This window comes from Notamacropus eugenii, chromosome X, assembly GCF_028372415.1.
Source record: "Notamacropus eugenii isolate mMacEug1 chromosome X, mMacEug1.pri_v2, whole genome shotgun sequence".
Classification (NCBI taxonomy): domain Eukaryota; kingdom Metazoa; phylum Chordata; class Mammalia; order Diprotodontia; family Macropodidae; genus Notamacropus; species Notamacropus eugenii.
The window spans coordinates 43636757-43780935 of record NC_092879.1 but is presented as its reverse complement, the minus strand read 5'-3'; the positions used below and the strand labels follow the sequence as shown (position 1 = coordinate 43780935).

The window sequence follows — 144179 nt, the reverse complement described above, 5'->3', positions numbered from 1 at the left end:
CACTTATAAAGAGGCTGGGAAATCCAGGCTGCAGGAATGAGAGGAGACCCCCCCCCCCAATTCCTGCCTCCTGGAATCCAGTGGATCCAATGGGAATCTTTACATTTTGCATATCTTGAGAAAGAGTTGGAAATTAATAGGGGGAGAGTTAAGTGCTGAGGTACTTAAGTGCTGGGGGAGATGGCCAAGAATAACTTGCTTTGCTCATAAGGCTGATATCATCTATCAGGATAGGTTATCTTTGGCCCCCGAGCAAGTGCTGTGCTCAGCTCTAATGTCCCATCTCTGTGACAACCTCAGCCCCCTTAGAACGGGGATTTGAGGGCCTCCTCCCCCCCATAGCCCACCAGAAGGTGTTTGAATATGTATTTGTCCAATGAATGGATGGCTGAAGAAGGATGTTTGTGGAATAAATGAGAAGCCTGGGGGCTGCGTGTCAGCCTGTCCCCATCAGTCACCCCCTCCTCCTCTTCCCCCCACCCCCGGAATCCCAGCCAAGTCTCCGTAGTGGCTGCAGAGTCTATATTTATCGCCTTAGTATTGAGGCAGGGAACAAGCTAGGACTTCAATGTTACTTTCCCAGACATATATATCTCCCCAAGCCTGTGTGGGATCCAGCAAGAGAAAAATCGGGAGAAAGGGCCAAGAACATCAGACAGTGTTGCTGGCCCACTGGGGACCCATTTACCCGGAGGTCTGTGGTGAGCACAGCACGTGACCCTGTTGCCAGGTGGCTGCGAATGCCTTGCAAACTGGGATTCCAGTCACGTTAGGGCTGAAGAGGAACAGTCTAGCTGCTTAGCTTGATTTGTCTGCTGTGAACCTGATCCAGGCTGTTCAAATGAGAACTGCCCCCGAACGGGAGCTCAAGAGCTGCAACAGAGCTCGGAGACCACCAAATCCCACCCCCTCATGTGACAGAGGCCCAGGGAGGGCTCTTGGATGGCTCAAGGTCACAGGGACGCTCTGAAATCCAGGAGCACAGAGGCTCTTCCTTTTACAGAGGAGGGGAACTGAGGCCCAGGAAGGGGAATTAATTTGCTCAAGGTCACACATAGGATCATAAGTCTAGAGTTGAAAGAGAACTCAGAGTCCAATTCCTTACAGAGGAGGGAAACTGAGGCCCAAGGAAGGGAAGGGGCTTGCCCAAAATCATTCAGGTCATGTCAGAGGCAGAGTTTGAATGCAGGCATTCCAGTTCCAGAGCCCCATGCTACCCCATGGTCAGCTAGAATCCAGATAATTGCAGCCCTTAGTTGACTAAAATTCTCCTAGGTTTCAATGAATTTGAGTTGTGAGAAATTGAAATAAATCCCATTCTTCTGATCGTTCTGATCATGTCAGTGATCACTTCCAAAAGAAAATAAACCAGAAGGACCAGTCTGGGCTAAGGCTTTATTTGTCTCACTTTCCTTTACTTCTATCTCCATCTCCATCTCCATTTCCAGCCCCAGGCAGTGGTCGCTCTCATTTCCATAGAGATTTAAAATCTACAAAGCACTTTCCTCAAAACAACCCAGTCAGGCAGTTAGCAATGCATAGTGCTGGAGGGTATTGTTATCCTCGTTTGAGAAATTGGAAAACTGCTGTTCAGAGGTGGCACTGAATTGCTTACGGTCACCCAGTTAGGACATATCAAAGCCAGGACTCCAGTGAAGGTCTTTGGACTGTGAATGCAGAGTTCTTTACCCTAGACTGGACTGCCTACGTACATGGGATTCCCCCAAGACCCTGCATGACCATTAATGAGAAAAGATCTTACTACAGTCCTGAGATGGTGTTCACTGAGGCAGAAACAACTCTCTCTTCCTTCTGAATCCCCTATTCAGAACAATCTATCAGTCAGTCACCAAACATTTATTAAGCACGAGGCAAAAGACAACCTGTGTCCTCAAGTAGCTAACAATCTAACGGGAGAGACAATATGAAAACAAATATATACAAAGCAAGCTAAATACAGGATAAATGGGAAATAATTAAGAGGGGAAAGACACTAGAATTAAAAGGGGTTAGAGAAATTAGATGATGGGATTTTAGTTGAGATTTAAAAGAAGCCAGGAAAGTCAGTCAACAGAGTGGAGGAGAGAGAGTGTTCCAGGCATGGGGAACAGCCAGAGAAAATGCTTAGAACAGAGAGATGGACCAGCCAGGGGGTTAGTGTCACTGGATCGAAGGCAGGGAGTAGGAGGTAAGACTATTGGAGAGGTGGGAGGGGGCTAGGTTGGCTCATGGAGGGCTTTGAATGTCAAACAGAGCGCTTGCCTACCAAAATGACTATTTTATGGAGAATTCACACAGGGCAAGAGATCACATGGAGGTCAAAAGAAGAGATACTCTCAAGGACACTCTCAAGGTCTCTCTCAAGAACTTTGGAATTGATTGTGTGACATGGGAGACACTGGCACAGGACCGCTCACCATGGTGTGCCCACATCAGAAAGGGTGCTATGCTCTATGAGCAAAGCAGAATTGAGACAGCACAAAGTAAACGTAGGATGTGCAAATTTGGAGTAGCCACCCCAAATATTCACATGGACTATCTGTGCCCAATCTGTGGTAGAGCATTCCGAGCTTGTATTGGTCTGATCAGCCACAGTTGGACACACTGAAATTTCACTTTATCATGGTGATGTCATTTTGGTCCTCTTCGAGAACGAAGGACAACAACCAATCCTACCACTATATTTGATCCTGGAGATCATAGAGAGCCATTGGCAGGGGGGTGGGGTGATGTAGTCGGACCTGCACTTTGGGAAAATCACTTTGGTGACTGAACAGAGCATGAATTGGAGTAGGGTAGCTTCAGCAGCCACTCGGCCTCCCATCTTCCTAACTTTTCCATGACCTTGCACTCGTCCTCTTTCTTTCTGTGCATTCCCATATCCAATCAGTTACCAACATGTGTCCACTCTGAAGATAACATCGCTGGGCCATTGCCAGTCTTATGTCTTGCCACTAAACTCCTATGACTCTAGAAGAGAAGGTGAGGCTGGTGAATTTGCACAGCTCTGCCTCACTTAAATCCAATTGACTTGCAAGTCAAGATATCACCTCCCTGATGTCCTCTTCAAGAATGAAGTGTGAACAATGACAACCATAAGGTCTCTTGTACCTTCTCCCTCCAGGATAATAATAGTAATAATAATTATCATAGATAATATTTGTAAAGCACAGTATCTAGCACATAGTAGGTGCTGTATGAATGTGAGTTGTCATTATTTTTATTATTTATTACGAAGCTAAGCTAAGGATATAAAAACAAAGTCAGTACCTTCCCTCAAGTAGCTTACATTCTGATGGGAGAGATAACATATGGGAGAGTGGTGGCCCTGGAAGTGTATTTTGGTTTGAAAAGTTACAGAGGTGGTGAGAAGAGTCAGGGGGGAGCAGACTGACATGCTTTTCTGAATAGCAATGGTGGTATTGAGGTGATTATAACTCTGAAGAGACAGCATTATGGATTGGATAGAGAACTAGCCTCAAGGTGGGAAGAAGACTCATTCTCTGACACCTGCTGGCTTCATGACCCTAGGCAAGTCACTTCCTTACTTATGGTCTAGACAAGACATGTCAAAAATAAAATAGTTGTTCAGTCACTTCAGTTGTGCCCGATTGTTTGTGACCCCATTTGGGATGCTTTGTCATTTCCTTCTCTAGCTCATTTTATAGATAAGGAAACTGAGGCAAACAAGGTGAAGTGACCTGCGCAGGGTCACACAGCTAGTGAGTATCTGAAGCCATAGATAATGTTAATATGTGGTTTTCTAAGTCCTTATGGATTAGCGATCCTCATTTCTGTTTTTGGTCTGCGCAGTTCTCTAAGATTCAAAGTTGCTTGAGAGGATGCCAGCCTATACTGATAGAAGGTTCCCTATACTGATGAAACTAAATAGGCCAGCACAGTGGACCCAGGGCTGGGCCTAGACCCAAAGCAAAGCAGAACAGGCTGGCAATATTCCTTTAATGACCCCAAACTTCCCCCAGAAATGAAGACCCATCTCTTGAATATCATTATTCTACCAGTGTTGTTATATGGTTATAAGAGATGGAAAGGAATAGTCTCCAAAGAATTGAAAATAAACATCATTCAGAGAGCAATCGAGACACCCAGGGTGCCTGTGAGCAGGCTGAAGCATATTACAAATAAAAAACTTCAAAGAAGTGGAGAAAAGGATGGTATCAGAAGAATGTCTGATTGGAAAAGATGGACCGATCGGGTGGAGACAGCCAGCGGTGGATGGGAAATAGAGTGTCCAAGTACTCCAGTGGTATTTCTTGAAATGTCAGAAAGGAAGAAAGGCCTCTTGTCAGCCAGGCCAGGCCTTTGCTGTGTACCAGAAACTGTGCTAAGTCCCGGGGACAAGAAGAAAGGTGAAAACCCAGGCCCTGTTCTCCAGAAATTCATATTCTGAGGGAGACAACATGAAACTATTACACACAGACAAGATACATGCAGGGTAATCTCTAAGGGAAGGGGCTGGCAGTGGACAGGACTAGGGAGGGTTTCTTAGGGAAGGTAGAATTTCAGTTGATTTTTAGAAGAGGTCAAGGAAGGCAGGAGGTGAAAATGAAGGAGGGAATTCTAGGCATAGGGGACTGCCCGTAAAAACTCCCATAGTTGAGAGATAGTGTGCTGTGTGTGAGGAATGCAGATGAGATGAAGAAGATGAAGGGGAGTGCACAGAGGGGAATAAGGTAAAATGAGACTGGAGCCAGGTTATGCAGGGCTTGCCAAGTCAAACAGAGGATTTTAAATTTGGACCTGGAGGTAATAGGGAGCCAGTAGAGGTTATTGAGGAGGAGGGTGACAGGGTCAGACCTTCAATTTATGAAAAGCACCTTGGCAGTTGAGCTGAGTCTGGATTGGAGTGGGGAATGAGGCAGGGAGAGTAACCAGAAGGCTGTGGCAGTAGTCCAGGGATGAGGTTATGAGGACCTGCACCAAGGTGGCCTCTGTGTGAGTGGAAGAAAAAATCTGTGAAGTTTGGATTCAGTCAAAGGGCTGCATTTGATGACCTAGAGGGTCATATGTGTCCTTGAGGTCCACAGGTTCCCCACCCCTGGGCTAGTGCAACCCCTGCCTTTCACAGAGGAGGAAACTGAGGCCTCAGGATGTGAAGTGACTTCAGATTAGAGCCTAGATTTAGAACTGGAAGGAATCCCACAGTTCTAATCCAACCCCCTTATTACAGAAACAGAAACTGAGGCCCAGGGAGGTAATTAACTGGCAGATAGGTCCCTGGAATCCAAGCTAGGAATTGAGGCCAGGTCCTCTTTCCCCAGCTCACATGCCAAAGGAGACATGAAAGGAGGCAGATCACTTGGGGCTGAGGGCATCAAAGGAAGAAGGCCTCCCAGAAGCACGAAGGAGGCCCTTGACTTGGGTGGTCCTTGAGGAGAAGGGAGGCTGAGCAGCTGAACTGGGGGATCAGGGAGTCTGCTGCCAGTGACTACCCTGTAGAAGGGGGCCCATTTTCCTGGATGCTGCAGGTCAAAAGAAGGAGAGCCAGGCCACCTGTCCTGCCTTTGCTCTAGGCTGGGTCAGCGTACTGCTGGGCCATGGTGGAGGTGGACAAAGAAGTCCAGGTGACGGCCAGACTTTGAGTCCTAGTTGTTGCTTGTGTTTTTTTCCTTAAATGCCAGTTTCCAGGCTGGAGAAGGAATGCTATTGGCCCTCTAGTCGGCCAGGGGGAAATTGGAAGGGGTGTGCAGGGACCGGCTAGCTGGGGAGCCGCCCTGTTGGGTTAGATGGAATTCTTGGAGACCAGCTTTTCATTTCCTTCAGTCTGATGATTCTTGATGTTTCTGTTACTGCTCTTTTTACTTGGAAAACTCTGGGAGCTGGATCCAGAGAAAAGACAAGAGAGAAAGATGGAGAGAAGGAGAGAGGAGAGGAGAGGAGATGGAAGGGGGAGAGAGAGAAGTAAAGAAAAGGTGAAGGGAAGGACAGAGAGAGAGAAGGAGAAGAAGAGAGAAGAGGGAAAAGGAGAAGGAGAGGGAAAAGGGGTGGGAAGAAGAGGGAGAGGGGAGGGGAGGGGAGGAAAAGAGAGGAGAGGAGTAGAGAGGGGAGGAGGGGAGAGAGGAGAGAGGAAAGGAGAAGGAAAGGGAAGAAAGGGAGTGGGGTTCTCTGAGCCTCTTTGTAAAATGATTAGATGGCCTCTGAAGTTCCTTCCAGCTCGAGATCTAGGACCCTATGTGTGACTTTGGACAAGTCACTGCCCCTTCCTGGCCTCAGTTTCCTCTTCTGTAAAATGTGGGGGTTGGATTTGATAGCCCCTGCTATCTCTTCCAGCCTCCAGAACCATACTCCCAAAGATCCAGGACCCGTAGCAGACAGTGAATGCTAATGGATTGCTTTCAGCTGCATGAGCACCTCTCCACTGATGGAGATAGCACCCCTTGCACCTTAACAGCCTGCAGCCCACACCCTAGCAGTGACTGTTATGCACTTATGCCAGGCTGCATCCCAGACAATAGAGGGTCACTGAGGCCACATCTGAAGTCTTTCCAACTTGGCTGGAGCTGGCACCAGAGGCAGTCTGCAGCAGAGGACCTCACTCTACCTCTACCCAGCAACTGTGACAGCTAGATTCTCTCACCAGTGGGCCGGCATCCAGACTGCTGTATCCTTGCAGAGGGAAGCCCATCGTGAGATGACTGTATTATCCCCAACCTGCCCAGGGAAGGCCCTGCTCCTTCGGGGTTCGATAAGGAGAAGAGGCCAGAAGGGCCGACTGTGGCCTTTTCTCTGTCCATTAGGGGCCTGGCATCAGTGCCTTTGGTGGGTAGCCAGTGAATCCCAAATTCTCTAGGGTCCCCTTAGCCAGGGCAATAGCTTGAGCACTAGGCCCGGAGTTAGGAAAGCACCATCTGTTACATTTTCCAGACATGTGGCTTCACTTCATCAAGCCTCAGTTTCCTCATCTGTAAATTCAGGGGATTGGACTTAATGACCCCTGAGGCCCCTTCCAGCTTTGATTCTATGATCATTTTTTTAAATTTCCTGTTCAGTGCTCAAAATTCCTCCAGGGCTGGTTTCCTTCCTGTTCAGTCTCATCCCCACCCCCTATTTTCCACTTGTAACCCCAAACCTTGCAGCCTTTAAAATTATTTTTTTTCTTTCAGCCTTCTCTGATTTTGTCCAAAACAACGTAGCCTAGGGGTAGTTCTGTGTCCAGCCCTGAAGAAATTTAGACAATTCCCTTTTAGTTTGGGGTACAGAGGCAAGAGGGCCAGGGAAAGAATAAAGTGAGTGAACCTTTGGTTGGGGCCTTCATGAACTGGGTGAAGAAGCTCTTTGATTCATTAAGAAAGTGAAGTTGGTGACCTTGCCCAGACCTCCTTCACACAAATCAAAGTCAACTGCAAGTCATGTCATCATCTTGGTGTCATGGTCCTCTTCAAGAGCAAAAGACAAACACAAGAGGGGAATAGGAGAATTAAAGCTCACCTGGATCCCTTCTCCAGTTTCTTTCCACTTTGCTGTTCAGTCATTTTTCAGTCATGCCCGACTCTTTGTGACCTCATTTGGGAATTCTTGGCAAAGATACCTCCTTGGTTTGCCATTTCCTTTTCCAATTCATTTAACAGATGAGGAAAGTGAGGCAAGCAGAGTAAAAAGACTTGCCCAGGGTCACACAGCTAGGAAGCGTCTGAGACCAGATTTGAACTCAGAAAAATGAGTCTTCCTTATTCCAGGCCCTGAACTCTATCCACTGCACAGCCACCTAGCTGCCTATGATCATATAGTGGAAAAGATTATTATTGAATGCTTTATTAGCCCAGCCTTCCCAGAGGGCACTATAGTGTAGAGAGGGGATTCAGCTCTGCCTCTGACTGCCCCCCCACCCAGAATTCTCTCCTAAGATCTATGTCTTTCATTTCTTAGAAAGGTGGGGGACTACGGTTGCAGAATACAACTCTCTCTCTCTGTCCTTCCCTTCACCTTTTCTTTACTTCTCTCTCTCCCCCTTCCATTGCCTCTCCTCTCCTCTCTCCTCTCTCCTTCTCTCCATTCATAATCAGATGGGGCTATTACGTAGACTGGTTTTGCTTAACTGTGTGTTGTTGTTGTTACAAGGGAAGGCTCACTGGGAGAAGAATATCTCCAGGAATGACTGTGATATCAAAATGAAAGATATAAGTAAAGTTGTATTAAAAAAATAAAAACATTCTCCCCTGGAGCCCAGGGGCAATCACAGGAAGAAGCTGGTTCATCCCTGGGTTAACTGGGCCTGGCCACTCCCCAGGAGGACAGCATTAGAGACTAAAAGAAAGTGCTAGAGATTTAAGATCAGAAGACCGAGGTCTCAGTCTATGTTCGGTCATCAAGTAAAGCACAACTGAACAAATGATGGTTTATAAATGTAAAGAGCATGACAATGATGATAGATAGAGATGATAACTGTCATATGGCATGATTGACGCGACATGGCATGATGAGCATGACATGGCGTGATAGGTGCGATGTGGCCTAATGGGCATGATATGGCATGATAACTGCAGTATGGTGTGATAGTTGTGATATGGTATGATAGCTCTGATATGGTATGATAACTTTGATATGGTATGATAACCCCAAAAGAATCCAGACCACTCAAAATGGCAAAGATCCCTTCCTCTAGGCCTGGTACATTTGATAAACCCTAGGGTGAGGGGGCAGGGTTACAGACTAGCTGAACCACAGTTTAGACAGTCTGTCTCCAGAAAGACTGATCATTCATTATGGGTAGACCTGCAATGGAAACCCAACCCCATCAGATGCTAAGCACAGCTGTGGCCCCCACAGGTGAGGGAGGGGAAATGGAAACACACAGGCGCCTCCTGGCCCCCAGCTTTCCAGGGCTTAGCATCCTGAGGAGGGCATCCTAGCATTTGGTCCTGGGAGATTCATTTCTAACTAAGTAGCTCCCTCTGTATACAGCTAAATTTGCCCCAAGGTTACCCAATGCCTACCCAGCCTAGCAAGTGAACAATTTCTCCTCTTCCTCCTCATTAATCCCTCCCCCCACTACCATACACTGCCCTGGCAGTCCATGGCAACTCCTAGCTCTTAGCACAGCGCCTGACACATAGAAGGCATTAAAGAAATGCTTACCAATCGATTGGTTGACATTGACTCTGCATTGTCCCTTGCCGTAGTACTGACCCAGTGCACCATTACCACCTTTAGTATTCCCCCTGACAATGATTCTGAGAACTGTATTGGGAGCCAGGAGACCAGGGTTCAACTCCCAGCTCTAGTATTTACCAACTGTGTGATCTTGGCTAAATCATTTCTCTGTCTAGGCTTTAGTTTCCTCATCTGTAAAATGAGAAGAGGTTGGACTCAATGACTTTTCAGGTCCCTTTCATCTCTAGAGCTAGGATCAAAGGATCCTCTGTTCTATGAGCAAGTTGTTTCACTTTTCTGAGCTTCAGTTTCCTCACCTGTAAAACGGGAGTCTATATTGGCAGAGGGAGCACCCACACTGGTTACATCGAAAACTTACAGTGTACCCCTATTAAGTCAGTGCACCTTCAACCACCACCCCCTTTGCCAGACCCTGATTGAAGGGTCCAAATAACAAACTAAATGTCAAATTCTCCTTCAGAGCCCAGGGGAAAAAATCCTTCTATCTACTGGGCTTCACCTCAATCTTTGCAATGCGTTTCCTGGGCTCTGGGAAAGAGTTAGAATGAATGTACTAAATGTACTGTAGCATCCCCAATGGCCCAGTACATCTTTCCAATTAAGTGGTAGTCCACTATACACAGCATTCTCAATTGCATTAGGCTCTAAGGATAAGGCATCATCTTACATTATTTATGGTGGTACAGTGTGCTGGTGTAATCCTGGGTAAAGCCTGGGACTCTGTGTCTCAGAGCAGACGAGGCCAGCCAAGGGGCCATAGACCACAAGAACACAATCTGTATGCTGCTCTCTTCCAGCCGGAATTGGAACCATTCATCTCTGTACTGACTCTGGGGGACAGGAAGGGACAGCCAGAGAGAAAACAATTACTGGACCTTGCTGAGCTACCTCTCTGAGACTCCATTTTCTCATCTGTAAAATGGAGGTTGTGTGCCCTGGCCTGCCTATCTCCCAGGACTGTTGGGGAGGTCAAATAAGATGATGGATGGCAAGGGCTATGTAAATATGAATTATCGTTGCTGTTTGGTCATTTGCAGTCATGAACGACTCTTCGTGACCCCATTTGGGGTTTTCTTGGCAAAGATACTTGAGTGGCTTACCGTTTCCTTCTCTTCTTTTTTACAGATGAGGAAAGGGAAGCAAATGGAGTTAAGTGACTTGCCCAGGGTCACACCACTAGTAAGTGTCTGAAGCTGGATTTGAACTCAGGAAGATGAGTCTTCCTGACTTCAGGCCCAGCACTCCCGTGCACTATGGCACCACCTAGCTGCCCCTGAATTATTGTTACTGCTGTTATTGTTTCACCTGGAACTTCATGGGGATAATGGTGATAATAAAGGAGCATTTAATTATGGAATTGAAGGTGGCAGAGGGGCCATTAGACTTTGAACTCCTTGAAGTTAGGGCTTGTCTCTTACCTTTCTTTGTGTCCCTAGTGCTTTTTTGTTTCTGGCACATAGTAGGTACTTAATAAATGGTTATTGGCTGACTGACTGACTGATTATCTTTATCCTCAACAAGCTCAGCATCTTCATTCGAACTTTTGGCTGCCCAAGCTCTTTCCACCTGGGCTTTCTCTTGCTCTCTGCAGAGCTTCTTGCTCTGAATTTGTTTCATCCCCTTCCATCACAACTTGTTTGTTCCAGAAAATCTCATTCTCTTAGATTCAGATGTCTGATGATAAAAATACATATAACTTGGGTAGTGGGGGAGATCAGGGGAACCCTTCAATATGTTGTTCCATTGGTCGACCAGTGTCTTTGTACACCCTCCACATTTAATGCATTACCTGGCACATGGTAGGGATTTGACTTGACTTGAATGAATGTGTTAACCCTTCCCTAGTACCATATTTGCGTGATGTAATGGAATGAGCCCTGGGGGGTGGGGCACAGAACTGAGTTCTAGTCCTGGATCCCCCTCACCTATTCATGGGACCATGGAAAGAACTCCAGACCCTCACCCTATGTCGGCTACAATACCCTTATTCTATGTACATCAATTTCCATTTGTTTGACTTCAGTTTCCTCTTCTCATGCTGGTGGTACTAGATGTTTAAGGGGTCTTGCTGCTATAATTCACAGATTCTTAGACCTAGGGCTAGAAGGGGCCTCAGAGGTTACTGAGTCTATTGTCTCATTGTACAGATAAGGAAAGTGAGGCCAAGGGAAGGGAGGTGACTTGCCCAAGGTCACACATAGGATCCTAGATCTAGAATTGGAAAGGACCTCAGAAGTCATCAAATCTAATCCCTTCATGTTACAGAGGAGGAAACTGAGGCCCGGGGAGGGGAGGGGACTTGCTCAGAGTCACACAATAAGTGTCAGAAGAGGAATTCAAATCCAGGCCTTTCTGACTCCAAGTCTAGTCTTCTATGCCCAACTACACTGCACTGCTCTCAATCCTGGGGCCCTAGAATGAAGGGAGCAAATTAACTGGTTCTCCAGATTTGGTCCAGAAGCCCTCAGATCACAGCACAAAGGTGGAGGGGGAGTCAGCTCAGGTAGGTCTGGCTGGTCCTGCTACCAGTCAGTTCCCAAGACAAAATGTCAATAAACAGTCCTCTAAAGATGCAACTTTGAAGGGCCCTTCCTGATCGGGACCCATGATCTTGGGAACCACACCAAAGTTTCAGCCCTTGGATAAAATGATTTTCTATGTAAACTCAGCCTCAGCCCATCCCTGGGCAGCCTGGTTTAAGAGAGTGCCTGGTTTATTCCCTGGATTCTTGGGCTCCCTGTGAAGCCTGCCTTCCTTAGGTCCATGATCTCCAGCACCAGTTTGGTGCCCCAGTCTGCACATGGTAAGGTCATGGCCACTCAGCATTAGAGCACATTTGGCCCTGACATGGCTAACCCTAACCCATTCAGGTCACATCCACAGTGTTCCAGAAGGAAACTGAATCCGGGGGGATGACAGCTACAGACAGCTGCTGGGGTGGGGGCTGGGGAAATGATCCTGTCCAATAGGGATTTGGTTGCTGGGTTGGGAGTGGAGCCTAACTCAGGGGCCCTACACAGGGGCAGGGACTTGGAAGGGAAGGCAACGGCAGCCACCTGGCAGCTCCCCTTCTCCAGCCCCACCCGGCATCTGCACTCTCAGCTCTGTCTACGTCTGTCTCTGTCTCTGCTTTTCTATCCCTCTGTCTTTGTCTCCTGATCTGTCTCTCTTTGTCTCTTTCTCTGTTTCTGTTTCTCTGTCTCTGTCTCTCTGTCTGTCACACACACACACACACACACACACACACACACACACACACACACACACACACACACACACCCTGGTTTCTCTTCTACTTGTTTTACCTGTTAGGGTTCTTTCTCTCCTGAAAGCTAGTTCTATTGTGCTGGACATGAGATCAGGAAGACCTAGGTTTGAAACCAGCCTTACACACTTAGTACCTATGGAACTCTGGATGACTCACTTAACTCTGAGCCTCAGTCTCTCTAGCTGCTAAATCATGTTAATGCCTGTATTAATACCTCACAGGATTATTGTGAGAAGTAAAAAGATCATTGTATATAAGGTACTATATAAATGTCAATTATGAGCATTGTGCATTTTCTTTTTCTTTTGGGGAGGAGTGTGGGCAGCGTCAGGTGAAATAAAGCCTGCTCTGTATTTGATGCTTGCATGGGAGCTGAGGGCCCTTTCCAAATGTATTCCTTTTGGGCAAGTCATTTAACCCCTCTAGGTCTCAGTTTCCTTGTTTGTACAGTAAAGGGGTTGGCCTAGATAGGTCCCTTACAGCTCTGCATGCTGTGATTCTACTGTTTCTGGGTTCTAAGGCTCCCTGGGAAAACCCTGATTGTTGGCAAAACGAGCCAAGTGGTGAAGTGGGTGGGAGTGTGAATCAAAGGGAGTGATTTGTAAAAAGCCCACAATCAATCAATCAAAAGGCATTTATTAAGTGGCGAGCCCGTGCCAGGCACTGGGGCTACAAAGATAAAAATGCCTCTACCCTCAAGGAGGGCATTTAACCATCTGTACAAACCCAAGCCTGTGGCCAGGAGTTAGCAAAACAAAGACAAAGCAGGGATCCTTGCCATTAGCTTCGTGCAGGGTCCAGAAGGTCGTCCACTCTCATGCAGGGTTCTCCCAGAGCCCTGGACTCCATGCGGGGTTCACCACTGAGAGAGGGAAGGTGTCTGGATTAAGCTACTGAGCACAGAGATCTGGGAGCAGAGGACTAAGAAACAGTGCACTTAGCAGATTACTCAATGATCCCAGATGACCCCCTAGCCATGTGATCCTGGGCAAGTCACAATTACTTCAATTTGCTCTCTTGTAAAAGCAGACTATAATACTCCCCCTGCCTGACTAACAGAGCTGCTGTAACTTATACAAAGCCCAAGAGAGACAGGAGCTGTTGTCATTAAATGAATACATTACTCCCGAAAATTGCTTGCATTTTGTCATGGAATCATACTCCTAGAGAGGAAAGGGATCTCAGAAATCATTTAGTCTAACACTCTCATTTTGCATTTAGGGAAACTGAGGTCCAAGGGAGCGGAAGTGACCTGCCCAAGATCACATAGGACCCTACATGTAGAGTTGGAAGGGACTTTAGAGGCCATTTAGTTCAAACCCCTTATTTTACATATGAGGAAATTGAGGCCCAGAGAGGGGAAAGGATTTGTGCAAGGCCATTACGTTCCTTTAATCACCAACATGTTAATCCTTCTGAAGTCATGTTCTTTCATGATTATGATTCCTAGCCATACAAAAGCATTGGGAGAATATTGGCATTAAAGAATTAGGCTTTGATGGCAAGAAGAAGCATTGACAATACATGCAGGGTCTTATACATGAATCCAGCCCACTGTCCTGCTCTTCATTTTGGGCCCAGCTCCTCATCCATCTGAAGTACCTATCCTAGATATACATACTGATGGACTCACTCAGTGAAATGTCCGTTCAACCAGATACCATGGCCTGGGTGAAATTTTATGTTGATCTCTTTCTAATTGTCATGGACCCCCTTGAGGAGGCTTGGTATAATCACCACACTGCCATCTGCAAACGGGAACATCTGGAGGGTCTCTCCAACTGTAGGAAATTCCTCTTCCATTCGGACTCTATACAGGATGTCCTCTATGACAATTGTAAATGGTTTTGGCCAATATCTAACTCCTTGTTTGATGTTTCTCTTGATATTTACATTAAGAGGATGAATGAACAGAATTATCTCAGTGGTTGCGTTTATCAAGGAATCTTGTATGATCCTAACATATATATGTGAGATCCTCGTTGGAGGAGAGTCTTTCAGACACCATTTTATTCTACTAAACCATATATTATATATATATATGTGTGTGTGTGTGTGTATGTGTATACATATATGTGTATATATACATATATATATGCACACTCACATATATGTTTGCAATCAACAAACAATAACAGCTATCTATCAGCTTCCCAATCAACTGTGTGAATGAAGATGTGGTTGGCTACTGAGAAATAGTTGTGAAAGCCTGCCTGTACACCTCTCTTATTTTCATGAAACTTATCAGATTTTTAAAATTGGAAAGGACCTCAATGGCCACCTTGTCTACCAGGGCTTCTTAGTCATTTTGCACTTGAGCCCTTCAGTGTTTCTTTATCTGTGGGGTTGCGAGCCCACAATTTAAGAAACGCTGGTATAAGCCATAATTGGAAAAGAAATTTGTCTATAATGTATCTGACAAGGAATCCTCCAACCTTTCCTTGAAGACCTCCAGGGATGTGGAAATCAATGCCTCCTGGGGCAGCCCATTCCACTTTGGGACAGCTCTGATTGTTAGGAAGTTTTCTCTTCTATCATGCCTCAACTTGACTTTTTGTTCCTTCTACTCATTGCTCCTGGTTTGGCCTTTTGGGGCCAAAAAGAATAAATCTGCTCCTTCTTCCATGTAACAGCCCTTCAGATATTTGATGATGATTACCACATCCTCCTGACTGCCTTCTTTTCTCAAGCCGCTTTTCCAACACGGTTGCCATCTTTTGGATTCTCTCCAAGTTGTCGATGTCCTTTCTGAAATGTGATGCTCAAAACTGAACAAAATATTCCAGATTAGGTCTAATCAGGGCAGAGGATTGTGGGAACATCTCCTTCTTATTCCTAGCAGCTAGATCTCTCTTAATCAAGTCTAAGATTCTCATTAGCTTTCTTGGTTGTCATGTTACACTATTGACTTCTAGTAAACTAATGAAATTGAATCTGTGAAAACTCTCATATCTTTTTCAGATGAACTGCTGTCCAACCATGTCCCCTCTGTGTATGTGCCAATCATTCTTGGAAAGGTTTAATTTTATCTGAAGATAAGCCAACAAGCTGTTTGAATAGGCCAGATTGTCAGCAATGTAAGTACACACAGCATTGTCTCACTTTAGCCTTTATTCTGATTTTGTTTTGACCTTTGCTTTTTACCCATTGATCTTACCGCACATAGCCGAGGCTCATAGTATGTAGTTGAGAAATGCTCATTCATTCGTGTTTGACTTAGTCTAGCCCAGTGGTGCCAAAATGAAATAGGAACAGAGCCCACTAAACCATACATAAGAATCCCCGTGGGCCATGAATTGACTTATAAAACCACACATTTACATTATCTGTGCTTTATTCTATTTTTATTTATTTTGTTACATCTTTCCCAATTATACTTTAATCTGATTTGACTACACTCAGGAGTATTGTGGGACACCTGCGTGATCTCCTTGCTAAGAAAAATGTCAAGTTCTTAATAGAATTAAAAAACAAATAAGCTTGTCTTTTTTTACTTTGAATTTAATGATCATCCAAAGAAAGAACCTTTCCAAAACGGAAGAGAAGATTAAATGGGAAACTGCAAAATTCTATTAGATACAACTTGCTTTTTTAAAAAATTTAAAATATTTTAATATATAATTTATTTATTTTTCAGTAATTGAAAATATTTTTTTAAAGTCTGTGTTACTGTTGAAACTGTCACTCTTATCTTGTCCCCTTCTGAACTTCTGCCATAGAATATCTCTCTTCCTTCTTCCCTATTCCTTGGCAATGATAGTGATTCATTCTTTTCCTTCTGATGGACTTGAGTCCAGGTCCATTTGTGTGTACTGCAAAGTAAAAAAGCAGCATTGCTTTGGACACACAATGAAACCTCCCCTGATTTAGGAATCAGCAGTCAGTGGGAAAAGAAGTGGCTCAGAAATCAGAGAACATGGGTTTCAGCTCAGCCACTTACTACTTGTGTGACCTTGAGCCAGTCCCTTCCTTTCCTGGAGCCTCAGTTTCCTCCTCTCTGAAATAAGAGAGTTAGACTGGTTGGCCCATGAGGTCCCTCTCAGCTCAAGATCTAAGATTCTATCACTCCACTTCTAACATTTATCAGTTGCTCCAGTCAAGCTGGCTTTCTTTCTGTTCCTCACATACTATTCCTTCATTTCCCATCTCTATGCCTTTGCACTAGCTGTTCCCCATGCCTGGAATGGCCTCCCTCCTCATCACCACCTTATATAATCCCTTTCTTCCTTCAAGATGCAGTTCAAGCACCGCCCTGACCAGAAACTCTGAGGGTCTTCCCCTCCCTGATTGAATCTTTTGGGAAGGCAAAGTACATCTTTTACCTCAATTCTCACTTAGGCTTTAACTGTTGAATGGGTGTTGCCTCAGACAAACTGAGACCTGTTAATGACCTTAGCTTTAGGCCAGGGTCTCCCATTGCATCCTGGGCCATCGCCAGTCATCCTGCCCTATGTCTTGCCACTAGACTCTGAATGATTGTGGAGGAGAGAGTGATGACTTGCACAGCTTTGTCTCATTCAAATCCAGTTCACTTGCAAGTCAAGACATCACCCTCCTGATGTCATTGGTCCTCTTGAGGAACACAGAATGAACAACAACAAACAAACAAGTACCACCTTCTGCGTGGTCTTTCCTTACCCCTGGACTGCTTAGTGTCTTGTCTACCTAACTGCCTTGGATTTATTTTTTTCTTCTGTGTGTGTATGCATATCTGTATATGTGTATACATGTTCATGTTGCCTCCTCCTGGAGGATTGTCTCATTCTATGTGCTTGTATTCCTAGAGCCCAATACAGTTTGTGGCACACAGTCAGTGCTTAATAAATGCAGGGCAATTAATTGATTGATCCTAAGTCCTTCATTTGATTGTCCAAGGAGAAGCTAGAAGCTAGCTGCTGCTTCCTTTAGGTTTTGGGTTTTCACTTACGGAGAGAATGTCTAGGCCATGGGGGGTTTGAGCCTTTAGGTATCAGAGACCCCTTTGGTGGTCTGAGGAAGTGGTCTCAGCACCACATGTTGTTTGGTAATTGGAGGAAATGCTATATTTCAGTTAGAGGTCAGTGAAAACCAAGATGACATTTTTCCACCCCAAGTTCTCAGACACCCTGAAATCTGCCCAGAGGCCCCCCATTGGGCTGGGAGCCTCTGAACTACATGGATGTGATTCAGTTTTTCAGGTAGTGTTCCTTTAATGTCTTAGTTATTGGACAAAGATTTCATATTCTGAGGACCAACAGTTATCATAATGTTTCTAGACGGTATAAAAATGATGTCATTTTTTAGTACTCTCCTAGGGACATAGCATCTAAACTCTAAAACCAAAAGGAACTTTAGAGGCTATCTTGTCTGGTCCTCTCATTTATCAGAGTAGGAAACTGAGGTATAGAGAGTTAAAATGGGTGCCCAAGGGCCCAAGGGCACACAGAAGATCATAAGTCAAGGGATCATAGATCCAAAGTTGGAAGGGACTGCTTAAACAAGTAGGTTAAAAAAGCCTACAATAAACCCATCTCACAGAGTTGTGAGGACCCATTTAAATCTTACAGCAATACATAAATGGTCCCTTTTTTTTTTGAGGAAAACCTACATGAATTTTATGTTTAATTAGCTTCTGATAAAGTCCAGTGGCCTGATATGGGCATGGGTCCTGATATGGCCACTGGTTTCCTCCTCTGTCCAATTAAGGTCCTTCCTTCCCCCTCCAGCTTCATCTTTCTGTTGACAATCAGCAGCTCCCTTGATGAATGGTCCTTCAGGCCATTGGAGGCTGCTGTCAAAAGAATGAAAATGGATTATAAATCACAGGCTTAGACATCTCAAGCTAGTAGAACATTGGAAGGATTTAGCTCAAATCCCTCATTTTTCAATGAAGTAACTGAGGTCCAGGGAGGTGAGGTTAGGCCCAAGGTCACCTATAAGATCCAAGAGCTGAATAGAACCTAAATCTAGTCCCACTTGCTCATTTTGCAAAAGAGGGAAACTGAGGTTGACAGAAGTAGCCTGAGATGGTATTTGAACCCAAGTCTTCCTGACTCTAAGTCCTGTGCTCTTCCCTCTCCTTTTCTCCATCACTGGAGAAGTAGAAGGGACTTGCTTAGGAATGAAGACCATTGTTTGAGGGCCATTGTGGTCAAAGGGTTCCATACCAAGTGGCCAGTCTACTGGGGCTGGAGCCTTTTTGCACTTATGGTGTTCTCTAAGACAGCAAACACTGTCTGTTTCTAGGTCTTTCCAGGTGGGTCGGATCCTCCTAAGCTCTTGCACCCAGACATGAAATTTAAAAATCTGGTGTCATATCTGTGACATGTTGCGACATGAGGGAAGGCCTTTTTGTAGAGTTATTTGACTATACAAACACCATTCTGAACCAAAAGCTGCAATGAAAGGTACTAGTTTCCTAAACTCGAAACTGACAACTTTTCAAACTTAGTGAAATCATTCAAATAATGATCAAACCCACAGATTTTCTTTCTCATCACCTAAAAAAAGGCTACTTACTGAAAATAGACATTGCCTGAGTTTTTCTTCCCAAAAAAGACTTGGCCCATCCTTTCTGGGCCCCTGGAGCGTATATTCTCTTTAGAGATAAGAGAGAAAAACATTCTTCATTACCCATGAGCCTATGTGGAGCCCTGCGAGTGATGATGCTCTTAGCATGTTCTCTGGTTTGGGGAATAAGAGGGAGGGCAGATTAAAGGATTCATTAATCAGCTGCATAACAAACTGAAAGAGGGAGCAGGAAACAAAGAGAAGGAAACATCTAGGAGAATAGGATAGAGAGAAATACCTAATTTCTTCCCAGAATGCCCATGGAGAGGCTCAACAACAAACTCTCATTTAAAGAAAGGGATGTAGAGAGACCTGTAGGGGAGACATTGGAAGGGTATAAGATAGACAAAGGGCAGCTAGGTGGAGCTGCAGTGGATATAGTGCTGGGCCTGGAATCGGGGAAGACCTGAATTCAAATTTGACCTCAGACACTTAATAACTATTTGGCAAGTCACTTAACCTACTTATGTCTCAGTTTTGTCATCTGTAAAATGAACTCAATAAGGAAATGGCAAACCACTCCAGTATCTCTACCAAGAAAACCCCTGATGGGGTCACAAAGAGTTGGACATGACTGAAATGACTCAACAGCAAGATGGACATAGAAGTCAGAAGGTTTCCTGCAGTTCCATCAAATTCTTTTTCTCCTACCAGGAGGCCATCCCTCAATCTTGTCATTTCGAACTTTTAGCAGCTCCACTTTGGGGGATCTTTAAGTCATGTTTGCATCTCTTCTTTCGCACAAGAAAGAAATCTGATGTCCTGTTTAGCCCTCAGACTATGGCTCCCAAACCTAAGTGCTCAGTGCTTCTCACACCCCAGTGCTGAGATACAATAATTAATATGCTGATCTAGAAGTTGGGCGAGTTGCTAATGCTGTTGGGCCAACAACCTAGAGGGCAGTTGGGAAGTGTTTGGCTGTTTGTATAGCTAGGCTGAGCTGGGCTGAGCACTGCCTTATGGGAGTCAGACATACAGGGCATCTGCCCACCAGGGTCCTAGCATTCTGCCTTCCCTCCAGAGGAGTCAGAGCACTCCTGGACATCCTGATACCATTGCCTCCTACTTCCTCTTGGCCAATTCATAATATGGAAGGTTGTGGCGGGGGTGGGGGGGGCAGTGCAGGTGAGAAGATGGTTGGAGTTTGGAAAGACTGCAAAGGGGGTGATTGGAGAGAGAGGGGAGCCCGAAGTGTGTACACATCTTCTGGCCCCTTGCTAAAGGCCATTCATGCCTGTGTGTGTGGGTGCGTGTGAGAACAATACAATCTTTATATGTGAACATGTATATGTACCATATATATGTATCTGTCTTAATATTTCCAAAGAGCTGTGATTTCTTGACTATGGTTATTCACTGTCCCTCCCATACAAAAGAGTTTGCCAAACTGTGTGGTACAAGACCCTTGGGGGGTGGTAAGCAATAGAAAAAATTACTGGCTCTTTTTGAATATTATTCATGCATAAATGTATCACTTTTAAACATGAAAACAATGTCCAAATCAAATAAACAAAAGAAGACATAGTTGTGGAATTCACTGGGAACCTAAAGTCTCTGGACAGCCTACAGGGGCCTTGGGTGTTGGTGGCAGAGAATCTGTCCCATAAGCTCCTCACACATCCCTTTGTGATTCTACCCATGATCTCCCATCTCATTCCCATGTAATTCTTCCTCTAGGTCTCAGCCACTGAGGGAAAGCCCTCCACCCACCTTCTGGGAGGCACCTATGGTGGCCCTACATTCTGATGTGGAACTGATGCCCTCATAAGCCCATCACAGGGTGAGGTCAGAGTCTGTGCCACCCTAGTGCACATGGGGGCCCACGGAGGCTCCCTTGGGATTAGATACTAGGGTATTACTGGTCTCTCTACTACTAAACCATTTCAAGACACCCATCTCTGTGCGCAAATGACATATGAAAGATGTTCTGGGTTGGGTCAGAGGTCAAGATGGCCTGGGAAGCCAGATGGCTGTATCTTTACTTAAGCCCAATACTTGAGGATCAGGGCAACAGGCCCTTTCCTTTCCCCCACCTCTCCCTGCAGGTACCTAGTGAGATCCTGAGCAGAGGATTAGAGATTGGGGAGGCTGCCCACTGCAGTACATATTCCCTTCCCTTACCCTTTTGGGAGATAGCATGGTAGTTTGGGTGTCAGAGGACCCGGGTTCAAATCCTGATTCTGACACTTATTACCTATGTGACCTTGGGCCTAATCTCATCTCCCTGGGTCTCAGTTACTTCATCTAAAAATGAGGGGGTTGGGTTAAATCCTTCCAACGTTCCTACTAGCTTGAGATGTCTAAGCTTGTGATTTATAAGCCATTTTCATTCTTTTACAGCAGCCTCCATTGAGCTGAAGGACCATTCATCAAGGGAGCTGCTGACTGTCAACAGAGAAAGATGAAGCTGGAGGGGGAGGAAGGGCCTTAATTGGACAGAGAAGGAAACTGACAATCAGTGCCCATATCAGGCCACTGGACTTTATCATGAGCTAATTAAACATAAAATTCATGTAAGTTTTGACTAAAAAAAAAGCTTCCATTTATGTATTGCTGTAAGGCAGGCCTGTATAACCTGCGGCCTGCCAAAGGATTTGGGGAGGCTCATGAAAAATATCCCCTACATTTTTTGCGGGACGCTTGAAATCTTTTGGTGGTTTAATTTGGTCCCCACAACAAATAACCCTGTGAGTAGGCAGTGTTCTTCTCACTTCTTAGCAGAATTTCTCTGGACCTTTCTATCATACCCTCACACTGGCTACCTTCTCCTTCTCCCAGACTTTTTGGTCTGAGAGTATCATGTCATCCCCATTAGATTGTAACCTCCTTCAGGGCAGTGCCTGTCTTTTCCTTTTTATCTATATCCTCAGCACTTAGCATGGTGCCTGGCACATAATAGGTACCTAATAAATGTTTGTAGACTGACTGCAGATATCATTATCCCCATTTACCAGATGAGAAAATCCAGGCTCAGAGGAAACAAGTGTCTTACCCTTGGTCACACAGCTAGTAAATGTTACAGCCAGGATTTCAAGCCAGATCTCTACCACCTACAAGGGCAGGATACCTTCCAGAATGCCTCATACCCAGCCCAGGAGTCTGGGAAAAAAATGCTTTTGATTTGAAATCGTCTGGCTCTCTGAGAATGAAAGTTCTTTCCAGAATTTTCCAGAGGAGAAAGTTTCTGTTTCTGTGCTGAGTAAGCCCATAGGGTGGTTGCTATTTCCAACTTTCCCACATTGGCCAGTTCTCTTCTGCCCATGTGGATGCCCCAATCTCTGGAGATGAGGCTGGGCTTGCTTTTGGCCTTGGGGCAGCTGCAGTTATGGTCACTGCTCAGATCTCAAAGCCATGATGAGATTCCCTGAGTGTCTATACTCAAAACCCCATGGAGAGCCCAGGGAGGCAGCTCATTGGAACTCCTAGACAGAGAGGCAGTGTGCCATCATGATTAGTGCCTTGAACTTGGAAGATCTGCAGTCAAATCCTGCCTCAAACACTTTCATCAGCTGTGTGACCCTGGGCAAGTCTTTTCCCTTGCCTGGGCTTCAGTTTCCTCCTCTGCAAAATGAAGGAATGAAGGGATTAGATTACATTTAGGTCCCTGAGGTCCCTCCAGCTCTGGATCTAGGAGTCTAGGTGTGACCCTGGGTAAGTCTCTTCCCTTTGATGAGCCTCAGTGTCTTCTTCTGCAAAATGAAGAGGTTGGACTATATCTAACTTTCTGGGGTCCCTTCCATATCTAAGGAGCCTGGGGGTTCTTATATCAGATTAAGGCAGGGTTCTTAGCCTTCAACCCCATAGGCAAGCTGGGGAGACTGATTGGGGGAGCCATACAATCCTGCTTTTAAATGCATCAAATAAAATACAAAGGATTATGAAGGAATCTCATTATGAAAGGCAGTCAACAAAATATTAAAAACAACCAGCAGATTCACAGACCCCAGATTAAGATCCCATGTTCCAAGTCTCCTTTCTCAGGAGGATATAGCAACCACAAGTGAACTCCCATGCAGTGAGGTTTGCAAAGCATCCTCCTCCTGCCCACTGGGGCCAGCAGTCTCACCCCCATTGGCCCTGGAAGGACCTGGCTCTGGTGCTCATCCCCATTGGCCAGATGAAGAAGACATGTCTCTGGTGCTCATCCCCATTGGTCAGATGAGGAAGGCCCTCTGGTACTAAGATTTGGGCTGCTCACAAGGATGGCACAGGTTGTTCTGGAGAACACAGTTGGGTGGCATTGCCCAAGGTACTTCACTCCAGTACAGGGTTCCTGGTTATGGCCTTATTTCAAAGAGGATTGGATTAACATCTAAGGAGCACGAGGGCGTGGTGGTCAACAAACACAAGTGCCATGCGCTATGATAAGCATAACATGAAGACCTTCTTTGAGAACAGACATTGCAAGCTGCTGATCAGGTAATAAGCATTTATAATGCACCTACTGTGTGCTATGCACTGAAGATACAAAGAAAGGCAAAAATACCATCTTTCCCTTGTAGGAGCTCACAGTCTAATGAGGGAGACAATATACAAGCACCAAGAGACTTCCAAGGCAGATGGATGGAAGGGAACTTTAGAAGAAGAGGCTAGGGATGAGTAGGTGGTATAGTAGATAGAGCACTGGCCTGGAGTCAGGAGGACCTGAGTTCAAATCCAGCCTCAGATACTTACTAGCTGTGTGACCCTGGGGGAAGAAGAGAGAGAGAGAGGCTCATGCTAGGGCCTTGCTCCCATTTTGGACTGATTCAAGTGGCAGAACCCCTGTGGATGAGACACTTAGCTGCATTAATAACAATAACTCACATTCATATATAATGAGCCTCAGTTCTATTATCTGTACAATGGGTAGAACAATATTCGCAATAATTACGTATCTCACAAGAATGTCCTAAGGAAAGCATTTGGATTCCACAAATTAGTAGAAGTAGGAATTGGGGGAGGGGGGAATAACTGGGATATTGTTAACTTTATTAGCCCTGTCCTACTTCCTGGCTTTGGTTCAAGAAAATATACATAGTAATCAAAGCAAATGAGGGGTTTGGATGGATTAGGCCAGGCTGGGGGCCCTGCATCTGGGGGCCCTGCATTCTCTTCAGGAATTGACAGGCAGGCACACACACACACACACACACACACGTGAGCACGCACACACTCACGCATTGTATCAATTAAATGATGAAGAAAACTCCATCAACATCCCTGTGATTTAATGGCATAGGAAACTCTATCAATTCAGAGTTTCACCTGCTCTGCAATTTAGAGGGATGCCTGCAGGTGGCGGGGCACTTCGAGGGAAAAGGACTTACCCAGGGTCACACAGTCAGAAGGCAACAGGGATGTGACTTGAACCCAGATCTATCCTGACTCTGCCCCCAGCTTGCTCTCCCACTACGTTCTGTCTATCAGTAAGCCAGACAGCAGAAATGACAATTCAATTAGGATTTATTTTTTAAATTGTACTGATGCTTTTGTTTGTACATCACCTTCATTGCTGCAAATATCATTCCCTCCTGCCCTCCTTATTGAGGAGGATGATAAGAAGGACGAATAAAATAGGGGAAAGCATTTTGGCAAAACCATCCAATATTCCACACTTAACCATCTCTCACCTGTGCAAAGCCAGGAAGCAGTAAATGTGGCACAAGGCAGAGAAGTCTAGGGGACCTGGGCTCAAATCCTCTCAACACTAGCTGTGTGACCCTGGGTAAGTCCCATCCCCTCCCTGGGCCTCAGTTTCCTCCAGTATAAATGAGGGGATGTGCTCAATGACCCCTGAGGTCTCTCCGGGCTCTAGAACTTGGATCCAAATATATATACAACTATATTTACAACTGTTCTGGGGCCTGAGCTTCAGCAAACATTTGGTGAGTGTGTGCTATGTGCCAGGGACTTTGCTGGATGGCGGAGACACAAAGCGAAAGATGAAAGAACTTACTTTTCACTGGTTGGATACTGCAGGCACACAAAAACAAATGCTAAGTATTTGTGTGGGAGGAGAGCTCTGAGGGGAAGATAGCACCTAGTGAGGCTTTCTTCCAAGGGCAGGCTGCCTCCCTCCCTCTTTCTTTCCTCTCTACTTCCTTCTTCTCTCCCTCTCTCCTTCCCTCCCTCCTTCTGTCCCTGCTTCCTTCCTCTCTCTCTCTCTCCCTCCTTTCTTTCCTCCTTCCTTCCTCCCTCTCTTCCTCCCTCCTTCCTTCCTTCCCTGATTTGTCCCTGTCTCCTTTCTCCCTTCTTGGCCCTGCCCCTGCAGGAGCTCAGTCTCCAAGGGAAGGCAGCAGGCCTGACACAGAGATAACTACACTAGCAGGCAGACTGTGATTAAGCCCGCAAGAGACCATAGTAAGTGCAGGAGAGGCATACACAAAGTGGCCCGGGGCTCAAGCCCAGAGGAGGGCACATGGAGAATCTCTTTTATGAATACCTTGGGCTTCCCTGGTTTCTTGGCCAACGGCCACTGGAACCCTTTCCGAGCCAATCTCTCAGCTGCAGGAGGAGCAATCCTCTGCCCACCGAGAAGGAAGCAGGCTCAGTGAGGGGCCAGGGGCCTTCTTGGTGGCTAATAAGGAAGTGGCCTAGATGGGAGCAGAGCCTGCTTTCTGTGTCCTGGGACCTCCAGGCCCAGTCCTTTTCTTTCTCATTCAGTCCATCCCCTGGGGCCCCCAAAGTGTTTACAGATGGTTTTCCTCTTAACCTCAGGAAGCCCCTTGTCTCCCCAGGAAGCTGGGAAAGGGCAGGGGTTGTGATTCCCATTTCCCAGATAAGGAAAGCAAGGCCTAGTGGTCAGGTCAGTGAGACAGATGCAGATGAGGCCTTGGGTCCCTCTGACCCAGAAGAGAGTTCCTTTCCTTTTTGGGGAGTAGAGGGTGGGGAGGTGGGGTAAAGGGATGTGGGCTTCTGGCAGTGGACAGGGGAAGGAAAGGCAGGGTAATCTCCCTCCATATTGGTATGGGTGCACATACAGCATCCCTAACCTGACAGGATCCAAGGGCACAGCTTGGGGTCTGGGAGGTGAGTGGGAAACTTCCCCCCTTCCACTTTCCACCCTGGAAACCCTAGTTCTAACCCAAAAGGCTTTTTTTCTGGAGTCTAAAAGAATTCTCGAGAATCACTGGCCAACTCAGCATTGAGCCACAAGAACACTGGAGGTAGAAAGTGCACCCCCTCAATCCCCTAGGAGGATGAGTAGTCCCACAGCCCAACCAGTCTCTGATGGGGGCCTCAAGACATGCCTTTTCAGGAAGCAAGGGGCCAGAAGACAAGAAGGCCCAATTGCCATCAAAGATTAGAAGGGTCCCTTGGGTGTAGTAGAGTGGAAAAAGCATTGGCTTTGGATTGCAAAGGCCTAGGTCCAAATTTCATCATTACTAACTTGTATGATCTGGGGCAAGGCCCAAGGCCTCTGTTTCCTCCTCTGTAAAATGAGAGAGTTGGACTGGATGATCTCTGAGAAGGTTCCTTCTGGATCAAAACCTATGTGTGACCTTAGATAAGTCCCTTCCCCTCACAGGGGGCCTCAGTTTCCCTGTCTGTAAAATGAGGGGATCATACTATCAGATCCTTCCAGCTCTACTTCTATTGGCCTAGATGAGACTCTGGCCTGGTCACTTCTCTTCCCTGGGTCTCAGTTTCCTCCTCAGTAAAATGAAAGGGTCTTCGGGGCCCCTTTCAGCTCCAGAGCTATGGTCCTATAAATGCATGTGTGATGTCGCCAGTGTGGGTGCTAAGCACCTCCTCTCCATACCTTCTCATTCTGTCCAAGTGGCATCATATTCTGGGGTCATTCCCTCAGTCCCCTTATCATGCTAGAGGCCCCCTGAGGCTTTTTAATATCTAGGGTTCCTTCTCCCTTCATTGCTGGGGTGAGGGACCACAGCAGACTTTTGCAACATGTTGGTTAGTTCAGCAGAACTGATCGTTTTCTTCTCCTTTTTAATTCCTTCATACAAGGGGGTAACTCTCTGAGGAGGGGAGAGATGCACTGGGAAATGTAGTTGATATTTGAAAAAGACATCAATAAAAATGTAAAAGCTCAACAATACATGCCTCCAGTCGTCTCTGCAGAGGTGGGGGGGGGGGGGGTCTGGAGGTGTAGTCCAGTTTTCCATCCGTTTCAAAGCAGTCGTGGCTGGATCTACCTCCTCCTTCAAGGGGCCCTCCCTCGTATCTCCCTCCCGGAGCCCCGCTAGGAGAGGGGGCCCATCTCCCAGCCCCTCACTCCTTGACCCGCCCTGTATGACGCCTGCCTTTCCCGGCCCCTCCCCCTTTCTTGCAGAGCCCTTCCTAGTGTGTTGCCACTTTTTCCCACCCACCGTGTCTTTCCCTGGATCTTTGGGTCACTTGCGATTGTGTTTCTTTGGCGTTCCTTGATTTATAGCCATATGGCGTCCCCCGGAGATTAGCTGTGTTGGAGAGACTGTCGGATTTTTGCAGCAGCTGTTCGATTAACCCGGCTATGACTTCACCTCCACCTTTCTGAGTTGATCTCTATTTCCCCCCTGGTACCCCATGCTAGAATAACGTGTTGCATAAGCTTACTGACTACAGTGAGGGAAGCCACCCTTCCTTCCAACTATTGGAGCAGAAAAACCCCAGTAATCTGGGAGTCAGGAGACCTGGGTTCTAATGCGAACTCTGTCACTGTTTCACAGAGATATTTCAGGCAAGTCACTGTCCCCTTCTGGGCCTCAGTTTTCCCTTGTGTAAGATGGGGATAGGAATTCCTGCCGTTCCTCACTGAGTTGCTCTAAGTCTAGAACGAGATAAGGCTTATTACTCGACCTGCGCCTAAAGCTGCAGCCTTTCTATCTCTAGTTCTAGGATCCAACAGTTGGACGACGTCTGGTTCAGAAATAGCCTGTTCATATTACAGAGAAGGAAACTGAGGAAGTGAAGTGACTTGCTTATGGTCACACAGTTAGGATCCTAAATCTAGAACTGGAAGGAATCTCAGAAGCCATCTCTTCCAACCTATTCATTCATTTGACAGAGGAGGAAACTGAGGCCCAGAAAGGGAGAAAGCAACAGGGGTGGGATTCGAACCTAGCTCGCCTGCCAACAACCCCGGTGCCTTTTTCTGCTGTACTCTTTGGAGCATATCAAAGCCCATCACATCCCTTCTCAGCCTTCGTCTCTGGGCTGAAGGGGCATAAGTCCCTAGTCCCTATCTTAGTTAATCCCCTGATGGTTTTGCGGGCTCCTTTGCCAGCTCCCTAGTGTCTTCCCTGGGGCAATGCAGAGAACACTGCAAAGTCCGTGTGTCTGTGTGTGTGAGTGTGTCTGTGCGAGAGCGAGCTCGTGGCTGGGTGTGTGACCCTGGCCCCCCAAATCCAACTTTAAATCAGGAGACTTCTCTGCATTCCCCCTTTTCTCCACTGCAGCACCCTAATATATAACCAGTCTCTCCACTTTTCTAATCAGAACGGGGTCCTAAATGGGCGCAGTCTAGAAGTAAGGCGGGGGAGAGATTGGGCTGGGGCTGGGGAGGGGTGCGGGGATGGGGAGGGGGGAGGAGGGGGCGGGGGGGCGGGGGGGGAAAAGGATGCCGGTTGCGCAAGCGCAGACCGCCAGCCAGCCAGCCAATGCCGCGGGCGCCCTGGGAATAGAGAGGGAGAGGCGGCGACTGGACTGCAGCTCCTGAGCGAGCGCTCTCGCCTAGCGGGGCTCCAGGAGGGAACGAATGGCCGACACCGCGGCCACGGCGGAGCAGGCGGAGGTTCCCGAGCCGGGGAACTGGGGCGGAGGGCGCTGCAGCGCCGCGCCTCTCACCATGCACCAGTCCCTGACTCAGCAGCGCTCCAGCGAAATCTCGCTGGCCGATTCCATGGGTAAGTAAGTGGAGACGGTGCGCACGCCACCCGCCTACCCTCCCGCTTACCTGCCAGGCGGCTAGCCAGCCGCCTGTCCCGGGCAGGTGGGACCGGGATCCCTGACGTGCGTGCGGCGAGCGCACTAGCCCTGGTGAGGATGGGAGTGGGAGTAGCAGCCCGGGGACCCCCAGTCCCTGCCGCCCCCGCCCCTGCCCCCCCCCGCCGCTGCTGCTGTCGCGCCGCGCGCTCGGTGCGGGTGCGCTCGGTGCGGAGCGCTTGGGAGCGCTCGGGTGCGGTGCGCGCTCGGTGCGGTGCGCTCCGTGCGCTGAGCGGGCCGGCGGGAAGAGAAGGGGGCCCGGGACAGAGTGGCGAGGCGCTGTGCTGGAGGGGGAGATGTACATGTGTGTGCATGTATGTGCGTGTGTGTCCGTCAGTGCGCGCGGCTTCTGCAGCGCTCTGCCCGCCAGTGCGTCTGGGTATGTATGTGGGTGTGTCTGTGTCTATGTTTAAGTCTAGGACTGTGTGTGCGTTGGGGGGGGAGGGGGGGTTGTGTGTCTGCCCGGTACGGGTACTCAGCATACAGTAGCCACTTATTAAACGCTTGTTGCTTGATTGATTGTTCTGTGTCTAGAAACGTGTGTGTCTCGTTTCATTGTGTATCTCTGTGTCAGCGTATCTGTCTTTTACGGTGTCTGTGTTGTGCGTGCGTTTGTGCCTGTCTGTGCGAGTCTGAGTCTGTGTGCGTCTATGTGAATGTCTGTGCGTCTCCTCTGCGTTACTGCCTGGCCTCTTAGGCAGACACTTAATAAATTATTTGTCGATTGATTGATTGTACCCAGCGTCTGTACCTGGGTTTGTACGTCTGTGCCTGTCCTCTGTGTGTGTGTGTGTGTCCTGAACAGTGTAATAACTGCTTAATAAATGCTGATTGATTGATTGATTGTCCTGTGTCTCTGTGTGAGTGTGTGTGCGTGTGTGCGTGTGAGTGAGTGTGTGCCTGGCTGCAGATGCCCAGGCGTGTAGCCTGGGGGTGGATTCCAGTCTCCTCTAGATCCAAGCAGTTCCCTGCAGTTTGCTCCGAGTGGTCACTCATCAATTTTCTTTGCTTGCCACTAATAATATTCATGTAATGCACCTCACCCCTGATGCAAAGGACTTGGAGAGCCCCTCCCCTCAATAGCACAGGGCTGCAGAACTGGGCTTTGGCAGCAGCCAGTGGTTTGGGGGGATGGGGTGGAGAACCTGCCTCTGCGGTTTCCCTGGGGCCCTAATATGGGGGATTCACCGCAGGGTGAGTGAGCAGCTCTGCAGGGCCAGAGTGCGTCATCAGGACCCCCAGCATCCTTTTTCCACCATTATCCACACGGCTCCCATGAGCCAGACTCTTTCAGGCTCTGAGGGGGCACCCCCTCCTTCCAGGCTGCCTAGCCCAGGTAGCCTGTGCCCTATCTTCGTCAGAATTTTGGGGAAAGTACTTCAAAGCAACAATTGGGGGGGGGGGCTGGGAACACTGAAGCTGCCTCTTGTTAGTTTACAAGGCCCAACCCTACTCATTGGCCAATTACACCAGCTCCACATCTTTCCTCTTCTTAAGGGCTGAAAATTTCCCTCTGTGTCCAATAACGTAGGATTTAAAGATTTAAAATAATAAGGCTTCTTAGCCTAGCTGTTTCCCTGAGGTAGTTAGACATGAGTTGCCTTTTTTTTTTTTTTTGTCTTTTTCTTTCAAATACTTCACAGTCTGCAGAATCCCACGGGCCTGAATTATGGCCTCCAATTATTGGTGACAGAAGCTTGGAATGAGATATTTCAGGCTTGGGAGGGTTCACTCCGGTTTAGACTTCCCTTGTCTGGAAAGGCAAAGAGTCTGGAATTCTGAAAAGGCCCTAGAAAGTAGCACCCTTTGGATAACAGAGATTTCTACTTTAAATGGGGTCAACCCATCAGTGCTGGGGGTTTTGGTCTGACTGTTCAGCCAGTTAGGTCATGGGCCTAATCAGGTCAAAGTCTGATCCCCACACAGAACCCCAAGACAATGGGCTTATAGGGAGGTGAACTGGGTCCCATTATCTTCAAGCCACAGGACCAGAGCTAAAAGGCACCTGCAGTCATCAAATCCAACCAGCTACCTCATTTTATAGATAAGGAAACTGAGTCTCTGAGAGGGAAACTTACTTGCCCAAGGTCACACACACTAGAGTGAATCCTAAGTGCTAGAGCTGGAAGGGCCTTCAGATGCCTTCTAGTCCAGCCTCCACCATTTTACAGAGGAGGAAACTGAGGCCCAGGGAGGGGAAGTCACCTGTCCAAAGTCACACATAGTTGGAGCATGGATCTAGAGGCAGTCTTTCATATAACTGGCCTCATTTGACGGATAAAGAAACTGAGACCAGAAGAGGTTATGTGGTTTCCCCAAGGTCACCCTTCTGGTAAATGGCTCTGAGGGGTGAATTTGATCCTAGGTCATCGAGTAGCAAAGCCAGTGCTCTGCATTGTGGCCTGCTGCTTTTTAGTAAATGTGTTCAGAAGTCAGTGGGGCCTGATTGGGGGAACTTGAAGGTAGCCTTTGTCCCACAGCCGAAGACTGTACCTGTCACCTTGATCCAACAAGCCTATAGAGGACAAGAAGAACCTGGCACACTCCAGTGGATTCTGAACATCCCCTAAGGTCAAGTAAGGGTCATACTTAACTTCATTGTAGAGTCCGTGGGAATAAGGTAAAATGAAGAGGGAATCTTGGGGGAAGCAGGGGTGGGGAGGGTTCCAGGAGCATCGAATAGGAACATGGGGGTTGAAGGTATGGGGAAAGTTGGACCTAAATAAGCTTCTTCTAGGTCAACCTTAGTGCAGCAGAGAAGGGAATCCTGGGATTAACCTTCAGCCTGGCTGCTCCCACACTCTTCTAACCATTCCAGCCATCTGTAGGTGGGGGCACTGGGCAATCCCTGAATTCAGCCTGAGCCCTAGACTGCTGTTGTACAGGCAGGGGAGTCTCCCCGGAGTTCCCTGGCTCAGTTCCCACCAAGCCCAAGCCTGAATCAGCTTCTGGGCTACCTAGGAATGGCTTGTGCTGAACTCAGCTCTGGCGAAGCCTCCTTCACTCCCCTGGAGGGCAGTTAGTGTTTCAGCCTTCAGCTTCAGCAGTTCCGAGGGGATTCCCTTGACGTGAAGGGAACCAGCCCCGCCAAAAACTGAACCAAAAATCGGCAACCTCCCCCTGAAATCTGAGCACTCTGATGCAAAGCCTCTACTACTCCAGACCCCCTCTTCTGCAGTAATTAGGGAGGGGTGGGCAGAGACAAACACTGCTTCTGACACTTAGCTAGCTGTGTGACCCTGTGTGACTCTTAACCTCGCTTTCAGCCTCAGTTTCTTTGTCCTTGGAATGGGGATAATGATAGCATCTACATCACAGAGTCCATATCAAGTGAGAAATCCTTATAAAACTCTCTGCAAACCTTAAGGCACTTTATAAACGATGACTGTTAGGATTATTGAGATAATAGCCCAGACCTGCACCAAGGCTACCTCTTGGTAACTTGGCCATTGCCTGAGATTGTACTCAATGTCCTTCTTTTGCCCTCTTGGCAAATCCTTGGGTCTCCTACAGTGATCAGGGCCCTCTTCTGTATCACCCTAATCCCAGATTTTCTCCCTGGGCAATGAATCTGTCCTGACCCCTTCTCCATTCCTAAGAAGTCTCACCTGTCCTTGGAAGGCAGTGTGGCCTGGTACCTGGAAGTAAGGAGACCTACACTTGAGTTCTTACTCTGCCACTCATTAGGCTTCAGTCTCCTCATCTATAAAATGGGAAGAATGAGACTTGCATGATTGCCTTCTCCTAGGAGGCCAGGCTTATTGAAAGGTGACCTGGATCCCATTCTCTTCAGATCCTATTCCTTGGAGTGAATGTTAAGAGAGAGATGTGAAGGCAGCAGAACCTTGTGGCTCCACACTACAGACCTAAGATAAGAACTCCCCTAATCTCATTTCCTTGCCCATGTCGGTCATTTGCCAACATGGCCTGCTGGGGAGGAGAGAAGGGTTGGTTAGGGATTCAAAAGAATGTATCTTAGAGATCATCTACTTCAGTCTCATTGGATGGAGGGGGAAATCAAGGTTGGGGGGAGGATGGAAGGGTCTTGCCCTAACAAACTGGCGGCAGAACTGCATTTGGACTTAGGGTGCTTCATGTCACATCACCCAATTGCTGTCACATAGTGAACAATAATTTGAGAACATTTACAAAGCAGCATATGAACGAACGTGTTCTACAACAAATCCCCTACATCTGCTCCTCATTCCTTGGTGTTTGCGTCTGCTGAGCCAGCAAGAGAATTCTTTTCTGTTCTTAGGAATGATTAATTAATAAAATATCAACAGAATATGTAACCTGAGGGGACACAGTAAAAGGATGAGCCTAGTGAAGTGGGTCAATCAGGGAAGGCTCCCTGGAGGAGGTGAGTTTTGAAGGAAAAGGAGGGACACAGATTTCTGAGTAAGTACATATCAGATGAGTGGTGAGTGCCAAGACATCAAGGTGGGTACAGCCAAGTTGTCTTTGGGGCTGGCCATGGGGTGAGGTGGAGGAGGAGACAGCAAGCAGTCGGGCTTCTCTGGGAGCGATAGGGGGAATCCATGCGTTCAGAAAGCCATTCCAGGAGAGAGAGCTGCAGTAGTCAGGTAGAGGAGTCTTTTGGGGTTCCTGGCAACCTGCAGATTTTCAAGTGCCCTGGACTGAGCAACAGAGTACCTCAGCAGGTTCCTACTAGGAATAACAAGTGAGGCTGCATAGCTGCTGGCAGTGGTCGGTGTGGTCCAACCTGAGGCACCTAAAGGAACTTGGTTCACATCAGACCCTATGTTCCACATGTAGGTTGATCTCCCTCCTGGAGGACAAAGTAAAGAGGCTCAGAGTCCACACTTCCAAGTTGCAAGAGAGAAAGAAGCCTTCCTAAAGGAAATAATCAAGGCTTCAGTGGTAAAAAAAAAGATCTGAGGTACAGGAGGGGAGGTTTGGCCTTTGTCAGGACGGTAGAGTATTTTATAGCGGGAACACAATGCAAGAGAGAGAGAAGGAAAAGGACAGCTATACATCTAACTTGAAAAACAGGAGCTGTTAGGGGAGAGATCTTCCGGTAAAGGTCAGGGAACAAAGGGGAAAATAGTAGTAGCTGATGATTCCTTGCTCAGGAGTACTGGGATAGTTATTTGTTGATCTGATCACAAGAATAGAGAGATCTATCCTCTTCCTGGGGTATGTGTCCAAGATATATCAGGAAACATCCAGTAACTTATCAAAATTGATGACAAAGTAGCCACTTTGGGTGAGTAGTGTGAATGAAAATGATACTTCCAGAAGGACATTGAAATGTGGTACCAATAATTATGAAGTCTTAGGAGAGAAACTGAAGACCATATGGGCACCGTTTGCAGTTTCCTTATAATTAATCATTGGAAGAAAGGGATGCAGAAGAGAAAAAATGAATTGGCAAAGTGCACATCTGTAGTACCTAAGAATATGAGTTGGACTTCTGAATCATAGCTTATAATAGAGGTTTGCTAGGTTCCTGACCAGAGATGGAGTATACTTAACAGAGGTCAATAAGAATGCATTTTCATAGGCATCTTTCAAAGCTAATAAAAAGGGATTTAAACTGAAAAGGATGGGGAAGGGAGAAGAATGTTTATGTATAACCCCAAGAATAGCAGCTTAACCTCTCACAAATTCATGAGACAAAATGCAAGAAAAGAGGCAGTAGTAAGATCCAAAGCCTCTGATGTCTATGCATAAATGCTCAAAACTTAGGCGACAAACAAGAGAAACTAGAGGTTCTAACTCAAGGAGGTAAACTTGACTTCATAAATATTATTGTGCCATGACTCTGGATGTCTATACTTTATTAAAAAGAGACAGAGTAGAGGTAAAAAGAGATGGGGTGGTATACACCCCCATATATATATATATATATATATATATATATATATATACCTTCTGCATAATAAGAAGGTATATTTATGAGAGGATTTTTCCTCCAGGAGCTATAAGGAGAACCACGTATGACAGGAGAGTATTTGGGTTAAACTCAAAGGAGAGAGAAGCAGAAATGATGCTGCCATTGAACTATACTAGACTACCTGGACAGAAAGAAGAAATAGATGTGAGGTGTTTGGAAAATAGATCAAAAGTCTAACACAGAGCCATGATATGGTAGTGTTGGGGAGGGAGGGGGAGAAGGGGGAAACAGTGTTCAATTATCTAGACATCAGCTAGAGCTCTTTGTGGAAAGGAGAGTAGCTCGTAACTTCTTGACTTGCCCTGCTTAAAGATAATTTCATCCTCCGACAAGGAAGGAACCAGCAAGGGAAAATTCTGTTCTGGATTTGATTTTCTGGGGGTAGTAATCATTCCCTCATAGCAGAGAAGAAGAAGAGAAGAGCTGGGCAGGGTCTGAAATATACCCTAAATTTAGGGAAAGCAGTTTTCAAAGAGTTGAGAAGAAAGTTAGATAGTATCCCATGGAAATTCTGAGGCTACACAGGGAAACAGTTCCAATGAGGAGGAAAAATGGGATTTATCTGAAGTAACCGATGTGGATGCATAGGGAACTCACCAACTAATTTAGATTTTCAAAAAGAAATGTACAGAAGATGAAAGCAAAACCAGGTAACAGGAGATAGCTGTCAAAGTGAGCTAAGGAGCACAGAGGGAGAAAAAAGAGAATTGAAGAAGGGATAGGTCTTTGCCTGGGGTGGATGGGATGATGACATGTGAGGTGGCAGAGCTGTTCAATTATGATTTTGTTTCTGATTTCTCTGACAAGAAGAACAACCTTTGCCCTGAAAGGGACAGAACAAAAATGACTAGCAGGGAGTTAACACTAAGGTAAGTAAGGGGAGAGTAAGAGAGCTCGGAACTGCCTTTGATGAATCCAAGACACCTGGCCCAGATGGACTGCATCCTCAGGTACCGAGAGAAGGTGTAGGTAAGATGGCTGAGCCACTGTCAGAGATCTTTGAAAGATCCTGGAACATGATAGAGGTGTCACAAACGTGGAAATGGGCAGATGTCCCAATTTCCAAATAAGAAGAGATAGAAGAGTGCAAACCATAGACTAGTGAGTTTGATTTTGATTTCTGGGAAAATTCCAGAAGGGGCCATGAATGGAGAAGGAGGATAAAAGGGAAGTGGTAGTTACAAAGAGCCAGGGTGGCCTCCTCAAGAACAGATCATGCTAGACTAGTCTCTTCTTCATTTTTGATAAAGTTCCTAACCTAGTAGATGAGGGCTGTGATGGCATACTCCCAGTTTCTCTTGGTGTTCAGTCCTATCATTTTTCTATTATTTTGTTCAGTGACTTGGATGCAGACAGAGAAGAGATGCTCAGATTTGCAGGGGATCTTAATTGGGAGGAATAGTTAACACGCTGGATAACAGAGTCCAAATGCAAAAGGATCTTGACAGGCCAGAGCACTAGGTTGAATGTTATAAGTTAACATTCAGTGGGGATAAACGTAAAGTCAAACTTGGGTGCAAAAAACCAACTTCACAAGTACAAGACACTTCTTCTGAAAAAGATCTGAGATTAACCAGGAAGGTAAGGGGCCTTGAATCCATGTCATGTGAGAATCAATTCTCACATGGTTAGTGATGATTAGTGGAGGCACATTGATAGCAGAGGAGGGGATGTGAGTTTTTGTTCAGCCCTAGAGGGGAGAATGAGCTGCAGTAGGTGGAAGACACAAAGAGGCCAGATGAGAGCTGTCCCAAGATGGAATGGGCAAGGGAGGTGGGGGAGGTCTTCAGGCAAAGGATGGATAATTACTTGTTTTGTTGTTCAGTTGTGAACCCATTTGAGGTTTTCTTGGCAGAGAAACTAGAGTGATTTGCCATTTCCTTCTCCAGCCCATTTGACAGATGAGGAAACTGAAGTGGCTAGTAAGTTCCTGAGGCCAAATTTGAACTCAGGTCTTCCTGACTGCAGGCATAGTACTTTGTCTACTGAGCCACCTAGCTGTCACCTGAGCAAATTTACAAATACTCAGTTGGATCTAGGAACTCACTGATGTGGGCATTCCTACCAATGGGGCAGGTTGAAATTACTCATGCCTTCCCATCTTGTGGGACTCTGATCCGTGTAAGCTCAGTATAGAGGGTCAACCCAACTGAGGTGCTAGGGCCATGCATTTATATACATGTGTTGGCAAACCCAATATATACAAATCTCTCTGAATAATAACAACTTCTATTCTAGGAGATCATCCCATGAGTTTCTTAACTGCCTGACTTCCCCCCCTACATACATAGACACACACACACACACACACACACACACACACACATGCTAAGGAAGAACAAAATTGCTTTCCAAGTGCCACTATGTGGTTTGCTGACTCACATTTCTGACAGGATTTCTGTGTATGAGTTATAGAGATATTTTCAAAGGAGATCAAAGCAAGCCAGCAGTGATGGTGGCCTTTGCCTACTGTGGGCCAGGGAGAAAGTAGAATACACCTTATCTGTGACTTATGTGTCAGGATACCTTGAGGGGCAGCTGGGTACAGTGGAGAGGGCACTGGAAAAAAACCTTGGTGGACCAGGAACCTTGGAAGACCAGGTTCAAATGCCAGCCCTAATGATTACCACCCATATGACCTTGGACAAATCACTTCCTCTCTCTGGGTCTTGGTTTCCTCCACTGTAAAATGAGAAAGAAGGACTCTGACCTCTGTGGGTCCTTTCAGCTCTAGATCTAGGATCCCATGTGTGGCCTTGACTAAGTCCCTTTCTCTTCCTGGGCCTCAGTTTCTGCCTCTGTAAAAAATGAGGGCTTGGATTAGAGGTCCTCTGAGGTTCCTTCCAGCTTGAAATTTGTGATCCTGTGACACTTTGTCTCAGGAGGACAGCTCAATTTCCAGACCCTTTCAGAGGCATACAGTGATGCAGATTCCTAGTAGGATCATGAAACAGAGACACCTGGTAAGAGCTTCTTGTTTCTAGGCTCTCGGTTATTTGCTTTAGACTCCAGGTGCATCCTGCTTTAAGAAATCACTACTTTGTGGTCCAATCCAACTGAGGCAGGGTATTGTAGTGGTGTAGGTCTTTAATTATCCACACATCTGCTGTAGCTCTCTCTCTCTGCCAAAAGCAGTGTGGGTAATAGCTTCTTGACTTGCCTTAGTGATGATTTCATCCTTCAAAAGATGGAGGAAACAACAGGGGAGAATTCTGTTCTGGATTTGATTCTTACTAACAGAGAGGTTGCTGGGAACCCTGAGGGAAGAAATCACTTCCTCCTAGAGCAGGAGTGGGGAACCTGCAGTCTTGAGGCCACATGTGGCCTTCTAGGTCTTTGGGTGCAGTCTTTTGATTGAGTTTAAGTTTTATAGAACTTTTTTTATATCCTTTTTTAAGGGGATTTGTTCTGTGAAGTTTGGATTCACTCAAAGAACCACACTTGAGGACCTGGAGAGTCACATGTGGCCTTGAGGCCACAGGTTCCCCACCCCTGAGCTAGAATTTGTGACAAAAGAAAGTTGTGCCTAGTTTAATACATACCTAAGATTTTGAGAAAAGAAGTTTCAGAGGACTCAAAGGAGGAAAAGAAGTAGGAAACCATGGAGATGAAAGGATACATAGGGAGTCAGCCCAGGAGGGATGGGAGATGCCAAAGAATGTAATTCTGAAGATACAAAGGAAAATAATTCTAATGAGGAGGAAAAATGAGATTTTTCTGAAAAGACAAATGTGGATTCATAGGGAATTCACCAGCTTTTTTCTTAATTACGTGTAAAAACAATTTTGACATTCATTTTTTATGATTTTTGAGTTCCAAATTCCTTCCTTCCCTTCCTCTCCTCCCCTCTCCTTGAGAAAGCAAGCACTTTGATATAGATTATACATGTGTAGTCATGTAAAATGTATTTCCATATTAGCCATGTTCCAAAAGAAAAGACAAACCCTCCCCTGAAAAAGAAAAATAAACAAGAAAAATTTTAAAGAATTCTTTGATCTGCATTGGTCCTTTAGAATTGTCTGGAATCATTTTATTGCTGAGAATACCTAAGTCATTCACAGTTGATCATCATACACTATTGCTGTTACTGTGTACAATGTTCTCCTGGTTCTGCTCACTTTGCTTTGCATCAATTCATGTAAGTCTTTCCAGGTTTTTCTAAAACCATCCTGCTCATCATTTCTTATAGCACAATCATATTCCATTAAAATCATATACCACAATTTGGCAACCACTCCCCAATTGATGGGCATCCCTTTAATTTCCAAATCTTTGCCACCACAAAAAGAGCTTGCTATAAATATTTTTGTCCATACAGGTCCTTTTCCTTTTTCTTTGGCCATTTTGAGATACAGACCCAGCAATGGTCTTGGCTGGATCAAGGGATATGCAGAGTTTGATTGCCTTTGGGTATAGTTCCAAATTACTCTCCAGAATGGCTTGATCAGTTCACAATTCCACCAACAATGTATTAGTGTTTCAATTTTCCCACATCTCCCAACATTTATCATTTTCCTTTTCTGTCATAGTAGCCAATCTGATAGGTGTGAGGTGGTATCTCAGAGTTGTCTTAATTTGCATCTCTCTAATCAATAATAATTTAGACCATTTTTTTATATTTCTTCATCTGAAAACTGCCTGTTCATATCCTTAGACCATTTATCAGTTGGGGAACCAACTTAAATTTTTAAAAAATAAATATACAGAACAAGAATATAAGAATGTGTGTGTAAAAATAGAGTCAAGTGCTCAAGTTCAGAATGAGCTGAGGCTAGGGAGAGATGCTAAGGATAATGAAAATTGTTTTTTTTTAGTTCTCTAACTGGAAAAGGAAGAGTCAAAGGACCAAGACCTTTTCATGGTGCCTGGCATGATAATAAGTGACAACAGAGAGATGTCAGAGCTGTCCGATTGTTTTGTGTTTGCTCTGGCAATGACAACACAAAAGCATAGCACATACCCAAGATAAAGAAGGCAGTAGTAAGAGAGCCTCCAGCTGCTTTTAAGAAATTCAAGTTACTTGGTCCACATGACCTCCATCTTCAGATCCCTAAAGGGCCTGACAGGTGTGATTACCCATCTATCATCAGTGATATTGGAAAGATCAGGAGAAAAGGGAGAGCTATCACAAGTTTGGAGAGAGCAAATGTCCCATTTTTCGGGAAATGAGAGAGAACAAAGTCAACAAACCAGGCCAGTAAACCTAACTCCTATTCCTGAGAAAATTCTAGAACAGATCAATAAAAGAATGGTTAGTGGACATCTAGAAAGGGGAACAGTGAATATACTAAGCTTGGCATCATCAGAAATAGGTTCTGGGTCAACTAGGTGGTGCTGTAGTGGATAGAGCATTGGCGCTGGGGTCAGTGACTTGGGTAAAGATCCACAAAAGAGGTGGAAAAGGAACAGTCATGTAGGTAGGAGAATCAGGAGACAGTGGTATCCCAAAAACCTGGAGACAAGAGAGTATCCAGGGGGAGAGGGTGATTGACATGGTTAAAGGCTGCAGCCAGGTCAGAAAGGATGAGAACTGAAGAAAAGCTATTGGATTAATATCTCATATTCTTTCTCTCTTCATATGTATATATATATATATATATGTATATATACACACACACATACATATATACATATATATTATATATAATATGAATTAATCATATGGATATATAAAAGATAAGAATCAGATGGATATGTATATATGGAAATATATGTGTGTATCTATCTAAATATAAGAGATATGGAAGAATCAGTTGGATGCAGAACTGATTGCCAGGTCAGACTCAAGGAGTCCAGTTAATGGCTCAGTGATAATATGACAAGAGGTCTCTGGTGGCATGCCCCTGTATCCCTGCTTGGCTCTGTGTTATATAATTTAAATAGTGCTAAATGCAAAATTTGGGTACAAAAACCCAATTTATTTTTTTATTTTTTTATTTTTTAAACTTATTTATTTAACTTTTAACATTCATTTTCACAAAATTTTGGGTTCCAAATTTTCTCCCCATTTCTCCCCTCCCCCCACCCGAAAACGCCAAGCATTCTAATTGCCCCTATCACCGATCTGCCCTCTCTTCTAACATTCCTCCCTTCCCTTGTCCCCATCTTCTCTTTTGACCTGTAGGGCCAGATAACTTTCTATACCCCATTACCTGTATTTCTTATTTCCTGGTAGTAAGAACAATACTCGACAGTTGTTCCTAAAACTTTGAGTTCCAACTTCTCTTCATCCCTCCCTCCCCACCCATTCCCTTAGGGAAGCAAGCAATTCAATATAGGCCATATCTGTGTAATTTTGCAAATGACTTCCATAATAGTTGTGTTGTGTAAGACTAACTATATTTCCCTCCGTCCTATCCTGCCCCCCATTGCTTCTGTTCTCTCTTTGGATCCTGTCCCTCCCCAAGAGTGTTGACTTCAAATTGCTCCCTCCTCCCACTGCCCTCCCTTCCATCATCCCCCCACCCTGCTTATCCCCTTCTCCCCCACTTTCCTGTATTGTAAGATAGGTTTTCATATCAAAATGAGTGTGCATTTTATTCCTTCCTTTAGTCGAATTGATGAGAGTAAGCTTCATGTTTTTCTCTCACCTCCCCTCTTTTTCCCTCCACTGAAAAGTCTTTTGCTTGCCTCTTTTATGAGAGATAATTTGCCCCATTCCATTTCTCCCTTTCTCCTCCCAATATGTTTCTCTCTCACTGCTTAATTTCATTTTTTTAAAGATATGATCCCATCCTATTCAATTCACTCTGTGCTCTCTGTGTGTGTGTGTGTAATCCCACCCAGTACCCAGATACTGAAAAGTTTCAAGAGTTACAAATATTGTCTTTCCATGTAGGAATGGAAACAGTTCAACTTTTGTAAGTCCCTTATGACTTCTCTTTGCTGTTTACCTTTTCATGCTTCTCTTCATTCTTGTGTTTGAAAGTCAAATTTTCTTTTCAGCTCTGGTCTTTTCATCAAGAATGCTTGAAAGTCCTCTATGTCATTGAAAGACCATTTTTTCCCCTGAAGTATTATACTCAGTTTTGCTGGGTAGGTGATTCTTGGTTTTAGTCCTAGTTCCTTTGACTTCTGGAATATCATATTCCAAGCCCTTCTATCCCTTAATGTAGAAGCTGCTATATCTTGTGTTATCCTGATTGTATTTCCACAATACTTGAATTGTTTCTTTCTAGTTGCTTGCAATATTTTCTCCTTGACCTGGGAAACTCTGAAATTTGGCCACAATGTTCCTAGGAGTTTCTCTTTTTGGATCTCTTTCAGGAGGGGATCAGTAGATTCTTTCAATATTTATTTTGCCCTGTGGTTCTAGAATATCAGGTCAGTTTTCCTTGATAATTTCATGAAAGATGATGTCTAGGCTCTTTTTTTGATCATGGCTTTCAGGTAATCCCATACTTTTTAAATTGTCTCTCCTGGATCTATTTTCCAGGTCAGTTGTTTTTCCAATGAGATATTTCACATTATTTTCCATTTTTTCATTCTTTCGGTTTTGTTTTATGATTTCTTGGTTTCTCATAAAGTCATTAGCCTCCATCTGTTCCATTCTAATTTTGAAAGAACTATTTCCTTCAGTGAGCTTTTGGACCTCCTTTTCCATTTGGCTAATTCTGCTTTTGAAAGCATTCTTCTCCTCATTGGCTTTTTGAACCTCTTTTGCCAGTTGAGTTAGCCTATTTTTCAAGGTGTTATTTTCTTCAGCATTTTTTGGGGTCTCCTTTAGCAAGGTGTTGACCTGCTTTTCATGCTTTTCTTGCATCTCTCTCATTTCTCTTCCCAGTTTTTCCTCCACCTCTCTAAGTTGATTTTCAAAATCCTTTTTGAGCTCTTCCATGGCCTGAGCCCATTGAATATCTATTTTGGATGTTTGGGATACAGAAGCCTTGACTTTTATGTCTTTCCCTGATGGTAAGCATTGTTGTTCCTCATCTGAAAGGATGGAAGGAGATATCTGTTCACCAAGAAAGTAACCTTCTATGGTCTTATTTTTTTTCCCTTTTTTGGGCATTTTCCCAACCAGTTACTTGACTTTTAGGTCCTTTGTCAAGAGTAGGGTATACTCTGGGAATCTGTGAGATCTCAGTTCCTCCAAGGTGACACAATCAAGCATGTACTGGTCTGGATGCAGAGAGGGATTTTTGTGCCCAGAATCTTAGCAGATACCTCTCCACAGCCACTTGGCCTCCAGTTCCCAAGTCAGCACTGGGGGCTGATTTTCAGATAAGCTGGATGGGCAGGGCCGCCATTCAGTGTGAGACAAAGACCAGCCCAGTGAGGGCCTCCACCTAGGGTGGAGGCAAGGCTCAGCTCTTCAATGCCCCCAGGGGTTTTTACGCTCCAACAATGGAGCTTCTGTAGGGGCTGCTGTGCAGGCTCAGTGGCTGCTGCCTGCTGCTGGAGCTATGGGAAAGCCCTTCTCCCTTCCTGGCCTGCTGATTAAACCCCATCACTGACCTTTGGCACCTGTGGGCTGAGGGATCTGAGGCCCTGCTACTACGACTGGAGATTCCGCCCCCAAGGTGTCCTCCTCCCAGAGTCTCGTTGCGCTTGGCCAAGGCTGGGCTGGGCTCTGCACTTGGCTCTGCGTCCAGCACAACCGACGTTTCCGTGGGCCTTTCATGTCACCGTGGGCTGGAAATCTCCTCCACTCTGTTGTTCTCCACTTCTGCTGCTCCAGAATTTGTTGAGAGTCCCTCTCTACAGGTATTTTATGGGCTGTGGGGAGGACCCTGCATAAGTATGTCTTTCTAGTCCGCCATCTTGGCTCCTCCCCAAAACCCAATTTTTAACTGGGGGCAACCTATGGTTAGCAGTTTTTCTGAAAAAGATCTTAGTGGATTGCTAGTTCAACATGAGTCAGCAGCGGCATGTGGCAGCCAAAAAATGACTGTCATCTTGGGCTTTTTTTCCAGGAAGAAGGAACTATACTGCTCCCTCATCAGCCCACATCTGGAGTATTATGTTCAGTTCTGGATGCCATGATTTTAGAAAGACATTGATTAGCTAGAGAGGATTAAAAGTGGGGCATCCAGGGTGGTACAGGATCGCTAGCATGTCCATGTCTTAAAACGATCTTTTCAGTATGTTTAGCCTAGAGAGAAGGAGACTTGGGGAGCCATGCTAAGTGTCTTCAAGTATTTGTAGGTGAGAGGCTGGTTCTGGGGAGGAGGGATTAGTGTTAATCTGCTTGATCACAGAAAGTAGGACCAAGGGCAGTAGGTGGATGTTCCAGGCTTGATGTCAGGAAAACCTCGTGACAATCAAAGCTGTCCCTAAGTGGAATGAGCTGCCACAGGATGTGGTAAGTTCCCTTTGCTTATAGATGACCACTGGTCATTGATGCTATACTGGGATTCCTTTTGTGGATGGGTTGGACTGCGTGGTCTCTGAATTTCCTTCCAGCTCTTAGATTCTGTGATTTGGGGGCCACAGTAAGAGAAAAAAAAAATCACATTTTCCTTGAAAATCCATTAAATCACCCAGGGAGCACAGTAAAGTGTCTTTATGTACTTGTAGCTAGAAAGGGCCCCTTTAAAAGAAGACAGTCTGTATCAGACAGTGCTTGGGACTGAGGTGGTTGCTATGGAAATAGTTGGATGTCAATTCTATTTTTCACAATACCTACTTATTCCACTGATCAGTAAAGAAGGGAACTAGAATTTCTACTCGAGTGGGAGAAAAGGAAAAGAAGGAAAGACTTTAGCTGGCAGGAAATGTGATGAATAGGGGGAAAATAGTCTAGAAAGGGCTTCACAGAGGAATGTAATTATATTGGAGGGTTATCATCACACTCCCACAGTAACTGTGGGAGGCAAGAGAGGACACAAAGAAGTACAAGACCACACAGCAGGGGTCGTCTAGCTGACCAAGAATGCTGGGAAAGCTGACCCTGTCTTGAGCTTTCTACCAGCCCAAGCAGAATGAATAGACTGTGTGTGCATTTGACTAAGAGAAGATTCTAGAATCATTGGCAATTTAAAGAAATGGCCTTATTAGGAGAGGCTCCCTCCCACTGAGGGAGCAGCACATTCACATTCCATCTTCTACCACTTCAGGGCACAATTTAAATCTTTCCCTTGTAATTTAAATGTGTGGATGTGATACAGTTCTATGGTACCCTAGTTATCCCCATCAATTGAGTTTTTCCCAAGCTAATTTTTTGACCAGCTTGAAGGAGGTAGCATCTGTGGTAGCGAAGGAAATGGAAATCAATGAGCCAACAGTTAGTCAATAAGCATTTAATATAATGATAATTGTTGTTGTTCAGTCATGTCCAGCTCTCCATGACCCCGCTTGGAGTTTACTTGGCAGAGATACTGGAGTGGTTTGCCGTTTCCTTCTCCAGCTCATTTTACAGATGAGGAAACTGAGTGAAGTGACTTGCCCAGGGTCACACTGGTAGTAAGTGTCTGGGGCTGGATTTGAACTCAGGAAGATGAATCTTTCCAACTTCAGACTGGGCATTCAATCCACCTCAGCGCCACCTAGTGGCCTATAATAATAACAACAAGCTACAAACCTGGCAAACAGGTTGCCTAAGGTCACACAACTAGTACATGTCTGGAGTGAGCTTTTAATTTAGGTCTTCCTGATTGTATGACCAGCATTCCATCCACATACCTATTGTGTGCTAGGCACTTATGCTAAGTGATAGGGATACAAAGATAAGAACCACTCCCTGTCCTCAAGAAGTTTATATTCTCTAGGGGAGACAATATATATGTGTATGTGTATATATAATATGTATATTATGTACATGCGATACATACACATACATACATACAGCTATACAATATAGATAGAATGTATTTGGGGTAGGGACAGGGTCAGGGTAGTCATAATTAGGAAAGGCTTCAGAAAGAAGGTAGGTACTGCTTGAAGAAATCCAGGGACTTTTAAAGGGGGAAGGAGTGAGGAAGGAGAGCATTCCAGGCATGGTGGGAGGGTCCTGTGTAGAAGAGCAAATATGCTGGTATATCTAGTTGGTAGACTTTGTATTGGGAAAGGATGTGTAGAAATACTGGAAAGGAGACAGCTAGGTGGTGCAGTGGATAGAGCACCAGCCCTGGAGTCAGGAGGATCCGGGTTCAGATTCAGCCTCAGATACCTGCTAGCTATGTAACCCTAGGGCAAGTCACCTAACCCTGATTGCCTCCACCCTTCAAAAAAAAAAGAATTCTGGAAAGGTAGGAAGGGGCCAGGTCAGGAGAAGCTATAAATGCCCAAAGAGGATTTTTCCTGTTTGATCCCATGTGTGATAGGTAAATATATGCATAAGGGCCCTGCTTAGTTAGGAGAACCCTGAGGAAAATTGGCACCAATTTCAGATAATTGGGCCAACCAAAGTCCCGCACAAAGGAGATCTAGGTCTGCTCACTGGCTTAATAAGAAGCTGTGCAAAGAATATCCAACTGAGAATTATAGGACCTGAGTTAGAATCCTGACTCTGAGGCTTGTTCCCTGTAAGGACCTTGGATAAGTCCCTTCTCCCTAAGAAGGTTGGATTGAATGGCCTTCCTAAGGTCCCTTTCAGCTCTAACTCTCAGATTCTACTCCTTCATTTTATAGTGACGGAAACAGAGACCCAGAGTTTGGGTTGCAGAAACTGAATGTTGTCTTCCCCCCATCCCCCTTTGAGCCTGACAAGAGTGTTTCCTTCTCCTACATGGGGCCCTCTCTACATGTGACCCATAATTGTCACAGATGCTCATATTTATGTGGCAAAAGGTAGGTAGTTACTGATGCCCTTTTACAAATATAGCAACCAATACTGAAGTGAAATGATTGACCCAAGGTCACTTGACTAGGAAGCAGCAGTGTAATTGGTATTCCGTTCAGAATGTGTTAAAAGTCTTGTTTATTGTATTATAGTTCTTTAGAGAGCTTACCTCTGATTTGGAAAGACTTAAGTTCCACCTTTAACACAAGTCAACTGGATGACCTTGGGTATGTCCTTTCACCTCTGAGTGCTCAGAGCAACTTGATAAGGCCACGAGCTATAGATAAAACAGGAGTTCTTAATCCGAGGCCCATGAACTTGTTTCTTGAATATTTTGATGTAATAAAATGATATTTTATTTTATTCATTTACAAACCTGACTCTGAAAGGGGGGGTCTATAGGCTTTTCCAGCCTTCCAAGGGGATGTAAGACAAACGTTAAGCACCTCTGAGATAAAGGGAGATTCTACACTGGGAGCTCCCCATATTAATAAAATCTCAGGCCTGCCTGCCAGGGTTTGGCAGCTATGAGTTAGAGTGGCTGAGGAGCCAGCCAGCTTTGCAAGACACCCTGTGGATCCATGGAAGGGGTAATTGTGTTTAACCCAGCTGACTCTCCTTTACAATGGACTGTTCTTCAAGTGTGAGTCACCATCCAGGACAATGGACACTTTGAAGTGGGTTTGCCAGTCTCCTGCTTAGCAGGTGTGACCAGTGGGATGAATTGGGTTCCGGTTGCAAACAATGACATTGCATTGGGCCAACTCCAGTAGAGATTGCTTCTGTGACCTGGGTAGACCCTGCTAATGCCTGGTTCCAAGCCAGTGAGCTGCCTTTAATCACTTCCTGGCCCTCCCCCACCACCCCCATCACCCAGACTGATGCTCAGCTCTGAAGCTTTACCCCATTGAGGCACTATAGGATAGTGAGTGAGGCAGCATTAGCTTAGAATAGAGTTGGGGAACCTTAGGCCTCAAGGCCACATGTGGCCCTCTTGGTCCTCAAGTGTGGCTCTTTGAATCCAAACTTCACAGAACAAATCCCCTTAATAAAAAGATTTGTTCTGTCAAACATGAACTCAGTCAGAAGGCAGCACCCAAGCACATAGGAGGCCATATGTGACCTCAAGGCCTAAGGTTCCCCACCCCTGGCCTAGAGGATAGACTCAGGAAATTAGGATTGATATCAGGAAGACCTGGTTTCAAGACCTGCCTCTTGATACATTGGCTGTGTGTTCCTGGGCAAGTCAGTGCCCCCTGACAACTCTGAAACTATCAATTATACAAGTGTCAATCTCATTGGAGGAAGGATTTTCACACTGGGAATTCTTCAGATCAATGAATTTCCCTCCCCACCCCCCACCTTCATTAAAAAAGGGAGGGAGAGAGCAAGGCAGCTGTAACAATAGTTAAACCTTGTCTCTTCTCAATTCTGATTCCTGAGGGAGTAGAGAGCTGTCCAAAAGACTTCCTTCTTTCTATGAGAGCCACAAAGCCAGTCTTGAAGATGGCTAGGCCTCCGATGTTTCCTAAGGGCTTTGGAGCCTAGGGGAGCTGTAGCTCCCTGAAGTTACTGTGAATGAGGCCTCCCAGGATACCATGGCTCTTGAATAATTTTATCATTTTTCATTTCAGCAGCTCCAAGGATTCCAAATCCCTTTCCTACGAACAGCCTGGGATGGGGGGTGAGGGGAGGGAATGCAGGAATAGCTCTTAAGGTCCTCCTTTTTTTCCAGCAGAGGCCCAAAAAAGTTAAGTGATTTATCGGAGGTAGCGTAGTTAGAGAGTACAGAGGATTCCAAACCCAAGCCTCCCATCTTGGAAGGCCCAGTTCTTCTGTAAAACATCAGTAATTCCTTTTTGAATTTGGGGAATGAAGTAGAGCCTCCTGGACCACATGAAGCCAGGCCTGTTGTTAGCTAAACTATTCAGGAGACTTGTTAAAAAATATCTGCCCCCTCAAACAAGATCTGGGCCTTCATGGTCTGATTTGGACATAGAGGGAAGGGATTTACCTTGGTGTCTGTGCTATGTTCATTGAGTCAAATAGCTTGACCCACCAAGGGGTCCTCATTACATAGGATCAAAGCTGGATTCTTTTGAGGAAGGGTGTAGCAGTGTATCTTTTTAAAAACAAAGTTGGAAAATCCATCTTAACTTCCCTTTTTAAAAAATCTGACTTTACCAAGCCAGATTCTGAAACTATCAGAATGAGTTTTTGTTTCTTGTATGCATTGTAAGGCAGAACAATTTCTTGATCACCTCTATATGGATATGGGATAAGATTGAAAGACCCAACCCCTGCCTCCTCCATCTGTGGGCTGTTAACCTTAGAGCTGAGAAGATGCTTGGTTCTTACTGACTGACCTTGCTGGCATTCACTGAATTCATGAATTTATAGCAAACATTAGAAACAGTTATCAACAAAGAAAATAAGCCTCCTTTCTGATTTACACCAAGGAGGATAGTCCCTAATCTCTTACTCTTCCTTCAAGATGTCCTTGTGGGATGGAGGTGATCCTCTTCAAAGCCAGATCCGCAGTTTCAGGTGAGAAGAGCTTCAGAGGGTACCTTACCTAGCCTAAGCTAAATTGGTCATCAAGGCCCGGAGGGGCCTCAGCATGCATTGATTGAGAGAGAGGCTCTACCCTTGGAGATGAAATCATAGGGTCCTTGCCATCCTGAAGCATCTTGAGCTCCAGAGCCAGGTCCAAAAATATTATCATGCAATACCACCTCCAACGAACATATATTATGTGCCTTAGAAGTTGGCCAAAAAACCACTTTACTAAGTGAGTATGACATGACTTTTCTAGCTTGCCAAAAGTACAAAGCTTTCTTTTTAAATAAAATTGGTACAAGGTTGTCCCTGAAAGAGGCCCTGCCCTTCTTTGGAGAAGTAGGGGACTCTGGGTGTGGAACATTGCATACACTGTCGACTCACTGGTAATGTGCTGGTTAGTTTTGCTATATCTTTCCTCTTTCCTTTTTTAATTCTTTTTTACATTGCAGCCAGCATGGATTGCCTCTGACACTAACGTCTTTGAGACCAGACATTGCATCAGAGGGGCCAACCTGCATCAGGAGAGGATGGAATCATGAGTCTACTCCCTCTGTTTATCCTACAAGGGATAACTATGGGAGAATGATATCTTCAGAAGTAAATTGATATAGAAACACAAGTAATTAATAAAAATAATATCACTGGTGCATTTTCAGCCTGCAGTTTGAATTGTTGCTTTGACAGGTGACAAAACAAAGCCTGTATTGGATCTTCAGCCATGTCTTAGGAGCTATACCAGCCCTGGATGATATAAACAAAGTATTTTTCTGTGTCTTTTTAGGTACTTTTAACCGAAGGAAGCGAAACTCCCTCTATGTCACAGTGACACTGCTCATTGTGTCAGTGCTGATCCTGACTGTGGGTCTGGCGGCTACCACCAGAACCCAGAATGTGACCGTTGGAGGCTATTACCCTGGAGTTATAGTAAGTACAGTGTTTTAAGCTAGTCAGTGAATGACTTTTTGTTACTCACCAGATATGGCTTCTCATATCCTATAGTGATGGCTTTCAGTTGGGCACAGATTTATATGTCAAATAGTCCCACCTCTTCATTTAACAGAGAGGAGGTATGACCTGCACCAATCCCAAGGTTGAAACAGAGCCCTCTGACTACGAGCCTAGAATTCCTTATGTGGTACCACAGCTGACTTTTAAGACAGGAGCATCCTTTAAGATGTTAATGCTTGCCTCTTCTAGCATGTTCAGTGAGCAGCGCTAGTTCTAGGAATACATAGGTCAAGAGGGTTTGGGTTGATTACTGGAAATGTCATACCTCTATCAACTTGGATCATTTCATTCCCTGAAAAAGAGAAAACAAATCATGAGAATTTTGTGGACAGCCTTGAAAACTAGTACCAATTCCTTTTCTACATGCCATGGCCTGTCATGAGAGGTTGGTTTTAATAAGAAAAATGGAAACCAAAGTTCAGTGTTCTACACCTAGTTGGCTTAGTGAATATAATTGGGTAGATTTGGGTTTATATCCCACTTCTCTGAGCCTCAGTTTCCTCATCTTTAAAGTGGGAATTATAATAGCTGAAATGCCTACCTCATTTAGAGAGGCAGCCCTCTAAGACTCTAAGGTGCAAAACAGGGGCAGATTTGCATTAGTAGAGGGAGTTTTCTCACCTGGGAGGATTTTTCTTACCTTTTTTGGTCTGTTATTGTTTGTTCAGTCATTTTCAGTCATGTCTGACTCTTCATGACCCCATTTGGGGTTTTCTTGGCAGAGATACTGAAGTGGTTTGCCATTTCCTTCTTATTTGACAGATGAGAGAACTGAGGCAAACAGGGTGAAGTTACTTGCCCAGGATCACACAGCTAGGAAGTGTCTGAGGCCACACTTGACCACAAGAAGATGAATCTATCCACTATAATGCCCTCAGCTGCTTTTCCTTTGCTCTAGGCCTATGATTTTACCAGTATAAGGAACTCCCCCTGAGGAAACTATTAACACAGATTGCCACTTGGTCTGCAATTTCTAGTTTTAGAGAGTTGTCCGGAACACTAAGTACTACACAATGCCTAAGGTCATACAGCCAGGATGTGTCAAAGGCAGGATTTGAACCCAGATCTCTTGGGCCTCTTTGAACTTTGGTACAAAAGAGTTCCTTGTATCAATGAAATTACAAGACTCAAAGGCAAAAAACAAACCCTACCTTGCCATGTTGTTGTGAGGGTCAGATGTGATCACTTCTATGAAGGGCTTTGGATACATTGTTCTTATCACTGAGAATCCCCTGGGCCCACCAAGGGCTCAATGTCCCAGTGTGAGGAGTCTTCTCATCCTTCTCCTCTCAGCCTTTAGGGAATGTTGGCATGAAGTTGCCTGGGCCAGGGTTCCAGTCTCCACTATCTTCTCCTTACTGTTGCTCTCTCTCTCTCTCTCTCTCTCTCTCTCTCTCTCTCTCTCTCTCTCTCTCTCTCTGCTGTTCAGGGAATCTGCTACTTTCTCTGGCACCATAGATAGTAGTAAGGGAAACTGAGGCATGTTCTCCTTGGCCAGTGACCTTATTTGCAGGCAGGCAAAGCCTGGAGTAGGCCTTCCTGCTTCTGGGATTTTAGGATCATTGGATGTAGAGCTGAAAGGCATCTTAGCTGTTGGCTGTGCTCCTTATTTTCCTGGGTAGGAAACTGAGGCCCAGAAGACTGAATGGACTTGCTTGAGGGTCATACAGCTGGTAAATGACCAGCTGGGATTCAAACCCAAACCTTCTGACTCAGCACCTTAGGCTGTTCCCACCACATCATGAATCTATACCAAACAATTCCGTATTTAATTATATGTTGTTTTATATTGTTTGCTAATTGCCTCTTAGTCTCTCCCCAACTCAATTGAAATTTGGCATGTTTCTGTGTAAATAAGATGTGAATGAAGTAATCAGACTTATTAAATTCCTCTGCAACAAGAAGGATGGATTTATCTTCTAATGCTTTCCCTCCTCCCCTGCTGGAGCCAACCCCACCCTGGGCACACAGAATCATAGGAGTAAAGCTCTCAAGCTGGGAGGGCCCTCAGAGACCATCTAGTCCAGCCCCATCATTGTACAGAGGGAGAAACTGAGGCCCAGGGAGGGGAAGGAACCTCAGAGACCATTTAATCTGAACCTCTCATTTTACAGAGAAGGAAACTGAGGCCAAGAGAGGCAAAGGGACTTGCCCAACGTCATACATAGGACCCTAGGTCTAAAGCTGGAAAGGACCTCAGATATGTTTTGCCCAACACCCTCACTTTACAGAGAAGGAAACTGAGGCCTAGAGAGGCAAAGGGACTTGCCCAAGGTCACACATAGGATCTTATAACTGGAAGAAACTTACAGTCCAAAGAGTCCAACCTCCTCCTTTTAGAGATGAAGGAGTTAAGGCTCCTGGGATGTTATATGTTTTGACCAAAGTCATACTGATAGTATTTAGAGGTTGAACCCGGGTCCTCTGACCCCAAATGTTCCATCGTGCTGGTAAGACAGTTGATGCTTTTAAGAAATGAGAAAATGTACCTCCCTCTCTTTGTAGAGGTGGGGGCCTACGGATGTATAACATTGCATATACTGTCAAATTTGGTGATTATGTTGAATTATTTTGTTGAGCTGGTTTTCATATTTTATTCTTTGTTACAAGGGCTGGCTGGCTAGGGAGGAGAGGAAGGTTGGATATATTTGGAAATGAAGATAATGTACAAACAAAAGCTTTTAATTGAAATGGAGAATTTTTTTTAAGCCCATGCTTTGGGGAAGGAAATATCATGATTGTCCTGGCCTTTGGTATTTTTGTTTTAGAGAGAGCAGGTCTAGCCAGGGTCCAAGAGAGGCTTCGCTGGCCCAGGGTCCTAGGCTAGTCCTGCTGTAGCCACAGCTGTCTGGTACTCCTGGGGTAGTTCCCCCTCCAGCTGGCTAGTACTTCTGTCAGTTGGGGCTCCCCCTCCCCCTCCAAATAAGTAGTTGTGTGTGTCTGTACCTGCCTGGTGTCCTCTGCTAGAGGCCTGACGTAAATCCTTAGCCCCTTCTCTTCCTGTGGTGAGGCAAGAACTCTACTGCTCAGCAGAATTGGTTTTTATTTTTAAACCAAAATAAGATTGAAGTAAGCACCCATTTCCGAAGGGTATTTTGGTGGCTTGAAAATGCAGTTTGTCAGGTCTGCTCTGCAGACCTTTCTTTAAGAAAACATTCCTGGCTAATGTGTACTAGAAAGGTCCCCAAATGGAGAACCCAATGACCTGGGTTCTAGTCAGAGCTCTGTGCCTCAGGAAAATGAGGAGCTAGGCCTTGGATCCCGTCTGCAGTGGCATTCTGTAATTTAGAGGCTCTTGGCACTGAAACTGGATGGACCCAACCCCCTCATTTTACATATGAGTAAACTGAGGCCCAGAAACATTAAGCAGTTTGTTGAAGGTCACACAGGACATAAGTGACAGAGCTGGGATTCGAATCCAGGTTATATGTGGGAAGGGCTGTTATCTTGTGGAGAAGAGATTAGGCCTGTTGTGCCTGGCCCCAGAGAGCAGGATCAGGGGTAAAAGGTGAAAGCTTTAAACTTGGAGTCAGGAAAGCTTTCCTAACCAGGCGAGGTATCCCAAAGTAAGCTGAGATGTGGGGAGCCATGGTGGCTTCCTCTGTTTGGGAGGTCTTCAGGTGCAAGCTAGGTGACTCCTTGGTTCGGTATATTATAATGCAAATTCTTTTCTGGTGTGTGGATTGGACTAAATTAGGGGTTTGAACCTGGAGGGATGTCTTAGACCTTTAAAAAAATGTTTTGACAAATATGCTGCAGTATAATTGATTTTCTTTATAATTATTTGCATTTTATTTTACATTTATTTGCATTTTATTAATTAATGCATTTTATTTGATGCCTTAAAACCATGATTGTGAGAAGGGATTCATAGACTTCCCCAGACTGCCCACAAAGTGGGCAAGGAACCCCTGGTCTAGATGGTTACTCAGAACCCTGCCAGTATTCAAATTCTATGAGTCTTTGATAGCAAATTCAACTCCCTTAACCACCATCTAAAACCAAATCCAGAAGTCAGGATGCAAAATCTCAGATGGATGAGAGGAAGCTATTTTCATTTACTGTATACAAAAAGGGATTTGCTCCTTGAATTTTTTTCTAGGTTAAGGCAGAGGTGGTGGTGAAGATGACATCTGATAATTGTAGGCCTTGGGTTTTCTGCCCTTGACACTTGGACAGTTCTATTCTATCAGACATCCCAGACCACTTCTACTTTTTTTTTTAGTATTTGATTAGGGAGGCCTGTCTTTGGTGCCAGTTAGAACTCATTTTACAATTCTCTAATGGTTTGCACTACATTCCCTCTATCCAGCTCTCCTCTACCCTAAGGACAGAGAAATAGGCTTGTAGTCCGAGTGAGTGTATGGAATTGGAACATGCAAAGATAGTAAGAGAGTAAGCAGCAGGGAAGAAGCTGTGCCCTGGTAGACAGTGTGCCCTTGGTTCTAGATGCGTGCTTGTCTTTTTCCTCTGTTAGGTTGGAAGCACCTTGAGGGCAAGACTTGTGTCAGATCTGTCTTTGATCCCCAGTCCAGAGCACCTATCACAGAACCTTACAGTTTAAAGGGATCTCAGAGATCATGGTGTAGAGGAAAGAGGGCTGAATTTGGAGTAGGAGACATGAGTTTAAACTCTGCCTCAGTTTCCCAGGTGGCCATGGGCAAACACTTGACCTTTCTGAGTCCCCATGGCTTATCCTATGAAAGGCGAGGGTTGGTCTCTAAGGTCCCTTTCAGCAATAAGTCTACAATGCTATGATTCTCTGCGTAGTCTGACGTCTACCCAAAGTCCAAATCCCCTCTACAAATTTCCGTTGGAAGACCTCTAGGGATGGGGAATTCCCTTATCATTTCTGCGCACTTCTAAATGTTTCTTACGCATTGAAATGAATTTGAGTAAGAGAAATTGCAGAAGAAAATTCATATTCAAAGAAGGAAAAATCCATTTGAGGTTAGAGATCAGAACTTGCTATAAATTTCACCCACTGGGGAAATGCCTACCAGTTTCCAATCCTTTTCGTTTAGGAACGCATGGGTGTTGGCAGTCCCATCGCCACTCTGTGGTTGTACTTTCCAATCAGGAGGCTATCAGGGAGGATTCCAATGTCTGTTATTAGTTGACAGCTCTTACTATCCGTGCTCTACCTTTCCCCTTTTGTGGTGGTTTCTGGGTGCCTTGTTAGTCTAGGGCAGAGACTGGCTAACTGTGGCCAACCTGTATTTTAAATAAATATTGTATTTTAAAGTATGAAAAACAATTCCTTTTTTTAAATGAAAAATAATTCTTAGCCCATAGGCTGTATCAGAACATACAGCAGGTCAGACTTGACTCACAGGCCATAGTCTGCTGACCCGTTGTCTAGGGAGGGGTGATTGGTATGTTTATCAAATTTGAATCTTAGCTTGCGCCCCCACCTACCAAGGAAAACTCTCCCTGTTTTTCTCGTCAGCTGAATTTTGGTGAACCCTAGTCATATCATCATTACATAATGGAGACAACCATACATACCTGCCTAGACAGTCTTTACTCATGACCAAGAATGTAAAAGAAATATAGTTTTTAAAATATATGTATCTTTGTGTATATATGTGCATACATTATTTTATATATTTATTTGACTTATTATATGTATATAATATATACATGTCTATGTGTATATATAATATTCATGCATATATGTGTGTATATAACATATACATATATGTTATATATGTAACATATATAATATATACATATGCATGTGTTTTTTTAATGGCTGCATAAGGTTTGCAGCCACATCCTCTTCTAAACCCAGGTTTAGAAGGCATACCTCAAACCCATCCAGATGTTTGGACCCATCTGATTTAAAAGTTCCGCAAGGCTTCCTATTCATAGCTTAAGTACTCCTTATTGAATTTCCCATTCGTGGTTTCCTTGAGGGTCACACAGTTAAGTCATGTGGGGTACTTGGAACCTGGAAGCTAATGTTCTGTCTCCTACTTCTCCTCAGCTGCAGTCCTAGATATCTGGGCTCTCCATTTCTCATTGACTCCCACTCCTTAACGTCAGTGATCTCATTGCTGCAAGTTCTGTAGGGCAGACCTGGCCCAGGTCTCCCAATCCTATCCAGTAGCCAAAGGAGACAGTACCCATTGTCACCTCCAATCTTTGCTCCTTCACCATCCTTGACCTCTGTAGACTATTGGGGAGAAAAAGGTCACCTAATGGTTAGGCCCACATCATTTCCACCATTACTACCACCCCTTCCTCCAAGATCCAGCTCCCCTACTCTTTTCATCAGGCCACATTTTAGGAAGAATTTTTAATAGTATTTTTCCCATTACATATAAAATCAATTTTAATACTCATTTAAAAGAAATTTTTCAGTTTTAAGTTATCACCTCCTTCCCTCTTCAGCCCCCTCCCTAAGACAATAAGCAATTTGATATAGGTTACATATGTGCAATCCTGTAAAACGTATGTCCATATTAGTCATGCGATTAAATAAGAAATAAGCTGAAAGAAAAGAACCATGAAAAAAAAATAAAGTGAAATTAGCATGCTTCAATCTGCACATTCAGAGTCCCATACTCTAGATGTAGATAGCATTTTCCATTATGAATTTTGGAATTAATTGGAATTTTCATGGATCGTTGTGTTGCTGAGAAGAGCTAAGTTGTTCATGGTTGATCATTACACGATGTTGCTGATGCTGTGTACAATGTTTTTGTTCTGCTTATTTCATTTTGCATCAGTTCATGTAAGTTTTTCCAGTTTTTTTCTGAAACCATCCTGCTCCTCATTTCTTATAGCACAATAGCATTCCATCACAAGCATATGCCACAGCTGATTCAGTCATTCCCCAACTGATGAACATCTCCTCAGTTTCCAATTCTTGGCCACCACCAAAAGAGCTGCTATAAATATTTTTGCACTTGGGTGTCCTTTTTCCTTTTTTATGATCTCTTTGGGATACAAATTTGTCAGTGATATTGCTGGATTAGAGCATATGCACAGTTAGATTGCCTCTTGGACGTGGCTTTAGGGAGAATTTTGACAAGTTAGACAACATTCAAAGGAGGGCAACCAGAGTGAAAGGGCCTTGAGATCATGCCATAGGAGGCTTAATGGAAGGACTTGGAGATGGTTAGCCTGGAGAAGAGAGGACTAAATAATTGTATTTAAGTGTTTAAAGGCCTGCCATGTAGGAGAGGTATTCGCTTTGTTTCACTTGGCCCCAGAGGAGCAGGCAAAGGGTGGGAGGTGCACTGGAGCATATTGATGCTAGATGTCAGAAGAAGCTTCCACACCATGAGAGCTATCCCTACAAGGTACAAGCTGTGTCTTGGAGAGGTGATGGTTTCCCTCTCCCCAGAGGTCCTCAGGCAGGGTCAGGAAGCTGAAGAGACAATTCTTGTTCAGAAACAACCTCTGAGCTCCCATCAGCCATTGATCTGGGATTCTAAGATCCCAGGAGACATTTAAAGACATTTGAAGCCCAACTTTTTTTAAAAGAAAAATGCAACCATTCCCCAATTGATAAATGGTCTAAAGATATGAACAGGCAATTTTCAGATGAAGAAATCAAAGCTATCCATAGGCATATGAAGAAGTACTCTAAATCACTTTTGATTAGAGAAATGCAAGTTAAAACAACCTATCAGATTGGCTAATATGACAAAAAGGGAAAATGATAAATGTTGGAGAGGATGTGGGAAAATTGGGACACTGATGCATTGTTGGTAGAGTTGTGAAGTGATCCAACCATTCTGGAGATCATTTTGGAGCTATGCCCAAAGGTTAACCAAACTGTGCATACCCTTTGATCTAGTAATACCCTACTAAGTCTGTATACCAAAGAGATCATCAAAAGGGAAAAGGAGCTACCTATGCAAAAATATTAATAGCAGCCCTTTTTGTGATGGCAAAATATTGAAAACTGAGGGGATGCCCATCAGTTGGGGAATGGCTGAACAAGTTGTGGTACATGAATGTAATGGAATACTATTGTGCTATAAGAAATGAACAGGCAGATTTCAGAAAATCCTGGAAAGACTTTTACGTACTGATGCAAAGTGAAATAAGCAGAACCAGGAAAAGACTGTACACAGTATCAGCAACATCATGTGATGACCAACTATGAATGACTCAGCTCTTCTCAGCAACACAATGATCCAAGACAAGTACAAACGATTCATGAGGGGAAATGGTATTCATATCCAGATAAAGAACTGATAATCTCTGAATACAGATCGAAGCATTTTTCACTTACTTTGTTCTTTCTTGTGGTTTTTCCCCCTTTTGATCTATTTCTTCTTTCACAACTGTGACTAATATGAAAATGTTTTTTTACATGGGAGCACATGTATAACCTGTATCAAACTCTCTGCCATTTTCAGAAGAGGGGAGGGAAGGAGAAAAATTTGGAACTCACAATCTTGTAAAAATGAATGATAAAAATTTTCTTGATATATAACTGGGGAAAAATACTATTAAACTTTTAAAAATTAAAAAACAAAGAAAAGTAAAACATAATTTGTTAAAAAAAAATGGCATGCTCATCATAGGACCAGTGGTTTATTTGGGTTCCTTTCAAACTTCTGTAACTACTGAGAAACCAAGGCAGACGGAACTTCAGATCTAGAGAGACCTCCTGGCTTCAAATGCCAGCTCTGTTATTTACTACCTATGTGACGTTAGCCAAGTCCCTTCCTCTCCTTGGGCCTCAGTTTCCTTTTCTACAAAATTGAGGGTTGAATTAGATGGCCTCTGATGTCTATGAGCTACAAGCCTCTGGAGAAACTGAGACTCAGAAAGGAAAAATTACCTGCTCAGAGACACACAGATGGACAGTAAGGACTCAGATCCAGTTTTAATTTGAGGGGAGGGGAGAGGGAGGAAGGAAGATGTAAGGGTAAAAGTCTGAACTAAATAACCAATCCTAAATGTTTTTAAATTTAAATGCATGCTGTTAGGGGTGTTTTTCCTTAGGCAGAGATAGAAGAGATTTCCAAGAGTTCATCTTGTGAAATTAGGTAAAGACTGATAAAGAGTTTCAAACAGGTTGGGCATGGTCCTTCTTGCCTCTTTGGCTTTTGGGAAGCGAGATGGAGGTAGGGAATTGCCAAGTATGACACCCAAGACTTTTTCATTCATTTCTCTGAATGCCTATCAGAGGGCTTGTATGCACCAGACTCTCTGGACATGTTTGCTCACTCCCTTCACCCCCACCCGCTGGCTCCCACCACCCCCCAGAAGGGATTTTTCCAAACTTGCATATGTTCCATTTCCCTACCTTATTTGGCCTTCCTTTGAGTTAAGTTTCTGAGTCATTTGTCAGATTGCACACGTCCCAACCTGAAGAGAAAAGATTATGATTGGATCCCTGCCATCAAGCCAGCTGGAGAGATTCCCGGGAGGCCAAGTCAGTGGGGACAGCATCCACAGGCTCAGGCCCCCACTTTGGAAGGCCAGACAGAGCAGGTCCCCTCTCAATTTGCTCAGCCTCTTTAGAGAATGTCTGTTTACCCTCCAGGGGAGTCTGTGCAATAGAGATAACCCACTCCCAGCAGGGGTTGGAGATTGGAGATACTGTGACTGGTTCCTAGGGAGGCCTGTGGGGCCTGTGAGGTTTTCTCATTGGGGTTGGATTATCGCATAGACATATACTGGGCACTTATCTGTGGCTTTTCAAACCTAAAGTGCCGATGAAAAATTGTGGAATGATAAGCTATTCCATTCACTTTGAGGGCCCACCAGAGGAAGGCCCCTCATCTCCTTATATCCCCTCAAGGACATTTCTGAGGATTTATTGTCCTTTTTTCTGGGCTGGAATTTTTTTCCCCATCAATCTTAGAGTTGAAACATTTTCTCCTGTGAAAGCCTAGCCCTTCAGTGGATAGAAATCAGGGGAAAGCTTGTTCATCTGCAACTGGTGTTAAGATTAATTGGCCTGTTCTCACCATTTCTCCCCTAATTTAATTTTCATCGTCTTCCACAGCCCCATCAAGGCCAATCAGTCAGCTGCTGTTCTCAGCCAGCCTGGGAGGCTCAGCCCACTAATGGCAGGGACAAGAGGGCACCGGCTGTCATGCCAACCACTTAGGGAAATTACTTTTCAGCATTACCTGGTTGTTTCTCCTCGACCCTGAGTGAAGGAGGACCTTCTGTCTGGAAGTGAAGGCAAGGTGGAGGAAGGGGTGAATAAATGCTAACAGATTGCAGCAGCCTGACCACAAGTGCCTGCTGCTTTCAAAAAAGGCCTATCTGGAAAAAAAATGTGGGTGTTAAGAAGTGTGTTGGTTTGTAAAGTACTCCCTAGGGTTGATTAGCATGCCAACTGCCTCCAACTCTGCCCTTCCCTTCCAACAGTCCTGTAGTCCCGCTAGCAGCCTATAAAAAGAGCTCTTCCAAAAAGGGATGTTTGGACCATAATTCTTGTCATTCACCTGATACTGAGTCAAAAGGCAAACTCTGAGTGTGAGAAGGTCATAGGGTCCTAGCTCTGGAGCTGGAAGGGGCCTTAGAGGTCATAGAGTCCATGCCCCCCCCCTCCATTTTACAGAAGAGGAAACTGAGGCCCAGGGAAGGGAAGTGATTTGCCTAAAGTCACACAAAGAGCTGGAAGGGCTCTGAGAGGCCATCCAGTTCACTCCACCCTCCCATTTTACAGAGGAGGAAACTGAGGCTTTAAGAAGGGGAAGGAACTTGTCTAAGGTCTCAGCTAAGAAGTGGTGGAGATAGGTTTTGAACTTGTATCATGTGACCCAAAGTTCAACACTCTTTCCACTGTAGCCTCATAGCTGAGGAAACTGAAAGATAGGCAGGCACTCATTGAAGAGTTACACAGTCTTTGGATTATAGGTTGTCAAAGCTGAAAAGGACCTCAGAAATCAGCTAGGTTAGTCCCCTGTTTTACAGAGAAAGGAATCGCTGAGGCTCAGAGAGGGCTAGCCAGCCAATTAGTAAGTAGTTAGCAGAAACAGTCCCAGCTCTTCCATGGTTTGCTGCCAGGAAGGGTTTTTTTTCCCTTTATCTCATCCCCCCTCGCTCACCAGATGACAAATCAATGGAGGTTAACTCCTCTTAGAAACCTCAGAGAGCTTCTAGAAAGTAGTGGGAAGGTGAGCAAGATTTGTAGATTTCATTAGATGATTGTATTTCATCCTGTGTCCTTGTACCATTGTGTGCTTCTGTCTGCTAAATCAATCGAGCCTTGGCCCTCACATGGGGCCAGGGAGCCTAGATGTAAATGAAGTGTTGGGGAAAGCAGCCACTAGGTGAAACAAGCTATGTAGATCTTTTTAGATAATTTGATTTCCCCTTGTATCTTGGTTGCTTCATTCTTGTCTGTTTCCATCTGCTAAATCAATTAAGCCTTGCTCTCTGAGTACGGTCAGAGAGCATAGTGTAAAGACCAGGAGATCAGCAGCTGGGTGAAGGGATGTGGGTGGATTTCATTATATTGATATCTCAGGTCTCATGCCAACGTAGAGTAGGTAGTTGCCATAGTAATTAGCTATGAGGGTTAGTCCAGGAAACTAATAAAACAGGACAAAGGCTGTGGATTCATTTTAAGCAAATTGAGGGGGCAAAGGGAATTTTGCTGTGACCTGCACGGAGTGAACTATATCTGTATTTTGGCCAATGACAAGAAATGCACACGTGTTCAAAATACAAACTAGTTCCCCCTCTAGAGAAGAAAGTGAAAGCTAGAGGAACACATTTCTACTCTGCAGGTTATCAGAGAGAATGTTCTAATTTTTGAGAAAAAGGAAGTACTTCAAGGAGGAAACAAAATGGAAAAACTGTATAAAGAGGTAAAGGACAATTTTCCTGTGTCAGGAGGTTGGAACATGGTAAAACATGACATAGAAGGAAGGAGAAAAGAAGGACCTCTGAACATCTGGAGCGATGTATTAGGTATAAGATTCTTTGCGCAGGGCAGGTGCTGGATTACCACTGAAACTGTGGCTCCTTGTGCTCCAAAATATGATGATGTCAGGGGCAGGTAGGTGGTGCGGTGGATAGAGCACTAGCACAGGAGTCAGGAGGACCTGAGTTCAAATCTCACCTCAGATGCTTGACGTTCACTGGCTGTGTGACCTTGGGCAAGTCACTTAACCCCGATTGCCTCATCCTGGGTCATCTCCAGTCATCCTGATGAATATCTGGTCACTGGATCCAGATGGCTCTGGAGGAGAAGTGAGGCTGGTGACCTGCACAGCCTTCCCTCACTCAAAACAAAGTCGAGTACAAGTCATGTCATCATTTCTCTGATGGCATGGTCTTCTTTGGCAATGAAGGACAAACACACACTTATGATTATGTCGCTCAAAGGTGACATCAAGTGAAAGATCATCCAGTAATAACCGAAGGAAGAAAAGACAGGTCATAGTGGTTAGTGACATTCTGCCTAGGGGTACCAAATCAGGCATTTGTTGAACTGATATAATCTGGATATGACATATAACTGAGACTTACCTATAAGATAGAATTGAACACAGACTTATTGCCTGAGAATTTCAGGGTACAGACCGGGAACATTAAAGAACTCCATCCCAGAATTGGCAAACCTGATGACCACCACCTGCTTCTGGTGAGTTCATGTAGAGTCAAAGAATACCCCACAAATGGAAGCTAGAGGACATTCCTGTGAATTATGAAGCCCCAGGCAGAAACCAAAGACGTTGGAAGTGCAGGTGGTGTTTTCATCACTGCTGAAAATTGAAGGTAGGAAGTTCAGAAGGGAAAGGCAGATTTGGGAAGTGAACAGTTAGATAAGAAGATGGTGTTTGTTAACAGGACTTGGATTTTGGAATCACAGCTTGATATATGAGAATGACGGGCCCTTGACAAATTGTGGAATGCACCTAATGAGGGTGAGTAAAAAAACATTTTCTCCTGAAGATTGGTCATCAAGAAGGCATTCTCCAAAAAGCGACTGCAATGGAGAAAACTCTGTAGTCCTGCTCAACCTCACCAGAGAGAAGCAGGTATAACACAGAAGAGTGGCATAAGGGAGGACCAGTTAATTCACAGGAGATGTAATCCAAGAAGAGGGCCGATAATCAAACCTATGGTTACAGATGTCTAGATAAAGATGAACAAAGAATGGGAAGTAAATGGGATGAACTCGAGATCCTAATGCAGTGAGGGAAATTCATTGAGCCTTGGTGGGCTGGCTCTTGTTTATGACTAGACAGGTAAAAAGAGGTATAAGAATAGCACTGTATTTAAAGAACTGATGCTGATATGAGGAATCTAGAAACTGGAGGAGGAGAGAGCATGATGAGGAACATATGGCTGAGGGACCAATGGAGTTAGAAATAGAAGCAATGGTCTATACTACGGACTCGCTGGACAGCAGGAGGAATTAATTGAGAGGTCTAGAAAAAAGATCACAAATCTGGTATAATATAGTGATAGGGGACTTCAAATATACTTGTAGAGATAGGGTTGGGGACTGGGATAGGGACTAGACTTAGTATTTCATTGATATAGGGAACTCCCAGGCAAGGCAAAGAAACTCCCCCTACCAGTGCAGGTTTGTGTCTTCTCTGTAGCTTAGTCTACAGATTACCTGGGATGCTAAGAGATTAAATGTCTTACTGAGGGTCACATGGCCAGTGTATGTTGAAGATAGGATTTGCAGTTTACATTCTCTCTCTGCCAAAAAGCAGGGTAGCTCATAAATTTGTGACTTGATTAGTGATCGTTTCAGCCTTCAAAAAGTAGAAAAAGCAATAAGAGGGACTGCTCTTCTGGACCTGATTCTAACCAACAAGGAGGAACTGATTGCTGATGGAGAAATGCCAAGAACTTTCAGGGCAAGTGACCATTTCATCGTGGAGTAGGCAAGGAAAGTAAAAGGATAGTCTGACTTGTAACCTAGGTTGGGGGAGAGCAGATTTCAAAGGGCTCAGAGAAAGGTTAGCTAGGATTCAATGGTTCAGTATTTTTCAGGGGAAATTACAAAAGGAAGAGTAGCCTGAAGAGACTGAGGTGCACAGGGAACTCATTCGTTAACTCAGATTTGTTAATGACTTGTAGAAAAGACTAGAACAAAGCAAAGTCGCTAAGGATGAATACAAAAGAGGAACAGTGCTGGCACAGTAGTGTCAAAAGTTACATCTCATTAATGAGCTGAAGTTGAGGAAAAAAACTAAGGATGCCTAAACTGAGTTTGTTGGTTTTTTAAAAAATCTATTTGAGAGGAAATAGGAAGATAAAAGAAGGGATAGGCCCACTCCTTGGGATGGATGGATGGATGGATGGTTGGATGGATGGATGGATGGATGGATGGACGGACGGATGAGCTGCAAATAACAAACAGTGGTGACAAGGCACTTAATTCTCATTTTGCTTATGCTTTCTCTTCCAAGAGGAAGGTTTTTTGGACTGTGAAATATAAAACCAAATCAGTTAGGGAGTGGAAACTCAAGATAAATGGAGAGGGTCAGTTAGCATCTCACTTCCCTGCTGAATTCGAGACTCTAGGTGTAGATGAACTACAAGCTATAGTACTGGAAGAACTTGCCAATGTCATTGCTAATCCACTCTTTGTGTGATCTTTGAAAGGTCTTGGAGAATGGGCAAAGTGGTCCCAGTGTTAATAAAGGGACAAAGGCAGTGTCTGAAAGTAAAAGAATAGGAGCTTGGCATTTTTTTTTTCAGGCAAAATCTAGGATACATTATTATGAGCAATGGTTTATGAACACTTCAAAAGGGAAATAGTGATCACCAAAAGCTAACATGGTTTCATCAAGGCAGAGCCATGCCAGAATAATTTCATTTCCTTTTATGGACAGAGTTAAGAGGCTAGTGGATCAGGGGAATACCCGAGACATAATGCACTTAGTCTCTCAGACTTTCCTGTGGACAGGATGGAGAAATGAGAGTGAAATGATAGAAGGTGAATTTGGAACTGTTTGAATGAAGAGACCCCAAGTAAAGTCATTAGGGAATCCATGTCAACTTACAGTGAAGTCTCTAAATGGAGCACCCCAGGAATCTGTCCTTCACCTTGCGCTGTTCATTACTTTGATCAGTGATTTGGCTGATAGGATAGATGGCATGCTTGTCAAGTGTGCAGATGGCACAGTACTCATAAGGATAGTTACACACTAGATGAAAGTCTGTATCTCAAAAGATATCATATATTAGAACTTGCACCTGAAAGAATAAGATAAAATGTAATAGGAAAAATGTAAATTTCTGTACTGGACTGAAAAATCAGTTTCCCAAGCATAGAGTGGGACTAAACAATAGCTGTTATGGAAAGTCTGGTCATTGTAGTTGATTTCCAGCACCATATGAGCCAATGGCGGCAACTCCACAAACATCTAACATGATCCTGGGCTGCATTGGAGAGGCCTAGTTGCCAGAATGATGGAGGTGATGGTTATACATTACTCAGCCCTATCCAGACCACACCTGCAATATCATGTTCAGTTCTAGGTATCACCTTTAAGGAAAGAGAAGCTGGAATGGGCCTAGAAGAGACTGATCGGAATGGGGAGAGAGACTGGAAAAGATAGGGTATGAGGTTTGCTTGAAGGAACTGGAAATATTTTAGCATAGAGAAGACTTAGTGGGGAGCTAGCTTCAGATATTCAAATAGAAGAGGCCTCAGACATGCTCTTCTTGTCTCCTGAGAGCAGGGGCGGAACTGCTTGTCTATTAATCTATCGTGGAAAGTATTTCTGATCAGGCTCAGGGCAAACCTCTGAGATCTCCTCTAGGTTTAGCATCTCTGATTCTCCCTCAAGACTTCTGGGATATTTGGTTCCAAAGAATTTCTCCTCTGTCTCTATGGACCTCCTCCTTTCTTGTGTTTGTCACCAAACAGCCCCCCTTGCCCAGATATTCCCCACTCAACATTTCCCTGTACTTGTTCACCATTGGAAAGCTTTGGACTTCTAGAGGCAGGTACCACCTTGACTCTTTCCATCCTTGCTCCAGGCTGCCTCATATATCCCTCTCCTTGAAGATTATTCAGTTAGGTGTTCACTGATGACAACCTGTCAGTCGGTAAGTCAATCAGCAGGTATTTATTAAACACCTTTCATATGTCAGGCCCTCTGCTGGGTGCTGCACATACAAATACAATCTCCACTTGCCAGGAGTTTAGGATTATCGGGAGAGACAACAAGGACTCAGAGAAGTTTATGTAGAGTGAAATCGTGCACAATGCGTTAAGTCATTTCCCTTCAGTTTTGGGGAGTGGTTCGTACCCCAAGAAAAATTTGTCTAATGTTAGGGAAATTCTTCTGTTGGGTTTCTTTTATGTAAGTGTATGTATATCAACTCCATCTGGTTTTACCATGCTTCTCCTGGCTAATTTCTGCTAACTACCTTGTAACCCTTAGGGTCATGCAAATTGGGGGATGGTTTTGACGCTGCTTTCTTACCCTAATGGTCTCTTTATTTGACTCTCTTTCTTAATGCTTACTACATCAAAAGGGTACTTAAAAAACACAGAAGTCCCTACCCAGCAGCTGTCCTTAATGACAAAAGAGTAAACACAAGCATAATTTATTTACTTAACCATTTCTATTTTGATATATCAATGACCCTTAATGGAGACCAAAGCCATCCTTGGTTCGATATAGAAACCATTAGGTTCCAGAACCCAGATACAATTTGCTTTCTTGCTGGTCACTGGTGGGCATTTACCCCCCTGAAAGCTAGTGCAAACTTAGGTAATTAACTGTGACATTCACTGAGAATTTTTTCTAAAGCGATGTTATCTTGTTTTTTCAGCTTGGTTTTGGATCGTTTCTCGGAATCATCGGCTCAAACTTAATTGAAAATAAAAGGCAAATGGTAAGTTTGTTAGCAGTGGCATTAAGAGCCATAGAGGGCTTTTATATCTTCCATTGATGTATGGTTATGACATAGGCTTGATGCAAAGATAATTCATATTCAGCTTAGAAATAAATCCAGGACTCTGAAACAGAAAAGCATTTTAAGAAAACTTTAATGGGAACACACTGAGTTGATGGTAGGAGTGGGCCACATAACACTCATTTCCCTAGAGCTCAAGGATTCACGAAGTGCTTTCTTTACCATTCTGTGAGGAAGGTAGTATGTAATTGTCACCATTTTATACTTAGGGAAACTGAGGCTCAGAAAGGAGGAATGACTTTCCCAGAGTCATACAACTAGTAATATTAGTCAGAGGCAGGATTTGAGCCTAGGTCTCCAGATTCCAAGTCCAGAGCTCTTTCTACTTTGTTCGGTTATTCAGTCATGTCCAATTCTTCACGTCTATATAGTCCGTGGGGTTTCCTTGTCAAAGATGCTAGAGGTAGTTTGCCGTTTCCTTCTCCAGTGAATTAAAGCAAGCAGGTGAAGTGATTTGCCCATGGTCACATAGCTAATAAGTGTCTGAAGCTGAATTTGAACTCAGGTCTTCCTTACTCCAGGCCCTCTTATCCACTGCAGCATCACCTAACTGCCTCACTCTACTATACTACACTTCTTCCTGTTAAGAGTAGTTTCCTCAATTAAATGGGGTTGGACTCCCAAGAGCTGCCATATTTGAGCATCGCCAAGCAAATTACTAGCTTTCTCCTTCCTTTCCCCCTGAATGCCATCAGTTCTTTGTCCTTAGGGATGCCTCTTCTTGGCAGATGGGGGCCACATTTTCCAAATGATAGTGAAAACTAGAGCTCAACCAGAATGGAGTGATTTGGATAGAGAGGAGACTATAAGCTAGCATGTCAGAATCAGTTGAAGGACCAGGGAAGAGAAGTCTTAAGAACACAATATATGTCTTCAATTATTTGAAGGGCTGTTCTGAGGACATTTGTCATATGTAGACTTAGAGGGAAAAACCAAGCATGATGGGGGAAGGAAGTAGAGATGGAGGCAGATCTCAGCTGAGAATATAGGGAAGACGTTTCTTACTATTGACATTGTCCGTCAACAGAATAAGATGCATGTTTAAGGGTGGAATCCAATGGAAAGGTGTGTTAGATGGGAGTGTGTGAGTGCTTCTCCCAGTGTGGTTTTTTTTCGCACTTTTTCAACAACTTGCATAAAGACCTAGATGGCATACTTCTTATGTCTGCAGATGACATGAAGCTGGGAATAGTAGACTTCATGTTGGATGATAGAGTTAGGATTCAGAAAGTTCTTGGCAAGCTAGAACACTGGGACAAATTTAGGAGATGAAATCGTAGGAATAGATGTAAAATCTTACACTTGGATTCGAAAAATCAGTTTCCATTTGGATTCGAAAAATTAATTTCACAAATGCAAGATGGTGGAGGTCTGACTAGACTACAGTTGTTGTGAAAAATATCTGAGGATTTTAGTGAACTCTAGGCTTGATATGTATCACCACTGTGGCATGGGGCAGCTGGGTGGTGAAGGGGTAGGATCCTGGAATCAGAAAGACCTGAGTTCAAATCCAGCATCAGACACTTATACTGGCTATGTAACCCTGATTGCCTTAGTTTCCTCATTGGTAAAATAGGGATAATAAAGCACCTACTTCACAAGGATGCTGTGAGGATCAAATGAGTTAACATATAGAAAGTGTTGGGCAAACCTTAAAGCGTTATATCAATGCCAGTTATCATCATCATTATTATTTTGGGCCATGGGCACCTGAGGTCCATTCCAGTCTACAACTATGTGATTCTGTAATGAGATCTTCAGAGGGGTAAGATACATTGGTAGGTGATCTAGCCAGCAGAGGTGTCTGGATCTTAGGTGAGATGATCTGCCAGCCTCAGCAGGAGATGGGAGCTTGATGATCCACCAAGACACAGCCCACTTGGCTTAGTTCTGAGGTTACCAGACTCTTGTCATTCCTCCAGGCTCAGTGCAGGCACATCTGGGTTCTGGCTCCTCAAACCATCTGAATGAGGGCCAAGTGTTTTATAGAAAAGGGTGGAGTCTCTAGAAGGCTCGTTTGATTTCCCATCTCTGACGTCACCGATACTAGAAACACTGATTAGCAATTGCTTGGGGCTCAGAAGTTTCTAACCCAAGGGTTTAAGGTACTAGTTAGGTGAAGAAGTATTAAGGAAGTGAAAGTTCTCCAGGGTATTGGATTTAGAGCAACTGATTATGCATTCAGTTTAACAAAGATGTATGAAGTGCTTACTTTGTGGACTGTACTTTTTAAAGCTCTAGGCATATAAAGACTAAACCCACTCATCAAAGTCTCTGCCTGCAGGGACTTTAACCTTCCGTTAGGGGGCTTACCATACCATCTGGGCAAAGAACTAAATATAAATTGTTAAAGGAAAGAGACAGCACTAAAGATGAGGTTTATAAGAAAAGGCTTTCCAGGTTTCCAAAGGAGATGGCACCTGAACTGAGCTTTGAAAGAAATTAAGAGTTCATGGCAAATACATCTGAGAACAGTCTGATATCCAAGATAAGTAGGGAATTGATATGAGTATACAAGAACAGAAGTAGGTAAAAAGTCATAGGATATGAACAGGCAGTTTTCAAGAGGAAATGCAAACTATCAACAACCAAATGAAAGATTGCTCCAATTCATAAGCAAAATGGAAATTAAAGGTAGGAAGCAATCAATCAACAAGCATTTACTAAGTGCTTACCAAGTTCCAGACACTGTGCTAAGAACCAGGATACAAAGAAAGGCAAAAACATAGTCTCTGCCTTCAAGGAGCTTACATTCTAAAAAGGAGACAACATGCAGACAACTCTGTACAGCAAAAAGATATGCAGTATAAATGAGAAGTACCAGAGGAAAGTAGGGGGTGGGGGTAGAGTTCAGGAAGTGCAGTGTAGCAGGAAAGGCCTTTTATAGAAGATGGGATTTTAGCTAGCACCTAAAGGAAGCCATGGAAACTGGGAGGTGGAGGTAAGGGAAGAGAACATTCCAGACAAGGGGGGACACAGATGGGAGATGGAGTGTGGCTGAGAAGACTAATAAGGCTGATGCCAAATGGGATGTTATATTTGGTCCTGGAGATAATAGGGAACTAGTGTTAGTGAATGTGTATTGGGAAGGGAGTGACATGCCCAGACTTGTACTTTAGCAAGATCACTTTGGCAGTGTCATGGAGGATAGATTGGAATGGGGAGAGACTTGAGGAAGGCAGACACCTCCCCCACCTCCAGCAGGCCAGGTATGAGGTATTGAGAGCCTGCACCAGAGTGGTGACAGTGTCAGAAGAGAGAAGGGAGAGTATATAAGACATGTAGCAGATTGGATATTGGGGGGAGTGGGGATGAGAGAGAGCGAATTGTTAAGGACACCTTGTAGGCTGTGAGCCTGGGTGACTGGGAGGATGATAGTGGTATCGATTATCATCCTTCATCAGTAATAATGAAGTCTGGAAAAGGAGAGAAGGTTGGAGATAAAGATAATATCTCTGTTTTGAACATGTTGCATTTAGGATACCTACAGTGAATCCCATTCAGTATGTCCAAAAGGGAATCTTTGATACAGGACTAAAGGTCAGCAGAGAAGTCAGGGCTGGATGTATAGATCTGAAAATCATCTCAGTGGAGTAGGGAACTGATGAGATTACCAAGTGAAATAGTACAGAAGGAAATGAGAAGACCCCAAACAGTCTTGGAAACACCTGCAGTTAGGGGATGTGATGTGGGTTAATAACCAGCAGAGCAGCTGAGAAGGAACAATCAGACAGCTAGAATGAGAAGCGAGGAGAGCAGGGTCATAAAAACTGAAAAAGGAGAGTATCCTTTTGGGGAGTGGTCAAAAAAAGGTAAAGACTGAGAAAAGGAAGGCCTTTAGAGTTGGCATTTTGGTGGTGACTTTGGAGAGAGCAGTTTTCTTCAATTGATGATGTCAAAAGACAGATTGCTGTTTGTCCTTCATTTTTGAAGAGGACCATGACATTAGAAGGTGATGCCTTGACTTGCAAGTGAATTGGATTTAAGTGCAAAGTCACCAGCCTCACTTTCTCCTCTGGAGCCATCTGGGTCCAGTGACCAGATTCACATCAGGACAAGGGGAGATTTCTTGCTCCCTAAGACAGATTAGAAGAGAATGAAAGGAAAAATTGAGGCACTGAATGTAGATAGCTTACTCAAGTTTAGTTAAGAAGAGGATGAGGGATATAGGATGATAGCTAGCAAAACAGGAGCATCAGAGTGAGGGATGGGGGAGAGACGTGGGCATTTTTGTAGGCAGAAAGAAAGGAGCCAGGGAGAGGTAGGTAGGGAGAGATTGAACATTGGAGAGATAGTGGGGATGATAGAGAGTAGTCTACTGGAAAAGATGGGATGTGATGAGATAGGCTTAATGATTCATGTAAAGGATATTGCCTTGGCAAAATCTTAGTAGAAGAGATTGTAGTCTACTAGTAGTAGAAGAGGTAGTAGTAGAAGTCTGCCTCTTCGTGAGAGAAGAATAAAAGTGAAGATGGTGGGCGAAGAGTTCTGGGTGATATGAAATGAGGAAGAGGTAGGAAGGGGGAGATTTCCTTGAATGGCTCAGTAAAAATGAGGAAAGATCTTTAGCTGAGAGGATGGGGAGAGAGGTCCCATAGAAGACCTGAGGAGGAACGACAAAGTTTGAAATAGCCACTGGGGTGAGTGAGAGAGCAAATCAAGTATGGAAGTATAGAAAGATTGCCTTGTTGCAGTGAAAGCCCATTTAAGATTAGGTAACTTAAATGTGTAGTGGGCCCAGTGACCAGGGTGTTGTGACTGTCTCCAGATCCATTCAGCTGCATGTGAACAGGACTGAAGGAAAAGGATGATAGCAGCAATCCAAAACTGTTGTTCCATTGTGACTGACTCCATGACCCCTTTTGGGGTTTTCTTGGCAAAGATACTGAAGTGGTTTGCCAATAGCAATAGTAGGTGAGAAAAGTGAGGCAAACAGGGCTAGGTGATTTGCCTGGGGTCACACAGCTAGTAAGTAACTGAGGCTGGGTTTGAACTCAGGTCTTCCTGACTCCAGGCCTGGCATTCTATGCACTGCAGTGTCACCTAGCTACCTGGGGCTTGGCATGATTGTACCTAGGACAAAGGGGAAAGAGAATGAGTGTAGAGGTTAGTTAGTGTAAAGTTGAACTGATCCATCAAATGAGAAAGATAGGGAAGGCAGAAGAGTGTAGCTTATGCAGGGGTGATGACCTGGAGAAGAACTGAAGGTAGTGGAGGGATTAGAGGTCACAGAGAGGATGAAGAACAGGATTAGGGGTTATAAAACACAGGGAAGGATGGAGAGATAGAAGGTTATGATGAGATAAAAAGAATCTCAGGTTTCACCTTGCACCTGTCAGATTGGCAAAACTGAAAATGATAAGTATTGGAAAGGTAACAAGAAAACAGGCACACTCATGCTTTGTTGGTAGACTTGTAAATTTATCTAGCTGTTCTGGAAACCAATTGACATGGGACTACATAAGTCACCAGATTGTGCATGCACTGTAATCCAGAGGTCCCAGTACTAGGCATATACCCCAAGGAGGTCAAAGACAGAAACAAGTCCTCCTTCCACCCCTGTCCTTGCCTCTGTGTCATTTTTTAAATCATGCCTTTATAAGACTGGAATTACTCTTCACAATTCAGAGGGAGTTCTCATTCTCCAGAAACTGCAGTGATTGGTTAACAAATACCCTGTCTGTTTTGTCTGTCCTCCTTTTTCCTGACTCCTCATAGTTGGTGGCCTCCATCGTCTTCATCAGTTTTGGTGTGATTGCTGCTTTCTGCTGTGCTATTGTGGATGGAGTGTTTGCGGCCCGGCACATCGTGAGTATATCAAACAGAGTCCTGCAGGTGTGTACTGAATGCTTGCAGCGTGCATGTGCTAGGCCGAGAGGCTTAGGGGACAAAACGGAAAGGCAACATGGGGCCTGAGTCCTCAGAGAGCACACACCCTTAGGAAACCAGAGCGTAGCTAAGTGGTAAGTAAAGGTAGGTGTTGACCTTGGCAACAGGCCTAAGCTATGTGGGCTCTATTAGCATCCAGGCTGTTGGGGGCTTTTCTTCCCTTGAATCCTGTCACATTGCCCCCAGACCAGGGACAAGGACAGGAAGTCACAGCTGGCTGCCTTTTTTTCCTCTGGGGAGGTTCAGGATGATATTCAGGCCCAGGTGTCCCTCCCCACCAGCATAACAATTGCCTTTAAAAACCCCTAACACTTTCTAGATTACCCCAGAGACCAAAACTTGGCAAGCTGAATGCCAAGCCAAACCAAAGTAGTTATTTTTACCAGCACTGAAAGGGTGTTTTTGTGGTTTTCAAAAACTAGCTTGAACCAAAGCTCTCTCTACAAAACTCCCTGAACTGTGTGTGAGCTAGCTTCTCTCTCCATGTACCACCCACCATTTCCTCTATGGTTTCTCCTTTTTCTCTATCCCTGTAATAATTCATTACTAACCACTGAAGAAAAAGCTGTCCCCTGCCCCTCCCCATGTTCTCTCATTCCTATCCCCCTTAACCTGTCCCCATCTGTGTCCTAATCCAACCCTCCCCACCCTTTCCCTTTGCCCTCTCACCTTGAACCTCTTCCTCTTACACTCATTTCAATTCCACCAAGACCTAACTCTACTCTGATGAGACCAAATTACTAGCTTTCTTCTCCAGTGCTGGCTATCCTTTTTTTTTTTTGAGAGGCAGTTAGAGTTAAGTGACTTGGCCAGAGTCATACAGCTAGTTAAGTGTCAAGTGTCTGAGGCTGGGATTTGAACTCAGATCCTCATGATTCCAGGGCCAGTGCTCTATCCACTGCACAATCTAGCTGTCCCCTGGCTATACCTTCTCTCACACCTTGGGGTATGCTGGGAAATATTTAACCACCAGCTCTACCCCCAAAAAATTGTATATGACATACTTTTAAGTTTAATTTGCATTATTAGCATTTTCACCATTACTTTCTTACATCTAGACGATCAACAAAACAATAAATCATGCCCTGATTTGTTGCACTTGTCAATTTCTGAGATATAAACGCTCACAGCAAAATTTAACAATCAGCTCTTGACAGCCAGTTTGAACTGACTCCAACACACACCACCTTTGACACTGATCCTGGAAGAAGAATTTGAAGACTCCTTGCGCTCCATCCTTCCTTTCAAACTCACCTTCTTTGCCTCCTTCACTCAGCAAACTTTCAGCCTTTGAAGTTCACTCAAGTCAGAATTCTCATTCTAATCAAAATTAGGGTGGCTATAGTGGTCATTCTTCCTCCTTTCCCAAGGAGTTCAGCACTTTGTTCATCCTCCTCCTCTTCTCTCCAGCTCCTGCACTTATGCTAGGGGACTTTAATATTTCTGTAGCTACTCACTCACATTCCCTTCCCTCCCATATCCTTAAGTCCCATGAGCCACTGCCTCAGTCCACTTCATTCACACATTGAGTCACACACTAGATCTGGCCCTTACCCACAAGGGTAAGAAACTATGCCTTACCCCTCACTGCCCCTAACCTCCTACCATTCCATGTCTCCCTATTGCTTTACTGGGGACAATCTCTGGTTATTCTGATCTATATCTTGCCATTGGGCCCAGATGGCTCTGGAGGATAAAGTGAGGCTGGTGACTCTGCACAGCCCTGCCTCACTTAAATCCAATTCGCTTGCCTGTCATAGCATCACCTTCCTGATATCATGGTCCTCTTCACAAATGAAAGCTGAATAACAACAACATTGCTTCATCATTCACCCACATCAACATTTTTAATCCTTCTACCACTCACCAATGGTTTCACCAGGCCATTACCCCTGCTCTGACTTTGTTCCTCATTCTCCAACCTTAGCCTGATGGATAGCCATTTCAGCTCTGCACTGTCCTCTGTTCTTGAATCTGTGCCCCTCCCTGACCCACTGTCACTCTTCTGTAGCCAAAATTGACCTCTGGATGACTCCCATCATCTTTCTACTTACTGAGGGACTTTCTTTAGGTGAGACTCAAGGGCATCTAGTCTAGCTCCCTCATTTTCCAGAGGAGGACATGGATTCAATTAGATGATCTCTCAGGTTCCTGCCAGCTATAGATTGAGGGTCTTCAGATCCCCTGGGAAGGCCAACCTTGCCCAGTAGGCTTGCTGCACACCTAGCTCCTAGTGACTTTAGAACAAGCTTCATGAAGAATAATGATTAACATTTCCACGGGGCTTTAAGGTTTGCTAAATGATTTATACCTCTAAGATGATTCTCAAATGTTTATGGTAAATAACTGGTGGTCAATCAGACTGAGCCAGCCTGACCAGTACCAACAACACATTTACACCACCTAGTTGTTCATATGTTTAGGGGGCTTGGAGTGTGCATGCTCATTACACATTCAAGATGGAGTCACATGTCAAGAGTGCTCCTGTGAAAGAAGGAGAAGCTGAACACAGGAGACAGTAACAGTAGGAGCCTGATTTGTCTTAGGGAGCCAATGAGTAGCCTTGTTATTGGAAACCACTCTCAAGGGCCTCACAGGAGTGGTATCAAAGGCTGGGTTGTTGAAAATAGCCAGCTCTCTGGTTTCTAGGCTTTGCTCAAGACAGTGTATCCCATATCACAGATACTTCAAGAGAGCATCCTCCCTTCCCCTGTCCTCCTTCCCCTCACTAGAGACAAACCCATTTACCCTCTGGCCATTAACACTCCACAGCCTTAGTGACACTCCATACGAGCATCAACTGACCACTTCCTCTGTCCATCACTTTAATCTCTGCCCTCCACTCATCTGGGCACCTAGGTGGTACAGTGAAAAATGTTGGCATCAAGAAGACCCGAGTTCAAATCCTTCCTGATACTTATTAACTGTGTAACCTGGGAGAAGTCATTTAATCTCTCTCAGTCAGTTTCTTCATCTGTAAAATGAGGGACAATAATAGTACCTACCTCACAAGGTGGTTATGAGGATCCAATGAGATGTAAAGTGGTAGCTATTGTTATTATATCTAGTCAAAAATCAACGAAGAGAAGAGACAAAATTCAACTTGTCAGGTCATGTTCAGTGGGCTTTGGGTATGCCCCAGGTAGGAGAGAGTTGACTTGGGTTTCTGGGGTCCCCTCAAGTGTCAGGGACATTTCACCTCTATAGGGAACTTGGTTGCTGCTTCCTGAAAAGAACAACCTTCTCATTTGGTCTTCCTCTTCCCATCCCACTCAATGGTGTGTATGTGTGTGCATCTCCCTCATTGCTAAACAAAGCTCTTCTCTTTGCTTACCAAACATCCAACCTCTTTGCCTTTATTCTATTTTTCCCAGGATCTCAAACCTCTTTACGCAAACCGCTGTCACTACTACTCCAAGACATCCCAGAAGGAAGCTGAGGAGGTAAGAGTAGGAGGCTTCCCAGAGAGGCCATCCTCCCCCCCTTCCCAAATCCCCCCCCACCCCTTCCTTCCCACAGGACTAGAGCTGGTCTTTTGGGGAGAATCTGCAGCTAGCTGTCAGTGGGCTAAGGAGCCAAGAGCAGGCTTTATGTCCCCGTGTGGCCCACATAGCTTCACTGTGTTCCAGAGCCAGGCTATGCCCCTGGCCCCAGCCAGTTACTTCCCAGGTATGTGACCCTGGCCACAAGAGGGATGAGGTGAGAGTGTGCATGGCTCAGGGCCAAGGCATTTCCTAGGCCTGGAAACTCAACTCTGGCCAGTGGCACCATCTTCATTCACGACAGACAGCATCCGCTTGCTGGCAAAATAAAGTATATGGTGGCATGGCATGGTAGGATTGCTTGGCTGCTCTGAGTCTCCCATGTCTTCTTTGTCCCCCTCTTTCCCTCCTGTTCTCCCTTGTGAAGGTTGCTTTCTTGGAGCCTCTCTAAGCATGGGGGGTGGGGAAAGGGGTGCACGGGTTGCTGTCCAAGCATCTCAGGGAAGGAGCCAAGAGGCCTTGCACTTCCCATTTTCCTTGCTAATTCAAATCCTTCCTCCAGTTTGAGGATGGACATAAACTCAACCATCCAGCAACCAGCCTCTTCCAACTCCGGTCATAGACATCTAACTCCCTGCCCAGTCCCCCACTTTTCACCTCTGGGTTGTTTGCTTGCAAGAAATCCTTACTAATGGCCTCCATCTTCATTAACACTCTTTCCAGTCCCCGGCTCCATTCCTACCCCCCTCCTTGCCTAACTACCCCTCTTCCCCTTCAGGTGAACTGCCTCCGTGCAAACCAGGGCTATTGCAAATCCAGGATTAGGGGCAATACCTGCTTCTGCTGTGATCTCTACAACTGTGGCAAGTAAGTAGTGAGCCTGGAGCAGGACTGGGAAGGGGGTAGGAGGGGGTATGGGGTACTCACTCAGCCCTGGGCTGGCTATTGTGATGGGGGCAGCTATCAAAGAGCTAGAGGATGTGGTCACACAATCAGTCAGTTACTGAGCATTTATTAAGCTCATAATCACCAGCTACATGCCAGGCATAGAATAACTAAATGGGAGAGTTGGAAGGCACTACAGAGGCTCTTTGACAGAGGCTGTCTAGCCCAACCTACCCATGGCAGGAATCTCCACTGAAACATCCTGGACAAGCGGACACTACTTGGAGACCACCATAGAGAGCGCCCCACTACCTATTGGGGCAGCCCACTCCACTTTGGAACACCTTGAATTATTAGAAAGTTTTCCCTGAATTCAGCCTCGAATTTGGGTCCAATGATTTGCAGTCGAGGTGGGGATATAGATTAGAACACATAGCTGGAATATGTAAGACTGCGCCCACTCAAATAGTGCCAGTTGTGTATGGAAAGCCAGAGGGAGCATCGCACAATCAACAAACATTTATTAAGCCCATGCTATGTGCCACCACTGTCCCGGGTGGTGGTGATAGAAAGGCAAAAGATGAAATACTCCCTACTCTTACAGAGCTTATATTCTAACGAGGAAGACACAAGTACACAGAGAAGTATATTTAGAATAAGTAGAATTTAGAATAAACACAAAAGTAATTCAATACCAAATGGGTTGGGAGTGAGGGAATGAGTATTTGGGGGTTGAGATGGGGATCAGAAAGGGCTTCCTTTAAAAGGTGATGCCTAAACTGAGTCTACAAGAGAGACATGGAGAAAAGAAACCGTGAGTGTGGGCTGCAAATTGTTCTAGTGTGGACCTTGAAGTGGTACAGTTTAATCTCTGTTACTAATCTTGCTAACATTTCATCCCCAGGATTCTTCTTGCATTTATTCAGGAAGTTCTGGAATCTTGGGGTCAGCTCTTGCCCCTTTCCCTGGACAGTTGTTCGTCCCGACTTTTGACTTTGTCTATTCTATGTTCATTAGCCCCTCCCTGACTTCAGCCTTCAAAGAAAGACTTAACTAGTCAGTGCTTCTACTTTCTTCGAAACTGTCTCTTTCATTAGTTTGGAGATGAGATTTAGGGATTCCTGGGCTTTCTATTACTTACATGTTCCTTGCCCTTTCTGAATATAATCAACTGAGCACTGGCCATCTTTCATTCCAGCCCAGACTGGGAGATTCTTGTTCTTCTTTTCCCATAAGTTCACAGAGGATACTCCCAGTGTTCTGGGGACCTTCCTTGACAAGAATGGAGCACACCAACTCCCTTCAGTTAGTATGACAAGCCCATCTTCTTTTTCACTCAAACATTTCTTGAATAACTTTTTTTCCTCCATTTCTTCAGAATTCCTCATCTATTATAATCTAATACTCACTGTGTGCCTTAGGATTTCATTGCCCTTGGGGAAATGCCCATTTTCAGTTCTAAGACAGTAAGGTTGCAGGTCCCACAGTCATACCACAACAACATTGAAAGAAATGGGCATTAAAAAGATGAGCCTTTGTTTCTCGGATAATTTGGAAGCACTGAAAATTAAACACAATCTCCTAGAAGTCTCCCTATTAAATTGTGGATCCAATTCATTGTCCATTTGCAATATCTCCCCCAAGGTGTATTTGTGTGTATACATACATACATACAAATATATTTTCATAATTAAATTTCAACAAAAGGGTAAACTGAGGCAGATCTCCACACAAGATGGCATTTATTAGCAAGGGAATGCTACCAGTCAATAAATGAGTCAGTGTCTTGACTCCATTAATGCCAAAGACCCCAAACAAAAGGCCAGTTCCCTTTCTGTAGGCTTTGGGGAGTGCAGAACAATGAACAGAACAGGGTAGAAGACATCATTGAATTAAGAGCAGTATGATTGATTCCAGAGCTGAGGCACGGGGAACAATATGATTGGTTGGAAATTTGGTCATTGAGGCTAACAAAGATTAAAAAGTGCTCTTTGTTTGAGTCCAGGTGTGAGATAGTGGCTCAGACTTTTGAACGGCAAACCAGATATCCTTGAAGGATAGCTTGGTGGTGTAAAGATAACAGGCCCAAACTCCCTTTCTGTTCACACACATTTCCCAAGGTTAACAAAATTCCTTGAGGCAAGGATCGATGTGTTTTAAAATTTAACCTATTATACACCAGCTGAACTTTGAACTAAGTTCAGAGACAAAGAAGCATGACTTAGACGGTTATGGGACAGAATGAATTGTGAACACCTCAGTAAGAAAACAATACAGTATCAGTCTCAGTCTTCTCATGGACATATTCTGAGGTTTGTGTATATATGCAATATGTGTGTGTGCACACATATCATACCCATACATCCACATCCACACACACACACACACACACACACACACACACACAGAATGAGGCTCAGTAGGTTGTCCTTAAAATTGCATATGGACAAGTAGGCAGCCTTCATCTGTTTGGTTTTCCTGGGTATCTGGTCAGGCCCAACTCTTCTCTGTCCTGTACTTCCGATCTCTTCCAGGGCTTGGTGTCCTCAACATGTCACATATAAATGGGATAGCCTGCAGGGGCTTCCTCCCTCTCTCTCTAGGGCATCACCCTTTATCTTGGATCTCCAAGACAGTGAGGTACACCTTGGCTGAAGATACAGCTCCCTGCTTCTCTTATTAATGATCAAAGAAGCTGTGATTATATATTTCCTGTTATATGTCGTATAATTTTGATGCATAGAAGACCCCTTGTTGGAGGATGGTCTTTAAGATCACATTTTCACCATCAAGTAAAATGCTTTTTTATAGTCCCCAAGCAGTAAGCACAGCAGGATCTTATTTTCTCTATGTCTTCCATTGCGTGGTGGTAAAGATGTGGTGGACTATGAAATATCACTTGCAGAAACCTGCCTTTTCCCTTCTAATGCCCTCATCAAGTATGCTGTCCATGTGGGGGGAGATGATTCTCATAAAATATTTATATAGATGGAAAATTAGGCATGTAGGTTGGTCATTATTCATGTTCTCTCAGTTACGTTGTTTTGGTAGTAATAAAGCCTGAGATTTTTTTCCTTCCTCTCCCTCAGATACTGTGAAAACTGATCCTTTGCTGCACTCATGATTACACCACCTCCCGAACTCATACAGAACCCCTCTGGGGATACATACTTCTTCTGGTCCAATGGTTTCCCATCTTTGTTCTCCTCTCTGTCATTCTTTAACTCCTCTGTAGGCCCATCCAAAAGATTATGAAGTTAAAGTACAAGTATGATAGCTCCATTCCTTAATGATGAAGAGCATATTGAAAATATATCTATTTTACAGATCTACATATATGATAAAATATATCTCCTTTACGGAGCTCTTCCCTTTGTTGTCCTTCATTCAGTTTCATCCTTAAATGCCCCCCACCCAGGTTTATTTTGCTTAGTTGGAGTCTCTTGGCAAAGATTTCTTTAAATTGCTTCAGTTTTTTTCTGTTTTATGAGGTGACACTGCTCATAATCTTCTCCCATTCTTTCCCATAAGATTTTATAAATGAGTTTAGATTCTAAACCAGCGTTACCCTTGACTGCCACATCTCTCTGCTGATTGGAGTGGATTTTAGGTTCTTTTGAGTCTCTTGTTCTGGCCACTGATTTACACCAGTTGAATTTTCATATGAAATAACAGTCATGGTATGGATGTCTTTTCATCTGTATCCCATTTTTAGCATTAATTACAAGTCTAAAGAGATTGGGTTGGAGTTGTTCTGATTGTATATCACATCTTTTTTTCTCATTTTTACTCTGTCTTCTAGATATGTATTGATTTTGATCAGTGCTGTCTCTGTACAGATGGCTGATTGAGGAATGATTTCTACCTCATTATCATTCATTTCCTATTAATCAACTTAATTTATGAATCAACTTAATTGATCAGTTTCCTACTAATCAGTTTCATTTTTATGACATTATTAGATGCTGACTATCCAATGTATTTTTGCCACTCTCACTATTTTCTCCTTTGTGTTGAAGTCACCACAACTGGCCCTTTTGCTTTCTCTTGGCCAGATGTGTAAGCATTCTTTGTTTTGTATTCTCTTGGGTTTTCCTGCCCTTCTGCTCTTATATACATATGTTTGTTTCTCACTAATTCTTCCTGGCTTTGCTAAAGGACCCCATGTCTCTTGCTCAGAAGGTCCCAGCATCACAGTTTTCTTGACAACTAATATTTTTGACCTTGTGGCATCTTACCAACTTTCTGATTCATTTTATCCCTGCATCAGTAGAAAACAAAAAATATTCAAGCAAATAGCATAGCAAATAAAGTGAAAAGTGAAAATGCCCTCTTGCTGGTCTCCCCACATTCCCCTCCTAGTGTGAAATTTGCAGTCCCTATAAAGTATGTTGGGTACACTTAAACATCTACAAACAGACACCATAAGCATCATAATTTTGGATATAACATGCTCAGTCAGTTAGCATTTATTAAGTTCCTATATGCCTGGCACTGTGCTGAGTGCTGAATACAGGTGAAGCATTTATTAAGCTCCTTCTACATGCCAGATACTGTGCTGGGGGCTCAATACAGGTGATCATCCCAACTACATAATTTAATATATATGTAAGTAACCCAATGCAAAACTTTCGATTCTGCCAACATTTATTAAAAACCTGCCATATGCAAGGACTAAGCCAGATGCTGGGGATGGATACAAAGACAAAAACAAAATCATTCCTACCTTCAAGGTGCTTGCATTCTCTAGAGTAGCTACAATACACACACAAGTAACTGACCACAAAGTGACAGAAAATAAAGTTGCTTGGTCCCTGGCACTTTGCTAGTGGCCTGTTGCCAGCTCTGTACCCTTGGTATCTTCAAACTTGGGAATGGCCAGGCCTGACTGTCAATACCCTCAATGCCACTTCTCTGCAGTCTAAATTCAGAGCATGTAGATTGTGTTTTTCCCTAGCTCCAGCTCACATAGATGGCCTCTGCCCCCCTAGAACCCCACCACAGCCACTCGGAGTTTAAGCAGGAAATGGGCTGCCTCTAGCTTCAGCCTTCCAACAACCCAAGGTTCCCCTTGGGCCAGGAAAGACTCAGTGGCTTTTCCTGACGTACCAACGTTTAGGCCCCTCCTCATCTGTATCAGTCTCTGGACCCTCAGTTTTATGAGCCACTGTTTTGTGGCATAGGTACCCTCAAGTCAATAAGAGCTGGGTTTAAATCTTGCCCTTGATACTTGCTGGCTATTTGACTCTGGGCAAATCATTGTACCTCTCCATGCCCCGACACTATAAGTTGCAAAATGGATGCCCATCCTCATTGGTGGGGGGAATTACCTCAGTGGGAGTTCCTTGACCAAAGAAATCATGTGATTCAAAAAAGCCTTGCTATCGAGTGTTTAATTACTTGCAAATGGTTTTATGTGCAACAACCCTGTAACTGTTATGGAGATTATTCTTCCCATTTTACAGATGAGGTAATTGAGGCTGAGAGAGGCGAATTGACTTGCCCATGGTCACACACCTAGTAAATCCATGAAGCAGCACTAAGGTGGTGGTCTTCATGGCTTCGGGTACAGCAGTCACTTCCACCAGGCTACCCTGTCTCAGTGTGCACTCCGTCATCCTTTGAATCAGTTGATATTTCAATAGCATCGGCTTTGTTTCGAATAAAGTATAGCATTATCATCTTTAAGTGTCTAAAGAAGAGAAAGAGAGTATTCTAGATCTGAGGTCTAGATTTAGAAGAGAAAGGACCCTCAGATCCCCTCTACTTCAATCCCCTCACTTTATAGGAGAGGGAAATGAGACCCAGGGAAGGAAAGGTCACACAAGTAGGATTTGAACTCAGGTCCTCTAACACCCTTCTCACTATACCAAAGACCATTTTGATTCCACTTGATAGAAACATCATATTGGACAGGAAGCAAAAGATTAACAAATTGTCCCTGCTGAATGACTAACCCTTCACTTGCATGAAGGTAGGAAGCTGGCTTCCAGTTGGAAAGATTTGGAAGCCCTTTCCAAGGACAAGGTCACTTAGAGATTAGCCCCAGCTGTTATACGGGGAGTCTGCAGTCCATCTAAGGCCCAAGAGTCAGGAAGCAGTAATCCCATAATAGAAGGAAAACATCTCTGTGAAACAGCCGCTGTCCAGTACCAAGGTTTTTTCAGGCCAGCTAAAATTCAGACCTGACCACAAGAACTAAATATAGCTGCTGACCAGCCCCCAGGGGCGAGGGACCGTGGTTTTGCCTAATGCGTGCGTATATGTCTTCCTCACCTATTTTTAATCAATTGCCAGCTCCCCCAGCACTTTTCCTGGAAAGAAGGCCAAGAAGAAAAATGTCGGGAGAAAAACGACCAGGTAGTCATTTGTATGGTGCTACAGAAACAATTTCCACCACTCTCTGCCCGCCGAAATTCACCGAAGCCAGTGGGACACAGGACTGTGTGATCAATGTCACAGAATCAGCAGAAATGTAGAGCCGGGAGGGACCTTAGAGCCATCGACTCCAACTCTCTTATTTTACAGAGGGGGAAACTGACATTCAGGGAGGGGAAATGATTTATCTAAAGTCATCTCTAGGCTCCTGGATCTAGAGCCTGAAGAGACCTCGGAGACCATCTAGTCCATCCCTCTCATTTTAGACACAAGGAAACTGAAACTGAGAGGATTTGAATAATTTGCCCAAGGACACACAGCAAGTTTGAAGCCCACACAACAGGTTTTGAACCCCAGACTTTCTTACTCTAAGGCCAGCACTGTATCTGCTATACCATGATGCCTTTTAGAAAGAGCAGGAGTCTTCCCCTGCCTTAGAACCGTAGAACCCCAGACTTGGAAGAGACTCAAGAGATTGTCTAGTGTAGGGGTGGGGAACCTGCAGCCTCAAGGCCACATGTGGCCTTCTAAGTCCTCATGTGCAGCCTTTTGATGGAGTCCAAGTCCTACAGAACAAATCCTTTTATGAAGGGGATTTGTTCTATAAAGTTTGAATTCAAAGGGCCACACTCAAGACCTAGGGGGCTACATGTTGCCTCAAGGCCCCAGGTTCCCCACTCCTGGTCTAGTCCAAGCCTTTCACTTCACAGATAGGACAATCGAGGCTCAAAGAGCTTATACAGCCTCTCATTAACACACCCCTGTTCCAGGCCTTTATAAACTAGACAGTGGGAGAGATGTTGTTTAGTTTTCCCAAGATCAGACACACACATTGAGAGCAAAGAAGGGGAAGACAAATACAGGATGCTCATTCTGATGATCACTTCAAGAAGCAGCTAGATGGCCCACTGAAACCTAGGTTTGGAGTCAGGAAGGCCTGAGTTCAAATTTGGCCTCTGACATTTACTAGTGTAACCCTGGACAAATCACTGAACTTCTGTTTGCCTCAGTTTCCCAAGCTGTAAAATGGAGATAATAATAGCACCTGACTCACAGAATTGTTGTCAAAATCAGATATATGTAAAGTGCTTCATAAATCTGAAAGTGCTATACAGATATTCCTACATATAATGATAAGTCATATAATGTTAGCTGCTACGGTTCTTGGCAGTGTGGTATGGCAGACAGAGCATTGGACTTGGATTCAAGAAGACCCAAATTTGAATCCTGCCTCAGTCCTGCTTAGTAGTTGTGTGACCTTGGGCAAATCCCTTAACCTCTGTCTGCCTCAGTTTCCTCATCTCTAAATTGAGGAGATTGAGCTTTCTAACATCTAAGTACTAGCTTAACATCTATGACCCTCTAACCCAACAACTCAACACCATTCATTCATCAAGGGTTTATTGAGTGCCTACTATGTGCCAGACCCAAGATGCACAAAAAAGATAGACATACACTAACATACACGCACAGTCTCTGCCTCCAGGAATTCATTATCTCGTTGAGGAGAAAAAATACACAAATATGAAGCCATTAATAACATACAAGGCAGTATATTCAGGGCCAAGATGAGTGGTGCAGACTGTACCAGAAATGATCAGGAAAGTTTGTGTTGTTGGAGAGGACAGAACTTAGCTTAGAACAGGACTAGAACAGGCTGATGGAAAAGGAAAGAACATGAGCAAAGGTTTTGAGTTGGAAATGAGGTCAGTGAGGAGCCCAGCCTGGCCAGAGCAGAGTTCATATTGGTGAGCAGTGAGAAGTAAAGATGGAGAGGTAGGTTGGAACCAGGTTGGGAAATTTTTGAATCTCAGGGGGAGTTTAAAATTGATCCCTTGGGTCCTGGGGAGCCATCGAAGGTTTTTGAGCAAGGGAAAACTATTTTAGGAAGATTAAAAAGCAATAGTAAAATGCATGATTGATATAAGTAGGGTGAAGCATGTTTATCAATGATGATTTGCATACAAGAAGTGGAATAAGATGGGTGAGGACATCTGTGACTACTAAGGGAAGTGGTTTGGTCACATGGCTAGTATTTGGGATGGCAGGTGCATAGCCAAAGGGTATACAAAGAACCGGAGGAATGTTTCCAACTCCTAGGCTCAAAAGATCCTGAATTGAGAGTAGAGAGGGACCTCCCAAGCCATCTAGTCTCACCTCATCTTTCATGAGTGGAAACTGAGGCCCAGGGAGGGAAGTTGCCTATCCAGAGTCACATAGCTAGTAAGTAAAGTATCTGAGGCAGTATTCAGACCTTGGGCTATTCTATATCCGGGTACGTTGCCCTAGCCATTATAACATAATGTTATGCTCCTCAAATTCTCTACGAAGATTCATGAAGAAGGCATAAAGAGATGAATCCATGCATGAATGTACCCATCAGTGAAGGGAATATTGAGAGGTAGGAACAACACAGACGCATCGGAGCGTTAATGCAGCAGCTGTGTGCAGGCAGGGGTGGATTACAGAAGGGAGAGACTGTGGACAGAGACTGTTCCAGGAGGCTATTGTATAGGCAGCAAGGGCCTGAATGAGGTTGATGCCCATGGGAGCAGAGAGGAGGGGGCAGGTGCAGCTGCCATTTTGAAAGAATATTTTACTTTTTAAAAACTGATCAACAAATTGATCCAGATAAGAACAAAGAGCCATTTGTAAAACACCAAATCTGTACGGTCAGTTTGATTCTACTATCAACACCCCCCCCCCCATTATGTAAACAAACAAACAAAAACACTCCACTGGGTAAACCATTTGAAACTGCATCTGAACTCCTTTTAGTGAACAATAACCCACAGCATTAGCGGATAGGGGCATCTCAAAGCCAGGCAAACCTGGGCTCCAAGGCCCGCTTCTGACACATACTGACTCCATGACTGGGCAAATCATTTGGTCTCTCGGTATTTATGGAGCAAGTGCTGACTTGTATTAGTGGAGGGGATTTCTTCCCCTGGGAGTTCCCTCTTCCATTAAAACCCACAGAACTAGTCCCTAACCCTATCCCTATAAAATCAGAGCATTAAAATAATTTCTGAACTGAATTCCTGAATACTAACACATCCCTATAGTCAATAGTACTCTTTTCTGGGCTTTTAATGTTCTAGCATCCAAAAGGACAGATCACATGTGGTGTCTGGGATCAAAGTTTTGAGCCAAAGGACCTATGATTTGACTCCTGGTAAAGAAGGGAGCAAATAGATCCTCCTCCCCCACCCTTGCCAATCTGCAGAGGAGGTGAATGCTTAATTGCAAGGAGTGTCCCATTTCTGTATTCTTCAAGCTCTCTCTGGGGTATCAAATACAGACTTCATTGCCTGGTATCCAATACCTTCTGATATCTGGCCCCACCCAACTCTAGCCTTATCTTATGTTGCTTCCAGTACATTTTTTCTGTCCCCTTGTCCCTCTCTCCAAATTCTACCACTCCTTGGTAAGGCCCAGCTCAAATCCCCCTTCCTTCAGGAAGCCTTGCTGGACTACGTTGGCCCCTACTGATTTCTCCCATGCCCAACCTTCTGTGATGTTATTGACATATAGAATGATCATTCTAGAGCTAAAAAGGTATCTCCCATGTCATCTGGTCCAGTGGTGGTTGTCACTGTTATTTAGTTGTTTTTCAGGTATGTCCGACTCTTCATGACCCCATTTGGGGTTTTCTTGACAAAGATAGTAGAGTGGTTTGCTATTTCCTTGTCCAGCTCATTTAAAAGATGAGGAAACTGAGGCAAACAGAGTGACTTGCCTTAGGGTCACACAGCTAGTGAGTTTGAATTGAACTCAGGCCCTCCTGACTCCTGGGCTGGTACTCTATCCACTGTACTACTTAGCTGCCTCCCTCATTTTACAGAGGCAAATAAGGTGAAGTGTCTTGTCCTGGTAAGTGTTGTGCCAGATTTGAAGTTAGGAAGATGAGTCTTCCTGACTCCAGGCTCTGGCCCTTTATCTCTTGCAGTGTCCCCTAGCTGCCCCAGTCCAGTGGTATCAAACTCAAATAGAAATGGAGGCCACCAAACCCCGCTTCTAAGGATCCCAGCAGGTGACCTCTCAACTTAGAAAACCACAAATTAACATCATCTATGTTTTATTGTATTTATTTTGTTCAATATTGTTCAAGTACATTTTAACCTGCTTCAGGCAGCACTGGGGCTACCCAGGCCCAGGCTGAGTGTTTGACAACTCTGATCTGGCCCATTTCCCTCACTTTCCAGATGAGAAAATTAAGTGCCCCAATAAGTATCTGAGCTCAAATTCAGCATCCTTTCCACTATATTCTGGTCTGTAGTACCCCACTTGGAATTTGGTTCCAGAAACTGTTCCTTGCTCTCCATTTGTTGCATTGTGTTAGTCACGCCTCCTCTAAAGAGGAAGCCTCCTCCTCTTTGGTTCCTCTGTCGTACTGTGTCCTCATGCTGGCTGCACTGGAAGTATTCCATACTTAGGGATGGAGACATGGTCACCTGGTCACCGTTACTGGCAGTACCCAGTGCCAGCACACTCAAGTAAGTAGGCAGTCTGCATACTTCACCACATAGAGACTGATATTACTGCATCGGGAACTGGAATCATTGAATCCACTCAATATTCAGTCATTAATTAGTTATTTGTTAGTAATTCATGAATTAATTATTAATTAGTCATTAATTCAACCACCTACTGTGTTCAAGGCACTGGGCTAGGCCCTGGGGATGTGAATACAAAACAAACAAAACCAGGAGAATCATAGCATTCCGAGCTGGAAGGGACCTTAGTAATTATATGGCTCAACTCCCTCCTTCTACAGAGGAGGAAACTGAGATCTGCCCATGGTCTTATGTAGGATTCTATAACTAGACCTGGAAGGAATCTCAGAGGCCATCTAGTTCCTCATTTTACAGAATAGAAAACTGAGGCACAGGGAGCAGAAGGGACTTGTCCAAGGTCATACAACTAGTAAGTAGCAGAGGCAGGATTCGAGCTCAGGCCCTCAGATTCCACTATCTGTGTATCCACCCTCACCCTTTTCGTCACTCAGGCCCATTCTTTGGTGGATTTCATCTGAGTCCCCTAAACAAGTGTCCTTCAGTTTATGAAGTAGATATGTTACTGAAAAAATGTTCATACAGCACATTTTGGTCTCTTGAGGCATATGTGGAATGTGCTAGGGAAATTCAGTTTAAAAAACCATTTGGTTCCTTGAGTAAACAGAGTAAGCATGTCCTGCATGATTGGAATATTGAGGTCAGTCTTTCTTAAGGTAGGGCCTATCAGCAACATTCATTTCAATATGTGGTTCATAGACTTAGAGCTGGAAGGGACCCTTAGACATTATCAATTCTAACACCCTCATTTTGCAGATGAGGAAACTGGGCCAGGAGAGGGTAAGTGACTTGCACTTACCCTCACACAGCTAGTCTATGAGTTGGGATTCCAATGCAAGTCTTCTAGTCTCCCAGGCCAGATCTCTCTCTGCTCTACCATGCTGCTTTTCATTCAAAGGACCATGGGCTGCCAATGTCATCATTCATTTTCGTGCTCTGACTCTCAGCTGATTTGGCCTTGCTTAGGTAGACAGAGACTGACAGCTTGGGTCTACAGACTCACAGATCTAAGAGCTAGAAAGGACCTCAAAGGAACATCTACTCTAGCTCTTGGCCTTTGGACAAGTTGGGCATGTCTTCCATTTCTAAGTCATTTGCTCGATGAGACAACTGAGGGAGAAGAAGGGAGGTGCTTTGCCTAGGGTCTCATAGCTAGTAAGGGTCAAAAATGGAACTTGAACCCAGGTTTCTCTCACTCTAATGCTAGCTCTCCATCTACTACACCATACTGCCTCTCATGATATGAACCATACCTTGGATTGATAGAGTGTCTTATTTCCAAAATGCTTTTATTTCCAGGACATCCCTCTGTGCTTTTTATCCATTGGGCCATTCGATCCCCATGACTATAGGACACCCTAGGGTACTCCTGGGAAACTGATGTATGTGTGTGTGTATGTCCTCCTCCTTTCCCTATCTAGCCGTGTGGAGATCTCTGGAGGCTACTATGAATACATTGATGTCAGCAGCTGCCAGGATATCATCCATCTCTACCACCTGCTGTGGTCGGCCACCATCTTGAATATAGTAGGACTCTTCTTGGGAATCATCACTGCAGCCATTCTTGGAAGCTTTAAAGATATGGTAAGGAGAGAAGAGGGAGTCCTGGGGCACAAAACATCCTGCTTGTAGTGCCCTGAGGGGAGGGGGAGAGAATGAGATCCAAAGTTTGGAAACCAGGTAAATCTACTTTGAGTACATAATGTTTTGAATGGAATGGAGGAAGGGAAGCAGAGAGAGAGAGAGACAGAGAAAGAGAGAGATGCAGCATGATATCATTTAAAGAATCTTGGCCTCAGAGTTAGGATACTAGTCTGTATAGGATATCTCTGAAAGTATGAAGGGGAGATAGTGGTACAGAAATGGAGTGGTTGACTTCTCTGGCACATTCATGACATAAAAAAGAGATTGATAACTCTTAGTCGAATGTGTATTGTCTCCCCCTCCTCTAACATAAGTTCCCTGAGGGCAGGGACTATCTCTTTTGTACTTCTCTTTCTGGCACTTAAAACAGCTCCTTCCTATGTACTTGGGAAGCATTTAATAAATGCTTTGTCATTCATTCTCCATTCATTCATTCGTGGCATGCTCCTCGGGTGCCATCTGAGGCCCTCTTCTGGTTGCCTTCTTCTTGAGATGCTCCAGTTTGTGAGAATCCTTGAGAGTTGCCATCCAGAACTCAACTGGCCAATCCCATGTAGTGTTCTGTCTCTGACAAGGAGCTGAAGGCTTATTGGGCTCCCCTGGCATTCATTTTGCCTCCCGTTGGTCACCTGACTTGGTTCATTTCTCCACTCCATCTGGCTGCTTTCTCATCAGCCAGCTTACCACGTGGTCTTTCCATTGCCCTTTGGGTCAGATACAACTTTGATTCTTGTGAGACTGTGATATTCCAAGAGTTGACACCATTCAACACTCCTTGGAGGAAGATTTCTGTTGAAAAGTTAGGTCTTTGTCTTGGGGAATAGGATCATTTCTCAAATGCAATTCAGCCCACCGTTCTCCTGCCTGTTTACTATTGAGCCCAGATGACTGTCCATCTGCAGGGCCACCTAAGCTCCATTACTAGAAGCAGATAATCAAGCCCTGATGGATGGATGTATGAGCATTTATTAACCATTGTATGCCAGGCACAATGCTAAGTGGTAGAGGGAGGGAAGTGAGGGAGACAAAGGGAAGAGAGGAAAAGAGAGGAATATCTGTGATTTCCCAGGTGAGGAAATTCCCTCCATCAATGCAAGTTGGCACCTCTCTGTCAGGAGGTTATAGCGTATTTCCCATGATAACATAGTACACAGTGTCTCCTGTCCTAAATGCTAGAGAGAAGAGTGAAGGGGTAGCCTTTCTGCCTCCTATGGGCACACTAATTATATAAACGCTGACTTCTGTTTTTCTCCAATGGAATTGCCCGATTCCCAAAATCCTTTAGTGACTGGAAATATTGGTCACTTGGATTCCTTTGGGATTTCTCCCCCTCCCCCCCAGTTTTGTCCCAGAGTTTGCCCAGAGAAAGGTTTCTTTTTGTTAGTGAAAGGTTGGCTTTTGGCAAACCTTCAGAGCAGGCCCAGCAGGGGCCTCCCTTTCCTCATCTTTTTTCCACCTTGGGTGCCTCCTTCCTTCCCCCACCCCAGGCCATTGGTGCCCTGATCCTCACACAAACCTGCCTTGCTTATCTGTCATTTATACCTAGCTCTGAATGACCCCTCCCCCCAACCTTCCCCCCATTCCACAGCTGCACATTCCCAGACTTCCCAGCTGGGGTGCTAGAGGGCTTAGTTGTCTAAGAAAGGAATTGCAGGTCTCTGTGAACTGTGGGGAGTGGGGGATAGGGCAGTTAATGAGGCTTTCCTTTGACTCACACACCCTCTATTCCCCCAAGGCCCCCAAGGATATTTGGGCAGGATATTAGTGGTGGAATTGTGTTAGTGGAGGGGTGCCCACCACCTGCTGCTGCCTCTAAAGCAGATGAATATCACAGTTCTGCATCTACCCTCCCTCCCAATACTTCTTTCATTTTCTGGAAAGCCAAATGGATGATGGGAGGAAACTGCTTTGTGTCGACTCTGGAGGAACAAAAAGAGGAAATTTTTATCACCTGTGGTCATGCAGGTGAAGGATTCTTGCAAAGATTTGGCTCTTGGGGTGGGGCTCCCCATGGGAGACCTGGGGAGAGCAGAGGAGCCTAGGTAGGATCCAGAGTTCCTGGATTACTGTGTATTTCCATCGAGGGGGAGCTGCATGGCTATTTTTAGGGGAGCGGTTCTCCATGTCAGAGGAGCCTAGTATGCTAAGTGAGAAGGAATCTTAGACTATCTCTCTAGTCATAGGAGCATAGATTTAGAACCAGAAAGGATCGTGGAGACCATCAAGTCCTGACTCCAAATTTTACAGGGTGGAAAACTGAGTCCTAGATAGGTGATGTGATGAATCTAATCTGGTGCCCTGACCAGAGACAAGACTTAAATTCAAACCCAGAACCTCAGACTCCAAGTCAGTCCCAATTGTGTGATTACACCAGGCTTCCTCTTAGAAAGGCCATGAATTATTCTAAGTGGGTACCCATCTTGAATCATCTTTATTCTGTCCTGCCACTAGGTACCCATGATTACTTTAAAGTGTGGGTGAAAGTGCCAGCCTTACTTATAAAGGATGATACACTCTCTCTCTTGACCTGAGGTGCCTGCAATTAGATGTCAGTCTACAAGCATTTATTAAGTATTATTACATTCCAGGCATTGTGCTAAGTCCTGGGGATATAAAGAAAGGCAAAAACACAGACCCTGTCCTCGAGGATTTTCCATTTTACTTTGGCAGTCAACTCATCAGTAACTGATATACACAGATACACAATAACAAGATCTATACAGAGTAGGTGGAAGGTGATCTTGGAGGGAAGGCATTGGGGAGGGGTGGGAGATGGAATTGGAGAAAGCACAGGAGGTAGGATTCCAGTTGAGTCTTAAAGGGGAAACTGGGAGGCCAAAGTGAGGAGGTAGAACATTCCAGGCATGGGGGAGAAAGCCAGTGTGACTAGATCATAGACCAGTAAGAGGAATAAATTGTAATGTGGGGAAAGGGAAGAAAAGTGAATGAGCATTTATTAAACATCTCTTAGGTTCCAAACACTGTGCTAAATGCTTTACAAATATGTCATTTGATCCTCAGTGATGATTGTCAAGGTAGGGAAGGGGTGAGAGGGTGAAGAAAAAAGCTCAGCATTCATTGCTTTGGGCAAATGCAGTCAGGTGTCCTGGCCCAGTAAGTCATGTCTTAATGCGGGGACTTTTTACTTTTTTGGGGTCCTAGACACCTTGGACAGTCTGGGGAAGCCCTTCTCAGAATCACGGTTCTAAAGGCATCAAATAAAAGTATAGAGTCAATGATGTTGAATTTCACTTAGACTATTTTTTAAAACAAGGTCATGAAACTCAGATTAAGAAGCTGTACCTAAGTGAGAACAAATGCCTTGACAAGATCCCTTTGGAAGGATGCTTGTGTGACAGTGGGGAAAACCTTGGTTCTGGGATTACAGGAAGTGGGTTTCAATCCCACTTCCGACAATTACTACTGTGTGGCCTTAGGCAGGAAATTCCCTTCCTCTCCTTGGGCCTCAGTTTGCTTTTCTGTAAAATGAGGGAGTCAGACTGGAAGGAGTCAGATGGATTTGGAGCTCTTTCAGCTCTGGATCTAGGAATCTGTCAACAGGAGACAAGTGGGAAGTAGTGAGCCCCTCGAGAAGGAAGGAGAGGGCACTAAAGAGGGTTCAGAGGATGAGGTGAAAAGGGGTAGTAGGGAGCACAGAAGACATAGCACCCCTGGCAGAGGGGATGGCATATGAGAAGAACCAGCAGCAAAGGAGCATGGGAATATGGGCAGCCCTTCTTTGGTTTCCATTTGTACTCCAGTCTTCTGCATTTCCTTGGCCTTTGACCTTTGAGGGAAAGGGTTTGTAGAGGAGATAGGCAAAAAGACATTCAGGGAAAGGGGGATTCCTTGAGAGAAATTCATCATCTTTGATTTCATCAAAGGATTTTTGCTTCCAAATACTACTTTTGTAGCTGGAACTGGGAAATGGGGAGTGGAGGAAAACAAGGAAGAAAGCAAAGAATGGCCAAGCAGTAACAGAGATAGAATCAGAGATCAAGCGACTAGATGAGGAGAGCTCTGTGACTGTTGGCAAGTCTCTTACCCGCCTGAGCCTCAGTTTCTTTTGCTGTAAAACAAAAAAGTCGACCTAGTCAACCATAGAATTTAGAGCTATGAAAGACTTTGTAGATCACCTAGTCCAACCTCCTCATTTTAGGTGATCATTAAGATCTTTTCCATCCAGGTGTGTGCTGGTAAATGTTTAACAACTGGCTGTCCGGGAGGAAAAATGTATACAGGGCATGTTTTTACATTTAATCTACATTACTAATGTTTTCCCTATCACTTTCTCAGACCTAGACAATCAACAGAACAATAAATCAAGCCCTGATTTGTAGCATTTGCCAATTTCTAAAGCATATATGCTCACACCGAAAATTGAACAATCAGCTTTCAGGAGCCAGTTTGAGCTGACTTCAGCATAACTTTGCTTCCAGCTCTAAATGCCACAATCTCCTGATTGTAAAATATAAGATGGTAGTCATGGTTTCAAAGGAAGGACTTGACTCACTTTGATCACTGTACCAAAAATAAGAAAAAACTAAAGACACTATTGAATTCTGGTGAAGGAAAACCTTGAACTGAGAAGGATACTGTTTGGAGAGGCAGATCCCACCCTGCTAAGAAGGGAGCCAAAGACAGGGCAGCCAATCAGTAGAAAATGAAAATAGCTAATCTCAGGTTAGAAATAGCCAAGAGTATTAAATGATAGCCCTAGATAGGAAAAGGCATTAATAGGATTTTTTCACCCCCCAAAGCATTCTTTTTATTGCCTTTATTATCTTTTTTTCAAAAAGAACTGGACTTTTAAAGAATCAGCAAATCATCTAACCCAACCCCTTCCTTCTCTATCTGGCTAAACTAGGCCCCGAAGGTTACCCAGCAAGGTAGTGGCTGAGTCAGGACTCACACCCAGGTCCCCAAACTCCTAGGCATGTGTTCTTTCCATAACATCATGGTGCCCCTTGTCTACATGGTTTTTAGAAAACAAAACCACTCTCTAGCCCATTCAACTTTGCACAAGGATAATTTATGGATTGTTTGGTCTTTTTTAAACAGACTCCTACAATTCCGGCAATGAATTGTTCAGTGGAAAGTACCCATCCGAGGGTCTCTTACTACTCGCGGCCTCAGATAACACCGTACAATACTTACTGTCATAGTACGCCCCATCTGCCGCCCTATTCGGCTTACGACTTTCAGGTATGTTTCATTAGGAAATGCCTCCTTTCTTTCTTTCCTTCCTTCCTTCTTTCTTTCCTTTCTTCTTCCCCTTTCCCCTTTCCCCTCTTTTCCTGTCCTTTCCCCTTTCCCTTCTCCCCTCCTTTCCTTTCCTTCCCTTTCCTCCCCTTTCTCCTTTTCTTTCTTTTCCTTTCCTTTCCTTCCCTTTCCTTCTCTTTCCTTCCCTTTCCTTCCCCTTTCCCCTTTCCTTTCCTTCCCTTTGCCCTTTCCCTTTTCCTTTCCTTCCCTTTCCTCCTCTTTCTCCTTTCCTTTCCTTCTCTTTACTTTAATTTCCCCTTTCCCCTCCTTTCCTTTCCTTTCTGTTCCTTACCTTCCTTTCCCTTTCCTTTCTTCTCCCTCTCTCTGTTCCTTCCCTTCCCTCCCTTTCTTTTCCTCTCCTCTTCACCCTTTTTCTTAATAATCACTCTAAAAGATGTGTGTTTTTCTCTTTGTGTTTGACATGATATTCATTTCCAGATAGATTCCCCCTACTCTCATCAATCCTCCTTTTTTGGTTGAGCCTCAGGATGGCTAGAGTGACATAGACAAGGTATCCCCAGCCACATGCCCCTGCAGCACCTCTGTGGATAAAGAAAGACCTCAGGACCTTGCATTGCCCTAGTTTGTGTCACTCTGACTAAAATGGCGGGAAACTGATATTCTTCTAATTGGGTTAACATTGGCATCCCCTGGCTTGGGGAATTCAGCTGTGCTTCCTGAGAATGGTTTTTAACAATGAGCATGGGGGATGGACAGCAGCTGAAATAGTCATGTGCAAGAGACCTCAAGGTGGTCAGTGTCCCTAGATCACTGAGTATGCAGGCATGGAGCATAAGGTATAAGAAGACTGGAAAGGGGGCCAGATAATGAAGGGCTTTCAATGCCAAAGGATTTTACATTCAATACTGGAAGTAATAGAGAGTCAACAAAAGTTCTTTGGGGATGGGGAAAAGGGTGACATGGTCAGACCTGCACTTTAGAAAGATCACTTTGATGACCGAGAGGAGGAAGGACTGGAGTGGGGAGAGACTTGAGACAGAGAAACCATTGCAGCTGGTGCAATAATGTAGGAGTGGGGTGATGAGGGTCTGCACCAGGAAGGTGGCTGTGTCAGAGGAGAGAAGGGGGCATACACCAGAGATGTTACAAAGGTGGAAATGACAAGATGACACAAGATTAGATATGGGGAGTGAGGGTTAGTGAGGAATCCAACGTGACTCTTAGCTAATGGGCGTGAGGGACTAGGAGAATGGTATTGTCCTTCTACAGAAGGTAGAAGCAGGGGGTTTTAGGGGTAAAGATAATGAGTTCTGTTTTAAACATGTTGAGTTGAAGATGTCTATTGAACATCCACTTTGAGATCTCTGGTTGGCAGGTGGAGATGGAAATCAGAAAGGTAGTAGACTAAAACAGCAGTCTCAGTTTATCTTTCATTTGAAAGTGCTGAGTTACTAAACCAATTCAAAACATCATTCAAAAGAAACAAGATAGGTAAAAGGGGAGGGGAGAGTCAGGGAGTGGGTAAAGAAGTATTGTATATTAAAGTATATTTATGTGAAGAAATCAGAAACTGGGGGAGAGGGAATGGAGAGGAAAGCAGAGCATGACTGAACAGTCCCCTAGATTTGGGGAAAACAAATTTCAAAAGGTTTGGAAAAAAGATACACAGGATCCCATGGAAACTTTATACAGAAATTCAGCCCAGGGAGGTTGGGAAATGCTTGAAGGGAATTCTGATGATCCAAAGGGGAACATTTCAACAAGAAGGAAAAATGAGATTTGTCTGAAGAGGCAGATGTGGCTGCCTAGGGAACTCACTAACCAAATTAGTTTTTATAAAAGATCTGTACAAAAGATAGATGTAAGTCTGAGGAACACAGGATGAGTATAAGGGCTGTAAAAAATGAGGTTAGGAGTGCTGAATCTAAGGACAGCAACTCCATTTCCAAGCAACAGCCTTAGAAAGGAAAGACCCAGAGAAGGGACTTGGCTGCTGCTTGGGGTAGAAGAAACAAAACTGACTAATTCTTACTTTGCTCCTGTTTTCCCTGCCAAGGAGAATGATCCTTGTGCTAGAAATGCCAAAACAAAAATGGCTAAGATGGAATTGATACCCAAGGTAAATAAGGGAACCTCTAGCTGATCCTCAATGAGTTCAAGTCACCAGGCCGAAAGGATGAAAGAATGGGAGGACATGATCACTAAGCCACTATTATTGATATTTTTTCTGTTATATTTTTATTAAATTATTTTATTTGTCTTCAATGTTCTACAATCACTTCCATATATCTTAGATTTTTTCCCCTCCCTCCCTCTCCTTCTCCCCTACCTTCCTACTTCCTCCCTGAGATGGCATACAATTCTCATAGGTTCTACACATATATTCCTATTAAACACCCCTTCACCTTAGTCATGTTACATAGAAGAATTAAAAGGAATAGGAGAAATCATAAAACAAAACAAAACATAATACAAAAGAAAATGGTCTGCTTCATTCTGTGATCCAATTCCATAGTTCTTTCTCTGGATGTGGAAGGCATTTTGCCTCAAGAGTCCATTGGGAATTTTTTAAGTCCTTGCATTGCAATGAAGTACTAAGTCTACCAAAACAATTCCTCGCACACTGTGGTTGTTGCTGTGTACAAAGTTCTCCTGGTTCTGCTCTTTTCACTCAGCATCAGTTCATATAAGTCTTTCCGGGCCTCTCTGAAGTCTTCCTGTTCATCATTTCCTATAGCACAATAGTATTCCATTACATTCATATACCACAACTTGTTCAACCATTCCCCAATGGATGTGCATCTCCTTGATTTCCAGTTTTTGGCCATCACAAAGAGAGGTGCTATAAATATTTTTGTATGTGTGGGACCCTTTCCCATTTCTATGATCTCTTTGGGATACAGTCCTAGAAGCAGTATTGCTGGGTCAAAGGGTATGCACATTTTTGTAGTCCTTTGGGCATAGTTCCAAATTGCTCTCCAGAATGGTTGGATCAGCTCACAGCTCTACCAATAATGAATTAATGTTCCAATTCTCCCACATCTTCTCCAACATTTATCATCTTCCTGTTTTGTCATGTTAGCCAATCTGATAGGTATGATGTGGTACCTCAGAGTTGTTTTGATTTACATCTCTCTAATCAGTAGTCATTTAGAGCATTTTTATATGTCTATAGATAGCTTTAATTTCTTCCACTGGAAGCTGCCTATTCATATCTTTTGACCATTTATCAATTGGGGAATGACTTGTACTCTTGTACCTTTGACTCAGTTCTCTATATATTTTAGAAATGAGGCCTTTATCACAGGCACTAGTTGCAAAAGTTCTTTCCCAGTTTTCTGCTTCCCTCCTAATCTTGGTTGCATTGGGTTTGTTTGTGCAAAACCTTTTCAATTTAATGTAATCAAAATTATCCATTTTCCACTTCATAATGTTCTCTGTCTCTTGTTTGGTCAAAAAATTCTCCATTCTCCATAAAGCTGACAAGTACACTATTCCTTGCTCCCGTAATTTGTTTAAAGTATCAGTCTTTATAGCTAGATTATGTATCCATTTGGACTTTATTCTTGTGTGCGGTGTCAGGCATTGGTCTATGCCCAGTTTCCACCACACTGTTATCCAGTTTTCCCAGCAACTTTTGTCAGACAGTGAGTTCTTATCCCAGAAGCTGGGGTCCTTGGGTTTATCAGACAGTAGATTGCTATATTCATTGACTACTGTGTCTTGAGTACCTAATCTATCCCATGGATCTATCCCTCTGTTTCTTAGCCAGTACCAAGTGGTTTTGATAATTGCTGCTTTACAATACGATTTGATATCTAGTAGGGCTAGGCCACCTTCCCTAGCATTTCTTTTCATTAGTTCCCTTGATATTCTGGACCTTTTATTTTTCCAGATGAATTTTGATATTATTTTTTCTAGCTCTAGAAAATAATTATCTGGTAGTTTGATTGGTATGGCACTGAATAAGTAAATTGATTTAGGTAGAATTGTCATTTTTATTATATTAGTTCGTCTACTCACGAGCAACTGATTTTTTTCCACTTACTTACATCCAACTTTATTTGTGCAAAAGGTGTTTTGTATCAATTTTATTGGTTTTTTTCATAAAACCAAGTCAGTTTTATTTATTAGTTCAATAGTTTTCTTAATTTCAATTTTGTTCATCTCTCCTTTGGTTTTCAGTATTTCTAATTTGGTATTGGGGGCTTTCAATTTGTTCTTTTTTGAGCTTTTTCAGTTGCATGCCCAAGTCATTGATCTCCTCTTTCTCCATTTTATTCATGTAGGCAGTTAAAGATATAAAACTTCCCCTAAGAACTGCTTTTGCAGTATCCCATAAGATTTGGTAGGTGGTCTCATTGTTGTCATTCTCTTGAATGAAGTTGTTGATTGTTTCTATGATTTGTTGTGTAACCCACTCATTCTTTAGGATTAGATTATTTAGTTTCCAATTAATTTTTGGTTTATCTTTCCATTGCCTTTTATTACATATAATTTTTATTGCATCATGATCTGAGAAGGATGCATTGACTGTCTCTTCCTTTCTGCACTGCATTGTGAGGTTTTTATGGTCTAGTACATGGTCAATTTTTGTATATGTGCTATGTACTGCTGAAAAAAATGTATATTCCTTTCTATCCTCATTCAGTTTTCTCCAGAGATCTATCATATCTACCTTATTCAGAGTTTTATTCACTTCCTTAACTTCTTTCTTGTTTATTTTGAGGTTAGATTTATCAAGTTCAGAGAGGGGGAGGTTATTAGTGATATTTTCAAGACTGTGGAGAAAGGGAGAAGTACCATGGGTCTGAAGAAAGTCATTGACCCACTTTTCAAAAAAAAGAAGAGACCAGAGTAGGTACACTACAGGTCAGTGAGCTTAACATTTATTCATGGCAAAATCTAGAATGGATTCTTAAAGATATGGTTACTGAACATCTAGCAAAGAAAGCAATGATTATAACGAGTCAGAGGGGCTTCATCGAGAGTGGTCTATGCCTGGCTAACCTCATTCCTTTTGACAGGGTTGCTTAACTAGCAACTCAAAGGAATGCAATGAATACAGTTTACCTGGGCTTTAGCAAAGAGTTTGATAAAGACTCTCCTGGGGTTCTGGTAGCAAATGAGGAGAGATGGAGATTAGACAGTAATCCAGGTAAATGGTTTTGGAGCTGCTTGGATGGCTGGGCTCAAAGAAGAGTTGTTAATGATTTGCTCTGACCCTGGCAGGTGTGTGGTATACTGCCTGGGAAATCTGGGCTGTTGAATATTTTTATCACTGACTTGGCTAAAGGCACAGATAGCGCACGTCACTTTTGAAGATAATACAAAGCTAGGAGGGTCAGCTCACACACTGGATGATGAGTTAGGATCCAAAGAGATCTCAACAGGCTAGCACACTGGGCTAAAGAAAATGAAATTCACTAGGGGCAAATGGAAAGTTTTACATTTTGATTCAAAAAAATTTTTTAAAAAATTACAAGTACAGGGAGAAACCTGGTTAGACGGTAGCTGATAGCACAGTGGATAGAGAACTGGGCCTGGAGTCAGGAATACCTGTGTTGTTCAAATCTGGCCTCAGATACTCACTAGCTATGTGGCCCTGGATGAGTCACTTAAGCTCTGCCTCAACTATAAAATGGGGATAATAATAGCACCTACCTCCCAGGGTTGTTGTGAGAATCAAAGGAGATAATATTTCTTAAAAGCACTTGGAACAGTACTTGGCGCATAGTAGGTGTCATGCAAATTCTTATTCCCTTCTCTTTCCCTATTTGTGTGTTGTCTGTCAACACATAAACAAATTGAATGTCAATTTCTTGAGGGAAGGGACTGTTTCTGCCTTTATTAGTATCTCTAGCACTTAGTACAATGCCTAGCATATGATAGGTGCTGTATAAATGCTTCTTTTCCCTTCCCTTCCCAGTTTTCCTGGAGCTCAGTACATATCAGTTGTTGTTCAGTCATTTTTCAGACCCCATTTGGAGTTTTCTTGGCAGAAATCTTGGAGTGGTTTGCTATTTCCAACTCATGTTACAAAGGAGGAAATTGAGGCAAACAGGGTGAAGTGACTTGCCCAGAGTCACACAGCTTGTAAGTGTCTGAGGTCAGATTGGAACTCAGGAAGAGGAGTCTTCTTGACTCCAGATTTGAGGCAGGGAGACCAACCAGCAGGCTATTGCAATAGTCTAGGCAAACAGGAGAGGAGTCCGTAGATTTTCTGATCTTCCTACTTTTCCTTCCCCTATGTTTGCTATTTTGGTGGAGTTAGTCTCATTGAAAGTCAGACTGGGTGCCCCTGAACAATTATTTCTAGATTCATTCATTCATTCCCTCATTCATTCAACAAAAATGTATCAAGTACCAGCTCACAATACCACACCAGGCCTCAGGCTGACACAGAGATTTACAGACAGCACCACCTCCCACCTGGTCAGAGTTTTGCCCTGGCCAAAGCTGGTTCCAAATGTTACTGCATTATAAATATATTCTGACCAAATGCCGCATGATGTTGTGAACATGCCATTAGAATGTCAATTATCTCAGCACCCACTTGTGACATTTATAACACTGCTCCTATAGAATTAGTCACCCCTTTTATATTATTTCCCTTGACATATTTTGATAAAAATCAATGCACTCTGTGAGAGGAATAGGAAATCTATAATAGATGAAGATGAAAATTCCTGACAAGTTGATTTGTTTCTTTGGATAAAGAACCTTCGAAGAACAGTGTAGAAATGCTTTGGGGACCTTATTTCAGCTTGAAATAAAATAAATTGCTTTTAGTTTCCTCCTCTGTCAAGTGGGAGAGGGGGTAGCCTAGAGAGCGTCTGAGGACCCTTCCAGGCTCTAGTGCTAGGATCCTATATGTGACCTTGGTGAAGTCCTTTCCCTTCCCTGGGCCTCAGTTTCCTCCTCTGTAAAATGAAGGGGTTAGACTAGAGCACCTCTGAGGTCAGCAAGCAGACCCTAACTCGTGGGCATATTATCTAGCAAGTAATATCTGGTGTTTTTTTCATTCACAAATGGAGGATGGTACTTGCAGTTACAATGATAAACATATCTGTATAGGATAGGCAACAAACAAGGAATGTAGTAGAGGAAGGGAAGAAAGGAGAGATGGAAGGAAAAAGCATTCAAGTAGAGACAGTTCTTGTCCTCAAGGAGTTTATATTTTGCCTCCTTTTGTTTTAAATTTTTTCCCAATTGTTTAAGCATTTACTTTTCCCACTCTGGCCCTCTCCATCAAATACAGAGCTGATGTTCTAATGAGGGATACCACTCCACAGGAGAGTTGGTGACTAAGGAGAGGAGGGGAGGTTATATTATGAAGGACTCTGAACACTGAACAGAGGATTTTATATTTGATCATGGAGGTGATAGGAGGCCACTGAAAGTGATTGAATGGGGGGGGGGGTGTCAGCCCTGTGCTTTAGGAGGATCAATTTGGCAGCTGAGTGGAGGATAGATTTGAGGCAGGTGAACCCACCAGCAGGTGTGGGGTGAGGACCCTGCACCAGGGTGGTGGAAATGTCAGAGGTGAAAAGGTGGTGTATATAAAGAATATTATGTAGGTAAAGTCGACAGGACTTAGCAAGTAATTGGGATGAGAGAGAGGGGAGATGGGAAAGAGAGTGAGGAGAATGTCCCATAGGTGATGAGGTCCTAAATCAGGGTGGGGAACCTGTGGCCTCGAGGCCTCATGTGGCCTTCTAGGTCCTCAAGTCCTTTGACTTAACAGGACCACACTTGAGGGCTTAGAGGGCCGCATGAGGCCTCAAGGCCTGCAGATTCCCCACGCTTGGACTCAGTTATGCTGGTAGTTGGGTGAGTAGGGAGAATCAGATGCGAAAAGCGTTGTGGAAGTAGAAGCAACAAGATTTGACACCTTACTGGATGAGGGAGGTGAGTGAGAGCAAGGAAGTGAAGATGACCCTGAGGGTGGGAGCCTGGAAGGATGGTGGTGTCCATGATGGAAATAGGAAAGTTTGGAAAAGAGGTGATTGTGGAGGGGCCTCAGACGCTCTCTAGGCTACCCCCTCTCCCACTTGACAGAGGAGGAAACTAAAAGCAATTTATTTTATTTCAAGCTGAAATAAGGTCCCCAAAGCATTTCTACACTGTTCTTCGAAGGTTCTTTATCCAAAGAAACAAATCAACTTGTCAGGAATTTTCATCTTCATCTATTATAGATTTCCTATTCCTCTCACAGAGTGCATTGATTTTTATCAAAATATGTCAAGGGAAATAATATAAAAGGGGTGACTAATTCTATAGGAGCAGTGTTATAAATGTCACAAGTGGGTGCTGAGATAATTGACATTCTAATGGCATGTTCACAACATCATGCGGCATTTGGTCAGAATATATATGAATTTTGTATATATTGAACTTGAGAGAGCTCTGGCACTTATGTTGGAAATGTCCAATTAGGAATTGGTCAAGTGAGACTGAATCTCATAGGGGAAACTGAGACTGAATATAGATCTGTCTAGAGATAATTATGAAACCCAGGAGAACTTATAAGGTCACTGAGAGAACATAGAAAGAAGAGTCTGGGGTCTAGGAGAGCCCCTTGGGGAAGACCTATAGTTAGAGGGTAGGATGTGGAGGATGAGCCAGCAAAGGAAGACTGAACAGGAGAGGTCAGAGAGGTAGGAGGAGAACCAGGAGCAAGCAATGTCATGGAAAACTGGAAAGGACAAAGTATCTAAGAGGTGAGGGTGGGTGGTCAGCAGTGTCAGATGAAGCAGATAGGTTAAGGAGTATCAGGACTGAGAAAAGATCATCAGATCTGGCAAATCAGAAATCATTGGTAACTTTGGAGAGAGCAGTTTCAGTTGAGTGGTGAGGTTGGAAGTCAAATCAGAAGCTGTGTGACTTTGGTCCAGTTAACTGCCCCGCTCTGGACCCCTGTTTCCTCCTCGTAGAAACAAAGGCAGATGTTCTAAGGGTCCTTCGTAATCTAAATTCCTTATTATTTGTGAAGGTCCCTTCTAGCTCAAAGGCCTTTGAAGCGAATGATTGCTAACGTTTATACAGTGCTTAGCATGTGCCAGGCACCATGCTGGCTCATCTATAATTTTTATCTCAAAAGAACCCTGGGAAGTAGATGCTATGGTCCCCATTTTTACAGAAGAGGAGTCAGGCAATTAGAGGTTAAGTGATTTGGCCACCAAGGTCACACATCTAGTAAGGATCTGAGGTTGGATTTGAACTCAGGTCTTTCTGACTCCAGGCCCAGACTCTGTTCACAGTGCCATTTAGTTTCCTCTAAATAAGGTTAAAGAAGCAGCAGTCAATACAAGAGACTTCACTTTTTATAATATAAGATAGCAAGTATAGGCAGCTAGGTAGAGCCATGGATAGAGCACCAGATCTGGAGTCAGGAAGACCTGAGTTCAAATCTGGCCTCAAACATTTGCTAGCTGTATGACACTGGGACAGTCAAATAACCCTTTATTTGCCTCAGTTTCCTCATCTGTAAAACTGGGATAATAGTAGTACCTACTTCCTAGGGTTATTGTGAGTATCAAATGAGATAAAAATTGTAAAGCACGTAGCACAGTTCTTGGCACATAGCACTCTATGTTAACTGTTATTAATAAGAACAATGAATTGTGAGGATGAAATGAGATAATGCATGTAAATTACTTTGCAGACCCTAAATGAGATGGAAATGTGAGCTTATTGTTAGAAGTTCACATGTAGTAGGTATTTGGTGTAGTAAACAGAGGGCTGGCCTTGCAGTTGGGAAGCCCTGGGTTCATATGTGGTCTCTGCCCCATACCAGCCATGTTCTCCCCAGCCCTCGTATTGAAGGTAGTCAGCCACAGAGCCCAAACCTGCTCTTCTGGAGTCATTGCTGAGGGGAGAGCAGGAAGCTGAGAGGTATAAGCTTCTGTTTGAGGAAGATCTCTACCTAAGTCTTTGAAAACAGATCTTCTTTCTTCCTCCCATTTGAGAGGTAGTATCCCAGAAAGAACGTTGGATTTGGAAATATAAGAGGACCCAAGTTTAAAACCTGATTCCATATCTAGTGACTTTCTGAGCCTCAGTTTCATCAGATAAAAATTAAGGGGTTGGAATGGATGATTTCCAAGATCCCTTCCATTTTGAAATCCTCGAACCCTCCCTCTCTTCTAAACAGAGGGGCATGGGACGACCAAGGACAAAAGGCTGTGCACACTGTCAGATGTGGGCATGTTCTGGTTCAGGCCTTCTTAAACTTTTTCCACTAGAGATTCCTTTATGCATTTTGGCAATGTTAGTTGGCATTGTGTGGCATAATGGCATGCATAGTGCAAAGTGCACATGCTTTGTGTTCAGAACCAAAGCTGCAGTGAAGTTGTGCAATGCAACATGGGCAGATGCTGATGGAAACACCTCAGATTCGTTATGTGTTTAATTTTGCATTAATCTTTTGTCGTTGTGTTTTTAGAAACCTTTTACTTTTGCAAAATTTTTCTTGACCCCATGGAGCCATGACCCACAGTTTAAGAAATGCTGGTTTAGGGTAGTTTGCTTAGTTTTTCTTTATTACAAAGAGAGTTCACTCTGGAAGGGAAGATGTATGTTTTTCCAGAATTCCCTGTGATATAAAGACAAAAGGCAAAAAAACCTGTTGGCTTGTTTTTGACAGAAAAGAGCTCATATGAACATTTCTCTTGAGTATCCAAGCTCAGCTTTCTTTCAGTGTTCTCAGTATAGTTTTACCAGGTAATAGTAACTGACATTTAAAAAACCTTTCAAGTTTGCAAAGAAAACATTATTTTATCCTTTATTTCTCTTTGTAAATGCTTTCTCTCGGGGTCACAGATTTACAGCTGGAAGGGACCACACAGGCCATCTACTCCAACCCTTTCATTTTACAGAGGAGGAAAGCCCAGGGAGAGGACTTGCCCAAGGTCACACATAGGATCTGAGCTCTAGAGCTGGAAGGGACTTCAGAGACTATCTAGTCCAACTTCCTCATTTTACAGAGGAGGAAGCTGAGGTCCAGAGAGGTTAAGAGACTTGCCCAAGGCTACACAGCTAGTAAGTGATAGAGCCAGGATTAGAACCCAGTGTCTCTGACTCCAAAGGAGTTAGCATCCTTCCTACCACACTACACTCCTACATTTACTGTCATTTCCCAAGGACTCCCTGAAGCCCCCACCATTGAACCAAATTGTAACAAGTACAGTCAAGCAAAAGAAATCAATACCTCAGCAATGTCTGAAAATATCTGCCTCATTCCATAACTGTGGCCCATCGACTCTGTACCTAGAGATGGGAAACACGGTTGCCTTCCAGTCTTCAGAAGTTGAGATTGGTCGGGTTAGGTTCTAAAGTCTCCCAGAATTAGTGAGAATTCTGAACCTTTTAATATTGATCTCCTTTATGTTATAATAGTCATCACGAAAATAGTTCTGATTCTGCTTACTTCCCTCTCCATCTGTTCATAGAAATCTCCCCAAGTTCCTCTGAGTTTCTTTATATCTGCCAATTCTTATACAGCAGTCTTTCATTATATTCGTAAGTCAGGCAGTGTGATATGTGAAAAGAAAATAAAAGTACAGAATCTGGAGTTAACAGCCCCGGGTTCAAATCCCCTCTCTGACTATTATTATCTGTATGACCTTGGGTAAGTTATAGACAAGAAAGAACTGGAAGAGACTTCATCTGAAAAATGAGAGGATTTCAACTGGATGGCTCGTCTCTGAGATTCCTTACAATTCTAAATCTAGGATCCAGCGGTGTGATCTTTGGCAAGTCATTTCCTGGGCTTTAATTTTAATGTCCTCATCTAGAAAATGAAGGGGTTGTAAATGATTTCTGAGGGCCCTTCTAGTTCTTGATTTTGGATCCTATGAACTTGTTCAACTGTTCCCCAATCAGAAGGCACCCCTGCTTTTCCTTCTAGTCCTTTATGATTGCCAGTATTGCCGCTATGAACATGGTATCATCCTGTGTAGTTTTACTAAAGGAAATAGCAGTCTTTACCTGGAGAAAGCTGAAAGGGCAGAGGAGGATCTGCTTCCATTCCCAGATAAATAAAAAACTGTTAGAAGAATTCCAGATCTGTCTGTGAAACCAACAGAAGTGCCATCCCACTAACCCTGCCTCCCTGTTGCCAGCCATGGTCCATTGCATTTAATTACATACTAGCCCCACTTATAGTCAGAGGATGTATCTTTTTAATGTTCATCTTGTGTCCTGCCAATGGGCTGTTACCTTGCAAGGAGATTATGTGACTTTTAGTCAGGCACTTTTTGTCTTGCCCCCAAGTGTTGGAACAAAAGACAAGGGTGGAAGAGAGAGGCTATGTTCATCTACCAACTGTCAGAATCCCAAGTGGTAGCCCCTCATACTGGAAATATTACTCTTCCAAGTGGAGTCAAGTCAGCAAGCATTTATTAAGTGCCTGCTATGTGCCAGGCACCAGGACTGAGCACTAGAGATACAAAGAAAGTCAAAACCCAGTCCCTGATCTTGAGAAGGGGCAGCTTGGGGGTACAGTGGACAGAGTGGGAGGGCTAGAATCAGGAAGACCTGAGTTCAAATCCAGTCTCAGATCCCTTAGCTGTATGACCCTGGCCAAGTCACATGACCACTGCTTGCCTTGGTTTCCTCATCTGTAAAATGGGCATGATAATAGCACTTACTTTTCAGGGTTGTTATGAGGATCATATGAGATAATTATAAAGCACTTAGCGTAGCACATAGTAAATGCTATAGAAATATTCCTGTTATTATTAAGGGGCTCACAGTCTAATCTGGAAACACAATTATGTACAAATAGGATACAGACAGAATAAACTGAAGATAATCTCAGAGGGAAGGCTTTATTATTAAGGGGAATCAGGAAAAACTTATAGAAGATAGGAGCTTAGCTGAGGCTTGAAAGAAGCCAGAAGACTATAGATAAGGAGGCAGAGAATTCCAGGCACAGGGGACAGCCAGTGTTGGGAGATGGTACATCACAAGCAATGAGGAATATTTCCAAGGGTTGATTTGTTGAGCATTTGGAAAGGGAAGCAGTGATTACAAAGCAATAAAATAGCTTCATCGAGGGCAAGTCATTCCAGACTGACTTCATCCTTTTTTCCTTTGCAGATCTGAGTATAGTTAGGTGGATTGATGAGATCCAAAAGTAACCTTTAGTACATCAGTGATTTCCCCTTGAAGTGAACCCTCTAATGGAACAGCCCAGGGATCTATTATAGGTCCTAAATTGATCAACATTTTTATCGATGATTTGGCTTGTCACATTTGTAGATGCTGTGAAATAGGAAAGATGAGGATGATGAGGATGAGGATGAGGATGATGATGACGACGACGACTCCCTCCCAGGGTTGTTGTAAGGATCAGATAAGATAAATTATATAAGTTGGTTTGCAAAACTTAAAGTTCTAAAGAAATATTGGCTATTATTACTAGAATCAGAGCGGTGTCCTCAACAAAGTAAGGCTGTTTGGAGAAGGCAGGACAGGGGTGAGGGAGATGTTTAAGGCAAAATAGGAGTTCTGTTTTAGATCTTCTGAATTTGAGATCCCAGGTGGCAGGGGTTATCAGGCAGTTGGAGATTCAGAACTAGAGCTCAAGGAGGGACAGATAACAATAGCTAGTGTTTGCATCATGCATTAAAGTTCACAAAGTTTTTTTACAAATATTCTTATAATTTGCAGATTTTATTTATAGCATTATTATTATTATATTTGCATATGTTATTAGATGTAAATATACAATATATTTGCAGTGTTATAGATATTATGTCTTTTGATCCTCACAACGACCCAGGGAAGTAGGCCTATTATTAACCTTATTTTACATATAAGAAAACTGAGGTTCAGAGAATGGACTTGCCCAGGGTCACCCAGTTAGTGAAGGTGTGAAGCAGGATTCAAACCCATGTCTTTCAAACCAAACTGTAGGTACTGTGAGCCTTAGCTGCCTGCAGAGCTGGTTATATAGATTTCAGAGTTATTTGCAGAGAGAGAATGATAGAGCTCATGGAAACTGATGACTTCATCCCCAGAGAGATCAGGAGAGAAAGTAGAGAGGAGCAAAGAACAGAGCCCTGGGGTATACGCACACATGGGGGTGGTGTGGGGAGGAGTGCAATCGAGGATGGATCTGTGGAAGTAACCTAGAAAGACCAGTCTAACCGGCAGGAGGAAGCCAGCCAAGGGGAGAGTACCTTGAGGGAGAGGTCAGGGTCAAACAGAGCAGAAATCAGGAAAGGATAAAGACTGAGAAAAGGCAATAAAGAAATCATTGGGGAATTTGCAGAGAACTTCTTGATTGTGGAGGCAGCTCTTTCTAGACAGCTGTGAAAGGGAGGAGAGTCGTAATGGACATGGGAGCTGTTGCTCATAGCTTCATGTCAGTTATACATTTGCTAAGCCTGCCATCTGGGCCTTTGTGATGTAAGCCATCACTTAAAATTTTAAACAGCATAGAGTCAGACATAGATCCCTGGGGCATTCCACTGGAGACCTGTCATTTTGGTCTATTGTTCGGATCTGGCTTGTCAGCCAGTTCCAAATCCTTCTGATTGTATTGTCGTCTGGATCAGTGGTTACCAAGTGGGTGCAGGGACCCCTGGTGGGCCATGGCCTGACCCTAAGGGGTCAGAGTATGGGAAGACAGGTTGCATTCTACCTGCTGTGCCAACCCAACCCTTAATCTTCACCACTTTCTTCACTTCATCTCCTCCTTTGGAACCAGGTGTTGGCCCCTTAGGGGCTAAAACCTAAATTAACTGCTACCCACAGCAGCTCACAGGTGCCACTGGGAAAATCCTGGCCCTCAGATCATCTTGTAGCTATGGCGACATTCTTCAGAGGCTGGGCTTTGCCACTGACGTGCAATAACATGTAAGAGCTAGACGTCTCCCCTCCTCCTCCCCCATTTTATTATGAGTGGGAAAGTCATCCAGAATGGATGGCTTATGATCTGGAATGCAAATCTTAGTACATTATCTCTCCCCACACACACCTCCCCTGCCCAAACCTCACCCACCTTCCAAATGTCTGCATTACAGTCAAGAGGGCTACCATCCTTTCACTTGTCCAGGTTCTCACAACCTCGGCATCATCTTGTATGTCTCACTTTCCCATGCCCCCAACATCCATATAACCCATCTTGTCAGGTGCCAGATCTTGTCATTTCTGCCTTAACGCCTTTAACATCTGTATCCCCACCACCACCACCATCATCACTGCTCACCAGGACTGTTGAAATGGCCTCCTAACTGCTTCTCTGCCACAAGTCTCTCCTCTTTCCAATCCATCAACTACACAGCTACCACAGTGATTTTCCTTAAAGTTCAGGTCTAATCATATTACTCCCTTATTTGACAAATTCCAGGGACTCACTACTGATTCTAGGATCAAATATTATTTCATCTTTATCGCCTCCTTTTCTATTTTTGTGCATATTTTCTAAATGTACACAATGATTAGTATACTAGTATACATACACATAAGTTATAAGTAAGTTAATATACATATATGGAGGTCACAAGCTCGATAATGTTTCACTGATTTAGGTATGTGATCAAAAAAGTATGGAGTTCACTCCAGTGAGCTCTGCATTTTTTCTCTACAAAATCTACATTTTTTGCACCAGAGCAGTGTGAGATACTTTATCAGACTTTGGTAAAAGTTAGATAATCTCTATTACTCCTCTGATCTGCTCTTTTTAGTAACCCAGTACAAAAATGGAAATGAGGTTAGTCTGGCATGAGCTGCTCTTAATGAAACCCTGCTGGCTTTTTGTAGTCACTGCTTCCTTTTCTAGGTGTTCTCTAACCATCCTTTTAATGACATGTTCTCAGATTTTCCCAGGAGTGGAAATCAAGATCATTGGCCCCTAGTTTGCAGACTCTGTTCTCTTTCCTTGTTAAAAAATTGCAATATTTTCCCTCCTCCCATCCTGCTTACCAGTACCAGTCCGGTCTTCACCATATTTTGAATGTCACATCTGCCAGGATGTAAGTCATTTAGGCCCATTGGCTTGAAGTCATCCTGGACAGCTATATGCCTTCTTCCTATTCAGCCCCCATGTCAGCCTCCCAACCCAAAGATCATTCTTCTTGGTAGAGAAAAAAAGAAGCAAAATAAAAATTAAGCAACTCAGCCTCCTCTCTGTTCTTCCCATGATCCCATATCTCCCTTCTTCCATCTTCCTTCTCTTTCTGACAACTGCTAGTTGTTAGAATCATTTGCCTTTATGTCTCTAGAATTTAATTCTTGATGAGACTTTCTCAACTTTTCTGAGCTGACTTCCCAATTAGAATTTTTTTAGTCCATGGGATCTTACCTCAGCCCTCTGAAAATTGCTTTCTTAAAAAATCAGTTAGAGTTTACAATTGACAGGCAACAAATACCTCTGCTGCCAGGCCAAAGTTGTATACCTTAAGAGAGGTACAAAGTGCTCCATGGATTGTGGCAAGGGAGATGTTGTGTCTGCTTGTAAAAAATTTTTTCCCAGTTTTCTGCTTCCCTTCTAATCTTGGTTGCATTGACTTTGTTTGTGCAAAAACTTTTCAATTTAATGTAATCCAAATTATCCATTTTGCATTTCACAATGTTATCATTCTCTTGTTTGGTTATAAATTCCTCCATTTTCTTTTTGTGTGCTTGGAGATGATCACAAAAGTCTTTGGGAAGAAGGGAGAACAGCCTTGAGAGATGGGTAGGCTTCAACAGGCAGGAATTGAAGGGGGTGGAGGGGGAACAGGAAATTCCAGAAAGAGGAAAGAGTGTGACAGCCTTTCAGGAGGTGGGAACAGGGTACAGCTAATGGTCTGGTTTGTTGAACATACAGAACATGCAAGAGAATTTTAAGATATCAGGTTGGAAAAGCAGAATTGAGCCAGATTTTGAAAGGCCTTCAATGCCAGGCTGAATTTTGACTTAGTTCTGAAATAAGAGGCAAAACCGATAAAGTGCTTTACAATTTGCAGAGAACTTTACATGCCTTAAGCTTATTTAATTGCCTCATCAACCCTGTGAGACAGGTAGTTCAAGCATTAGTAGCCTCATTTTGCAGGTAAGGAAACTGAGGCTCAGAAAGGTTCAATGATGAATCCATAGTCACATGGCTAATAACAGTGTTGAACTCTGGCCTTCCTGCTCCCGGGACCAGCACTATCCACTACACCTCTCTGTAGGTAATCAGGATCTACTGAAGGTTTCTGAGCAGGGCAGTGATGTGGTTGGTTACAGGCTTTCAGGGCCCTACCTCTCCTTCCTTACTCCTCTAATTGAGTTAGGATTTTTTTTTCCCAAGTAATTATTCCAAATTATTCTCGTAGTGAGCGGGGTGGGGGTGTTTAGGGGGCCAGGTGGGGGAAGGAAAGGGAAGGCAGGAAGGAGGGAGAAGCTGGGCTCTAGGCTTCCTCCCAGTGTGATACAATTTGGGGCCCCCTCAGGCCACCACTGAGGAGGAGCAGGAAGGACTAGGCTGACTGGCCCCAGCAGTAGGCGATTTCGATGGCCTTTCATGGCCTGTGGTGTGCTGGGAAAAATCAAAGGCCTGGCCTCTCCAACTGCCCATCCCATTAATAAGAGTAGACTCGGGCTGGGACCAAAATGCACCGGTCTGCTCTCCAGCTGGAACAAAGCTACATGGTCTCCAAGGTGTCAGCTGTTGCTAGGCAACCACATGCTAATGCCTGGGTTCATCTTTAACCCCTGCCTCTCCCTTCTCCATCACTTCAGACAGACATATGCATGTACATACATATACACTCCTATGCTCAGATGCTCTCTCTCCCTCTCTCTCTCACACACACACACACACACACACACACACACACACTCACATAGACACACAACATGAACTCATACACTCCCACACACTGAAACCCACACTTACAATACATGTATGCTCTCACACTGACACACATTCACACGTTTTTACATTCATGCACATTGTGTCCTCACAAACACACACACACACTTACACATACTTTGTGAGACACATACATAATACAGCCACACATGCTCACATATTCCCACACAATCTACTCACATGCACGTTCTCACATACATGCTCACATATACACACACTTGACATACATAGTCTTATAATACTCTCAACACACATCCACATAAGCTTGTTCATCTATACGCATTTACAGCTAACATGTACTCACTGACACACACTTTCACATATATACACTTAATATACACTCACATGCACTGACCTACTTACACATCCTTACACGCCTTTAAAGCTACATGCTCACACACATACATACAACTTATACAATACACATCTCTCACACAGTACACACATACATACCCCCACACCCTCAGAGATTATATGTTTACACATACATGCATGCTCTCACACTCAGGCTCACATTTCCACCTACACTCATACTTACACTCACATTTACACACCTCATACACATATTCTCACACATACACACTCATACATGTTCTAACACCCTCATGCACACACACACACACACACACTCTCTCATGTGTACTCACAAACATCCCCACATTCTCATACATACACATATGCACTCACATACATACATTCTAAACACTCACATTCTGACACACTAATGTAAACATGTTCTCACACACATTCACATAACACACACCCTCACACATCTAGTCATATGCATGCTTTCACAGTCACTTCCTTATACACGCTCAGACAAAACACAAACACACACACATGCCCCTTCACATGTCTACACACACTCTGACACACATAATGCTCACACATATACACACCCTGACACGGTAGTCTTGCACATACTCAGATGCTTATAAATACACTCTCACAATATACAAGATTACATACACAAATTCTTTAGCATATACATACACACTCATACACATATATGGTCACATTCATAAACATACAAATACAAATACTAATATACATACATTCTCTCACATACACAGACACACATATATACACATACTGACATATGCACACATACACACATGCTCTCAAACACACATATTTACATATACACACTCTCTCACAGACATATGCTCACTCATACACACACATAATCATACATATACTTATGCTCAGTCATACTCACACACACCCACACTCACACATACATTTGTGCAGACATGCTTTCTCACACATACACACTCATACACTCATGCTTTCACATACACAGTCCCCTCACACACATCCATGTTCACACATATACATGCTCTCATACATACACAATACATATTCACACACTTACACACATGCTCACATACACATACTCTCACATTCATGGTCACACTTTAAACATTACCTGCTCACACACATATGACCTCTCTCACATGCTGTCACATTCATCCACATACACATGATCTCACATACACTTTTACATATACACACATACATTCTCTCACACACATTCTTACATACATACTGTCATAGTCCCTCACACTCATACACATGCTCTCATACACACACACACACACACACGCTCTCACAAATGTGCATGCTCTCATCTACTCATACAATCACACACATATTCAACACATGCTCACACACATTCACCTCGCGCGTGCACACAGTCTCACATACACGTGGTCACACACATACCTGCTCTTACATATGTACAGCCTCTCACACATTCATGCACATATGATCATACATATCCACTTGCTTTCTCATGCACATAATCACACATACATACATACACGGTCTCACACTCACAATCACACACACGCTCATACGTACACACCCATGCTTACACACACACATACACACACACACACACACGTACACCCCTCCCCAGCACGTGAACTCTGTATCCAGTTCTCTCCCTCAGTTTATCAGGGCTTCCTCTATTTCACCCTGGGGACTTAAAGGAGGAAGCATTTGGAAAAGATGAGCAAGGCATCTGAGCCCTTTCCCACACGCTATTTCCTAAAATATGAAACTTTGAAGTCAGATCACTGGGGATGTTCCGCCACCCACAGCCTGTGGGAGTTATCAAAGTACCGCCCCAGCAGCTGCTCTCTTCAGGAGCCTGGTGGCAGCTCCCAAGCCAACAGCAGGCATCTTTGGCCTGGCCCCAACCCAGCTCCCCAATCTTCTCTGTTCCTGGGAGTAGCGGGCCTGTAATGATTCCACTTAAGCTAAGGCAAACCCTTGGCTTGAGAACAGCCCCTGCTTCTCCTGACTCCTTTAGGGGGAATAGGAACCCATCACAACCACAGCTCCAAGGAGCACAGAGGTCCAGATTTAGAGCTGAGAAGGATACATCCTAAAGTCATCAAGTCCAAACCTAGTCAGGTTAGGACAGAGGTGGGGAACCTGCGACCTCAAGGCTACATGTGGCCCTCAAGTGCAGCCCTCTGACTGAATCCAAACTTCACAGAACAAATCCCCTTAAGAAAACTTGGACTCAAGTCAACAAAAAGCTGAGCCTAAGGACCTAGAAGGCCACATGTGACCTTGAGGCTGCAGGTTCCCCACCCCTGGGTTTGGATAAAGTTCAAATTCATGTCCTCCAAATCCAAATCCTTCTCCCTTATAGTAAATTGTACTGTGACCGCTCTTCCCCCTACTTTCAGATCACAGACACCAGCCTCAGACCTATCCACTAGGTTGCCTCAGTGGTAACAGTTGTAGTTATGAAAACCAAGAGGCAACACTAGAAGGAGGAATAATATAGGAAAATGGCTAGTGCCACCCCCTGCCTGCCCTTTGGTGGTTCAGAGGACATACTCATTGGAGAGGGAAGAAAGAGAAATTGGAGGTGTCAGTAAGGTGAACTGACTTTCTCTTCCACTTACCTCCTGGAATGAAAACCTGGGGAAGGGTCTCCAGTTTCAATGACTCTCTCATTCCTTCAGTTGGAAATTTTATCCAGGGGCAATAAAAGATGGCAGTTGCAATGTCTTCTCAGTGGTGACATGTGATAGGAGTGCTCACAGTTCATCAAGCAAAGGAAATGCCAGAAATGCCTTCCCCAACAACTTGGTTGGGGGGCAGGTGGTAAAGAGGGCACAGCTTTATTGCTTTCATGGTCAGAGGCTCATAGATTTAGAGCTGGAAGCAACCTTGGAGGCTATCAAGTATAATCCCCTCATTTTACAGATGAGGAAACTGAGGCACAGAAGTTAAGTAACTTGCCCAGGGTTACACAACCAGTAAAACTCTTAGACAGAATTTGAACCTCAGTCTTCTGGACTCCAGGTCCACCACTCTGCATGTCAGACCATCCTGCCACTGATTGCACAGAGCTCTGGGCCCACACAAACTTCTGTGCAGAAAAAAATGGGAATTGTGACTTCTCAATGAATGCTGGAGACCCTTTGGCTAGAACTCAGTTCTCTTTGCTGATACACATCCTCTCTATCCCCTCCCCAACATACTAACTATAGTGTAACAACAGCTATTAACTCTTTTTAATCATACTAAAACAAGTATGTGTGACCAGGTTTGATGTTTGAAGAGGCAGCTGGGTCTTTGAAAACGCTTCATCATCAATACTTGGTTTCTTGATAGTAAAGGGAGGTTGTATTTGTCAATTCACTGAGTGGTTTGGTTTGGTTTTGCCAGTACACATTTACTCTTTCCCCAAAGGTAGCCACCACCATTCCCAACCCACCTATACAGGATGAGTACAGAGTTAACGTTTGATGATGATGACTGCAAACTGTCAACCCTGCCCACTCCCAGTTCCCCAACTTTGGTTAATCTCCAGTACTCTACACCAGTACTTACCCATGGTATGGCAGGGACCTTGGGTTCTCAAAGGCATTAACAGCAGAATACAAGCTTTACTATGCTGAAAAGGCTTCAAGTCTGACCCTGGAAGTAGACCAAGTCTACTTTTGAAAAGACCAGCCTAAGAATGGAGAAGGACATCACCAATAGGCTAACCACTTTGTAAGAAACTCTTCAACCATGACAACCCATGAAAGAGAAATATACAAAATAGCCTTTAGTCCTTTGCAATCTTTTTCTACTTGTGTAATGATGGAAACAGAGTGCTATCGAAAAGAAGCAGAGGGTGCTAAGACTCAGTCTTTAGACTGTCTATAAACTTTTAACTTGGATGTTGATAATCTAAATCAAGCAAGCCAGCAGCCTATTTTTGTACAGCCTAAGCTAAGAATGGTTTTGACTTTTTTAAATAAAATTATATTGTATTTAAAAATAGCAAAAACCATCGCTTAGTTCTCAAGCTCTTAGCTTGAGAACCATAGTTTGCTCTAAATTGAGATCCATGCTTTCTCATCATCTAGTATAACCAGTGCACATGCCACTGTGGGAACCAAATTATAGCCATCTTAACCTTCTTGTTATACATGAGACCAGAAGAAAGGGGGAAGTTGTAGCTAAATGGCACAATGGTCTGCTCCTTGGAGTGACAAAAACAAAAAGTTAGCCAAGTCAATTTTATCATATACTCAATGGTAACAGGAAACATCATTCTGCAGGACTAGCAAAGTCTGTCATGAAAAGAATTTCAATGTATGTACAAAATCTGTTGCCAATAATGAAATAGAGTTCTCCAAAGAACTTGATAAGGTCCTTCAAATTAAATCAATATATACACTTGTACACTCAATGACCTCAATAGAAATGTGGGAACAAGTGAGGATATAGCGAAACATGGATGTAAAATATTGATTGGAATAAGGAATGAGAGGGTTCATAGACTTTTTAACTATACAGAAGCTTCATGCCTATATACCATGAATATTTTCTTCTAGAAAGTATCAGAAGACACTGGACATGGCAAGTACTCAATAGCATCACCAAAAAATGAAATTGATATTCTAACAGACAGGAGATGGCTTGCTACTGACGTGGGAGTCATTCCCAAAGCAGCTGTTGCTGTACAGTCAGACCACTGACTTGTCAGATCAAAGACCAAACTTGGTACATAACTAAAGGTGGACGAGATATGATATACAATTAAAACAACTGCAAAACACACAGTCACTACATACAAAAGTTTAACCAGTGTTAATAGGTTGCCATAACAAGGAAATCAAAGGAGTCTAAAAATTACTACAGTTTGCAATAGACACAAGCGACAGGCAGAATGATATGGCAGCCAACAGCAATACATAATTAAAATATACACCTATCCCTTCTACATCATGAGTTTCCCCATTGTGCTTTAAATATATTGTGAGTGGGCATAAGAAATTAAATGGGAATTTGGGGGAGTTTTGTGGAAGCAAAGACCCAAAGGCCAGCAGATAGAGCCTATGACCAAATACTTAGCCCAAATTTTACAATGAGGTACTGTAAACACCCCATAAAAGAAAACTAAAAAACAAAACAACAAAAAAAACCTTCTTCTCTGGTACAAAGGCAGGGTCAGAAAATTTTACTTGGATTTTCCAGATCATGGGGGCACCCCTAACCCCCACAATGTGGAAAGGATAACTGTAAATTCAGTTAGAAACTTGTGTCTCCATTGTTACCAAAAAGGATGCTAGCAGTATCTCCTCATAAAAGAGAGAGGCAGTGGAGGGTAAAAACCAGTTTAAAGGCAGCTTGGCAAGAGACCAAAATAAGCAGTTTTCCCAAGGCCATGTGGGGGTGAAAATGGAAGACAGCAAATTAGAAAATATAAATGGACTGCAAAGATTTTTTTAATGACAAATTTTTCACCATTAAGGACAATAAAGCTGCCACAGTTGGTTTCTACCTGGCACATAGTGTGTTCATCCTTCATTGCCGAAGATCATGCCATCAGAGAAATGATGACATGACTTGCACTTGACTTTTGTTTTTTGAGTGAGGGAGGGCTGTGCAGGTCACCAGCCTCACTTCTCCTCCAGAGCCATCTGAATCCAGTGACCAGATATGCATCAGGATGACTGGAGATGGCCCAGGATGAGGCAATTGGGGTTAAGTGACTTGCCCAAGGTCACACAGCTAGTGAGTGTCAAGTATCTGAGGTGAGATTTGAACTCAGGTCCTCCTGATTCCTGCACTGGTGCTCTATCCACTGAACCACCTAGCTGCCCCCCACCCTGGCACATAGTAGGAGTTTAATAAATGCTCAATTGATTATTAAAAAAAAAAAAAGGTTTATGGACTTCTTGTGATAATTGGGCTAAGGACCAGAGCTATGACTTCATTGGTATGAGGAATGTGGATCCACACCTTCTCTTAGACTTAGGAGCTTAGAGAATTGTTAGCCTAGAGCAGATAAAGGCACGGGGTACCAGATTAAAAATGTAATTGAGAAATAAATATTTAACAAAGAAAATAAGAATACAATAGAACATAGACAATGTTAATATATGGCTTTTCAATTCAGTATGTACCAGCAGGGATTCTTGGGCATGGTTTAGTTTCTACTTGAATTTGACACCACTGGCATTGAGTAGCTAAGTGACCTTCCCAGGGTTACATAGCCAGTATGTCAGTGGTACAATTTGAACCCAGGTCATCCTAGCTTTTAGGCAGCTCTCTATTCACAATGCCAAGCTGCCTCTGATGGGAAAATATGAAACTCAAAGATGAAAGAGCAGAAATGACTTTGATGGATAATGTACTCTTGAGTACATTAACCCTTTATTCAGTGACCAACTTGGCCTTGAACTGACTTTTGTTTTCTTCACACAGCATACCAGTGTCTTTCCAGGCTCCAACCCACCAGGACTTTCTGATGAGCCTCAGTCTAATTCACCTTCTCCGAGCTACATGTGGTCCTCCAATGAGCCACCACAGTACTCCCCACCGTATTATTCACCTTTTGAAAAGCCGCCTCCATATAGTCCATGATGAAGAATTCCTGCCCACCACTGAGATCATGGATGTCTGTTATGGTAGCATTGGCTGAATTTAAGGTGTGATCCTTCCACCATGTTTGCAGTTTCATGATTTGCCTGCCTGGGCAGGGGAGGGTGATGCTTATTATTTATCAGTGCAGAAGAGGAGGTGACCAGGTGAAACCCACTACTTCTCTCCATTTAACTGACATCAGCTCACCTTCTCCCTGCAAGCATGCTGGGGATCCCACATAGCAAGGACTTGGTATGCTGCATCTTCCACCTTCCCACTCCACCTGCATTCAGTAGTAGCCAAACTACCATTTTTCATTTTATGCAAGTTGGCTGTAGCCCTCAGCCACCTGGCGCCTTAGTTGAAACACCCTTACCTTCAACCAGTCAGGCCCCAAAGAAGTCCCCAGCTGATGGGGCCCCACCAGAGTAATTCCACTCTCCTGAGTGATACAAAAATTCACCTCAGTTCTCATTATTGGTACCTCTCAAAGGGAAAAGTGCAATAGTTCCTCCCCTTCCTTTAGTGGGGAATCAGAATTTGTTCACATACCATCCAAACATACATGTGAGATTTTTCAAATGTGGGTCCTACAACCTGTGGATGTTACACATTTTGCTTCAGTGAAAAATATACTTGCTGGAAGCACACATCTTACTTTGATACAATTCTGTGTATTCTTGTTAGTGCTGGATTGTCTTGGATTATTAGTGATTTATTGTGATCTCTGTGGCTATTTAATCTTCTACAATAACTGGGCTGGTTGAGCATTCTAACAAAACTTCACACATTCTGCAAAATAGCAATGAAATCATTCCACCATGTCAGGCTCCTGCCCGACTCCTGTAAAAACTGCGACATCGTCATCTCGCTCGATTTCTAAGTATTACAGTAGATTTAAAGTGTCTGAGCAGCTTTTAAAAAGTATTCCAAGCTTTAAACCATACTAGTGAAGTTCAAATAATAGATATGTATATGGTGCTTACAGCTTTACATACATAATTGTTTGATCCTCATAACACCCAAGGTGAGATTGACTCCCACTACAAAATTTAACACCTAGTCCTCCACCAAATACAGACTTTCAGTGCAATTAAACTACTGCAAAAAAAGAAAAAAAAAGAAAAAAAAAAAGAAAACCTGCCCCAGCCTTCAAGCTTTTATTCTAATTGGGGGACTCAGCCTATGAAGAGACAAGTAAATACTATGTGAGAAAAAAGCGCTAAAGGAACAATTTGATAATCCTACATTTGGGTATTTATTATAAAATAGAGGGGCCAAATAAAAAATTGGATCCTTTGGCAAACAGGTCACTTTTTCCCCAATTTGACAAATGATCAATATTAATACAGCAGGCTAGGGTCTAGAGGTAGTAGACAGGTGCTGGTTATCCAAACAAACAGATATTTGTAGACACCTAGCTGCAGGATTCCTTAATGCCTTTAAAATGCACTCAGTTTGCTCAGTGCATCTCTTTGAAAAAACAATATTAGTATCATGAGTTTTGTCATCCAGATTTAGGGTCTGAAAAACAATAATTCTTAACAAAATTGCTATTTATTTTTCTGCAAATCTGAGCATGAGAGGGGGAAAAGGGGATTCCATTGAATTCTACATAGAGAATATCATGATTTGTCTTGCTACTCTAAGTATGATATTAACTTGTTATATATTATCAGTGGCAGTTTCTGTTTATACTTTCCTTTAGCTTTAATGAATAAGTATAAGTATTTAATTTTGAAAATATACAAAATTACTCTATACCATCACATTTCTGCACACCAAAGTATTAAGGTTATAAGATCTCATTTCTATGTATCTTTCTTACTTTCCAAAATAACTGGAAAATAATGCATTATGGATTTTGTAATAATTAGTTTGAGCAGCTTTATCCATATTTATATTACACTAAACTACATATAAAGTACATGTTATCATAAGAAATATCAATATTATCTTAATTTAGCAAAATATTTGCGGTAATGAAGGAATGTTTCCAAAATACGTATTTTGATTGCATTTTGTAACATTTAATGCCTTATTCCTAATTCTATATTAAAGTGCTAAACAAGGCATGAAAATATAAACTATTAATCCAGAATCTGTATAGTGTTGCTTAAAACCTGTATCACTGCCATGTTTGAAACTGATTGCTTTTGTGATGTTTCTGATTAATTCAACTATCCTTTCCTTTCACCCTTAAAAGAAATTAAAAATATGAATATTCACTTTGTCTTTCTCATGTTTTTAACTTAAATGTAACTTGCCTAAAACTGTAGATTTTCACTTTTCTGTAGGGGCCACAGAAGGCATGTAAGATGGGATCAACCAATCCAACAGGAAAAACAAGGTGTCAACAGAAATACCTATCTGATACTCAGACAAGTTTCAGACCTGGGACACAGTGGCTCATTTCCACCCTTACATTGTTGCTTATGAATTTTTAAGAGGTGTCCTTTGCAGTGTATAGCAAAAGTACCAAATCTTGTCTAGCTGTGTAATCAGTGCCTAAGGAACCTCTAAGACCAAGCTGCAGATTGGCAAAGGGAATTTACTTACAGGGAGTTCCCTATGTTAATGGAATCACAAATCTGGTCCAAAGTTTAAAGAGAAAGGGGGCAGGTGTCTAACAGAAATCTAGCTCCGACATACAGCTGCCAAAATGGAAAATATAAATATGGAAGAAATTTTAACTTTATACCTTTTCACTGTTTGGTGAAGGAAAACAAACATACTTGTCCTTGAACATGTTCTCTAAAAGGCATCACTCTGCTTTTTCAATCTAGTTGGGCAACTTTTTTTGAAACCCACGTGTGTATATGTCTGCCAAAGGAGAGGGCCTCCCCACCACACCCAAAATACCTATGACTACATATGTATTCCCCTAAAAAAAGTGATTTTTAGGTAAGAAATTAATCATAATTCTATAAGATGATCTTCTGAAATAAAGACAGCTGACAGTCAGAATTAAAACTTTTTTTATTTCTGCCATAGAAAGCTTCTAGCAACTAACAGCAAGAATTACTGGTTAAAATTTAAAGCACAACTTTAAAAAGTAAAAGACTGTACAAGTGTATATATACACATTACAGTGTCCTTAAAAATAAACAGCAGACAGTTTTGATTCTGAGCCACGGAAGTCAAAGCTCTTAAGACAACGTACATTTTTATCAGCTCTTGGATCTTGATAACAGTCATGCCTTAATAACAGCAGAAAATAAATATGCAGCCTCTAACAATGATTACCTCGAACATGTTATGTTGCTCTTTGCTATACTAGAAAGATGTAGTAGTTTCCCTTAGTGACAGGGTGGAGGATATTCACCACTAAAATCATTATGAACATTGAAAAGTATTTTTAAATGATTCTTGCAAGTTTGCTATGGCATTTTTTTCCCTGATTTTGCTAAGACTTTAAGCGTTGTCAAATTGTAAGACTGTTTTGAATGAGAGTACTGTTTCAAAGCGTTAACATCTGCTAATATTTACAGGAAAGTTAGTATTAAGACCAAAAGGGAAAAGCTAGCTTAACAACCAAAAAAAATAGTAAGTGCAATAGGCTGAGATCTAAAGGCCAACAGGCCCCATAAAAAATAACAAATGGGGGCCTCTACACATTTTCAATCCAATAAATACTACAAGTGAAGGGTTTTATTCCCCCAAAAAGTTTTTCTTATGCGCTCTGGACTTTGGATATTGAAATCACTCCTAGGAAAACTGAAGACCCTGAGACACATGCAAGTAAGAGTCTTCTGGCAGAAATACAATTTAATGTTAATTTTTCCAGTTTTCCTCCAAACCCCTGCTCCCCTCTAGCCCTCAAAAAGTGACTTTTAATAGGCATAGAGTTTAAATTTAAGGACCAGGACTTCAATAGGGCACATTCAGCAGCAAATAATTACATCCACTTCATTCTGAATAAAGAATTGGAGTGGTACAAGGAATCCCCTATTTTCACAACAGATTCATAAAACTTACCAAGCGTTAGCATGACAAAATTTGTCTATGCGTTTAACTGCACATGGGCCATTAAGTCTGAAAGGTCTGAAAGCTATGCTGGTATAGGTATTGTTCACACTCATAATAACTGCGTTTAACTGATGAAGTATGTTAATGGAACGAACAAAATTCAACCAAGAACATTTTTCAAAGCAAGTACACTCTTATGACCAAAGAGGACCATGACATCCAGATGATGACATGACTTTCAGTTGACTTTATAACATCATTAATATCTATACACAAACTCTACTACTGGGGTTTCTGGTAGCAGAGTCTTAAATTAAAAGCTACTTCCCAATTAAAAAAAAAACAAAATGGTTAATTTACAAAATGATAATGATTTGAAAAATCTATTCACACACAGGACAGAAAACATATGCACAGCATACACCTGGGAAGGCAAAGAATGACTTATGTTTTGTTCTCCTTTTATTACAAATACTGATTTTCTGGTACCTTTGTAGCTTTAGAAGCTTTAAAATCATTATCTTCAAATCTAATTCATCTCGGCAACAATGACATAGGCATGAAAACTTATAATTAAAGCTTTAAGCTTAAAAAAATTATTTCTTATAATACATAAAAAATCTTTTAAACTGTCAGATAAGAAATATTTAATGAAAGGTTACAAATAACTATTACTATGCACAACTTTTTCATATCTATTAACTTTTTTTGTATTTTTTACATTTTTTCTTTTTGCAAATCATTTACAGAAATTCAACAGGTTGACTTAGAAATACTAAGTGAAGTTTTTGTGCTTGCTCACTTTACTAACCATTCCAATGAGAATATCCTATTGGTGAACCACTTTGAAGGTGACACACAGGCCGATAGGCCGATGTGATTCCATACAGAGATCCTGAATGCTGTAGAATCACAGTGGTTTGCAGGTAGAATGGAGCAAAGCATACCTTAGAATACATTAAAAGCTAAAATTTTCCTTTGAGAGAGAAAAAAACCACATCAATTGTTTCAAATGAAAACTTCCTACTAAAAAATTCTAGGTTTAAGAATTTACATTAAAGGATTCCTCCACCCCCAAACATAGAGTTTAGTTATTTTTATAGATTTATGCATATCTGCAAGCCCATGATACAGCCTTCAGACTGAAAAGTAAAAGTAACATTACATAAATCTGGGCACATTAGTCATGAGCAAATCAACAACTAGTTTCTAACTTCATTCTGTGTCTGAAGTTGACAGCTCTCGACAATTTCCTAACAAAAACATCACTGTGCGGGATTTTTCCTTTTTCTCCATTCCATACCACTCAGATCTTAGTCCATCAAGATTCCCTCCACATATCCCATGTGGCAAAGGGATAAAAGTGGACTGGCTATTGGTCTCTTTCGGCACATGGCCAGACAGAAGTCAAGCTTGTTCTGATGAGCCCAATTCTAACATTGTTCCAGGTGACAAGCTTATGAAAAAGGACAGGTTTTAACTATCCAGATGGAAGTTTAACAATCCATTTGGATCAGAGCAATACGGCACCGCTGGACCCAAAGTATGCCATCCGAGTGGGCAGGATAGTTATTTTGAACCTTTTCAAAATGACTTTCAAAGCTGCTGGATAGTTTTATGTCATACACATTAGACAACACAAAAACCGTAGACTTATTGTTCAAATGTTTTTGCAGAAATCAGCAGTAAAGTGCTATACATAAGAGAAAATTCATAAAATAGGTTCAATTTTTCAGGTATGCCAATAATACCTGTCAGAGAAGAGTAACTGCTTTAAATTCATTTCAGAAAATTACCTTTTTATACCATTAATTCTTCTTTAAAAACCAAAGAACAAACAAAAAGCCTCAAAAATAAACTAATGAACAGCTCACCCTGGAGATAACTCCCTCAATTAATATTCAAGTAAAATTTCAGATAAATTTTCTCCTATCAATTTCCTGTAACTAAAAATAATGCAAATAAAAACTACTTTCGGATGATTTTGAAGGACTAATTAACTTGCTTTCACTCCAAATTATTTTATAAGTGTTAACTAGTCTTTTGAAACCATTGCCCCGACACAAACTCAGGTTTGTTTGGTTTTTTTCCACAGCAATTCAGTAAGATTCTGGTATTATAAATTCAAACTCTGTGCTGCCATCTGTTACATTTTGTTTAAACATTGAATCATTTCCCTGTTGAATAAAGATGTCATCCCAAGTCATTGGCTTGTTTTGGGGAGTAGATGTGGCAGTCCCTTCTGAAGGTTCTTTCCCACCATCAACCTTATACACAATTCCATCTTCCTTTATTACGGGTATACTCCTAGGCCGATCAGTTAGGTAAGCATATTGCCTGATCTGCAGAGACCTGCATGGATGTAGGCGATATAGCTTGGTGTCACCAGAAGGGTCCTGACTATGAACTGACTTTATATGTGAAGACATAAACTGGTAGTTGATGAAAGATTTGCCACATGCCAAACACTGATACCGCCGCTCTCCAGTATGATGAATCTCATGTTTGGTGCGGTATTCTGCAAGGGGAAACACCTTCTCACAGTAACGGCATGGATACTTCTTCTCCCAAGAATGAATGTTAAAATGTCTCCGCAAACTTGTCAGACAGACATAAGATCTTTTGCATACGATACAAATATAATACACCCTCCCATCTACAATTAATTCATAGTGATCATCATGTTTGACTTTCACGCGCTTGTTCGAAGGCTCATCGCCTGATGTTTTTGGGACCTCACTAACACGCTTGGCCTCTTTCTCATCAGGGTCATCTTTGACAGGAATCACAATGTCATATGTGTCTTCCCCAATATTTGCATAAACTTTACAACCAGTAGATAAGCCTTCAATTTCAGTAGCTGTATCTAGCGTAATGATCTTCTGACCCTCCATCACATGCTTTGCGCCCCGACCTGAATCTTTACTGCTTTCAGTAATGACATTTGAAATTTTTAAAGAGCCAGAGAGTGGTTCTTGATGAAAAAGAGAGATCTGCTTTGACTGGACTACAGAGCCATTAAAAGAAGCATCTGGCTGGGGGAGCAAAGATGGATTACCGACTCCTGAGTCTGGACTAGAACTAATAGTGTCATCATCATCATCTATAATCTCTGCTTCCACTTCTACATTAGCCCTACGTTTAGGTAAAGCCATGGTGTTATTTGGTGTCTGCTGATGATTCTGTACAAGTAAATTAACTGAAGGAGACACCTGACTAGGATGTGAAGAACTTGGTAAAGGGTTAAGAGATGGCTGATTTAACAAAATGATGTTGGGAGTCAGATGCTTTGGGGCTGAAGACTTAAGTGTTTCTTCACTATTTCGGGACTGGCTTGGGACCATCTGGTTCACAGAAGTAGCAAGCGTCTGCAGTGGCTTATTTGTTAGAGGGGGCGAGCTACTGGTGCCACAAGCCTTATCTGCATAGGCAACAGGCCCAGGGTCGGGCTGGACTTGTGCCACTGCATTACCACCTGGCAAAGTCTCTTTGGAAGATAAAACTTCAGAGCAGAAAATGACATCATCGTCTTCATCAGAATCAGTACCGATTTTTTTTGTCTCATAATCTTCAGCACATAAAGAAAAAGTCTCAGTGATAACAGGCATCATAGTCACCCCAGCATCAGACCCTTCATTTTCTGCCTTCTGCACTTGAAGATCCTTTTCATCTGCACCAGGAGGTAAGGTATCACTATCTGGCTTTATTGCACCTGAGATACTTTTAACCTGTGACAAAGGTACACCAAGTTCTGCAATAAACTTAACTCCTAACAACTGACCCGACTTAATTAACTCATCAAGTAGATCTGATCTAATACGCATAAGTTTAGAACTATAAATATAGTTAAGAATTTCTGCAAAAATCTCTGCCCTTATAAAGTTTAGTTCAACTACCTGCCCAGCAACTGCAAAAAGTTGGTGGAAGTAAGTACTTGATGCAGACAGAATATTCCTATGGGCCCGGAATTTTCGATCTTCCACAATCACAGTGACATCGCAGAACAGGCCATGGTCTCGTTGCTCATTCAAGGAGTTCAGTAAATTGCCAGAGTACTGAGTGTCAGTGGCAGAAATAAGCTTTCTGTTCTCCATACCTACAGGGAGAAAAAAGGAAAAAGCAGAGAAAGAAGGAGGGGAAGGAAGAAAACAAAAGCATTTTACTATTTAAAAATTTAACATATAATTGTAGCATCTGTATGCAGCTCCTTCTAGTTTCAACCCATGGAGATCGTATAGTCGTAAGAATAATGGACTGGGGGCGGAGTCAAGATGGCAGAGTAGAAGGATGCACCTCGAGAAGCTCTCCTCCCAAACCCCATAAAATACCTGTAAAAAAAAAATGACTCTAAACAAATTCTAGAGCAGCAGACGCCACAAAAACACAGAGTGAAAGAGTCCAAGGCAGCCTGGAAGGCCGACAGGAAAAGTCTATTGCACCAGGCATGGAGTGGAGCGCAGCACATCATGAGCCATGCTGTGGCAAGGACAGGACTGGAGTGGGGGGGGGGGGGGGGACCAGAACTGCTGGCTGGCTTGGTGGAGCTGGTAGAGGCTCTGGAGAGGAAATCCTGATCCCAGACCAGAGCACAGGCCAGGAGAGGAATAAACTCCTCTCCCTTGATTGTGCCACCTTAGAGGAACTGAGAACTTACAGGTCCCCAGAGTATACCCTCCACGTGACAAAGAACTCAAAAGTCAAGTAACTGGCTGGGAAAATGCCCAAAAAAGAGAAAAAGAATAAGATAATAGAAGGTTACTTTCTTGGTGAGCAGGTATTTTCTTCCATCCTTTCAGATGAGGAGGAACAATGCATACCATCAGAGGAAGACCTAAAAGTCAAGGCTTCAGAATCCAAAACCTCCAAAATAAATATGCAGTGATCTCAGGTCATGGAAGAGCTCAAAAAGGATTGTGAAAATCAAGTAAGAGAGGTGGAGGAAAAATTGGGAAGAAAAATGAGAGCGATGCAAGAAAATCATGAAAAGCAAGTCAACAGCTTGCTAAAGGAGACCCAAAAAAATACTGAAGAAATTAACACGATTAAAAATAGACTAACTCAAATGGCAAAAGAGGTCCAAAAAGCCAATGAGGAGAAGAATGCTTTAAAGAGCAGAATTAGCCAAATGGAAAAGGAGGTCCAAAAGTTCACTGAAGAAAGCAGTTCTTTAAAAACTAGAATGGAGCAGATGGAAGCTATTGACTTTATGAGAAATCAAGAAATTACAAAACAAAACCAAAAGAATGAAAAAACTGAAGACAATGTGAAATATTTCGCTGGAAAAACAACTGACCTGGAAAATAGATCCAGGAGAGACAATTTAAAAATTATAGGACTACCTGAAAGCCAGGATCAAAAAAACAGCCTAGGCATCATTTTTCATAAATTATCAAGGAAAACTGCCCTGATATTCTAGAACCAGGGGGTAAAATAAATATTGAAAGAATCCACCAACCACCTCCTGAAAGAGATCAGAAAAGAAAAACTCCTAGGAGTACTGTAGCCAAGTTCCAGAGTTCCCAGGTCAAGGAGAAAATATTGCAAGCAGCCAGAAAGAAACAATTTGAGTACTGTGGAAATACAATCAGGATAACACAGGATCTGGCAGCTTCTACATTAAGGGGCCACAAGGCTTGGAACATGATATTCCAGAAGTCAAAGGAACTAGGATTAAATCTAAGAATCACCTAGCCAGCAAAACTGAGTATAATACTTCAGGAGAAAAATTGGTCATTCAATGAAATAGAGGACTTTCAAGCATTCTTGAGGAAAAGACCAAGGTTGAATAGAAAATCTGTCTTTCAAACACAAGAATCAAGAGAAGCATAAAAAGGCAAACAGGAAAGAGAACTCATAATATACTTACTAAAGCTGAACTGTTCACATTCCTACATGGAATATGTAACTCTTGAAACTTTTCTCAATATTTGGGTAGTTGGAGGCATTATACACACACATACACACACATATATAGACAGAAGGCACAGGGTGTGTTGAACAGGAAGGGATGACATCTAAATAAATAAAATTAAAGGGTGAGAGAGAAATATATTGGGAGGAGAAAGGGAGAAATGGAATGGCACAAATTATCTCAAAAAATGCAAGAAAAGCTTTTTCAATGGAGGAGAAAAGGGGGAGGTGAGAGTAAAAAAGTGAAACTTACTCTCATCACATTTGGCTTAAGGAGGGAATAACATGCACACTCAATTTGGTATGAAAATCTATCTTACACTACAGGAAAGTAGGGGAAAAGGGCATAAGTGGGGTGTGGGTCGGTGACAGGAGGGAGGGCAAATGAGAGGAGGGAGGTAATTAGAAGTAAACACTTTTGGGGAGGGACAAGGTCAAAAGAGAGAATAGAATAAATGGGGGGGCATGATAGGATGGAGGGAAATATAGGTAGTCTTTCACAACATGACTATTATGGAAGTCTTTAGTAAAATTACACATATACAGCCTATATTGAATTACTTGCCTTCTCAGTGGGGATGGGTGGGGAGGGAGGAAGGGAGAGAAGTTAGAACTCAAAGTTTTAGGAACAAATGTTGAGAATTGTTTTTGCATGTAACTAGGAAATGAGAAATATGGGTAATGGGGTACAGAAATCTTATCTTGCCCTACAAGAAAAAGGAGAAGATGGAGATAAGGGAAAGGAGGGGTGTGATAGAAGGGAGGGTAGATTGGGGGAAGGGGTAATCAGAATGCAAGATGTTTTGGGGTGAGGGAGGGGAGGATGGGGAGAAAATTTTAAACTCAAAATCTTGTGGAAATCAATGTTGAAAACTAAAAATAAATAAGTTGGAAAAAAAGGAATAATGGACTCAGAGTGCTACCAATTACTGACTTTGTGACCTTGAGCAAATCCCTTCCCCTCTCTGGGCCTCAGTTTCCTCCTCTGTAAAATGAAAACACTGGACGAGATCCTGAGGTCTGAGGACTGAGATCCCTTTCGGTTCTAATCCCATGGTCTTATCTAACCTTTCTTACTTTTAGATTAAATTGTTCACAGGCTCAATTTTATGTCTTTTACCTGAGGACTAAGCAGGACTTTCTTGGCTGGTGTGTACTAGTCAATCCCTCCACCACCACCATCCTCTAATACTTCAACCTAGTGGAGAGATAAAACCTGGATTCCTAACAGGCATGCGGTAGAGCAGGAGCTCTGGAAGGTGCTGCTGAGCTGGGTACAAGCAACAGACTAGACAATTGATGTCTTAAAGACCAACCCAGCTAAGTTTTGAGTGGTTCATCCATAGAAGACTGGCCACTGGGGGATGAATCTTTTCAACCATGGTAATATATTGATTTGATAGAACCCTTGACAAAGGTACATAAGACTTTTCAAGGTTATTGTGAGGATCAAATGAGATTACTATCTCATGTAAGTGCTTTGCAAAATCATCTTGTGAATCTTAAAAGGCTATGTAAACAAACATCAGCTACTATTATCTGCCATACATTTAACTACTAATTGCTCTTATTTAATTAGCTCATCAAGGCGCTCTGACTGAATATAGGTAGGTTTCAAACTATAAAGAGAACTCTATTTATTTGGTATAGACTTACATATGAACCTGTTGTCTGCCCCCAACAAAAACACAAGCATTTTGAGGAGAGGGACTATTTCATTTTGGTCTCTGTATCCCCTCTAATGCAGTTCCTGCACACAGAAGGTGCTTAAAAAAGGCCCAGGAGCCACCCAAGCAAATGATCCATGCCTGCCCAATTTTCTCTAAAGCTTCATATCTACCAGTACACTATATATTCCTAGGAAGGAAGAATATAAGTGTTCTTATCGTCTTTCTATTGACTTTTTACAAAATATTGTCTCTCCTCTCCCACTGTTTCTAGCTGTCACTCAGTGGCATAAATCTGAGGCTTAGTTCAGTTCTGACATTTACCCATCATTGTTAACTACTAAACATTTTTTTTTCTCATCTTCCTTGACCCATAAGTTAATTTAAAATCAACATTTAGAAGAAAAGCTCCTGATGATTTCTGATTTTCATTCAAGTACTGGAAACATCTTTTTAGGGGAAAAAAACACTGGGAGAAATCACTCAAGTCCTTTTGTGACTGGCCTGCTCATTCTACTCTCAGCAGTAACTGTCCACTCTAGTTCAAACACAACTGCTCCCAACTACGCTAGTTAACAACAAAAATAACTTTCTTCTCCCTTACAGTCAAGGGCAAAGATTAGTTAACTTCCTCAAAAGAATGTCAGATTTGATGAGGCAGCACCATGGTAGTAGTGGTCGGAGAACTAATTATGATCAAAGTCAGATAACATAGGCTTAATAATAGTAATAATAACTAGCATGTATACAGCACCTACTATGTGCCAGGCACTGGGCTAAGCACTTTGCAAATATCATCTCATTTTATCCCCACAACAACCTTGGAGGTAGGTGCTATTATAATCATTATTTTACAGTTGAGGAAACTGAGAGAGACAGACTTGCCCATGGTCATGTAACTAGGAAGTGTCTGAGGCCACCCTCAAGTCTTCTTGACCAGGATCAGCACCCTATCCACTGAACCACCTAGGTGCCTCAGTCTGAATCTTAATCTCAATACTGGTTGCCTGTGTGACCTTGGGCAAGTTTTTGCCTATACTGGGCCTCAGTTTCTTTGTCTGTTAAATGAGAAGTTAGGACTAGATCACCTATAAGATCTTTTCCAATTCTAAGGTCTTACCATCTTGGTTTGCATCCTAGCTCTACTCAGTGCCTCATCTTCCTCCTCTGTAAAATGAGGAGGTTGGACTCATGTTCCCAAAGTGGGCAACACCACCCCCTGGGGGGTGCTGGAACAATCCAGGGGGGTGGTAGTAGCCTCAGGTGCAACTAGGGGATATTGAATAAAAATAAGGGTTGGTTGAAGCACAAGGAAAGAAAATAAGAAAATGTTGAAAAAAAACCATTCATATATATTTCATCTGTTGTGTAACATGGTTCAAGTCATAGTAATTATATTATTTTCCAAATAAACACACAAAATGCAAGTTATAACCCATCAGTGGTCAAATCTACCAACAGGTCTTAATAAGCAAATGTTGGCAGGTGAGCTTGTTGCATTGTCAGGAAGTCCAGCATGCATGCAGAAATATGTGCATGTAATGACTTGCTTGCAATACCATATTGTTACATGATGTAATATTGCATCACCAAAATTTCAATGCAGGAAAAACTCACAAATTTACAACAAATTATTAAATTTAAGATGTGCCATTTTTTTTTTAAATTTATATTTATTTGAAATGAAACAATTTTGGGGGGTGGAGCCAAGATGGCGAAGTAGAAAGACGCACATACTCTAGCTCTTCCCCCACAGCCCATAAAATACCTGTAAAAAAATGACTCTCAACAAATTCTAGAGCAGAAGAAGCCACAGAACAACAGAGTGAAAGACATTTCCAGCCAAAGGTAACCTGGAAGGCCGAGAGGAAAGGTCTATCACAAGGGACGTGGAGCAGAGTGGAGCCCAGCCCTGGCCATGCGGCACCAGGAGGAATAGGACCAAAACAGGCCTCTGAGGCAAAATCCCCAGCAGGGAGGGTCTCAGATCCCTCAACCCACAAGTGCCAAAGAAAGCTTCAAAGGTTAGTGGGAGGGCTTTCCCAACTGGGCAAGAGGGGAGCAGGATTCCCCCCCTGCCCCCAGCGCTGGCCCCAGGTGGGGGCGGTGGCAGCTGCAGTGCCCATCTGTGAAGCACTCTGCCTAAAGTCCCTGGGGGAAATGAGCAGCTGATCTGGAACCTTAGCCCTGAGTGGTGGCCCTGCCCCTGCAGAAACTGAGCAGCTGACCTGAATCTCAGCCCTGAGCACTGTCCTAGGGTAAGAAAGAGCACTAGGCCCCTCCTTTTGACAAAGGATTCAGAAGTCAAGTAACTGGCTGGGAAAATACCCAGAAAAGGGAAAAAAATAAGACTACAGAAGGTTACTTTCTTGGTGAACAGGTATTTCCTTCCATCCTTTTAGATGAGGAAGAACAATGTATACTGTGAGAAGAAGTCAAGGCTTCTGCATCCAGTACCTCCAAAATGAATATGCAGTGGGCTCAGGCCATGGAAGAGTTTGAAAAGCGATTCAACAGCTTGCTAAAGGAGACTCAAAAAAAATGCTGAAAATAACACCTTCAAAAATAGGCTAACTCAATTGGAAAAAGAGGTCCAAAAAGTCAATGAGGGGAAGAAGGCTTTAAAAAGCAGAATTAGCCAAATGGAAAAGGAGGTTCAAAGCTCACTGAAGAAAATGGTTCTTTAAAATTGAGAGTGGAGCTGAGGGAAACTAATGATTTTATGATAAACCAAGAAATTACAAAACAAAACCAAAAGAATGAAAAAATTGAAGATAACATGAAATATCTCAATGGAAAAACAACTGACCTGGAAAACAGATCCAGGAGAGACAATTTAAAAATTATAGGACTACCTGAAAGCCAGGATCAAAAAAACAGCCTAGACATCATTTTTCATAAATTATCAAGGAAAACTGCCCTGATATTCTAGAACCACAGGGCAAAATAAATATTGAAAAGAATCCACCAACCACCTCCTGAAAGAGACCCGAAAAGAGAAATTCCTAGGAATATTGTGGTCAAATTTCAGAGTTCCCAAGTCAAGGAGAAAATATTGCAAACAACTAGAAAGAAACAATTCGAGTATTGTAGAAATACAATCAGGATAACACAGGATCTGGCAGCTTCTACATCAAGGGGCCACAAGGCTTGGAATATGATATTTCAGAAGTCAAAGGAACTAGAATTAAAACCAAGAATCACCTACCCAGCAAAACTGAGTATAATATTTCAGAGGAAAAAATAGTCATTCAATGAAATAGAGGACTTTCCAGCATTCTTGATGAAAAAACCAGAACTGAAGAGAAAATCTGTCTTTCAAACATAAGAATCAAGAGAAGCATGAAAGGGTAAACAGTAAAGAGAAAACATAAAGAACTTTCTAAAGCTGAACTGTTTACATTCCTACATGGAAAGATAATATTTGTAACTGTTGAGACTTTTCTCAGTATTTGGGTAGTTGGAAGGATTATACACACACACACATAGACACATACAGATACAGAGAGAGAGCTCAGGTTGAATTGAATCAGAAAGGATGAGATATAATTAAGGGATGAGAGAGGAATATATTGGGAGGAGAAAGGGAGAAATGGAATGGGGCAATTTATAACTCATAAAAGAGATAAGAAAAATGTTTTCCAATGGAGGAGAAAAGGGAGGAGGTGAGAGGGAAAAAGTGAATCTTACTCTCATCACATTTGGCTTAAGGAGGGAATAACATGCTCACTCAATCTGGTATGAAAATCTATGTTACACTACAGGGAAGGAGGGGAGAAGGGGACAAGTGGGGTGAGAGGGATGATAGAAGGGAGGGTAAATGGGGGAAGGGAGTAATTAGAAGTAAACACTTTAGGGAAGGGTGAAGGTCAAATGAGAGAACAGAATAAAGGGGGAACAGGGTAGATGGAGGGAAATATAGTTAGTCTTACACAACATGACTATTATGGAAGTCTTTTGCAAAATGACACACATATAGCCTGTATTGAATTGCTTGCCTTCTCAATAAGGATGGGTGGGGAGGGAGGAAGGGAAAGAAGGTGGAATTCAAAGTATTAGAAACAAATGTTGAGAATTTATATAACTGGGAAATAAGAAATACACGTAATGGGGTACAGAAATTTATCTTACCCCATACAAGAAAAGAGAGAAGAGGGATAAGGGAAGGGTGGGGTGTGATAGAAGGGAGGGTACATTGAGGGAAGGGGTAATCAGAATGCAAGGTGTTATGGGGTGGGGGGAGGGATGAGATGGGGAGAAAAATTGGAACTCCAAATTTTGTGGAAATGAATGTCGAAATCTAAAAATATATAAATAAAACAAAAAAAATGAAACAATTTTTTTAAAAAACTGTTAAAGGGTTAAAGAAAGTAGATTTACAGAGGGCACTGAGTAATTTTTTTTTTAAAGGGGGCAGTAGGTCAAATAAGTTTGGGAACTTCTGGACAAGATGGTCAATAAATTCTACAATCCTAAGAAAATAATATAACGAACACACCATGCAAGCATGGAGTGACTTGTTCTCTACCACTATATCAAAGTTGTAACTTTTAAATGCAGAAATGAGAAGGCAATTCAGAAAATCTCCCAGAAACAGGGAGTAAAGTCTGGCCAAAGACAATAAATAGTAAAATCTTCATCTATACTTGACATATCTAGTCAGCAAAAACATTTTGAAAACTTGAAGATTTTTATAATAATAATATTAGTAATTATTAATATACTAAGATCAGGATAAACACCATCAATAAATCATACTGGTTTGTGAGGGAAAAAAATGTTAGCATCATGAATATTCTTTCCCGTCAGAGTTCTAAAGCAACATTCACGTGATGTAAGGTGCAGTTTTTCAAAAATCACCAGAATGTTGGCATGTCTGAAATGGCACAGATATTACTTTGTAGAGTATTTCTTGTTAATCCAACATCCAAAAGTTTCAGAGTAACATAAAGGCATCCAGAAGATGAAAAAGAGTGACTTCTGGGCTTTATGCCAACAATCTCAGATTCCTAAATGTGGGAATTTCAACACAGTAGTCAGTTTTTTAGTAGGCAGGATTTCCGAAAAAGGCCCTGCGACTTCCTGTGGTTCACAAAGGGGTCCTACTAAACTGGAAACAAGGAAAATTGACATTTACGGGAAACCCAGCAAGTTGGTGGAGTTCCATTTGTTTGTTTTTCTTGGGTTGAGAAATTGAGGATCTACAAGCAGACTTTGTGGAAAATCCCTGCCGCACAACCATTTTGTAACCAACCTTCTCGCTGGGGGGGGAGGGGGGGAAAGCAGAGGTGATGGAGGAGGGGGTGTAGAGAGGAAATAACACAGGATTAGATATGGGGAATCAAATACAGGAGATCACTGCAGCAGCTGAAACCTGTCTCCCTTCCTCCACCTGCTCTCCCACCCCCACCACCCCTCCATCCCCTACCCTCTGAGGCCAGTAGGTTGAAAGCAGGGTTTGCAACCTGCGTTTTCCTTCTGGAGGAAAAGTCTCACACCAGCTACCGGTGCAAGGTGGGGGACATGGGGTGGGGGGAGGTTAGGGGGGACCGAGGGCTGGGGGAGGGATCCAAGATCAGGCACATATAGAGAAAAGTACAAGCTAGTGAATAGAGTGGAAAGAGTGGTCGAGGGAGAGCAGATTGCTGGTGATTGAGAGAGGGAGGGAGGGAGACAGGAAAGCAGGCGGCATTGTTACGGCCCGGGAAGTGGCCCGAAGGGGCGAGCAGGGGAGGGGAAAGGGGGGAGGGGGGGAAGAAGCGCGGATTACGCCAGGGGGAAGCGGGAGAAAGAAGGAGCCACAGTCGGAAGGCTCCCTCTTGTCTGGCCCCGGGCCTAGGCGCAGAGAAACCTGTCCATCCGGCAGCCGCGTCCGGCACACAGCAACCCCCTCCCCTCCCCGAGGCCCCCCGCCCCGGCTCCGGGCGGGAGGAGCACCCCCCTCCCCGCACAAAGGAAAATCCCGAGGCGCAGAGCTGTCGCTTCCTGGTTTGTGCGAGGGGCCACCGGCCCAGCCCGGGCGGGCGAGCCCCTCTCAGCTCAGCCCTTCCTCACCTGGTCCCCAAGGGCCGCGGGCTCCGCGTCCGCCGCCGCCGCTGCTGCCGCCGCCGCTGCTGCCGCTTGGCTCCGGCTCCTCGTCCTCTCGTGCCACGGGAAGGCCGAAGCCCCGCTGCCAGCCCTCCGCCTGCTGCTCGGGCTCGGGAGCTGCCGCCGCCGCCGCTGCCGCCTCCACCGCCGCTACCTTCGCCTCCGCCGCCGCCGGAGCCAGCCTCGCCTGTGCTGCTGCCGCTCCGAGAGCCGGCAGGGGGCGGTGTGCGCGGGGCGCCGGGGGCCCCGGGAGCCAATGGCTGCCTCCTTCCGCGGGCTCACGCTGGCGGCCGGCTCTCCTTCCGGAAGCGCTTCCCGCCGGGCCGACCTTCTCCGCAGACTCGGGGCGCTTGTGCCTGGTGCTCCTGGGGCGAGGGCGGCTTCGGCGAGGGGGGGCGCCAGGCTCTCAGGGGCTCCTTCCGGGGCGGGGTGAGGGGGGCGCTCCCGGCGGCCCCTTCCGGGATGGAGTGGGAACGCTCGGCTCCCTTCGGCTACTCTCGGAAAGAGGGGGAGGGCGCTGGAGAGGGGTGGGCTCAGCCCCCGCCCAACTGGAGGGAGCCGTTCCCTCTTTCCTGAGACTGGGCCGGGCCAGAGGGCGGGGAGCCGTGGGCTCCTTTTCCCTCCTTCCGAAAGGGAGGGAAATGTTCGCTCCCGGCTCCCCGCTTTCCGCAAGGGCGGGGCCGCTCAGCTCCTCAGCGGGGACGGGGCGGGGGGTGGGGGGGGGGAGCGCGCCTTTTGCTACTTGCAGCTCCTTCCCTACGGGCGGGAAGCACCAACTAGAAAGCAACCGGGTCTCCTTAGAGTTCAGCGAGAGCTAGGGGTGCACTGGTCATAAACTTTTTGAATGGTGCAGTCATTAAAAAAAAAAAAAAAAGTTAGGCATGCATTCCCACACTATATCAATTTTGCCTTTTTAAAAGTTTATTTTATTTTTGAAGAAGTGCTTTATTTGGTATATTTAGAAATAACTGTGCATTATAAAACATACAACAAAGAAAAGATGCTGTAGGTTATATTTTAAATATCTTCATAAACACCATAAAGAAATGGGGGGAAAAAACCTCTTGGCCCTCCCTAAAACATCTCTTATTATTGTTCGTAATAATGATTGGTGATGATGTTACTGACAGCCACGTGATTGCTTTATTATTTCTAAAAATCTTGGTTTAATACTTTCGGATAACAGCGATTTTGAAGGTCTGGTTCTAAATTCAGTTTACATGGTTTTAGATGGGTGTCATCTCCATTAGACCGTGAGCTCCTTGAGAGCAGGGGCTGTCTTTTGTCTTTGTAGCCTCAGTTATTGGCACAATGCCAAGGATTAAGCACCATTGTTATTGCTCAGTCGTTTTCAGTTGTGAAGGACTCTTCAGTGACCCTATTTAGTGTTTTCTTGGTAAAGATGTTGCTTTTCCTTCTCCTGTTCATTTTACAGATGAGGAAACTGAGGCAAACAGGGTGAAGTGATTTGCCCAGGGTCACACAGCTAGGAAGTGTCTGAAACCAGATTTGAACTCAAGAACCTGAATCTTCCTGGCTCTCTATTTAGTGCAGCGCCACCTAGCAGCCCATTAAGCACCTTGCTTGTTGATTGACTAAAAAAAATTTCCTAAAAACACCTAGTTCCAACTAGAAGTGTTGGGGGACAGCTCTGGACCAGGGTCCCCCGTGAGGACCGTGAGACGCCTGAGGGTCCGAACCTGCCCCCTTGTGGGGTACTGGGATGGCCCTGGTAACAGGCTGGCTCCACCCGCAGGGAGGCACTTGGGAGGAGCTCGCCCGCCCATGGGAGGTACAGGGGAGGAGACAGGGATAATAAAAGGGGATGATCACAAGGGCTTAGAAGGAGAAGGAGAAGGGGAAGAAATGCAATAAAGCTTGCTGACTGCAACTCCTTTCGGGTGCTCTGCCTGTTTATTGCCCTCCCCCAACCGGGAGAGGGGCCGGAGACGTCCGAAGACCAGGTATCGGTAATTGGAGAGGCAAAGGCCCGGGTGTAAACCCCGGGCAGCTGGCGCCCGACGTGGGACCGCCGTAAGGAGAGGAGAATCCGCCTTTGCCCCGCTACTGCGGGAAGATTCAGGCAGCCTCAGTATTGAGAAGTGGCCTTGACCCGCTACTGCGGGAAGATTCAGGCAGTCTCAGTATTGGGAAGTGGCCAGGATGGGCCAGGGAAATAGTTTTCCCAACCTGAAGCCCGAAGATAAGGGAGTGCTTGCCTGTCAGTTGTATAAGCTTTGTAAGACCCATGGGCTTAAGCCCCACATCCGGGACTGTAGAGCATTTGTGGAAAAGATCTGGGATGTTTCCCCTTGGTTAGAATATTGTGGGCTACACCCAGCCAAATGGGGCGTAGTGGGACAGCAGATGGTCGCCTATGAGAAAGAGAGCCCTGGCGTACTAACAGAGGAGGACTTTACGTTCTTTCAAGTGGTCGCCACGCTTCTGCGTTCGGATCCCCGTCCCCCCGGGTGGTCCAACGGCGAGACCCAAACAGGGCAGTCCCTTCAAGGGACGACAGAAGAAGAAGGGGAATCCGATGAGGATAATACTGAGCCCCAGCCCTTATATCTATGGGGTATGTTAAGAGAATGTGCAGGCAGGGACCAGGACCGCGCCCTTCAAGACGGCGCACGGCTGAGCAAGGGGCGGGACTCTAGAGCCCCGAGGGGAGGAACAAAAGGGAAGTTTGATGAGGAAGGAACGCCCAAGAGGGAGTGGAAAGTCCCCTGGAAAGTCCCCGAGACAAAGGGCTCGTCAGAAGGAACCCTTAAGAAAGAATGGAAAGTCCCTGGAACAACAAAAGAGGGCAGAGGAATTCGCAAGAAGTTTCAACAGAGTTTAGGAACTCCCAATCCTTCTGAGATCGGACCTAATGCCTTCTCCTTCCCCCCAGCCGCCATGTCCTTGTCACAATCATCACAAGGATCGCGGTCATTTACCTACGGGCGGTCTGGGCCCTCGGAGCCTCTGAGCGTACTCACTCAGAGCCTATCCGCAGCTTTGGCGGAGGGACAGGAGGTAGATTTAGAGGAGTGGGAGGGGGCAGGCGCTTACCCTGTCATAGTGGAGCGGGATCTGATGGGAAATGAGAACCGTTTACATCGACCGGTGCCCTTCAAATTATTGAAAGAACTGAAGGAGGCCGTCTCCAAATACGGCCCTTTGTCACCTTATGTGAAACATCTCCTTGCAAATGCCACAGCCACTTGGCCATGGGCCCCAGCTGATTGGAGGGAGGTATCGGGGGCTATTCTTACACCAGGGCAGGTAGTGGCCTATGGCACTGCCGTTAGACGAGAGGCGCTCAGATATGTCAAGGAACACAATATTGCAGGGACAGAGGATGCTGTGAATATGATAACAGGGGCGGGGCCATACTCGCAGCTTGTTGACCAGCTCCAATTCGACCCCCAGGTGATGGCTGCAGTACAGTATTGTCATATTAGGGGCTTTGCCAAGATTGACGCCCCAGGGACTATGAGGGATAAGTTGGTAGGGTTAAAGCAGAGGGCTAGCGAGTCCCCTACTGATTTCGTGAGCAGTACCAACAAGCCCTTCAAAAATTACAACCTTAGTATGCACATCTGCCACGGATCCCTCAGACACTGATTTAGTTATAAGGCCTTGGCATACTGAAGGGATTGATGTGCCCCCCACTCCCTTTCCCCGCTTGGTGGTGGGACCCTCCGGCTATGTGCCATTCATAGTCCATACTCAATTGTTGTCCAGCGGGTCCTCCACGATTTATTTGACTAATCCGCATTGTTATCCTATAAATATTGCCCCAGGGACTCCCGTTGGGAGGGGCATCTCCCTGCCTTGGATTGAAGAGCCTGAGCAGAACACCCATCAAATTAATTGGTGCTCTCCCATTGTAGGCAATCGCCCCATGATACAGATTCTGGTTGAAGGGCGTCCAATCATGGGTCTGCTCAATACTGGAGCAGATGTGTCAGTTATTAATGCATCCCAATGGGACCCCAGTTGGGCGGTGAGCGGCGGTGCTACCCCGGTTGCTGGAGTAGGGGGTGCTAGTTCAGCGCTACGGGCTGCTAAACATTTGAGTTGGACCTTTGAGGATTATCAGGGATATTTTAGACCCTTAAAATTGGCCGGTCTTGCTTACGCCCTTTGGGGGCGCGACCTCCTCCAGCAACTTGGGTTACACCTTACCACTCCAGAACACCTTCAGTTAAACATGCTGGGGCCACCATAATGGTGAGCAGCCCGCCTATAACATGGAAAACTGAGACCCCTGTGTGGGTTGAACAGTGGCCCCTATCCCCCCAAAAGCTCACCGCCTTACGTTCCATAGTGGCCTCCCTTTTGAAACAGGACCGCATTGAGCCCACCACGAGCCCTTATAATTCTCCTGTTTTTGTTATAAAGAAGAAAATTGGATCCTGGCGCATGCTCATAGACATTAGAGAGATTAACAAATGCATGCTGCCTATGGGGGCACTACAGCCCGGTCTCCCCACTCCTGCTGCGATCCCCCGAGATTTTACTATGACAATCATTGATATCAAAGATTGTTTCTATAGCATTCCCCTACACCCACAAGATAGGATCAAATTTGCCTTTTCCATCCCTTCGGAAAATCGCCAGCAACCATATGAACGGTATCATTTTACCGTGCTCCCTCAAGGGATGGCAAATAGCCCTACCATGTGCCAAATGTATGTCCATGCTATCCTCTCTCCACTTAGACAGCGCTTCCCCAAGGCCATTATCATTCATTATATGGATGACATTCTTGTTGCTACGCCTAGCCATGATTCCACAATGGCCCTTACTCAGCTTATGATTGATACCTTAGCTGCCCACGGGCTGACTGTGGCTCCAGACAAAGTACAGACCACACCCCCTTTTCAGTATCTTGGTTATGAACTAAAACAAGGGCGAATTGCTCGCCGTCCTCCGAGCATTGATCTCTCTCAGCCCTCCACTCTCAATGATTTTCAAAAGCTGATTGGCGCTATACAGTGGATGCGGGCAGTTATCCCTATTCCCGATGGTGATCTGTACCCGCTGTATGACTTGCTGCGAGGAGATCCCGCCCTACTCTCACCCAGACACTGGACATCCGAGGCCTTAATGGCAGCCAAGGGCATCCTCAACAGGTGCTCCGCTGTCGTTGTGCAACAGGAGCCCAATCAGCCCATTTATGCCACTATATTAAAAGCAAGTACCTTCATTGGATGTCTCTATCAATCACATGGCATTTTGGAATGGCTATACCCCCCTCGCCACAAAAGAGTCCTTCCACACAAGTGGCGAATGATCGCCCAGTTTTTTCTTTTAAGTGCCGAACGCTGCCTGTTGGCTTTTGGCAGATTCCCCGTTCTGAACTTGGAGGCATCGGAGGAAGCCCTGAGGTGTTTCTCCGATGAAATCCCAGAATGGGCCTCTCTTCTATGCATGTGTAATATTGCGAAGCTTCCGCTCCCCCCAGCGCTTAGAGGATGGGAAGTTCTTCCTATTCGGGTTCCCTTTGCTATTGTATCTCCACAGCCAGTTATGGGACCCACTGTTTTTACGGATGCCACCAAATGTCATAGGGCTGCAGTTTATATCCCTTCTAAGCAACTCCTTAAGGTGTACACCACCGAACATTCCTCAGCCCAAAAGAATGAACTAGTGGCAATCCAACATGCTCTCTCCATATTACCTAATGAGAGCTTTAATCTTGTCACTGATAGTTTATATTGTGCAAATGCTATTGCTGCCTTACCTTCTGCCCTTATTAATCCCCGTGCTTCAACTATAGCTCAAATCTTATATGATATTCAAGAGTCCATGTTACAATGCTCTACTTCTCTTTATGTATTGCATATTCGTTCCCATATGTCCACCATAGGACCAATTTATCAAGGTAATGATATTGTAGACAAAGCTCTTCTATTTCCTTTGCATTTAGAAGCACGAGCGGCCCACGACAAGTATCACCTATCTGCCCGATCTTTGCGACGCCTTTATGGCCTGTCCAAAGAAGACGCTCGTCGAATAGTCAAACAGTGTGTCAATTGTGCCCCATTTCGCCCTCCTGCTCGAGACACCGCTGTTAACCCCCGTGGTGATCTCCCTAACGACCTTTGGCAAATGGATATCACGCACTTTGGCAAAGTCCTTATACATGTTTGTGTTGATACGGCCTCCAATTTCATCATAGCCTCTATACAGCCCAAAGAGACAACCCGCGCAGTGCTCGATCACCTTTATGGTTGTTTTGCCGCGGTTGGAGTGCCCCAAGCTATAAAAACAGATAACGGGCCAGCTTATACTTCTTCTGCCTTTGCCTCTTTTTGTAAAGAATTTTTTATTACTCATATTACTGGCATCCCGTATAATCCCAGGCCATTGTTGAGCGTGCTAACCGCACTATAAAAACTCTTCTTTTAAAACAAAAAGGGGGAGTGAGGGCAGCGGGGCGCCTCTCCCGAGGTGATCTGGCACAAGCCGTCTTCACTCACAATTTTTTGCAAATCCGGGACAATGGCATAAGCCCCGCACAAAGGTTTTATCTCCATGAGACGGGGGGGCAGAAGGGAAAGGCCGTTAAAGGCCCCTACTGCCTGCCTCACTGGAGCTCGAATCCGGTGGAGGGACCAAGAAGGCAAATGGCATGGCCCTGGAATAGTCATAGCGAGAGGTCAGGGGTATCTTTGTGTCCAACCAGATGAAGCTGACCCAGGGACTGAGATCTGGATCCCCATGCTATGGGCAGTCGAGCTGCGAGAAGCCGAAAGCAAGGAGGAGACGAGGGCGGCGAGGA

General features: G+C 43.8%; 2 protein-coding genes across 4 annotated transcripts; one reads left to right on the top strand and one right to left on the bottom strand.

Annotated features, from left to right (window-relative positions):
- Positions 1-28544: 28544 nt before the first annotated feature.
- TMEM255A (transmembrane protein 255A) lies at positions 28545-121996 on the top strand. 3 transcript variants are annotated; one of them, XM_072626613.1, is made up of 11 exons: positions 42616-46505; positions 48992-49044; positions 49841-49983; positions 66811-66873; positions 72673-72762; positions 76218-76286; positions 77104-77192; positions 83508-83570; positions 89584-89746; positions 94868-95011; positions 119610-121996. In XM_072626613.1, the coding sequence occupies exons 1-11, from the start codon at positions 46444-46446 to the stop codon at positions 119766-119768; spliced, it is 1098 nt and encodes a 365-aa protein (XP_072482714.1). In that variant the 5' UTR covers positions 42616-46443; the 3' UTR covers positions 119769-121996. The 3 variants fall into 3 exon arrangements, with proteins under 3 accessions (XP_072482715.1, XP_072482713.1, XP_072482714.1); XM_072626612.1 differs by lacking the exons at positions 42616-46505; positions 48992-49044 and adding an exon at positions 28552-28776; XM_072626614.1 differs by lacking the exons at positions 42616-46505; positions 48992-49044; positions 83508-83570 and adding an exon at positions 28545-28776.
- Positions 121997-122729: 733 nt separating this feature from the next.
- Positions 122730-137498, bottom strand: ZBTB33 (zinc finger and BTB domain containing 33). The gene is made up of 2 exons (XM_072626611.1): positions 137369-137498; positions 122730-127833 (listed from the first exon to the last, which is right to left on the bottom strand). Exon 2 carries the CDS (start codon positions 127829-127831, stop codon positions 125837-125839), a length of 1995 nt encoding a protein of 664 aa, XP_072482712.1. The 5' UTR covers positions 127832-127833; positions 137369-137498; the 3' UTR covers positions 122730-125836.
- Positions 137499-144179: the final 6681 nt, after the last annotated feature.

Coding starts and splice junctions, on each gene's coding strand:
- TMEM255A (XM_072626612.1), top strand. CDS start 28,629: ATGGCCGACACCGCGGCCACGGCGGAGCAGGCGGAGGTTCCCGAGCCG. Junction 28,777..49,840: donor CTCGCTGGCCGATTCCATGG/GTAAGTAAGTGG, acceptor GTGTCTTTTTAG/GTACTTTTAACCGAAGGAAG. Junction 77,193..83,507: donor GATCTCTACAACTGTGGCAA/GTAAGTAGTGAG, acceptor ATCAATTGCCAG/CTCCCCCAGCACTTTTCCTG.
- ZBTB33 (XM_072626611.1), bottom strand. CDS start 127,831: ATGGAGAACAGAAAGCTTATTTCTGCCACTGACACTCAGTACTCTGGC.